The 144,179-nt window shown below is 44.3% G+C and overlaps 2 protein-coding genes and 2 long non-coding RNA genes across 26 annotated transcripts; 2 read left to right on the top strand and 2 right to left on the bottom strand.

Annotated features, from left to right (window-relative positions):
* Window positions 1-36,965: 36,965 nt before the first annotated feature.
* On the top strand, window positions 36,966-51,283 carry LOC116658347. The gene is made up of 4 exons (XR_004313706.1): window positions 36,966-37,099; window positions 42,538-42,647; window positions 45,027-45,216; window positions 51,151-51,283. It is a non-coding gene; the product is annotated as an uncharacterized LOC116658347 (long non-coding RNA).
* Window positions 39,738-96,570, bottom strand: LOC106730213 (ankyrin repeat domain-containing protein 26). 6 transcript variants are annotated; one of them, XM_032463334.1, is made up of 27 exons: window positions 96,512-96,569; window positions 90,079-90,168; window positions 88,433-88,580; window positions 84,795-84,884; window positions 80,386-80,452; window positions 80,178-80,193; window positions 77,238-77,352; window positions 76,906-77,079; window positions 73,291-73,397; window positions 71,842-71,979; window positions 70,312-70,394; window positions 68,091-68,222; window positions 67,439-67,490; window positions 66,986-67,055; window positions 65,353-65,482; window positions 64,888-64,949; window positions 62,288-62,381; window positions 61,156-61,366; window positions 59,782-59,965; window positions 58,805-58,933; window positions 56,805-57,317; window positions 55,198-55,350; window positions 48,497-48,859; window positions 47,717-47,922; window positions 45,919-46,132; window positions 41,206-41,251; window positions 39,738-40,045 (listed from the first exon to the last, which is right to left on the bottom strand). In XM_032463334.1, the coding sequence occupies exons 4-27, from the start codon at window positions 84,801-84,803 to the stop codon at window positions 39,951-39,953; spliced, it is 3,363 nt and encodes a 1,120-aa protein (XP_032319225.1). In that variant the 5' UTR covers window positions 84,804-84,884; window positions 88,433-88,580; window positions 90,079-90,168; window positions 96,512-96,569; the 3' UTR covers window positions 39,738-39,950. The 6 variants fall into 6 exon arrangements, with proteins under 6 accessions (XP_032319225.1, XP_032319228.1, XP_032319226.1 ...); XM_032463337.1 differs by having other exon boundaries at window positions 65,356-65,482; XM_032463335.1 differs by lacking the exon at window positions 96,512-96,569 and adding an exon at window positions 93,552-93,665.
* Window positions 96,571-103,700: 7,130 nt separating this feature from the next.
* Window positions 103,701-121,160, bottom strand: LOC116658342 (translation initiation factor IF-2-like). Of its 17 annotated transcripts, none has more exons than XR_004313693.1 (6): window positions 120,261-120,837; window positions 116,977-119,256; window positions 114,205-114,417; window positions 113,242-113,484; window positions 110,194-110,356; window positions 103,703-103,838 (listed from the first exon to the last, which is right to left on the bottom strand). XR_004313693.1 is itself a non-coding variant. In XM_032463340.1 (4 exons), exons 1-4 carry the CDS (start codon window positions 121,143-121,145, stop codon window positions 103,797-103,799), a joined length of 654 nt encoding a protein of 217 aa, XP_032319231.1. In that variant the 5' UTR covers window positions 121,146-121,160; the 3' UTR covers window positions 103,702-103,796. The 17 variants fall into 17 exon arrangements, 5 of the variants coding, with proteins under 5 accessions (XP_032319235.1, XP_032319231.1, XP_032319234.1 ...); XR_004313692.1 differs by having other exon boundaries at window positions 103,705-103,841; XR_004313698.1 differs by lacking the exons at window positions 110,194-110,356; window positions 116,977-119,256; window positions 120,261-120,837 and adding exons at window positions 112,526-112,597; window positions 119,776-119,976; window positions 120,849-121,094 and having other exon boundaries at window positions 103,706-103,841.
* Window positions 109,064-112,675, top strand: LOC116658350. Of its 2 annotated transcripts, none has more exons than XR_004313710.1 (3): window positions 109,064-109,231; window positions 112,353-112,359; window positions 112,665-112,675. It is a non-coding gene; the product is annotated as an uncharacterized LOC116658350 (long non-coding RNA). The 2 variants fall into 2 exon arrangements; XR_004313709.1 differs by lacking the exon at window positions 109,064-109,231 and adding an exon at window positions 109,242-109,785.
* Window positions 121,161-144,179: the final 23,019 nt, after the last annotated feature.

The raw sequence follows: 144,179 nt of genomic DNA, 5'->3' as shown, positions 1-144,179 counted from the left end.
GGACATGATGCGGGCTTAGGGTGGTGAGGTCAGCTTGGGGACATATGGGCCTGGAAACAAGAGGCAGCCTTGGGGAGATGATGTGGGCTTGGGGAGATGATGCGGGCTTGGGGAGCTGATGTGGGCTCGGGGAGACTATGTGGCCTCGGGGAGGTGACTGTGGGCTTGGGGACATCATGTTGGCTTGGGGAGATGATGTGGGCCTGTTGTAAATGATGTGGGCTCGGGGACATGACGCAGGCTCGGCTAGATGAGGTGGGCTGGGGAAATGATGCGGGGCTTAGGGAGAAGATAGGGTTTGGGGCGATGATGTGAGCTTGGGGAGATGATTGGGCTTGGGAAGATGATGTGCACTTGGGAAATGATGCAGGCTTGGAGAAATTATGTGCCTTTAGGGAGATGTGGGCCTGGGGCCATGATGCAGGCTTGAGGAGATGATATGGCTTGGGGAGATGATGTGGGCTTGGGTTAGACTACGTGGGCAAGGAGAGATGATGTGGGCTTGGGGAGATCATGTTGGCTTGGGGAAATGATGTGGCCCTGTGTAAATGATGCGGGCTCGAGATATTATACCGGCTTGGGGACATGATGCAAGCTCGGCTAGAGGATGCGGGCTTGGGAAATGATGCGTTCTTGGAGAAATGATTAGGCTTGCGGAGATGATGTGGGCTTGGGGAGATCATGTTGGCTGGGGGAGATGATGTGGGCTTATAGATATGTAGGCTTGGAGACATGATGTGGGCTTGATGACATGATGTGGGCTTGAGGAGAAGATTGGGCTTTGGGAGATGATGTGGGGTTGGGGAGATGATTGGGCTTGGGGAGATGATATGGGCTTGAGGAGACTATGTGGGCTTGGGGAGATGATGTGGGCTTGGGGGGATCATGTTGGCTTGGGGAGATGAAGTGGTCTTGTGTAAAACATGCAGTCTCGTGGATATAATGCCAGCTTGGGGACATGCTGCAGGCTCGTGTAGATGATGCGGGCTTGGGAAATAATGTGGGCTTTGGAAATGATTTGGCTTGGGTAGATGATGTGCTGTTGGGGAGATCATGTTGGCTTGGGGTGATGATGTGGTCTTAGAGATATGTCGACTTGGAGACATGATGTGGGCTTGATGACATTTTGCGGGGTTGGGGAGAAGATTGGGCTTCGGGAGATGATGTGGGCTTGGGGGGTTGATTGGGCGTGGGGAGTTGATGTGAACTTGGGGAGATGATTGGGCTTCGGCAGATGATGCGGTCTTGGGAAATGATGCAGGCTTGTGGAAAGTGTGAGCCTTTTGGGAGATGTGGGTTTGTGGACATGATGCGGGCTTGGGGAGATGAAGCGGGCTTAGGGTGGTGAGGTCAGCTTGGGGACATGTGGGCCTGGAAACATGATGCATACTTGGGGAGATCATGTGGGCTTGTGAAGATGTGGGCTTGGGGACATGATGCAGGCTTGGAGAGATGATTCGGGCTTGGGACATGATGCAGCCTTGGGGAGATGACGCGGGCTTGTGTGAGATGACATGGGCTCATGCAGATGATGGGGGCTCGGGGAGTGAAAGTGGGCTTACAGACATTTCTCGGGCTTGCAGACATGAATTGAGTGTGCTGACATGACACAGGCTCTGGGACATGATGCCGGCTCGGGGACACGACACGGGTTCAGGGAGATGACATGGGCTTGGAGAGATGATGCGGGCTTGGTCAGATGATTGGGCTGTGGAGATCACTCAGGCTTGGGGTGATGACGCCTTCTTGCGGATATGCTGAAGGCTGATGGAGATGATGCGTACTTAGGAGATGACGTGGGCTTGGGAGATCATGCGGGGTTGCGGAGATGATTTGTCCTTGGGGACATGATGCGGGCTTAGGGTGGTGAGGTCTGTTTGGGGACATGTGGGCCTGGAAACATGATGCGGGCTTGGTGAAATGATGTGGGCTTGGGGAGATGATTGGGCTTGGGGTGCTGATGTGGGCTTGGGGAGATGATTCGGCTTGGGGAGATGATGTGGGCTCAGGGAGACTATGTGGGCTTGTGGAGATGATGTGGGCTTGGGGAGATCATGATCGCTTTGGGAGATGATGTGCGTTTAGGAAGATCATGTTGGCTTGGGGAGATCATGTGGGCCTGTTTAAATGTTGCGGGCTCGTGGATATTATGCTGGCTTGGGGACATGACACAGCCTTGGCTAGATGACGCGGGCTTGGGAAATGATTAGGGCTTGGGGAAATGATTGGGCTTGGGGCGATGATGTGGGCTTGGGGAGATGGTGTGTGCTTAGAGATATGTCAGCTTGGAGACATTATGTGGGCTTGGGGAGAAGATTGCTCTTCGGGAGATGATGTGGGCTTCGGGAAATGATTGGGCTTGGGGTGCTGATGTGGGCTTGGGGAGATGATTGGGCTTGGGGAGATAATGTGGGCTTGGGCAGATGATTGGGCTTGGGGTGCTGATGTGGGCTTGGGGAGATGATTGGGCTTGGGGAGATGATGTGGGCTTGGAGATATGATGTGGGCTTGGGGAGATGATTGGGCTTTGGAAATGATGCAGGCTTGGGGAAATTATGTGCCTTTTGGGAGATGTGGGGCTTGTGGACATGACGCGGGCTTAGGGAGATGAAGCGGGTTTAGGGTGTGAGGTCGGCTTCGGGACATGTGGGCCTGAAAAAATGATGAGGCTTGGGAGATCATGCGGGGTTGCGGAGATGATTTGTCCTTGGGTACATGATGCGGGCTTAGGGTGGTGAGATCATCTTGGAGACATGTGGGCCTCGAAACATGATGCGGGATAGGGGAGATGAGGCGGACTTGAGGAGATGATGTGGGCATGGGGGAGAGTATGTGGGCTCGGGGAGATGATGTGGGCTTGGGTAGATCATGTTGGCTTGGGGAGATGATGTGGGCTTGGGGGAGATGATGTGGGCTTGGGGAAATCATGTGGGCTTGGAGAGATCATGTTGGCTTTCGGAGATGATCTGGCCCTGTGTACATGATGCGGTCTTAGGGACATGATGCAGGCTCGGTTCCATGATGCGGGCTTGGGAAATGATGCAGACTTAGGGAGATTATTGGGCTTGGGGAAGTGATGTGGGCCTGTGTAAATGATTCGGGCTCGCAGATATTATGCCGTCTTCGGACATGACGCAGACTTGGCTAGATGATGCAGGCTTCGGGAATGATGCGGTCTTGGGGAGATAATTGGGCTTGGGGAAATGATGTGGGCTATGGGAGATGATTGGGCTTGGGGAAATGATGTGGGCTATGGGAGATGATTTGGCTTCGGGAGATGATGTGGGCTTGGCTTGATGATTGGGCTTGGGGAGATGATGTGAGCTTGGGGAGATGATTGGGCTTGGGGAGATGATGGGGGATTGGGAAATGATGCAGTCTTGGAGAAATTATATGCCATTTCAGAGATGTGGGCCTGGGGACATGATGTGGGCTTGGGGAGATGAAGCAGTTGTAGGGTGGTGAGATCGGCTTGGGAACATTTGGGCCTGGAATCACGATGCAAGCTTGGGGAGATAATGTGCGCTTGGGGAGATGTGGGCTTGGGGACATGATGCGGGCTTGGGGAGATGAAGCGGGCTTAGGGTTGTGAGGTCGGCTTGGGGACATGTGGATCTTTAATCATGATGCAGGCTTGGGTAGACTATGTGGGCTCGGGGAGATGATGTGGGCTTGTGGAGATCATGTTGGCTTGGGGAGATGAAGTGTTCCTGTGTAAATGATGCGGGCTCGCGGATATAATGCCGGCATGGGGACATGATGCAAGCTCGGCTAGATGATGCGGGCGTGGGAAATGATGTGGGCTGGGGAGATGATTGGGCTTGGGGAGATGATGTGGGCTTGGGAGATCATGGTGGTTTGGGGAGATGATGTGGTCTTAGAGATATGTCGGCTTGAAGACATGATGTGTGCTTGAGGGCATGATGTGGGCTTGGGGAGATGATTGGTCTTCGGGAGATGATGTGAGCTTGGGGAGATGATTGGGCTTGGGGAGATGATGGGGGATTGGGAAATGATGCAGGCTTGGGGAAATTATGTGCCTTTTGGGAGATGTGGGCTTGTGGACATGATGCGGGCTTGGGGAGATGAAGCGAGTTTAGGGATGTGAGGTCGGCTTGGGGACATGTGGGCTTGGAAACATGATGCATACTTGGGGAGATCATGTGGGCTTGATGACATGATGTGGGCTTGGTGAGAAGATTAGGCTTCGGGAGATGATGTGGGCTTGGGAAGATAATTGGGCTTGGGGAGACGCTGTGGGATTGGGAGATGTTGAAGACTTGGAGAAATTATGTGCCTTTCGGGAGATGTGTGCCTGGGGACATGATGCGGGCTTGGGGAGATGAAGCACGTGTAGGGTGGTGAGTTCAGCTTGGGGAAATTTGGGCCTGGAAATACGATGCAGGCTTGAGGAGATAATGTGCGCTTGTGGAGATGTGGGCTTCGGAACATGATGCAGGCTTGGAGAGATGATGCGGGCTTGGGAAATGATGCAGGCTCGGGGAAATTATGTGCCTTTTGGGAGATGTGGGCTTGGGGACATGATGCGGGCTTGGGGAGATGAAGCGGGCTTAGGGTTGTGAGGTCGGCTTGGGGACATGTGGACCTGGAAACATGATGCAGGCTTGGTAGACTATGTGGGCTTGGGGAGATGATGTGGGCTTGGGGAGATCATTTTGGCTTGGGGAGCTGATGTGGGCTTGTGGAGATCATGTTGGCTTGTGGAGATGAAGTGGTCCTGTGTAAATGATGTGGACTCGTGGATATTACGACGGTTTGTTGACATGACGCAGGCTCGGCTAGATGAGGCCGGCGTGGGAACTGATGCGGGCTTGGGGAAATTATATGCGTTTTGTGAGATGTGGGCTTGTGGACATGATGCAGGCTTAGGGAGTTGAAGCGGGCTTAGGGTGTGAGGTCGGCTTCGGGACATGTGGGCCTGAAAAAATGAGGCTTGGGGAGATAATGTAGGCTTGGGGAGATGTGGGCCTGGGGACATGATGCAGGCTTGAGGAGATAATGCGGGCTTGGGGAGATGATTGAGCTGTGGGAGATGACTCTGTCTTGGGGTGATGAAGCGGTATTACGGATATGCTGCAGGCTCAGGGAGATGATGCGGGCTAAGGAGATGACGTGTGCTTGGGAGATCATGCGTGGTTGCGGAGATGATTTGTCCTTGGGTACATGATGCGGTCTTAGGGTGGTAGGATCAGCTTGGGGACATCTGGGCCTGGATATATGATGCAGGATTGGGGAGATGAGGCGGGCGTGGGGAGATGATGTGAGCTTGGGGAGATGATTGGGCTTGGGAAGATGAAGCGAGCTTGGGAAATGATGTGGGCTGGGGAGATGATTGGGCTTGGGAAGATGATGCGAGCTTGGGAAATGATGTGGGCTGGGGAGATGATTGGGCTTGGGGAGTTGATGTGGGCTTGGGGAGATCATGGAGGCTTGGGGAGATGATGTGGTCTTAGAGATATGTCAGCTTGGAGACATGATGTTTGCTTGAGCACATGATGTGCGCTTGTGGAGATGATTGTGCTTCGGGAGATGATGTGGGCTTGGGGAGATGATTGGGCGTGGGGAGATGATGTGGGCTCAGGGAGACTATGTGTGCTTGTGGAGATGATGTGGGCTTGGGGAGATCAAGATCGCTTGGGGAGATGATGTGGGCCTGTGTAAATGATGCGGGTCGTGGATATTATGCTGGCTTGGGGACATGACGCAGCCTTGGCTAGATGATGCGGGCTTGGGAAATGATTAGGGCTTGGAGAAATGATTGGGCTTGGGGCGATGATGTGGGCTTGGGGAGATGGTGTGTGCTTAGAGATATGTCAGCTTGGAGACATTATGTGGGCTTGGGGAGAAGATTGCTCTTCGGGAGATGATGTGGGCTTGGGGAGATGATTGGGCTTGGGGTGCTGATGTGGGCTTGGGGAGATGATTGGGCTTGGGGTGCTGATGTGGGCTTGGGGAGATGATTGGGCTTGGGGAGATGATGTGGGATTGGGAGATGTTGAAGACTTGGAGAAATTATGTGCCTTTCGGGAGATGTGTGCCTGGGGACATGATGCGGGCTTGGGGAGATGAAGCACGTGTAGGGTGGTGAGTTCAGCTTGGGGAAATTTGGGCCTGGAAATACGATGCAGGCTTGAGGAGATAATGTGCGCTTGTGGAGATGTGGGCTTCGGAACATGATGCAGGCTTGGAGAGATGATGCGGGCTTGGGAAATGATGCAGGCTCGGGGAAATTATGTGCCTTTTGGGAGATGTGGGCTTGGGGACATGATGCGGGCTTGGGGAGATGAAGCGGGCTTAGGGTTGTGAGGTCGGCTTGGGGACATGTGGACCTGGAAACATGATGCAGGCTTGGTAGACTATGTGGGCTTGGGGAGATGATGTGGGCTTGGGGAGATCATTTTGGCTTGGGGAGCTGATGTGGGCTTGTGGAGATCATGTTGGCTTGTGGAGATGAAGTGGTCCTGTGTAAATGATGTGGACTCGTGGATATTACGACGGTTTTGTTGACATGACGCAGGCTCGGCTAGATGAGGCCGGCGTGGGAACTGATGCGGGCTTGGGGAAATTATATGCGTTTTGTGAGATGTGGGCTTGTGGACATGATGCAGGCTTAGGGAGTTGAAGCGGGCTTAGGGTTGTGAGGTCGGCTTCGGGACATGTGGGCCTGAAAAAATGAGGCTTGGGGAGATAATGTAGGCTTGGGGAGATGTGGGCCTGGGGACATGATGCAGGCTTGAGGAGATAATGCGGGCTTGGGGAGATGATTGAGCTGTGGGAGATGACTCTGTCTTGGGGTGATGAAGCGGTATTACGGATATGCTGCAGGCTCAGGGAGATGATGCGGGCTAAGGAGATGACGTGTGCTTGGGAGATCATGCGTGGTTGCGGAGATGATTTGTCCTTGGGTACATGATGCGGTCTTAGGGTGGTAGGATCAGCTTGGGGACATCTGGGCCTGGATATATGATGCAGGATTGGGGAGATGAGGCGGGCGTGGGGAGATGATGTGAGCTTGGGGAGATGATTGGGCTTGGGAAGATGAAGCGAGCTTGGGAAATGATGTGGGCTGGGGAGATGATTGGGCTTGGGAAGATGATGCGAGCTTGGGAAGATGATGCGAGCTTGGGAAATGATGTGGGCTGGGGAGATGATTGGGCTTGGGGAGTTGATGTGGGCTTGGGGAGATCATGGAGGCTTGGGGAGATGATGTGGTCTTAGAGATATGTCAGCTTGGAGACATGATGTTTGCTTGAGCACATGATGTGCGCTTGTGGAGATGATTGTGCTTCGGGAGATGATGTGGGCTTGGGGAGATGATTGGGCGTGGGGAGATGATGTGGGCTCAGGGAGACTATGTGTGCTTGTGGAGATGATGTGGGCTTGGGGAGATCAAGATCGCTTGGGGAGATGATGTGGGCCTGTGTAAATGATGCGGGTCGTGGATATTATGCTGGCTTGGGGACATGACGCAGCCTTGGCTAGATGATGCGGGCCTTGGGAAATGATTAGGGCTTGGAGAAATGATTGGGCTTGGGGGCGATGATGTGGGCTTGGGGAGATGGTGTGTGCTTAGAGATATGTCAGCTTGGAGACATTATGTGGGCTTGGGGAGAAGATTGCTCTTCGGGAGATGATGTGGGCTTGGGGAGATGATTGGGCTTGGGGTGCTGATGTGGGCTTGGGGAGATGATTGGGCTTGGGGTGCTGATGTGGGCTTGGGGAGATGATTGGGCTTGGGGAGATGATGTGGGCTTGGGGGGATCATGTTGGCTTGGGGAGATGAAGTGGTCCTGTGTAAAACATGCGGGCTCGTGGATTTAATGCCGGCTTGGGGACATGATGCAGGTTTGGTTAGATGAAGCGGGCTTGGGAAATAATGTGGGCTTTGGAGATGATTGCGCTTGGGTAGAGGATGTGCTGTTGGGGAGATCATGTTGGCTTGGGGTGATGATGTGGTCTTAGAGATATGTCGACTTGGAGACATGATGTGGGCTTGATGACATTTTGTGGGCTTGGGGAGAAGATTGGGCTTCGGGAGATGATGTGGGCTTGGGGAGTTGATTGGGCGTGTGGAGTTGATGTGAGCTTGGGGAGATGATTGGGCTTCGGCAGATGATGTGGTCTTGGGAAATGATGCAGGCTTGGGGAAATTATATGCCTTTTGCGAGATGTGGGCTTTTGGACATGATGCAGGCTTAGGGAGATGAAGCGGGCTTAGGGTGTGAGGTCGACTTCGGGACATGTGGGCCTGAAAAAATGAGGCTTGGGGAGATAATATAGGCTTGGGGAGATGTGGGCTTGGGGACATGTTGCAGGCTTGGGGAGATAATGCGGGCTTGGGGAGATGATTGAGGTGTGGGAGATGACTCGGTCTTGTGGTGATGAAGCGGTCTTGCGGATATGCTGCAGGCTCAGGGAGATGATGCGGGCTTAGGAGATGACGTGGGCTTGGGAGATCATGCGGGGTTGCGGAGATGATTTGTCCTTGGGGACATGATGCGGTCTTAGGGTGGTGAGATCAGCTTGGGGACAAGTGGGCCTGGATATATGATGCAGGATTGGGGAGGTGATTGTGCTTGGGAAGATGATGCGGGCTTGGGAAATGATGTGGGCTGGGGAGATCATGGTGGTTTGGGGAGATGATGTGGTCTTAGAGATATGTCAGCTTGGAGACATGATGTTTGCTTGAGCACATGATGTGTGCTTGTGGAGATGATTGTGCTTCGGAAGATGATGTGGGCTTGGGGAGATGATTGGGCGTGGGGAGATGATGTGAGCTTGGGGAGATGATTGGGTTTGGGCAGATGATGTCGGCTTGCGAAATGATGCAGGCTTGGGTAAAATATGTGCCTTTTGGGAGATGTGGTCTTGGGGACATGATGCGGGTTTGGGAAATGATGCAGGCTTGGGGAAAGTATGTGCCTTTTGGGAGATGTGGGCTTGTGGACATGATGCGGGCTTGGGGAGATGGTGCGGGCTTAGGGTGGTGAGGTCTGCTTGGGGACATGTGGGCCTGGAAACATGATGCAGGCTTGGGGAGATCATGTGGGCTTCAGGAGATGTGGGCTTGGGGATTTGATGCAGGCTTGGAGAGATGATAGGGGCTCATGGAGATGATGGGGGCTCGGGGAGTGAAAGTGGGCTTACAGACATTTCTCGGGCTTGCAGACATGAATTGAGTGTGCTGACATGACACAGGCTCTGGGACATGATGCCGGCTCGGGGACACGACACGGGTTCAGGGAGATGACATGCGCTTGGAGAGATGATGCGGGCTTGGAGAGATGATTGGTCTGTGGGAGATCACTCAGGCTTGGGGTGATGACGCCTTCTTGCGGATATGCTGAAGGCTGATGGAGATGATGCGGACTTAGGAGATGACGTGGGCTTGGGAGATCATGCGGGGTTGCGGAGGTGATTTGTCCTTGGGGACATGATGCGGGCTTAGGGTGGTGAGATCAGCTTGGGGACATGTGGGCCTGGAAACATGGTGCGGGCTTGGGGAGATGATGTGGGATTGGGGAGCTGATGTGGGCTTGGGGGGATCATGTTGGCTTGGGGAGATGAAGTGGTCCTGTGTAAAACATGCGGGCTCGTGGATATATTGCCGGCTTGGGGACATGACGCAGGCTCGGCTAGATGATGCGTGGTTGGGAAATGATGTGGGCTGGGGAGATGTTTGGGCTTGGGGAAATGATGTGGGCTAGGGGAGATGAAGCGGGGCTTTGTGTCGTGAGGTCGGCTTGGGGACATGTGGGCCTGGAAACATGATGCAGGCTTGGTGAGATAATGTGTCCTTGGGGAGATGTGGGCTTGGGGACATGATGCCGGCTTGGGGAGATGTTGCGGGCTTGGGGAGATATGGTCTTGGGGAGATGTGAGCTTGGGGAGATGATGCGGGCTAGAGAATTTGATTGTGGCTCTGGGATATGACACGGGCTCGGGGAGATGACGCGGGCTCGCAGACATTTATCGGGCTTGTGGATATGACGTGGGCTGACTGACACGACACGTGCTCTGGATATGACGCCAGCTCCGGGACACAACACAGGTTCAGGGAGTTACGTGGACTTGGAGAGCTGATGTGGGATTTGGAAGATGTAGGTTTAGAAAGATGTGGGCTTGTAGAGATGATTCGGGCTTGGGGAGGTGTTGGCTCGAGGAGATGACGTGGGCTCTGGGAGATGACGCGGGCTGAGGGAGATGACCTGGGCTTGTGGAGATGACATGGGCTCGTGGAGATGATGGGGGCTCGGGGAGTTGAAGTGGGCTTACAGATATTTCTCGGGCTTGCAGACATGACTTGAGTTCTCTGGGACATGATGCCGGCTTGGGGACACGACAAGGGTTCAGGGAGATGACGTGGGTTTGGGGAGATGATGCGGGCTTGGGGAGATGATTGGGCTGTGGGAGATGACTCAGGCTTGGGGTGATGAAGTGGTCTTGCGGATATGCTTCAGGCTCAGGGAGATATTGCGGGCTTTAGAGATGACGTGGGCTTGGGAGATCACGCAGGGTTGGGGAGATGATTTGTCCTTTGGGATATGATGCAAGCTTAGAGTGGTGAGGTCAGCTTGGGGACATGTGGGCCTGGAAACATGATGCGGGCTTGGGGAGATGATGTGGGCTTGGGGAGACTATGTGGGCTCGTTGAGAAGATGTGGGCTTGGTGAGGTCATGTTGACTTGGGGAGATGATGTGGGCTTGGGGAGACCACCTTAGCTTGGGGAGATGATGTGGTCTTAGAGTCATGTCGGCTTAGAGACATGATACGGGCTTGGTGACATGATGTGTGCTTGGGGAGAAGTTTGGGCTTCATGAGATGATGTGGGGTAGGGGAGATGATTGGGCTTGGGGAGATGATGAGGGCTTGGGGAAATTATATGCCTTTTGGGAGATGTGGGCTTGTGGACATGATGCAGGCTTAGGGAGATGAAGCGGGCTTAGGGTGTGAGGTCGGCTTCAGGACATGTGGGCCTGAAAAAATGAGTCTTGGGGAGATAATGTAGGCTTGGGGAGATGTGGGCTTGGGGACATGATGCAGGCTTGGGGAGATAATGCGGGCTTGGGAAATAATGTGGGCTTTGGAGATGATTGCGCTTGGGTAGAGGATGTGCTGTTGGGGAGATCATGTTGGCTTGGGGTGATGATGTGGTCTTAGAGATATGTCGACTTGGAGACATGATGTGGGCTTGATGACATTTTGTGGGCTTGGGGAGAAGATTGGGCTTCGGGAGATGATGTGGGCTTGGGGAGTTGATTGGGCGTGTGGAGTTGATGTGAGCTTGGGGAGATGATTGGGCTTCGGCAGATGATGTGGTCTTGGGAAATGATGCAGGCTTGGGGAAATTATATGCCTTTTGCGAGATGTGGGCTTTTGGACATGATGCAGGCTTAGGGAGATGAAGCGGGCTTAGGGTGTGAGGTCGGCTTCGGGACATGTGGGCCTGAAAAAATGAGGCTTGGGGAGATAATGTAGGCTTGGGGAGATGTGGGCTTGGGGACATGATGCAGGCTTGGGGAGATAATGCGGGCTTGGGGAGATGATTGAGCTGTGGGAGATGACTCGGTCTTGTGGTGATGAAGCGGTCTTGCGGATATGCTGCAGGCTCAGGGAGATGATGCGGGCTTAGGAGATGACGTGGGCTTGGGAGATCATGCGGGGTTGCGGAGATGATTTGTCCTTGGGGACATGATGCGGTCTTAGGGTGGTGAGATCAACTTGGGGACAAGTGGGCCTGGATATATGATGCAGGATAGGGGAGGTGATTGTGCTTGGGAAGATGATGCGGGCTTGGGAAATGATGTGGGTTGGGGAGATAATTGGGCTTGGGGAGTTTATGTGGGCTTGGGGAGATCATGGTGGTTTGAGGAGATGATGTGGTCTTAGAGATATGTCAGCTTGGAGACATGATGTTTGCTTGAGCACATGATGTGCGCTTGTGGAGATGATTGTGCTTCGGGAGATGATGTGGGCTTGGGGAGATGATTGGGCGTGGGGAGATGATGTGAGCTTGGGGAGATGATTGGGCTTGGGCAGATGATGTCGGCTTGCGAAATGATGCAGGCTTGGGGAAAATATGTTCCTTTTGGGAGATGTGGTCTTGGGGACATGATGCGGGTTTGGGAAATGATGCAGGCTTGGGGAAAGTATGTGCCTTTTGGGAGATGTGGGCTTGTGGACATGATGCGGGCTTGGGGAGTTGGTGCGGGCTTAGGGTGGTGAGGTCTGCTTGGGGACATGTGGGCCTGGAAACATGATGCAGGCTTGGGGAGATCATGTGGGCTTCAGGAGATGTGGGCTTGGGGATTTGATGCAGGCTTGGAGAGATGATAGGGGCTCATGGAGATGATGGGGGCTCGGGGAGTGAAAGTGGGCTTACAGACATTTCTCGGGCTTGCAGACATGAATTGAGTATGCTGACATGACACAGGCTCTGGGACATGATGCCGGCTCGGGGACACGACACGGGTTCAGGGAGATGACGTGGGCTTGGAGTGATGATGCGGGCTTGGGGAGATGATTGGGCTGTGGGAGATCACTCAGGCTTGGGGTGATGACACCTTCTTGCGGTAATGCTGAAGGCTCAGGGAGATGATGCGGGCTTAGGAGATGACGTGGGCTTGGGAGATCATGCGGGGTTGCGGAGATGATTTGTCCTTGGGGACATGATGCGGTCTTAGGGTGGTGAGATCAGCTTGGGGACATGTGGGCCTGGAAACATGGTGCGGGCTTGGGGAGATGATGTGGGATTGGGGAGATGATGTGGGCTTAGAGAGATCATGTTGCCCTGGGGAGCTGATGTGGGCTTGGGGGGATCATGTTGGCTTGGGGAGATGAAGTGGTCCTGTGTAAAACATGCGGGTTCGTGGATATAATGCCGGGTTGGGGACATGATGCAGGCTCGGGTAGATGATGCGGGCTTGGGAAATAATGTGGGGTTTGGAGATGAGTGGGCTTCGGTAGATGATGTGCTGTTGGGGAGAACATGTTGGCTTGGGGTGATGATGTGGTCTTAGAGATATGTCGAGTTGGAGACATGATGTGGGCTTGATGATATTTTATGGGCTTGGGGGAAGATTGGGCTTCGTGAGATGATGTGGGCTTGGGGAGTTGATTGGGCGTGTGGAGTTGATGTGAGCTTGGGGAGATGATTGGGCTTCGGCAGACGATGCGGTCTTGGCAAATGCTGCAGGCTTGTGGAAAGTGTGTGCCTTTTCGGAGATGTGGGCTTGGGGATATGATGCAGGCTTGGAGAGATGATTCGGGCTTGGGACATGATGCAGCCTTGGGGAGATGACGCGGGCTTGGTGAGATGACATGGGCTCATTGAGATGATGGGGGCTCGGGGAGTGAAAGTGGGCTTACAGACATTTCTCGGGCTTGCAGACATGAATTGAGTGTGCTGACATGACACAGGCTCTGGGACATGATGCCGGCTCGGGGACACGACACGGGTTCAGGAAGATGACATGCGCTTGGAGAGATGATGCGGGCTTGGTCAGATGATTGGGCTGTGTAGACCACTCAGGCTTGGGGTGATGACGCCTTCTTGCGGATATGCTGAAGGCTGATGGAGATGATGCGGACTTAGGAGATGACGTGGGCTTGGGAGATCATGTGGGGTTGAGGAGATGATTTGTCCTTGAGGACATGATGCGGGCTTAGGGTGGTGAGGTCTGTTTGGGGACATGTGGGCCTGGAAACATGGTGCGGGCTTGGGGAGATGATGTGGGATTGGAGAGATGATGTGGGCTTCGGGGATCATGTTGGCTTAGGGAGATGAAGTGGTCCTGTGTAAAACATGCGGGCTCGTGGATTTAATGCCAGCTTGGGGACATGATGCAGGTTTGGTTAGATGATGCGGGCTTGGGAAATAATGTGGGCTTTGGAGATGATTGCGCTTGGGTAGAGGATGTGCTGTTGGGGAGATCATGTTGGCTTGGGGTGATGATGTGGTCTTAGAGATATGTCGACTTGGAGACATGATGTGGGCTTGATGACATTTTGTGGGCTTGGGGAGAAGATTGGGCTTCGGGAGATGATGTGGGCTTGGGGAGTTGATTGGGCGTGTGGAGTTGATGTGAGCTTGGGGAGATGATTGGGCTTCGGCAGATGATGTGGTCTTGGGAAATGATGCAGGCTTGGGGAAATTATATGCCTTTTGCGAGATGTGGGCTTTTGGACATGATGCAGGCTTAGGGAGATGAAGCGGGCTTAGGGTGTGAGGTCGACTTCGGGACATGTGGGCCTGAAAAAAATGAGGCTTGGGGAGATAATATAGGCTTGGGGAGATGTGGGCTTGGGGACATGATGCAGGCTTGGGGAGATAATGCGGGCTTGGGGAGATGATTGAGCTGTGGGAGATGACTCGGTCTTGTGGTGATGAAGCGGTCTTGCGGATATGCTGCAGGCTCAGGGAGATGATGCGGGCTTAGGAGATGACGTGGGCTTGGGAGATCATGCGGGGTTGCGGAGATGATTTGTCCTTGGGGACATGATGCGGTCTTAGGGTGGTGAGATCAGCTTGGGGACAAGTGGGCCTGGATATATGATGCAGGATTGGGGAGGTGATTGTGCTTGGGAAGATGATGCGGGCTTGGGAAATGATGTGGGCTGGGGAGATCATGGTGGTTTGGGGAGATGATGTGGTCTTAGAGATATGTCAGCTTGGAGACATGATGTTTGCTTGAGCACATGATGTGTGCTTGTGGAGATGATTGTGCTTCGGAAGATGATGTGGGCTTGGGGAGTTGATTGGGCGTGGGGAGATGATGTGAGCTTGGGGAGATGATTGGGTTTGGGCAGATGATGTCGGCTTGCGAAATGATGCAGGCTTGGGTAAAATATGTGCCTTTTGGGAGATGTGGTCTTGGGGACATGATGCGGGTTTGGGAAATGATGCAGGCTTGGGGAAAGTATGTGCCTTTTGGGAGATGTGGGCTTGTGGACATGATGCGGGCTTGGGGAGATGGTGCGGGCTTAGGGTGGTGAGGTCTGCTTGGGGACATGTGGGCCTGGAAACATGATGCAGGCTTGGGGAGATCATGTGGGCTTCAGGAGATGTGGGCTTGGGGATTTGATGCAGGCTTGGAGAGATGATAGGGGCTCATGGAGATGATGGGGGCTAGGGGAGTGAAAGTGGGCTTACAGACATTTCTCGGGCTTGCAGACATGAATTGAGTGTGCTGACATGACACAGGCTCTGGGACATGATGCCGGCTCGGGGACACGACACGGGTTCAGGGAGATGACGTGGGCTTGGAGAGATGATGCGGGCTTGGGGAGATGATTGGGCTGTGGGAGATCACTCAGGCTTGGGGTGATGACACCTTCTTGCGGTAATGCTGAAGGCTCAGGGAGATGATGCGGGCTTAGGAGATGACGTGGGCTTGGGAGATCATGCGGGGTTGCGGAGGTGATTTGTCCTTGGGGACATGATGCGGTCTTAGGGTGGTGAGATCAGCTTGGGGACATGTGGGCCTGAAAAAATGAGGCTTGGGGAGATAATGTAGGCTTGGGGAGATGTGGGCCTGGGGACATGATGCAGGCTTGAGGAGATAATGCGGGCTTGGGGAGATGATTGAGCTGTGGGAGATGACTCTGTCTTGGGGTGATGAAGCGGTATTACGGATATGCTGCAGGCTCAGGGAGATGATGCGGGCTAAGGAGATGACGTGTGCTTGGGAGATCATGCGTGGTTGCGGAGATGATTTGTCCTTGGGTACATGATGCGGTCTTAGGGTGGTAGGATCAGCTTGGGGACATCTGGGCCTGGATATATGATGCAGGATTGGGGAGATGAGGCGGGCGTGGGGAGATGATGTGAGCTTGGGGAGATGATTGGGCTTGGGAAGATGAAGCGAGCTTGGGAAATGATGTGGGCTGGGGAGATGATTGGGCTTGGGGAGTTGATGTGGGCTTGGGGAGATCATGGAGGCTTGGGGAGATGATGTGGTCTTAGAGATATGTCAGCTTGGAGACATGATGTTTGCTTGAGCACATGATGTGCGCTTGTGGAGATGATTGTGCTTCGGGAGATGATGTGGGCTTGGGGAGATGATTGGGCTTGGGGAGATGATGTGGGCTCAGGGAGACTATGTGTGCTTGTGGAGATGATGTGGGCTTGGGGAGATCAAGATCGCTTGGGGAGATGATGTGGGCCTGTTTAAATGATGCGGGTCGTGGATATTATGCTGGCTTGGGGACATGATGCAGCCTTGGCTAGATGATGCGGGCTTGGGAAATGATTAGGGCTTGGAGAAATGATTGGGCTTGGGGCGATGATGTGGGCTTGGGGAGATGGTGTGTGCTTAGAGATATGTCAGCTTGGAGACATTATGTGGGCTTGGGGAGAAGATTGCTCTTCGGGAGATGATGTGGGCTTGGGGAGATGATTGGGCTTGGGGTGCTGATGTGGGCTTGGGGAGATGATTGGGCTTGGGGTGCTGATGTGGGCTTGGGGAGATGATTGGGCTTGGGGAGATGATGTGGGCTTGGGGGGATCATGTTGGCTTGGGGAGATGAAGTGGTCCTGTGTAAAACATGCGGGCTCGTGGATTTAATGCCGGCTTGGGGACATGATGCAGGTTTGGTTAGATGATGCGGGCTTGGGAAATAATGTGGGCTTTGGAGATGATTGCGCTTGGGTAGAGGATGTGCTGTTGGGGAGATCATGTTGGCTTGGGGTGATGATGTGGTCTTAGAGATATGTCGACTTGGAGACATGATGTGGGCTTGATGACATTTTGTGGGCTTGGGGAGAAGATTGGGCTTCGGGAGATGATGTGGGCTTGGGGAGTTGATTGGGCGTGTGGAGTTGATGTGAGCTTGGGGAGATGATTGGGCTTCGGCAGATGATGTGGTCTTGGGAAATGATGCAGGCTTGGGGAAATTATATGCCTTTTGCGAGATGTGGGCTTTTGGACATGATGCAGGCTTAGGGAGATGAAGCGGGCTTAGGGTGTGAGGTCGGCTTCGGGACATGTGGGCCTGAAAAAATGAGGCTTGGGGAGATAATGTAGGCTTGGGGAGATGTGGGCTTGGGGACATGATGCAGGCTTGGGGAGATAATGCGGGCTTGGGGAGATGATTGAGCTGTGGGAGATGACTCGGTCTTGTGGTGATGAAGCGGTCTTGCGGATATGCTGCAGGCTCAGGGAGATGATGCGGGCTTAGGAGATGACGTGGGCTTGGGAGATCATGCGGGGTTGCGGAGATGATTTGTCCTTGGGGACATGATGCGGTCTTAAGGTGGTGATATCAACTTGGGGACAAGTGGGCCTGGATATATGATGCAGGATAGGGGAGGTGATTGTGCTTGGGAAGATGATGCGGGCTTGGGAAATGATGTGGGTTGGGGAGATAATTGGGCTTGGGGAGTTTATGTGGGCTTGGGGAGATCATGGTGGTTTGGGGAGATGATGTGGTCTTAGAGATATGTCAGCTTGGAGACATGATGTTTGCTTGAGCACATGATGTGCGCTTGTGGAGATGATTGTGCTTCGGGAGATGATGTGGGCTTGGGGAGATGATTGGGCGTGGGGAGATGATGTCAGCTTGGGGAGATGATTGGGCTTGGGCAGATGATGTCGGCTTGCGAAATGATGCAGGCTTGGGGAAAATATGTTCCTTTTGGGAGATGTGGTCTTGGGGACATGATGCGGGTTTGGGAAATGATGCAGGCTTGGGGAAAGTATGTGCCTTTTGGGAGATGTGGGCTTGTGGACATGATGCGGGCTTGGGGAGTTGGTGCGGGCTTAGGGTGGTGAGGTCTGCTTGGGGACATGTGGGCCTGGGAACATGTTGCAGGCTTGGGGAGATCATGTGGGCTTCAGGAGATGTGGGCTTGGGGAGTTGATGCAGGCTTGGAGAGATGATAGGGGCTCATGGAGATGATGGGGGCTCGGGGAGTGAAAGTGGGCTTACAGACATTTCTCGGGCTTGCAGACATGAATTGAGTGTGCTGACATGACACAGGCTCTGGGACATGATGCCGGCTCGGGGACACGACACGGGTTCAGGGAGATGACGTGGGCTTGGAGTGATGATGCGGGCTTGGGGAGATGATTGGGCTGTGGGAGATCACTCAGGCTTGGGGTGATGACACCTTCTTGCGGTAATGCTGAAGGCTCAGGGAGATGATGCGGGCTTAGGAGATGACGTGGGCTTGGGAGATCATGCGGGGTTGCGGAGATGATTTGTCCTTGGGGACATGATGCAGTCTTAGGGTGGTGAGATCAGCTTGGGGACATGTGGGCCTGGAAACATGGTGCGGGCTTGGGGAGATGATGTGGGATTGGGGAGCTGATGTGGGCTTAGAGAGATTATGTTGCCCTGGGGAGCTGATGTGGGCTTGGGGGGATCATGTTGGCTTGGGGAGATGAAGTGGTCCTGTGTAAAACATGCGGGCTCGTGGATATATTGCCGGCTTGGGGACATGACGCAGGCTCGGCTAGATGATGCGTGGTTGGGAAATGATGTGGGCTGGGGAGATGTTTGGGCTTGGGGAAATGATGTGGGCTAGGGGAGATGAAGCGGGCTTTGTGTCGTGAGGTCGGCTTGGGGACATGTGGGCCTGGAAACATGATGCAGGCTTGGTGAGATAATGTGTCCTTGGGGAGATGTGGGCTTGGGGACATGATGCCGGCTTGGGGAGATGTTGCGGGCTTGGGGAGATATGGTCTTGGGGAGATGTGAGCTTGGGGAGATGATGCGGGCTAGAGAATTTGATTGTGGCTCTGGGATATGACACGGGCTCGGGGAGATGACGCGGGCTCGCAGACATTTATCGGGCTTGTGGATATGACGTGGGCTGACTGACACGACACGTGCTCTGGATATGACGCCAGCTCCGGGACACAACACAGGTTCAGGGAGTTACGTGGACTTGGAGAGCTGATGTGGGATTTGGAAGATGTAGGTTTAGAAAGATGTGGGCTTGTAGAGATGATTCGGGCTTGGGGAGGTGTTGGCTCGAGGAGATGACGTGGGCTCTGGGAGATGACGCGGGCTGAGGGAGATGACCTGGGCTTGTGGAGATGACATGGGCTCGTGGAGATGATGGGGGCTCGGGGAGTTGAAGTGGGCTTACAGATATTTCTCGGGCTTGCAGACATGACTTGAGTTCTCTGGGACATGATGCCGGCTTGGGGACACGACAAGGGTTCAGGGAGATGACGTGGGTTTGGGGAGATGATGCGGGCTTGGGGAGATGATTGGGCTGTGGGAGATGACTCAGGCTTGGGGTGATGAAGTGGTCTTGCGGATATGCTTCAGGCTCAGGGAGATATTGCGGGCTTTAGAGATGACGTGGGCTTGGGAGATCACGCAGGGTTGGGGAGATGATTTGTCCTTTGGGATATGATGCAAGCTTAGAGTGGTGAGGTCAGCTTGGGGACATGTGGGCCTGGAAACATGATGCGGGCTTGGGGAGATGATGTGGGCTTGGGGAGACTATGTGGGCTCGTTGAGAAGATGTGGGCTTGGTGAGGTCATGTTGACTTGGGGAGATGATGTGGGCTTGGGGAGATCACCTTAGCTTGGGGAGATGATGTGGTCTTAGAGTTATGTCGGCTTAGAGACATGATACGGGCTTGGTGACATGATGTGTGCTTGGGGAGAAGTTTGGGCTTCATGAGATGATGTGGGGTAGGGGAGATGATTGGGCTTGGGGAGATGATGAGGGCTTGGGGAAATTATATGCCTTTTGGGAGATGTGGGCTTGTGGACATGATGCAGGCTTAGGGAGATGAAGCGGGCTTAGGGTGTGAGGTCGGCTTCGGGACATGTGGGCCTGAAAAAATGAGGCTTGGGGAGATAATGTAGGCTTGGGGAGATGTGGGCTTGGGGATTTGATGCAGGCTTGGAGAGATGACATGGGCTCATGGAGATGATGGGGGCTCGGGGAGTGAAAGTGGGCTTACAGACATTTCTCGGGCCTGCAGACATGAATTGAGTGTGCTGACATGACACAGGCTCTGGGACATGATGCCGGCTCAGGGACAGGACACGGGATCAGGGAGATGACGTGGGCTTGGAGAGATGATGCGGGCTTGGGGAGATGATTGGGCTGTGGGAGATCACTCATGCTTGGGGTGATGACGCCTTCTTGCGGATAGGCTGGAGGCTCAGGGAGATGATGCGCGCTTAGGAGATGATGTGGGCTTGGGAGATCATGCGGTGTTGCGGAGATGATTTGTCCTTGGGGACATGATGCGGTCTTAGGGTGGTGAGATCAGCTTGGGGACATGTGGGCCTGGAAACATGGTGTGGGCTTGGGGAGACGATGTGGGATTGGGGAGATGATGTGGGCTTGTGGAGACTATGTGGGCTTGGGGAGATGATGTGAGCTTTGAAAATGATGCACGCTTGGGAATGTATGCGGGCTTGGGGAGATGATGTGGGCTCGGGGAGATAATGCGGGCTTCGGGCGATGATTTGGGCTTGGGGAGATGGTGTGTGCTTAGAGATATGTCAGCTTGGAGACATCATGTGGGCTTGGGAAGAAGATTGCTCTTCGGGAGATGATGTGGGCTTGGGGAGATGATTGGGCTTGGGGAAATGAAGCGGGCTTTGGAAATGATGCAGGCTTGGGGAAATTATGTGCCTTTTGGGAGATGTGGGCTTGTGGACATGATGCGGGCTTAGGGAGATGAAGCGGGCTTACGGTGTGAGGTTGGCTTCGGGACATGTGGGCCTGAAAAAATGATGAGGTTTGGGAGATCATGCAGGGTTGTGGAGATGATTTGTCCTTGGGTACATGATGTGGGCTTAGGGTGGTGAGATCAGCTTGGGGACATGTGGGCCTGGAAACATGATGCGGGATTGGGGAGATGAGGTGGGCTTGAGGAGATGATGTGGGCATGGGGAGAGTATGTGGGCTTGGGTAGATCATGTTGTCTTGGGGAGATGATGTGTGCTTGGGGAGATGATGTGGACTTGGGGAGATCATGTTTTCTTGGGGACATGATGTGGGCTTACAGATATGTTTGCTTGTAGACATGATGTGTGCTTGATGATATTATGTAGGCTTCGGGAGAAGACTGGGCTTCGGGAGATGATGTGCACTTGGGGAGATGATTGGTCTTGGGGAGATGATGTGGGCTTGGGGAGTTGATTGGGCTTGGGGAGTTGATTGGGCTTGGGGAGATGATGTTGGCTTGGCGAGATGATGTGGGCTTGGGGAGTTGATTGGGCTTGCGGAGATGATGAGGGCTTGAGAAATGATGCAGGCTTGTTGAAATTATATGCCTTTTGGGAGATGTGGGCTTGTGGACATGATGCAGGCTTAGGGAGATGAAGCGGGCTGAGGGTGTGAGGTCGGCTTCGGGACATGTGGGCCTGAAAAAATGAGGCTTGGGGAGATAATGTAGGCTTGGGGAGATGTGGGCTTGGGGACATGATGCAGGCTTAGGAGATGACGTGGGCTTGGGAGATCATGCGGGGTTGCGGAGATGATTTGTCCTTGGGGACATGATGCGGGCTTAGGGTGGTGAGATCAGCTTGGGGACAAGTGGGCCTGGATATATGATGCAGGATTGGGGAGGTGATTGCGCTTGGGAAGATGATGCGGGCTTGGGAAATGATGTGGGCTGGGGAGATAATTGGACTTGGGGAGTTTATGTGGACTTGGGGAGATCATGGTGGTTTGGGGAGATGATGTGGGCTTTGAAAATGATGCACACTTGGGGAATGAATGCGGGCTTGGGGAGATGATGTGGGCTCGGGGAGATAATGCGGGCTTGGGGCGATGATGTGGGCTTGGGGAGATGGTGTGTGCTTAGAGATATGTCAGCTTGGAGACATTATGTGGGCTTGGGGAGAAGATTGCTCTTCGGGAGATGATGTGGGCTTGGGGAGATGATTGGGATTGGGGTGCTGATGTGGTCTTGGGGAGATGATTGGACTTGGGGAGATGATGCGGGCTTTGGAAATGATGTAGGCTTGGGGAAATTATGTGCCTTTAGGGAGATGTGGTATTGGGGAAATGATGCGGGCTTGGGAAATGATGCAGGCTTGGGGAAAGTATGTGCCTTTTGGGAGATGCGGGCTTTTGGACATGATGCAGGCTTAGGGAGATGAAGCGGGTTTAGGGATGTGAGGTCGGCATGGGGACATGTGGGCTTGGAAACATGATGCGGGATTGGGGAGATGATGCGGGCTTGAGGAGATGATGTGGGCATGGGGAGAGTATGTGGGCTCGGGGAGATGATGTTGGCTTGGGTAGATCATGTTGGCTTGGGGAGATGATGTGGGCTTGGGGAGATGATGTGGGCTTGGGGAAATGATGTGGGCTTGGAGAGATCATGTTGGCTTTCGCAGATGATCTGGGCCTGTGTACATGATGCGGTCTCGGGGACATGATGCAGGCTCGGTTCCATGATGCGGGCTTGGGAAATGATGCAGACTTAGGGAGATGATTGGGCTTGGGGAAATGATGTGTGGCTGTGTAAATGATTCGGGCTCGCGGATATTATGCCGTCTTGGGACATAACGCAGGCTTGGCTAGATGATGCAGGCTTCGGGAATGATGCGGTCTTGGGGAGATGATTGGGCTTGGGGAGATGATGTGGGCTAGGGGAGATGATTGGGCTTCGGGAGATGATGTGGGCTTGGGGAGATGATGTGGGCTTGGGGAGATGATTGGGCCTGGGGAGAATATGTGAACTTGGGAGATGATTGGACTTGGGGAGATGATGTGAGCTTGGGGAGATGATTGGGCTTGGGGAGATGATGGGGGATTGGGAAATGATGTAGTCTTGGAGAAATTATGTGCCTTTTGAGAGATGTGGGCCTGGGGACATGGTGAGGGCTTGGGGAGATGAAGCCGGTGTAGGGTGGTGAGGTCGGCTTGGGAACATTTGGGCCTGGAATCACGATGCAAGCTTGGGGAGATAATGTGCGCTTGGGGAGATGTGGGCTTGGGAACATGATGCAGGCTTGGAGAGATGATTCGGGCTTGGGAAATGATGCAGGCTTGGGGAAAGTATGTGCCTTTTGGGAGATGCGGGCTTTTGGACATGATGCGGGCTTAGGGAGATGAAGCGGGTTTAGGGATGTGAGGTCGGCTTGGGGACATGTGGGCTTGGAAACATGATGCATACTTGGGGAGATCATGTGGGCTTGATGACACGATGTGGGCTTGGTGAGAAGACTAGGCTTCGGGAGATGATGTGGTCTTGGTCAGATGATTGGGCTGTGGAGATCACTCAGGCTTGGGGTGATGACGCCTTCTTGCGGATATGCTGAAGGCTGATGGAGATGATGTGGACTTAGGAGATGACGTGGTCTTGGGAGATCATGTGGGGTTGAGGAGATGATTTGTCCTTGAGGACATGATGCGGGCTTAGGGTGGTGAGGTCTGTTTGGGGACATGTGGGCCTGGAAACATGATGCCGGCTCATGGATATTATGCTGCCTTGGGGACATGACGCAGCCTTGGCTAGATGATGCGGGCTTGGGAAATGATTAGGGCTTGGGGAAATGATTGGGCTTGGGGCGATGATGTGGGCTTGGGGAGATGGTGTGTGCTTAGAGATATGTCAGCTTGGAGACATTATGTGGGCTTGGGGAGAAGATTGCTCTTCGGGAGATGATGTGGGCTTGAGGAGATGATGTGGGCTTGGGGAGATGATGTGGGCTTGGGAAATGATGCAGGCTTGGGGAAAGTATGTGCCTTTTGGGAGATGTGGGCTTGTGGACATGATGCGGGCTTAGGGAGATGAAGCGGGCTTAGGGTGTGAGGTTGGCTTTGGGACATGTGGGCCTGGAAACATGATGCGGGATTGGGGAGATGATGCGGGCTTGAGGAGATGATGTGGGCATGGGGAGAGTATGTGGGCTCGGGGAGATGATGTTGGCTTGGGTAGATCATGTTGGCTTGGGGAGATGATGTGGGCTTGGGGAGATGATGTGGGCTTGGGGAAATGATGTGGGCTTGGAGAGATCATGTTGGCTTTCGGAGATGATCTGGGCCTGTGTACATGATGCGGTCTCGGGGACATGATGCAGGCTCGGTTCCATGATGCGGGCTTGGGAAATGATGCAGACTTAGGGTGATGATTGGGCTTGGGGAAATGATGTGTGGCTGTGTAAATGATTCGGGCTCGCGGATATTATGCCGTCTTGGGACATGACGCAGGCTTGGCTAGATGATGCAGGCTTTGGGAATGATGCGGTCTTGGGGAGATGATTGGGCTTGGGGAGATGATGTGGGCTAGGGGAGATGATTGGGCTTCGGGAGATGATGTGGGCTTGGGGAGATGATGTGGGCTTGGGGAGATGATTGGGCCTGGGGAGAATATGTGAACTTGGGAGATGATTGGACTTGGGGAGATGATGTGAGCTTGGGGAGATGATTGGGCTTGGGGAGATGATGGGGGATTGGGAAATGATGTAGTCTTGGAGAAATTATGTGCCTTTTGAGAGATGTGGGCCTGGGGACATGGTGAGGGCTTGGGGAGATGAAGCCGGTGTAGGGTGGTGAGGTCGGCTTGGGAACATTTGGGCCTGGAATCACGATGCAAGCTTGGGGAGATGATGTGAGCTTGGGGAAATGATTGGGCTTCAGCAGATGATGTGGTCTTGGGAAATGATGCAGGCTTGTGGAAATTGTGTGCCTTTTCGGAGATGTGGGTTTGTGGACATGATGCGGCCTTGGGGAGATGACGCGTGCTTGGTGAGACGACAAGGGCTCATGGAGATGATGGGTGCTCGGGGAGTGAAAGTGGGCTTACAGACATTTCTCGGGCTTGCAGACATGAATTGAGTGTGCTGACATGACACAGGCTCTGGGACATGATGCCAGCTCGGGAACACCACACGGGTTCAGGGAGATGACATGGGCTTGGAGAGATGATGCGGGCTTGGTCAGATGATTGGGCTGTGGAGATCACTCAGGCTTGGGGTGATGACGCCTTCTTGCGGATATGCTGAAGGCTGATGGAGATGATGAGGACTTAGGAGATGACGTGGGGTTGGGGGATCATGTGGGGTTGCGGAGATGATTTGTCCTTGGGGACATGATGCGGGCTTAGGGTGGTGAGGTCTGCTTGGGGACATGTGGGCCTGGAAACATGATGCAGCCTTGGGGAGATCATGTGGGCTTCTGAAGATGTGGGCTTGGGGACATGATGCATGCTTGGAGAGATGATTTGGGCTTGTGAGATGACATGGGCTCATGGAGATGATAGGGGCTCGGGGAGTGAAAGTGGGCTTACAGACATTTCTCGGTCTTGCAGACATGAATTGAGTGTGCTGACATGACACAGGCTCTGGGACATGATGCCGGCTCGCGGATACGACACGGGTTCAGGGAGATGACGTGTGCTTGGAGAGATGATGCGGGCTTGGGGAGGTGTTGGCTCGAGGAGATGACGTGGGCTCTGGGAGATGACGCGGGCTCAGGGAGATGACCCGGGCTTGTGTAGATGACATGGGCTCGTGGAGATGATGTGGAGTCCCTGATATGACGGCGGCTCGGGGACATGATGTGGGCTCGAGTACATGACACCGGCTCGGGGAGATGACATGGTCTCATGGAGATGATGGGGGCTCGGGGAGTTGAAGTGGGCTTACAGATATTTCTCGGGCTTGCAGACATGACTTGAGTTCTCTGGGACATGATGCCGGCTTGGGGACACGACACGGTTCAGGGAGATTACGTGGGTTTGGGGAGATGATGCGGGATTGGGGAGATGATTGGGCTGTGGGAGATGACTCAGGCTCGGGGTGATGAAGTGGTCTTGCGGATATGCTGCAGGCTCAGGGAGGTATTGCGGGCTTTAGGAGATGACGTGGGCTTGGGAGATCATGCAGGGTTGGGGAGATGATTTGACCTTTGGGATATGATGCGAGCTTAGAGTGGTGAGGTCAGCTTGGGGACATGTGGGCCTGGAAACATGATGCGGGATTGGGGAGATGATGTGGGATTGGGAAATGTTGAAGGCTTGGAGAAATTATGTGCCTTTCGGGAGATGTGGGCTTGGGGACATGATGCGGGCTTGGGGAGATGAAACAGGTGTAGGGTGGTGAGGTTGGCTTGGGGAAATTTGGGCCTGGATTTACGATGCAGGCTTGGGGATATCATGTGCGCTTGTGGAGATGTGGGCTTGGGAACATGATGCAGGCTTGAAGAGATGATTCGTGCTTGGGAAATGATGCAGGCTTGTGGAAAGTGTGTGCCTTTTGGGAGATGTGGGTTTGTGGACATGATGCGGGCTTGGGGAGATGAAGTGGGCTTAGGGTGGTGAGGTCAGGTTGGGGACATGTGGGCCTGGAAACATGATGCATACTTGGGAGGTCATGTGGGCTTGTGAAGATGTGTGCTTGGGGACATGATGCATGCTTGGAGAGATGATTCGGGCTTGTGAGATGACATGGGCTCATCGAGATGATGGGGGCTCGGGGAGTGAAAGTGGGCTTAGAGACATTTCTCGGGATTGCAGACATGAATTGAGTGTGCTGACATGACACAGGCTCTGGGACATGATGCCGGCACGGGGACACGACACAGGATCAGGGAGATGACGTGGGTTTGGAGAGATGATGCGGGCTTGGTCAGATGATTGGGCTGTGGAGATCACTCAGGCTTGGGGTGATGACACCTTCTTGCGGATATGCTGAAGGCTGATGGAGATGATGCGGACTTAGGAGATGACGTGGGCTTGGGAGATCATGTGGGGTTGAGGAGATGATTTGTCCTTGAGGACATGATGCGGGCTTAGGGTGGTGAGGTCTGTTTGGGGACATGTGGGCCTGGAAACATGATGCGGGCTCATGGATATTATGCTGGCTTGGGGACATGACGCAGCCTTGGCTAGATGATGCGGGCTTGGGAAATGATTAGGGCTTGGGGAAATGATTGGGCTTGGGGCGATGATGTGGGCTTGGGGAGATGGTGTGTGCTTAGAGATATGTCAGCTTGGAGACATTATGTGGGCTTCGGGAGAAGATTGCTCTTCGGGAGATGATGTGGGCTTGAGGAGATGATGTGGGCTTGGGGAGATGACGTGGGCTTGGGAAATGATGCAGGCTTGGGGAAATTATGTGCCTTTTGGGAGATGTGGTTTTGGGGACATGATGCGGGCTTGGGAAATGATGCAGGCTTGGGGAAAGTATGTGCCTTTTGGGAGATGTGGGCTTGTGGACATGATGCGGACTTGGGGAGATGACTGGGTTTGGGGAGATGATGTGGGCTTGGGGAGATGATGTGGGCTTTGAGAGATCATGTTGGCTTTTGGAGATGATCTGGGCCTGTGTACATGATGTGGTCTTGGGGACATGATGAAGGCTCGGTTACATGACGCGGGCTTGGGAAATGATGCAGACTTAGGGAGATGATTGGGCTTGGGGAAATGATGTGGGCCTGTGTAAATGATTCGGGCTCGCGGATATTATGCCGTCTTGGGACATGACGCAGGCTTGGCTAGATGATGCAGGCTTTGGGAATGATGCGGTCTTGGGGAGATGATTGGGCTTGGGGAGATGATGTGGGCTAGGGGAGATGATTGGGCTTCGGGAGATGATGTGGGCTTGGGGAGATGATGTGGGCTTGGGGAGATGATTGGGCTTGGGGAGAATATGTGAACTTGGGAGATGATTGGACTTGGGGAGATGATGTGAGCTTGGGGAGATGATTGGGCTTGGGGAGATGATGGGGGATTGGGAAATGATGTAGTCTTGGAGAAATTATGTGCCTTTTGAGAGATGTGGGCCTGGGGACATGGTGAGGGCTTGGGGAGATGAAGCCGGTGTAGGGTGGTGAGGTCGGCTTGGGAACATTTGGGCCTGGAATCACGATGCAAGCTTGGGGAGATAATGTGCGCTTGGGGAGATGTGGGCTTGGGGACATGATGCAGGCTTGGAGAGATGATTCGGGCTTGGGAAATGATGCAGGCTTGGGGAAATTATGTGCCTTTTGGGAGTCGTCGGCTTGGGGACATGATGCGGGCTTGGGGAGATGAAGCAGGCTTAGGGTTGTGAGGTCGGCTTGTGGACATGTGTATCTGGAAACATGATGCAGGCTTGGGGAGACTATGTGGGCTCAGGGAGATGATGTGGGCTTGTGGAGATCATGTTGGCTTGGGGAGATGAAGTGTTCCTGTGTAAATGATGCGGGCTCGCAGATATAATTCCGGCTTGGGGACAGGATGCAAGCTTGGCTAGATGATGCGGGCGTATGAAATGATGTGGGCTGGGGAGATGATTGGGCTTGGGGAGATGATGTGGGCTTGGGGAGATCGTGGAGGTTTGGGGAGATGATGTGGGCTTAGTAATATGTCGGCTTGAAGACATGATGTGTGCTTGAGGGCATGATGTGTGCTTGGGGAGATGATTGTGCTTCGGGAGATGATGTGTGCTTGGGAAATGATGCAGTCTTGGGGAAAGTATGTGCCTTTTGGGAGATGCGGGCTTTTGGACATGATGCGGGCTTAGGGAGATGAAGCGGGTTTAGGGATGTGAGGTCGGCTTGGGGACATGTGGGCTTGGAAACATGATGCATACTTGGGGAGATCATGTGGGCTTGATGACATGATGTGGCCTTGGTGAGAAGATTAGGCTTCGGGAGATGATGTGGGCTTGGGAAGATGATTGGACTTGGGGAGATGATGTGGGATTGGGAAATGTTGAAGGCTTGGAGAAATTATGTGCCTTTCGGGAGATGTGGGCCTGGGGATATGATGCGGGCTTGGGGAGATGAAGCGGGCTTAGGGTGTGAGGTCGGCTTCGGGACATGTGGGCCTGAAAAAATGAGGCTTGGGGAGATAATGTAGGCTTGGGGAGATGTGGGCTTGGGGACATGATGCAGGCTTAGGAGATGACGTGGGCTTGGGAGTTCATGCGGGGTTGCGGAGATGATTTGTCCTTGGGGACATGATGCGGGCTTAGGGTGGTGAGATCAGCTTGGGGACAAGTGGGCCTGGATATATGATGCAGGATTGGGGAGGTGATTGTGCTAGGGAAGATGATGCGGGCTTGGGAAATGATGTGGGCTGGGGAGATAATTGGGCTTGGGGAGTTTATGTGGACTTGGGGAGATCATGGTGTTTTGGGGAGATGATGTGGGCTTTGAAAATGATGCATGCTTGGGGAATGTATGCGGGCTTGGGGAGATGATGTGGGCTCGGGGAGATAATGCGGGCTTGGGGCGATGATGTGGGCTTGGGGAGATGGTGTGTGCTTAGAGATATGTCAGCTTGGAGACATTATGTGGGCTTGGGGAGAAGATTGCTCTTCGGGAGATGATGTGGGCTTGGGGAGATGATTGGGCTTGGGGTGCTGATGTGGTCTTGGGGAGATAATTGGGCTTGGGGAGATGATGCGGGCTTTGGAAATGATACAGGCTTGGGGAAATTATGTGCCTTTTGGGAGATGTGGTATTGGGGAAATGATGCGGGCTTGGGAAATGATGCAGGGTTGGGGAAAGTATGTGCCTTTTGGGAGATGCGGGCTTGTGGACATGATGCGGGCTTAGGGAGATGAAGCGGGTTTAGGGATGTGAGGTCGGCTTGGGGACATGTGGGCTTGGAAACATGATGCATACTTGGGGAGATCATGTGGGCTTGATGACACGATGTGGGCTTGGTGAGAAGACTAGGCTTCGGGAGATGATGTGGTCTTGGTCAGATGATTGGGCTGTGGAGATCACTCAGGCTTGGGGTGATGACGCCTTCTTGCGGATATGCTGAAGGCTGATGGAGATGATGTGGACTTAGGAGATGACGTGGTCTTGGGAGATCATGTGGGGTTGAGGAGATGATTTGTCCTTGAGGACATGATGCGGGCTTAGGGTGGTGAGGTCTGTTTGGGGACATGTGGGCCTGGAAACATGATGCGGGCTCATGGATATTATGCTGGCTTGGGGACATGACGCAGCCTTGGCTAGATGATGCGGGCTTGGGAAATGATTAGGGCTTGGGGAAATGATTGGGCTTGGGGCGATGATGTGGGCTTGGGGAGATGGTGTGTGCTTAGAGATATGTCAGCTTGGAGACATTATGTGGGCTTGGGGAGAAGATTGCTCTTCGGGAGATGATGTGGGCTTGGGGAGATGATTGGGCTTGGGGATATGATGCGGGCTTTGGAAATGATGCAGACTTGGGGAAATTATGTGCCTTTTGGGAGATGTGGTATTGGGGAAATGATGCGGGCTTGGGAAATGATGCAGGCTTGGGGAAAGTATGTGCCTTTTGGGAGATGCGGGCTTTTGGACATGATGCGGGCTTAGGGAGATGAAGCGGGTTTAGGGTTGTGAGGTCGGCTTGGGGACATGTGGGCTTGGAAACATGATGCATACTTGGGGAGATCATGTGGGCTTGATGACACGATGTGGGCTTGGTGAGAAGACTAGGCTTCGGGAGATGATGTGGGCTTGGTCAGATGATTGGGCTGTGGAGATCACTCAGGCTTGGGGTGATGACGCCTTCTTGCGGATATGCTGAAGGCTGATGGAGATGATGTGGACTTAGGAGATGACGTGGGCTTGGGAGATCATGTGGGGTTGAGGAGATGATTTGTCCTTGAGGACATGATGCGGGCTTAGGGTGGTGAGGTCTGTTTGGGGACATGTGGGCCTGGAAACATGATGCGGGCTCATGGATATTATGCTGGCTTGGGGACATGACGCAGCCTTGGCTAGATGATGCGGGCTTGGGAAATGATTAGGGCTTGGGGAAATGATTGGGCTTGGGGCGATGATGTGGGCTTGGGGAGATGGTGTGTGCTTAGGGATATGTCAGCTTGGAGACATTATGTGGGCTTGGGGAGAAGATTGCTCTTCGGGAGATGATGTGGGCTTGAGGAGATGATGTGGGCTTGGGGAGATGATGTGGGCTTGGGAAATGATGCAGGCTTGGGGAAATTATGAGCCTTTTGGGAGATGTGGTATTGGGGACATGATGCGGGCTTGGGAAATGATGCAGGCTTGGGGAAAGTATGTGCCTTTTGGGAGATGTGGGCTTGTGGACATGATGCGGGCTTAGGGAGATGAAGCGGGCTTAGGGTGTGAGGTTGGCTTTGGGACACGTGGGCCTGAAAAAATGATGAGGCTTGGGAGATCATGCGGGGTTGCGGAGATGATTTGTCCTTGGGTACATGATGCGGGCTTAGGGTGGTGAGATCAGCTTGGGGACATGTGGGCCTGGAAACATGATGCGGGATTGGGGAGATGATGCGGGCTTGAGGAGATGATGTGGGCATGGGGAGAGTATGTGGGCTCGGGGAGATGATGTTGGCTTGGGTAGATCATGTTGGCTTGGGGAGATGATGTGGGCTTGGGGATGATGATGTGGGCTTGGGGAAATGATGTGGGCTTGGAGAGATCATGTTGGCTTTCGCAGATGATCTGGGCCTGTGTACATGATGCGGTCTCGGGGACATGATGCAGGCTCGGTTCCATGATGCGGGCTTGGGAAATGATGCAGACTTAGGGAGATGATTGGGCTTGGGGAAATGGTGTGTGGCTGTGTAAATGAGTTGGGCTCGCGGATATTATGCCGTCTTGGGACATGACGCAGGCTTGGCTAGATGATGCAGGCTTCGGGAATGATGCGGTCTTGGGGAGATGATTGGGCTTGGGGAGATGATGTGGGCTAGGGGAGATGATTGGGCTTCGGGAGATGATGTGGGCTTGGGGAGATGATGTGGGCTTGGGGAGATGATTGGGCCTGGGGAGAATATGTGAACTTGGGAGATGATTGGACTTGGGGAGATGATGTGAGCTTGGGGAGATGATTGGGCTTGGGGAGATGATGGGGGATTGGGAAATGATGTAGTGTTGGAGAAATTATGTGCCTTTTGAGAGATGTGGGCCTGGGGACATGGTGAGGGCTTGGGGAGATGAAGCCGGTGTAGGGTGGTGAGGTCGGCTTGGGAACATTTGGGCCTGGAATCACGATGCAAGCTTGGGGAGATAATGTGCGCTTGGGGAGATGTGGGCTTGGGAACATGATGCAGGCTTGGAGAGATGATTCGGGCTTGGGAAATGATGCAGGCTTGGGGAAAGTATGTGCCTTTTGGGAGATGCGGGCTTTTGGACATGATGCGGGCTTAGGGAGATGAAGCGGGTTTAGGGATGTGAGGTCGGCTTGGGGACATGTGGGCTTGGAAACATGATGCATACTTGGGGAGATCATGTGGGCTTGATGACATGATGTGGGCTTGGTGAGAAGATTAGGCTTCGGGAGATGATGTGGGCTTGGGAAGATGATTGGGCTTGGGGAGATGATGTGGGATTGGGAAATGTTGAAGGCTTGGAGAAATTATGTGCCTTTCGGGAGATGTGGGCCTGGGGATATGATGCGGGCTTGGGGAGATGAAGCGGGCTTAGGGTGTGAGGTCGGCTTCGGGACATGTGGGCCTGAAAAAATGAGGCTTGGGGAGATAATGTAGGCTTGGGGTGATGTGGGCTTGGGGACATGATGCAGGCTTAGGAGATGACGTGGGCTTGGGAGATCATGCGGGGTTGCGGAGATGATTTGTCCTTGGGGACATGATGCGGGCTTGGGGAGATGAAGCAGGCTTAGGGTTGTGAGGTCGGCTTGGGGACATGTGTATCTGGAAACATGATGCAGGCTTGGGGAGACTATGTGGGCTCAGGGAGATGATGTGGGCTTGTGGAGATCATGTTGGCTTGGGGAGATGAAGTGTTCCTGTGTAAATGATGCGGGCTCGCAGATATAATGCCGGCTTGGGGACAGGATGCAAGCTTGGCTAGATGATGCGGGCGTATGAAATGATGTGGGCTGGGGAGATGATTGGGCTTGGGGAGATGATGTGGGCTTGGGGAGATCGTGGAGGTTTGGGGAGATGATGTGGGCTTAGTAATATGTCGGCTTGAAGACATGATGTGTGCTTGAGGGCATGATGTGTGCTTGGGGAGATGATTGGGCTTCGGGAGATGATGTGTGCTTGGGAAATGATGCAGTCTTGGGGAAAGTATGTGCCTTTTGGGAGATGCGGGCTTTTGGACATGATGCGGGCTTGGGGAGATGAAGCGGGTTTAGGGATGTGAGGTCGGCTTGGGGACATGTGGGCTTGGAAACATGATGCATACTTGGGGAGATCATGTGGGCTTGATGACATGATGTGGCCTTGGTGAGAAGATTAGGCTTCGGGAGATGATGTGGGCTTGGGAAGATGATTGGGCTTGGGGAGATGATGTGGGATTGGGAAATGTTGAAGGCTTGGAGAAATTATGTGCCTTTCGGGAGATGTGGGCCTGGGGATATGATGCGGGCTTGGGGAGATGAAGCGGGCTTAGGGTGTGAGGTCGGCTTCGGGACATGTGGGCCTGAAAAAATGAGGCTTGGGGAGATAATGTAGGCTTGGGGAGATGTGGGCTTGGGGACATGATGCAGGCTTAGGAGATGACGTGGGCTTGGGAGATCATGCAGGGTTGGGGAGATGATTTGACCTTTGGGATATGATGCGAGCTTAGTGTGGTGAGGTCAGCTTGGGGACATGTGGGCCTGGAAACATGATGCGGGATTGGGGAGATGATGTGGGATTGGGAAATGTTGAAGGCTTGGAGAAATTATGTGCCTTTCGGGAGATGTGGGCCTGGGGATATGATGCGGGCTTGGGGAGATGAAGCAGGTGTAGGGTGGTGAGGTCGGCTTGGGGAAATTTGGGCCTAAAATTACGATGCAGGCTTGGGGAGATCATGTGCGCTTGTTGAGATGTGGGCTTGGGAACATGATGCAGGCTTGGAGTGATGATGCGGGCTTGGGAAATGATGCAGGCTCGGGGAAATTATGTGCCTTTTGGGAGTTGTGTGCTTGGGGACATGATGCGGGCTTAGGGAGATGAAGCGGGCTTAGGGTGTGAGGTCGGCTTTGGGACATGTGGGCCTGAAAAAATGATGACGTTTGGGAGATCATGCGGGGTTGCGGAGATGATTTGTCCTTGGGTACATGATGCGGGCTTAGGGTGGTGAGATCAGCTTGGGGATATGTGGACCTGGAAACATGATGCGGGATTGGGGAGATGAGGCGGGATTGAGGAGATGATGTGGGCATGGGGAGAGTATGTGGGCTCGGGGAGATGATGTTGGCTTGGGTAGATCATGTTGGCTTGGGGAGATGATGTGGGCTTGGGGAGATGATGTGGGCTTGGGGAAATGATGTGGGCTTGGAGAGATCATGTTGGCTTTCGGAGATGATCTGGGCCTGTGTACATGATGCGGTCTCGGGGACATGATGCAGGCTCGGTTCCATGATGCGGGCTTGGGAAATGATGCAGACTTAGGGAGATGATTGGGCTTGGAGAAATGATGTGGGCCTGTGTAAATGATTCGGGCTCGCGTATATTATGCCGTCTTGGGACATGACGCAGGCTTGGCTAGATGATGCAGGCTTCGGGAATGATGCGGTCTTGGGGAGATGTTTAGGCTTGGGGAAATGATGTGGGCTAGGGGAGATGATTGGGCTTCGGGAGATGATTGGGCTGGGGAGAATATGTGAACTTGGGAGATGATTGGACTTGGTGACATGATGTGTGCTTGGGGAGAAGTTTGGGCTTTGTGAGATGATGTGTGGTAGGGGAGATGATTGGGCTTGGGGTGATGATGTGGGCTTGGGGATATGTCGGTTTGGAGACATGATGCAGGCTTGGTGACATGATGTGGGCTTGGGGAGATTATTGAGCTCGGGGAGATGACGCGGGCTTGGGGAGATGTGGGTTTCGAGACATGATGTGGGATGCGAAATACGGAAATACAGTGAATTGTTTTATTAAAAATGAAATATTGCTCAATAAATTATCACTAAGTATAGATTATGGTATGTCTGTCACTATATACATAAGCTCCTTGTACTGAAATCAGATACCACATGGAGCACAGCGTTACTTCTTATCACACGTAGGAGAATGACACCCAGACTACGGTTTCTGAACTGGCTACACTTTTCCCCTCTTACCATCAGTGGAAGTGATAAAGTAACCTCTCCATTCGTCTATCAAAGGAGTGAGATCACTGCCAGAAACTAGAATGCCTGCCGTTAGTAGCAACAGTTTTGAGATAATGGAAAGTTCATCAATTCCTATGGAAAATATGAACAGCCTCTCCTTGGATGAGGCCATTGTGAATGTCACTACGTCACTGTCGCCGGCAAATGGATTTGAATTCAAAATATTGCTTTATCCAATGGACCAGAAATGAAACCCCCAGAAAATATATTTACATATATAGGCTTTTAAAACCCTCTATACTTTCTGTACCTATAGTATTGGTTTTTAAACTACATAAGTATAGAAATTCATACACGCACATGTTTGAAAATGACTAAAGAAAATACCTCAGCATTCATTTTCTTATTAGCCTTTTCTGCCTCCTTTTGTTGGGAAAGATGATGGTCCAGGATTGCATCTTGTATTACTCTGGCATTCTGCTCTCGAGAAAGTTGTCTCTGAGCGTCATTTCACGCTTCTAAAACCTGGAGACGTATTTCATTAGGTTTTGGGTTTTACACCATGAAAAAAAGTCAAAAAAAAAAAAAAAAAGCTTAGAAGGGGAATCTTTTTCAAAAAATCAAAAAAACATGCCTTTTTAAGTACAAGGATCTTTATCACACATAAATAACTCAAATTCTAATTTAAATGACAGCTAAATCTATCACAGAGCAAAAACACAGGTGGATGTAGTTTCATGAAAGAAAACTTCTTCATAAAGCATTTAACCAGTTCCATCACAGTCTCAAGGCAATTTTGCCTGTACTTTAACCTAAAAAAGCCAAAATTAACACATGGATTTGAATTAAGACTATTACTTTTTTGAATGGACCAAAACCATCAATCTTTATGTTAATAATTAAGCTCAACTTACCTTCCATTCTTCAATTACGGTGGGGATTGTCCTGCTCTGGAAGCAGCTTCTAAACTGAGCGACAGGTCCCTCAGTGCAGCAGCAATAAACCCCCTCTTCACAGCCTCCACCTTATCAGATGCAGACTTTTTCTTTTAATTAGGAATTTTTTTTTCCTTTTGGGTTGGGGGGTAATTAGGTTTATTTATTTATTTTTAGAGCAGGTACTCGGGATTGAACCCAGGACCTCACGCATGCTAAGCATGCGCTCTACCTCTTGAGCTATACCCTCCCTCTAATTAGGGAGATTTTAACAGATTAACAAAGAAGTGACCCCAGTAGGTCTACTATTCCACCCCAGCCTTGCGGTTTTCTCTCCTTCTCCACAGTAGGGAGGTTCTTTTTCAGTGCCTACAGCGTCAACCCTGCCTCCTGGAACACATGCTGTGTGTAGTGTGGAAAGCTCCTAGTCTTTGTGAGCATGAAGTTAAGAGTCCCTTAAAATAAAGGCTTCCATTGAAGTGGTTGCAGATGGTTTGGTGTCTTTTTTCCTAATCCTCCACTTACATGGTCTTCATTTGGAGCTCAGGTCTCCTGTTGTTAGGACACAGGGATCCTTTCTCCAGGGGTTCCCGTGTTAACACTTTATCTGCGTAGCCCAGTCTCATGCACACTCGCCTTGGCTTTTCTCTGCCTCTCTTTCATCTTCTCCAACTTTATTCCCTTTACAGGTTTTTCTACAGTATTTTCTGCAATATTTTCTTTACCTTTTTTTGAAGTATTTTTCATCAGTTCCACTCCTGTTTAATCTTTCTCAGAAGCACAAGTTCACACACACACACACGCACACACGAGTTCCCCACACCTATGTTTAGGTGCCATTTTACTGGGCTGTCTCTGTGTTTGACTTAACATTTTCATTATTCCACAATATCACCACATTCCAGGACAACCATTTTCCTGTGAACATCTCATTTTGATCCACACGTCTCAGTAAAATGGAGAAAAAGAGTCGCAGACAACATGAGTGCTTTGTTTAAGATGCTGGCCATACATACATATACTGCACCTGTTCCCAAAGACGAGCCTGTGCATCTGAGCTATGACTGGTCATTTGGCGACATCTGCTGGACACAAAGAGTCACAGGCTGGGAAATCAGATCTGACTTCGTGATTATCAGGAGCCCAGAGCTGACCTAGAACTGTGCTGAGCAAATTACTTCCTGCTGGAACAAAGCTTTATATCCCTTTAGAACAAACCTCTCCAACTCCTGGTAAGTATCTCTTGGCTAGATTATGATGCCCAGGTGTTTGGTCAAACACCAGTTTAGATGCTTCTGTGAACGTATATTTCAGGTGTGATGAGCATTTAAATCAGTGGCTTTGAATAAAGCTGATTACCCTCCATAATTTTGATGGGCCTCATCCAATCAGCTGAAGGCCTTCAGAGCAAAGACTGAGGTTCCCCAAAGTGGAGGGGCTTCTTTACATGACTGAAGCGTGGCAACCCAATCTGAGTCTTCAGACTATCGTCCCTTGGGATTCAGACTCAAGACTGCAACATTAACTCTTACCTGAATTTCTAGGCTGCAGGCCCACCCTACAGATTTCAGACATGATAGAAAGCTAGAAAGACAGACAGAGATACAGATACTCTATTATTTTCATTTCTCCCTTGGAGAACCCTAAGTAATCATCTTACTGTATCCCAGAGACAGGGGTATAGTTATGTTAATAGTTACAGCAAAGTACATTGCGCTCATCATCTCATGATATATATAAATTAAGTCATTATGCTGTATGCCTTAAACATAATACAGTGCTGCATGTCAATTATACCTCAATAAAACTGGAAGAAATAAATTACGACTTGGGAGACACAGATTTGGGTAACACTGGGTGTTTCAAGGACGGGAGTCAGGGGCTTATAAGGACAAAAAAATCCAAGAGGCTGTCAAAAGTCGCCTGATGAGGATTGTGACTGACACTGATGTGAGCCAGTCAGGAGACACGTGTCCTTAAGGAATCACAGGTTATTTCAGGGTGGGGGGGGGGGCTCAGTAAGCAGCTGAAGTTTCTGGCAGGTGTTCCAGATGACTTCATTAGGGCAGTAAGTGCTCACAGGGTCGGATTCTCTGTGGGCTGAGATGTGCATAAGTCACTCACACCTCCTTAGTGAGCCCTCTCGAGCAATGCAGACTCCATTTTTTTCTTTCACAAAGGCCGTCTTCTGTCAGGAGCAGTGACCCCAGCTCAGCCTGGAGGACATTCAGGTGAGCTTCAGCTCACTGGCTAGTGCTGTAGGAATAGCGGAGTTTGCCATCGATCTCTTCCCTGCAGGCGCGGCAGCGCCCACGCCAGCTGTGAATGAGCACAGCTACCTGTGCTCAGGCTTGTGCTGGGGTGGGGGTGGGGAGCGTCCCTCCACCCTTCTAGGTTCATCTGGCTGGTCTAAGAATTAACCTGACATAAGGTAGACTAACAGGAGAAAAGTAAAAATTGAGTAACACGTGTACTTCCTGTGTATACCCATGGGAGACAGCCAGGGTAAATGGAGTGAACTCACCAAGAAGGCCGCAGCCTTCAGCTTCAACATCATCTTCAGCTCAAGACTAAAGAGGAAGCTGTAGGCAGCGGTCGGTTACAGAGATCGGTTACATGGAATGCCCGGAGGCATGAGAATTTCAGTTAGACAAGGGTTGGAAAGGTGTCACGTTGATTTAGACGTGGGAGTCATCAGTGACTCGCTGCGTGGGAATGGAGGAAGGGAAGACACACCAGAGTGGGTGGGGACGGACTGCTGGTGGGGAAGCAAGCAGATCTCTCAGGAAGTCTGTCGTCAGAAGTAAGACTGGTTCACGTGAGAGGCAAGAAACAGAGGGAGGTGTTTACAGAGAGGGGAATTTGAAATCATCACTGAGGAGGAAGAAGGTGCAAATTAACTAAATAAAAGTAGCAGGATAGCTGGGCAGTGTGTGACTTTTTTCAGCAGCACTTAGATGCCTGGGGGGACGTAAGGGGGAAAAATGAGAATCAGTCTGTTGTGTAGTTGGGAGTTTTGCCAAGTAAGTACACTGAAAGGACGGGAAAGGGAATAAAGGATCTAAGTAGGAGTTGTTGAAATTTTAGCTCCTGGAAATTGTTGAGGAGGAGAGTATTTCCTTTACCGTCTTACATTCAGTGATTGGGAACCTGCAAATTAAATTGACTAAAGCAGATTACTGTGAGAAAAAAATTACGTATGAATACATGCAAGAGTTCACAAAGCAATGGGATTTAAAGGGGTGGCTAGAATTGGGGGCTTATATACAATTTAATACGTGACAGGAAAAGGAGAAAAGCATTTTCTGAAAAACAAATGACTTCTTGGCGAGAAGGGAGAGAAAGGGCACTTATGGTAGAACAAGTGACATTTAGGGAAGATAGAGAACGCCTTAGGAGAATGTATGGGAGAGATGGCAGGTTTGTGACAATGTCCGTTTGAGTCTGGTGCTCGGAACTTGTCTCTAATTTTAAGACTGTTTCCAAAAAGTAAGTAAATAAATAGAGAAAATGAAAAGCCTGAGGCAGATTTCATTTCCCCATGAGGAAACATCTGTGAATCAGTGTTTCAGGTAACATACAGAAAATCTGACGGCACTGTTAACGACTGTGATCCATTAGAACACTGAAACAGCCAAAGCAGATCCAAACGCTGTCCGTCTAAATCTTTAGGTCTACAGACAGTGATTAACACTGGAAAATTCAAAAAAGCTACCAATCAACACGGCTCAATATCAATGACAAATTTGGTGGGTGGTTGGGTGCTGTTTAAACAGCTGGCATCCGGGCTCAGTTTGAGTATATAATACTCCAAAGTGCTGAGTTTTATTCCCAAAGTCTGCTTAAAAGTCAATGAGATGCAGAGAAACGTGGTTTAAAATACTACATCAATTTTAATCATGCATATATAATACAAGAATATTTCCCTTTAATAAACATTGTCAGTATCTCACTTAGCGGGAAATAATTAAAATGTTAGGCAAACAGCCCAGAGCAGGTAAATGTTTACTATTTCAGAGCAGGTAAATGTTTACTATTTATCTTGTAGATCAGATACTTTTCTTCAGAATTTCCATCTATTCTTCACGTGCTTTTGAAACCAGATCTGGACTTGGACTTGACTCGTCCATCGAGCCTACGAGAGAGTCTGTAGGACTTAGATTCAAGTTCAGTAATAGCTGGAAAGAAAATGAAAGAATTAGATTCTTTACTTAAAATACTTCATAGGTAACTAAATGTCAGTTTATCTTTTAAGAAAAGCTGAGACTCTTCTAAGTTTTAAGAAGAATGAAAAATACCTACATACGATTACAACACAAAACCCAAGATTACTACTCTAGACTTTGCCCAGGGCTGCACGTTGAATTAACTGCTCCTGTGGCTAAGGATCAGAGCGCCTGGTTTTCTCACTCTTCATTCATTTACTCAGCAACCATGTGCTAAGGCACTGTGACAAGCACTGGAACCACAAGATGAAGATGACAGAGCCCACCCTGAAAGATCTTGTACCATAAACTGGAGAAACAGATGAACAGGCAGTTTCGGTACAGAGACATAAATGCCATGACAGGTATAAAAGAGGGCAGAGTTGGAACACTCAGAAGGGACGTCCAGCTTTGTGTCAATATTGTCCCCTCTCTGGTGGCCGTGATGTGTAAGCAGATACCTGAAGGAGGAGGAGAAAGTGTGGGAGGGAGAGGCAAGAAGCAAACACAAAGAGCAGAGGCAGGAAGGGCGCCCGCGGAGCTGGACGCAGTCTGACCAGCCGCTGGAGCACAGGGGCAGAGCAGGGGAGGAAAGAGATACGGCTGAAGACTTTGGCAAGAGCCAGATCGATGTGGGTGTTTTTCTTCCAAGCTAAGGAATTTGGAATTTTTCCTGAGGGCAAAAGGTTAACCAGTGACAAAGTGAATGACAGGACATTAATTGTCATCCACCAGGGGACAGCTACATGAACTGTGATTGCTTGAGTCTGGGTTTTTGGCCTCAGTCACTACCAAACTCGAGAAGCTGACGACCTCCATGCTTTCTGAGAACAGGTCCGTGTGCAGGTGACAGGCCCACGGGGACAGCGGGAGAGGAAGGGCACAGCCAGAAATAGAGAAGACAGATTTCTTGAGACTTTTTTTAAAGCCGTGGATCATGATGAATAAATGAGGAATAAGTACACTTATCATTATGAACGAGATTGTGCTTTCTCATTTCTCATTAGCTACGTGTAAGGAAAAACTTAACATGGTATCTGTTATTCAAACAACAGAAAGAGGGGCCATTTACTGTTTACAGTGTATTTCGGAAATCAATGTCTAAATTTAATTCAGAAATGTTGGCAACATACCTTCTCTTAATTCTCTGTCTATATTATTCTCCAACTTCTTCCGCATCTGAAATAAGTCAAATATTATTTTTAATGTTTAACAAGAAACACTATCATAGGAATGACAGCTAGCTTATGAAATGTGGCCTTTAAATAATACTTTCAGAGACTTGACCTAACTTGGGGATTGCTTAAATAGAAAAAATAATCACAGGAATAAAATAAAATAAATTCCTACTTACTTTGATTTTAGATAATAGAGAACATACATATGTAAGGCTATTTAGATTCCCCTGACGGAAAGCACAGTAAACACTGCCCTGTCGGATACACATAATCTCAGAGGGCGATGCCTGATCTTACTAGCACAAAGAGGTTAAACAATTCATGTTCTACACTGAATGCATTACTTTGCATTTCTCAGAAAAACTGCCCTTTATAAAAGTTTAGTTTTTTTTTAATGTTAATGGGTTTTTCCTTAAAATGAGCTTTTCCATTCCTGCACTTTTAGGAAACTAAAATTTTAAGGCCTGTTCTTGCTAATGGTTTTAGCACAGAATCGTAGGTACATAAAATGAAAAAAAGGGCTCTGTTATGATGTCAAGTGAAAATTCTACTGGCAAACAAGTTAAGCAAATGTGTTTTGCTCTCTGTATATGACTAAGGTATTTCTATCAGAAAATCTGCTTGAAGAAAAGGAGAGGCTAGCGCCAGTTTTCAAAGTTGGTTCCTGATTCACAACTTCCTAAGAGTTAGAAACAAGGAAAACAATACGTAATTTAACTGTAACTTTGTTTCCTTTCTAGAAATCAGGGCCAACTTTTTGAAACTTGACTTAGTTAGTTACGTATTTAATTATGAAATGTGTGGGGACATTTCAAACTACAAGCGTCCCCATCTAGAGTGTTCTTTTAAAAATCTTTCTTATAAAAGTCACCAGCTCACTGAACAGGGTCTAAATTAGTACACCAGACATAATAAACACTGTGGTGACAACAGTGACACGAGAGCCGAGGCCTTTGTAAATGTTAGGTGCAAAGACAAAATTTGGGGCTACCATTCGCCAGTATTTTCAGAGACTGTTTTCCGTAACACTGTCTGACAAGAGCATTCTACAGAGGCCTTCTGCCATCAACAACGTGACAACAGTGCCAGGCGGGTCCTGTGAAGTGAAAAACGCCTAACAGATGAAGGGAGAAGCCTTTACTGAAATAATTTCATATAACCGTTAATAAACACTATGCAAAATGTAGATCACACTTTTACATGAGTTGAATGTAAGATTACTATCTTTTCCTCTGCAAAGCTATTTTCCTAAATAGGTACTTCTGGGACCTTTATGTTTATTTCTAGGTGAGGACCCCCATGTCCCGATGGTGGAAGTGGTCTGACGTCCAACATTAATAAGGAGAAGGCACCTGCAGTTTTACTTAAACTTTTCCATTTAACAAAAACACAGAAAGGTGAGAAAACTATACACAGGAAGACAATGTATCAGCAAGTTTTAATTCTAATGATTTTTAATTAGGAGGACTCGCTCATAACTGGCAGTTTGCAGACCATGTCCCATAGAAATGGAAGGTCCCACTGGGGACACTGCAGGATTGAGGTCAAAACTGAGGTCACAGGCTGGAAGATAATGCTGCCCTCTCTTTCCGAGATCAACTTGATAAAAAGACACTTGCCTCACACATATACACACACGTTCATTTCTGAAGTGAATATATTTTCAGACTATCGATACTTTTTAAGTTAAAACTTGGTGTCATTCTTATTTTAAATGTTATAAAAATTAGTACAATTCCAGAAATGTAATAGAATCAAGTCATTTAACCACTTTGATTCATCATCCTGTTGTAAATAGGTTAATGTGTGAAGGAAATGACACTTGTCAGTTTGTAACTATTAAATACATGTATTTTGCTGCAGAGAAAAGAAATGAGAATTTGTTGATCAAGGAGCTGAACAATTAAGTACAGAGAAAAAAGTGAATGAAAGAAAAAGAACTGGAAGAAGCTGAGTGATTGTCTTTCAAAAGATAACACGCTTCCTCATTTGTGCATTCAGACAAAATGAAACGAGGGCAGGAGGGAGTCCACAGGGCAGAGAGCTGATACCAGAAACAAGGTTACTGAACTCTGCCTCTGCCTCATGAGAAATGAGCTTAACTACGCTGATAGTTTGATTAGAATTAAAATTCAGAGTGGATGTGCCCTGCCTTGGAAGCCTACTTTTAAAAGAAACGTGACCAGATTCTGCTGAGACGCAGTGCTGTGTCATGTAAAAAGTTAAAGTCTTAGGAATATTAATCGTTTTAGCTCTGGTGCACTGGTATAGTCCCATTTAGAAAAAGGGCTGCTAAACTGAATGGACATTTGAGCAATTTAAAAATTACTTAAATAAGTCATTAGAAAATGTTTGAAAGTGTCAGTAATACACCAGAAGTCCAAAATCAGTGAGTGTAAAATTTAGTCTTCCTATTTAAAATAGATTTGAAGGACATTTATTAACTATTGTGGCCATGCTTCATGTTAGGCACACCAACACTTAAAAACTCTTGAACATAAAAAAATCTCTAAAACAGAGAAATTCTGTGTGTTATAATATTGTCTGGAATCCATTTTTAAGTTTTCACTTCTCAGAAAAAAATTCTATGTGCAAGAAAATCTAACAGTGATGTATCTGCTCAGGCTAATTTTAACTTTTTGCATTTTATAGTAATACAGATAACACGATTGAGTAAAACTGTAAAGTTGCTTCTGACATGTGGGACAAAACATCCCAGAAATAAACTAGAATGTGAAATCTGAGGGTAAAAAATTAGCAAAACAGATACGGGGTCCATCTGTTACCACACCACTACAACGATGTCACGTGACAAGGCTATACTTCAAGCAGCAGTAAGAGAGGCAATAAACCCAAGTGTTATGAACTGGAAAAAACTTGCTTCGACAACCAGCACGACTGAAATCACAGACTTAGAGCAATACTTCTGTGAGGTTAGAAGAAAACGCTGAGTAAGCTGGAACTTCACAGTAGGAACAGTCCAAAATGTTAAAACCTTGCACATAAAGGAGAATGTTAAATTCAATCCCGATGCCATTTTTAACATTTTGCTTTCTAGAGCCATAGCCGAAAAGCTGTGGAAGTCTGTTGTTTTGTTAAGCCCCATGCAAAAACCCATCCCTTCCTGTCATTTTAAACAGTATGTTCACACCTCTCAAGGCATTACTTTATGTTTTCCCAGCAGAAATAATTACATCCCTAGCAATTCCACAAGGCACCTTCTTTCTCTAAGTCTGACTAAGAAATCCGTAAGCAGTAACTGTACAGTAACTCCTGTGAGGCGCCCGGCAGTGCTGAGGGAGACGTGTCTCTGCACCCGGACAGAACGGGGCTTGTTAACCTCCCTGCTAAACCTAGCATGATTCGGCCCCACGGCCCCACAGAAGAACTACGTGTACCTTGGAACTACAACACTGAGTTTAAAATAAACCATTTTCCAGTGTATTTAGAAGTACTAAAAAGTAGACACCTCTTTCCTCCAAAAACATCAAAGGAAACAACTGTCCTCAGGAGTCTTCTCCTGCATTGCTTTTGCACTCACACTCTTCCACCATCATCCTGTAAAGTGACCCACTGTCGATTTTTTGGTGACAACTAATGGAAACATTTCGAGTTTGCATCATGCTTAGCCACTGACAGAAGTGTTAGCCGTGCATTGTTTTTTTAAACACCACGCAGTCCGGTTTCATGACTCTGAAGCACTTAGACTCAATTTACCCACAACACTGTCTATGAAACCTGAGCTTTTTTCTTCTTCGATTTATTATGACATGAAGCCAAGTGAGAAAAGACAGGTGGAGACCTCACTCAACAAGGGCCCGTGCTACCTTTCTCTGCATCAAGAAGATCATGAAAACACCATCAAACCATAAACCAACACGCACCGATTTAAATGAAAACTGGTTGTAATTTAAAGACTCCCTATCATTGCCACCTCGGTATTCCTACTGAGGGCAAGACAGAGAGGTAAGTGAACTTCATTTTAAAAATTTAAGTATTTGCTTTACTTGACTACATACTTAGAAATGTCCTACAATTCCTCACTAAGACATTTTATAGCAATTAAAATAACAATGCTATAAGTAAAATAGCAACTAAGGATGTACTCTTACAGAAGAAAATGATAAAAATTTTAAACTTCAAAACAGAACTTAATGTTTTTAGTGTTACGAGTTTATCGAATTGATAAAAAGAATATATCTTGGATTCCTTTAAATAAAAAACATCTGCGTGTGGTTAAGTAGCTCAATGCCAATCACTTACTTATGCTTAGGGGTAGAAAAGCTGGGGTGCAGCAAAACTTGAAAATGACTATGAACCAATGCCAAACCGAAATCAATCAGAAGCTCAGCCAAACATTGGAAAGTGGATCTCTAGTTATTTGGCAATAATACTTAATTTCTAAACTAGAATTTAAAATGGAGCTTTTTAAGAAATTTAAAATTTGTCAGTTTAGTTGCATTTATTGAATAAAGTTAGTGACAGGTATCTCTTGAAAATCACAAGTCCAGGGACTTTAAAAAATTATAAAATTTGTCTCCTTTATTAGCACAATTATGGCTTTTACTTAGTGTGAAGTCAAATAAACAACTCAGAATTTCATCAAATTAAAAGCAAGAATTGTATCAGAAATCTGAAACCCAAGGAAAAAAAGATAATATAACTAACCCTGAACAGATCGCTTGTGGTAGTCGAAGGGTCTGAAAAATTCCTGAAGTTCCTTCTTCGAGTAAGACTCCTTTCGGTCTCTACACTAGTACTAGAACTTTCATCAGAAGGCGGTCCGTCAACAGGCCGTGCGGGAACAGAGCCGAGGAGAGAACTCTTGTGCTGCTTCTCCAGCTGAAGCTCAGTGCTCACTGCTGCCAGCCTCTCATTAGCCCTGCGAGGATCGCAAAGCACAGATTTCATTCATTTCATTTCCTTCCTAAGTGATGTGTATTTTTAAAGTTGCTACAATAGTAAACAGATTGTCCCATTAAACTGTGTTTTGACACCAAAAAATACGTCAGCGCAGACCTACTGTAAACAATTACAGTTTAAAACTGTCCTAAAGAAGGACGTACGTGCCTGGGGGGCCCTTAACTAACAAGTACTTCAAAGTGGGGAGAGTCAGAGATGGAGACGCCCCCACAGAGGATCCCCGCTGCCTTCTGCACTGGCTGCATCTAGACATGCCCTCAGGAAACCAGTTTAGAAATAAAAAATAAACCATCCCTCAAAGCCACTTTCAAGCATTTGCTTTCACCCCCCTTATACACACATTTCACTCACTACCTGGGAGAAATTAAGCATGCGGCACTGAGGAACAGTTTAGAGCCACCACCTCTGGGGGGCACCAGGCGGCAGAGTCAATGGTGGGAAAGAACTATGACAGCACCAGGGGCAATTTCAAGTGTCCCCCAATTTCCCAAAGCTCACTTTGTTACTTTGCTTTTACCAGAGGCCTACATCAGCACCTGTTTTCCATAACCAAAAAAAACTCAAGTGGATTTTCACTTTTATGAAAAAAAAGCAAAAAGCCAGAATAGCACTGGGTGTTTGTTGTAGCCCGAGCCATCAGAGGGGCAATGAGCACCCCGAGCAGCGAGAGGGGCCCCACCGAGCTCCTTCCGCAGAACCACACTCAGTATCCCGGCATCACGCCGCCACGGCTTTGGACTGTGTCTGTGAGCGCCTGTGCTTTATGCATATTTATTTCACGCATCCACCAGCAAGACGTGTCCTAAGGTAACTGCCTCTTTGCTTTACACCGACAACTTTCATAGAAACACTCTCCTTTCGGATAGCGGGGACACCTGTAGCTTATCCTGTTATTCAGGCACCGGAGGTGGGACCTGCCCTTTCTGTCTTCCACACACCCCCTCGGGCAGGCCACCATATTCTTTTTAGCCACTTTGTGAACCACTATACTGCCCGTCACCCCTATGTGAATTTCCACCTATTCCCCAAGCATGCCTTTACATAGCGGAGACAAACTTAGAAGGATACAGCACTTCATCTCGGTGCCCACAAGCGGTGACACCAAATATCACAATCAAGAAAGTAAATTCACCAAACACCAGAATGGGGCCCCTTGGGCTTACGTTGTACTCTTCCAAAACACAGTTAATTTTAAACTTAGTAACATTTCTATTTATGGGAATTCCAGCTAGAAATTTTGTGATAATACGGCTGTCTAAATTACAAAGTTTGCAAAACCCCTAGCTTAAAGACCAGATCAGGTTAAATATATACATATATAAAACATAAAGTCATGTAAAAGCAACAAAAGGCAGGGAGATGCAAACTGCCCTGGACTGACATTTTAAAGGAGAGTTCATTTACTAACACCATTTCCCAAAATTACACTATCTAGTTAGCTCTCACCTGCTACTCACCTCATGAACCTGGCTCAGTAAGAATTATGCCTAAGAGGCAAATTAATGACCTAAATTGTTTTCTATAATTCTACGTTTTGACTTACGAGTTTAGTTGGCTTGCCAATGACATTCCATTTTCTAGCTCTTCCAGGTACAGCTGCCTGTATTTTTCCAATTCTTTTTCATTACAGTCAAACTGAAAAGTTTTACTTTTCAGTTCAGTTTCCAGATCTTTAACTCTGTGTTCCATTTGACTTACTGAAGCACGTTTATACTCTCTTAACAGGTCTTCTTGAGATGCTGCTTGGGCCTACAGCAAATTAAAAGGATACAGTTTTAAAAATACTTATAACCTGAGTAATTACATTTGTTCCCTTTAGTTTTGAGTCAGTGATTCAGAGAGCAATTTTAAGTGTGAAAAAAAGCTGAACTTTAAAATACTTACCATCAATGTCAAGTGAATTAAATCTGAATTACAAAATTCAAGTTGAATCACTCTTCTACTAGTACTCATGTGATGTGATAGTTCAAAGAATAATAGGATCAGTTTAAAACTTTAACAATTGAACAATACAACCCAACAGTAATCGCAGAGTGTGGTACAGTATTTGAATCACAATATATTCTTTTCCTCCTAGTCGTCTTGATTTACACCAATTGGTCTTAAAAATGATTCTCTAGTGAGAGTTGTTCCGAAAGGTCAGTTTAGTGGTAGTAATGATGGAAACTGAATTATTTAAAGGGAGTAACAAATGCGGCCTTCCTTCCAGAAATCTACAAAACAAACCGCTATATGGGAAGTAGAGGAAACACATAAAATGTACACATCCGAACTGTAATTCTCAGCGAAGTGAGTTACAGCACGTTACAGATCAATGCTTCACCTGTAAAAACTGGCTGATTTCTTCCAATTTTTCTGCAATATGCTGTCTTGCTTGTTCTTCAGTCTCCTGTCTGTACTGCACGACTTGACTGAGTTCTTTCAGTTTTTCCACTACATCCCGTCTTGCTCGCTCCTCAGTCTCCCGTTGGTACCGCTCCACTGGACTGCGTTCCACTGCGTTCATTTCCAGGTGATGCCTGAGGTGCACTACTTCTTCTTCCAACTGCTTTGTCTTCTCCTCCAGTGTGTCAGATTTCTTTTGCAATTCTTTCATAAATATCTCCTTTAGAAAACGTTGAGTTTCTGCACTCAGATGGAGAAGTACTGAAGATGTAGATTCCACTTTTGCTGGAAGATCAGCATTCTGCATGAAGAAGATAAAATTGTTTGGTAATGAGGTTAGCAGACTGAGAACAGCCTAACTCTAACCCAGCATCAAAGGTTGAAATAAATTCAGTTCCAATAAAATGGTATCTGCCTTGTGGAATGGAGAAACTCAAGTTACTCAGAAAATCAAGAAAAAAGTTCAAACCACCAAGAGTCACAAAACAATACTGTTTACTGTCATCGTCTTTGTTATACATTTGTACTTGATTTTACACTCTTATTTTTCTGTAATTGGTTCACGTCTTTCCTACATAAAATGACTACAAGGCACCTCTTAGTAGAAAGTCTCTTACCCCTTCCTCCCCCAAGTCTTAACTCTCCATGACTTTTAAAGTTTTAGGGAGATCATACTGAGTTACTTAGGGCTGAATTAATAAATGCCTCCCAAAACAAGACTTTGAAAAAAAGACTGCAATTAATACATCTTACAAATATGGGTTCTAATGCCATAAGCCTTTCTCTGAACCACAAATACTTCATGCTTATTTGAATTGCATTCCAAGGAGCAATGAGCGATTCGCAGAGTTAAGGAGAAACCCATCTCCTAGCTGTAGTGGTTTAGTAAGGTGATCCATACATTTTTCTAAAGAAAAAAAGCCTTAATTCTTGTAATCCTTTGTGGCTCTCCACAAACAAGAGAAGATACTCAACAAAAACAAACAAATACTTGCTGGAATTTCAGTGACATTGACTTGGAAGAACCTACTTTCCTTCAGATAGAAGGATTATTTGCTAAGACAAGGCAGGCGGAGATGGTGGTTGTAAAACAACTCTACAAATTCCTTGACACTTCCCCTGTGAAATTCCCTCCCCTGAAGTATGTACTGGCCTCAGTCAACTGGTTTCTAGGGGACAGAATGTGGGGGCACTGCTGTGTGATTTCTAAGGTTAAATGGCTTCTGACTTTCACTCCGTAGGGTTGCTCACCCTTAGAACCCAGCCACCACATTGTGAAGCTCAGGCCACCTACTGAGTCTTTGTACACGCAGCTGTCCCAGCTGATGACCCCAGGGAATGTCCTTAACCAAAGCCAGCTCCAACTTCCAGATATGAGCATAAACAAGCCTTTAGATTATTCTAGTGCCCGCTTGATGCCAAGTGGAGAAGAAATGAGCTGGCTCCACTAAGCCTTGTCTAAATACAGATTTGTGAACCAAGCAGATGCTGTTTTGAGTCACCAGGTTTGGAGGCAGTTTATTATATAAATTATTAGCAATAAATAACTGGCACAGATACTGATGTTAAAAATGGGGCACAGCCATTAAAAAGGAACCCAAAATGTGGGGATGCCTTTGAACCTGGAGGTAGGTGAAACCTGAACAGATGTAGAGAAGAGTAAGAGTGAAAATCCAAAGTGTCCCCGAGACTGTGAGTGGAAGCCTGAGGGCCCTTGAAGGGCTGAGAGTGACGGCTTCTAGGCCAGGGAAGAAAATGACACTGAAACCGGAGGAAACGGGACTCTTGCTACCGAACAGCTGAAAGTAAAATTGATGAGAGAGATAAGCTAAAACAAACAAAAAGATTATTAAATAGAAAGGAACCAGGACTCACAGGGTTCGAATATCTGTATCCCATTTAAAGCATCCCCACATGCCCAATTGTCACATAATGGGTAAGCAGAGAAATGGCTTCCAGGCTAAGATCAAATCTAGGGTGCTGCCAGGAAAACAGTCTAAAGACGAAGCCAAGATTCTGTTAAGACCTTGGAAAGATTTAAGGTGCCGCCTCAAATTCCTTTAAAGATCTTAAAAGCATAAGAATTTCAAAGGCATGGTCCCACAACAGCTTCACAGGAAGCCCAAGGTGAAGAGTTTATCTCAAAAAGACGTGAGAGTAGCTTTTCCAATGGCATGAACCCCATAAAATTCACAGGAAACTCAAGTTTTAAAGGAGAAGTGTGGTAGCAAAAACACTGCTTGCTAGCTTGGACTGAAAGAGACAAAAGATAGTGCAAAATGGGAAGAGGCCTTTGGGTTTTTCTTAGAAGGTCTACAAGGAGGAAGCTGGCTTGAGAGAACTACTCAGCTGCAAACACAGGTCACTGCTCATGAAAGGGACAGAACAAAGAGCTCAGAGAGGGCAGCGGAGAACCCCTCCCAGGGATAGGACTAAGTCCTAATCAAAGAGCCGGCAGCATCAGGCTGCATTTCAGAACTGCTACAGACCACCGTGCCTCCCATCTTCCATCTGTGAGTGAGGGAGTCCTTAGCAGTTTAGCAGAATGTCGGGTGTGTGGTGGCGAATAACCCGTGTCTCCTTATCCCCAAGCCCCAGCACTGAGAGGAGTGTACCCAAGGGGCTGTACTCCAGAAACCACGCGCAGGAACCTCAGCCCCACCTGGACCTGATGAAGATGGGAAAGTAAGACCCTGGACTGGAGCCTGAGCCTAACACCACAGCGACCGAGTCCTGCTCAGGGACTGAGTGGGGATAAGCGGATTTCTCGTATGGAAGCAGTAAGAAAACATTGTGGCTAGTGAGTAGATTATGCTGGTTTTTGAATGTCTCCATACATTTTAAAAGTTAATTCCATAAAAAAGGTAGAATGTGGGCCAACCTTAAGTGCCCTGCTCCTAATGAACAGAAAACGGTGAGAGGGGCACCGAGTGAACTGCAGGGCAGGTTTGAAAAGGCAGTTCAGCTTCTGCCTCGCTCTTAACCCGGAACCCAGTCTCAGGTGGGCACGCTCAGGCCACAGAGACAGCTTAGGTGTTCCAGGGGAGGTGGTCCACCTGCCCGCCCCACCAAAGCCACAGCCCACTGCCAACATCAACCATCAGACATCACTGGGTGAATCTTCAAGTGATTCCAGACCCCCGCCTTTGAGCTGCCCCACCTGAAGCTGAGAGGAATAGAGGCCAGCTGTCTTGGCCACACTTTTCCTAAGTGTAGGTTGTGAACAAAATAAATGCTTATTTAAGCCACTGAACTTTGGGGAGTTTGTTAGGCAAAAACAGATAAACAGAAAAGTGGATGAATGAAGACAGTAAGAAATGTAACTTGAATATAGTAGAAATTGGTCTCCTATAAAGTGGAAAGTAACAAACGTTGAGATTCACTTATTAATGACAAAGTGCTGATGAGAACAAGCAGATAACTTAAAGAAAGACCTAAGAACTAGTGAGAAGGAAGGTACTTCAGAGTTCCCTCCAATTACAGTTTCTTACAAATTGGCATGTATTTCACAATTTCTCCTCAACTTTGAGGATGAGGAAGACTGGTAAGCAAGGAGACATAGGATTTGAAGGCTAATAACTGAAAAACAACTAGAAACAGTTTACCAAAATCAGCCTTTTTACCTCATTTCAATTAACTGACTTCTAAGAGACAGGCAGCTTTGAGAATTTATTAATCTAGCACTCACTCTTCATTTTCCTTTCCTCAGAGAGAAAATAAAATATTATGGAACCGTAAGTGTAGTGTCCTTTGGCAGTATTTAAATTAAATACCATTTTTCCTTTACCTTACTTCAAAGCTGGTTGGTAAGGGAAGGTAAGACTGTCTCAGCTTTATGTTGTAGCACAATGCTTCTCCGTATCACACAGAGTGGCTTTGAACTTTTGAAATTCAAATTACTAATCTGTTATCTGTTTCTGATAAACTGATTGAATATTATCTAATTTTTAACAGCTGTACTCTTGAAAAATTTTCCTTGGATGGGATGAAGTATTTATTTCATTAATTATGCATTCAGCTATAGAATACAGCTAGGCATCTCTCTTCTTAAGTAAAAGGAGGTAGACACAGGGAGCTGAGAGTGCAGGATCTACACCAAGAACAAGATCGGCACCAGTGTTACACACAAGAACCAAGCCAAAAGAGGACTTCATTGTGAACCGCAATATGGATTAGAGAGGCTTCCAAAGAGGAAGGTTGAATTAATCTTTTCCAGGCTTAATCTTTTGCCTCTAGATAGTGAAATCTATGGATGACTCTATGAATTATAAGTGCATCATAATGAAGTATATTGCAGACTGAGTCAGCAGATCCCGTGACCATGATTTGATGGAAACTGGAGTGAAGTGGGAGGCACTGGGTGAGAAACTAAAGGTCTGAATGGGTGGGGGATGGACTTTATCTTTGCAAGCCAACTTTCTGTCATGTCAGAGTCAGCAAGGCATAAGCTGGCCACAGGCCCCTTCAGGAAGCAGGAGGTCTCCACAGAAGTGGAGTTACAGACATTCCACGACACTGACTTTTTATTACTATGTAAGACAACTGGTAATATGCAAGATGACTCGGAAAGAGTTCTCATAACATCTGACTTGGTACTGGCATAGGACAGACATAGATCAATGCATCACCACTGAGAATCTAAAAGAAACCCTCACATTTACGGTCAATTGATTTTCAATACGAGTGTCAAATAACTGAATGAGACAATAATAGTCTTTTTAACAAATGGTACTGGGACAACTGGATATCCACAGGCAAAAGATCAAAATTCGACCTCTACCTCATACAATACATACAAAACTAACTCAAAATGAAAGAGCTGAAACTACAAAATTCTTAGAAGAAAACACAGGTGTGTGTCTTCATGACTGGACCTGGCACTTGTTTCTTAGGTAGGACAGTAAAAGACAGAAATAGATTAACTGAACTTCATCAATATTAAAAACTTCTAGTCTTCAAAAGACACCATCAAGTAGGTAAAAAGGCAATCTCCTGAATAGGAGGAAATACTCGAAAATCCTACATCTGATCAAAGACTTGAACCCAGGATACAAAAAGAACTCTTACAATTCGATCATAAAAAGACAATCCAATTTAAAATGGGCAAAAACCTGAACAGACACGTCTTCAAAGAAGATACACAAATGGATAAGCACATGAAAAGATCCCCAACATTCTCAGTCATCAGAAAAATGCAAACCAAAACCACAATGAGATGCCAGTTCACACCTACCAGGAGAGCTAATGACCAGTGCTGACAGAAATGCATAGAAATTGGGAGAATTACACACTTTGGATAAAAATGTTAAATGGTGCACCCACTCTGGAAAACAGTATGGCAGTTCCTCAAAAGGTAAAACACAGTTACCATATGACCCATATGACAGCATTTCCATTCTTAAGTCTATTCCCCAAAGAAATGAAAACATGTTTACACCAAAACTTGCACAGAAATGTTCACAGCAGCATCATTAACAAGAGCCAAAAAGCAGAGGCAACCCAAAGGTCCATCAACTGATGGATGGATAAACGGTTTAGCCCCACAACCGAGTACTGTTCGACAATAAACAGAAATGGAAATACTGACAAACGCTGTAACGTGGATGAACCTTGAAGACGTTTTGTCAAATGAAAAAAGCTAATCATGAAGGACTACACAGCATGTGATTCCACTCATGTGAAACTCCCAGAACAGGCACATCTGTAGAGACACAAGTCAGCCTGGTGGCTGCCGGGGGCTGATGGGGACGGGGGGCTGGGGGTGATGGCCAAGGGATGCAGGCTTTCTTTTTGGGGTGATGGGAATGTTCTAAAATTGATTGTGGTGACAGCTGCACATCTCTGGATATACTAGGAGATACTAACTATGCATCCTAAATGGGTGACTTAAATGATACGTGAATTTTTTTTTTTTTTTTTTTTTGGTGGCGGGAAGTAATTAGGTTTTACTTACTTATTTTTAGAGGAGGTACAGGGGATCGAACCCAGGACCTTGTGTATGCTAAGCATGCACCCTACCACTTGAGTTATGCAATCCCCCCTATGTCAATTATATCTCAATAAAGTTAAGAAAAAATCCAAAGGCAGGATCTAGACAATTTTCCTAATTCTCTATTTTGGGTGTATAGACGTCACCTGAACTTCTCCATGCTTTGACAACATACGTAAAATGAAGAGAAAATGAAGGCAATGCCTAACTTCAACTGGTTTGTATAATGACCTTTCTGCACAAGTTACTCTGAAATCCATGAAATCAATACACACAGATTCTATATCCATTCACAAAAGTGAAGAGACATGACAATTTTCTGGAACATGCCATGAAACATTATCCTCTGATTTTATCTAGCTGGCCTCATTGTGGTGAGAGATCACTAAAAAATACTGTTTAGTAGGGAAAAAAAGTTAACTTCCGTGAGGAAAGATGTATAATTCTCAACTCATCTAAGGGTAAATACTATAAGAGAAACATAAAGAAATGGCAGAATGAAAGTCAAAGTTTAAGAAACAAGTACATCATAAAGATAATAAAAGTGTAATTATAATGAAGATACAGAAGAAAGCTGTCCCTGAAAAGCTAGTGTCCTGCAACGCTCTGCGCTGCACACTCACGGCCGACGTGCTAGGTTTCACACGTACTGGGTTCGCAGTTTGATGTGACCTCCTCTCTGACTCCTGCTTCTCATTTTCTGAGTTAGTGTGATGATGTGCTGTCACCTCCAGGGAAGCTTCCAACATGGACACTTTCTTTCGGGTGTCAGTCAGCTCTTGCTGGAGCTGTCTCATACAGGCCTAAAAAGATAACTCTGTTACTGATTTTTAAGTCACCTTATCATTAAGTTACATTAATAACATATAACTCCAACATATGGACTTTGAGAACTATCCCCACAGACATCAGTTCACCTTCTCTTCCTCACAGGCACACATTCCTGTTTACTGAATTTCATTAAAGACACAGAAGGCGTGACCCTCCTGCCTTACTGACAGTAAGTTAACTTAGACAATGGATGCTGCCCCACCAGCCATTCCCTGCCCCTCCCAGGAAATGGCCAAGCTTTACCCCCACTGAAGTCTCAAACAGAAAGGGGTGTGTAGGTGGGATGAGTGGCGGTAAGTTCCACACTGTGGAACATTCTCCCTCTTTCTCATTAGAGGCTTAAGTTCAGAGTTCTTCACATATTCAATCTGGTGTTTAAATCCTTCCAATAGACTCCTATCTCACAATAAAAATGAGGTTATTCCAATGGCCTTTGGGGACCCGAGACAACCTGGCCTCCCCTGCCTCCTGGACTGCAGCTCCTACACTCCCCCGACACCTCCCACTCACTCCCTTCCTGCCACTCAGGACTCGGCCTGCTCCTCCCTCAGTCTGACAATGGGACCCCAGTGCCAAACTCGTACATCACAGAGCGCTCCAGTTCCTCTGTACTGGACAAACTTAGTTCCAAGTGACAGTAACTGAGCCTTGAAATGAGAATTGTGAGCACATTATTTGAAAAAATATTCAAAGTAAATTAAAAATAGAACAGGGGAGACTAAGTCAAACACAGTTTTGCTAAAATTTACGCATTGTCCCAAATTATGACTGAATGAAAAGTAGATGCCTTTAAGGAGTGGAGAGGTCATAACAATACATGATTTGAGATGGAAATATTTCTAAATTTAATTCCAATTGACATGAATAAAAGTAAGATTATATCAACTAGAAATATATGAAAAGCTACTAACGAAAAGTACAAGATACAGCATTTACACATCAGTTCATCTGGGAAATCTGGATTGGACTGTCAAGGTAATCCACACAATTGAATCTTTTCTCTTTTTTTTTTCTTTTACTTTTTGTGTTCACACAACTGAATCTTAATTTCAAAACACTCATTTTAGGTCTGAGCATTTCATTTATCTGCTTCGTCACGATACTAAAATGTGGTGACAGGAAGATTAAAATGATTTGGGCACTGTAAGAGTAAATTACTAAGACCTTCCTGTATCTATCAACAACTTAGAGCTTAACCTCTTAAAATTTCAGGTGACACGGCATCTTTACTCAAAGTGAAGCACCTCTCAGGTCCAATTTTTGTTTGCTGGATACAAGATATGCTTTTAGGCTGCTTTACAGTGTATATATTTATAGCCCGCACATTTTTTATATTCAACTAGTTTCAACGTTTAGCTTCCATCAGATACTACTTTGAATTTTCTTTGAGGAAGTCTGAAAATTAGTTCTCTTTCTGGGTACTTACTTCCATTTCTGCTCTGTCAGTTTCATACTGATACAGTCTTTCTTTTATACGTTGGCATTCATTGATTAACTCCTTGTTTCCTTCCTCCAGCTTCAGAACTCGTCTGCTCATGGCTTCAAGTTTTCCCATGTGATCCAGAAACGGCTCTGGGATATTAAGTATTGTCTTTTTACTTTTCGCTTCATTTTGAGCAACATCCAGTTGCTGTCGAAGCAACACGTTTTCACTTTGTAGTTCGAATACTCTCTCCTCCAAGAATGCCTGCTTTCCAATGTATTTGTTGACTTTCCCTTGTTTGCTTTGAGACAAGGGTTCAGTTTCCTTGTTTGAATGCTGGGCTTGGCCTCGGTTTCTACGCACACATTCTAATACCAACGTCGTTTGTCTAAGAGCATCTCTCCTGGGATGGAGCTCAATTTCTTGGCCACGGAATTGACGTTCAGCTTCAGGAAGTTGCTGAGGAAGCACCTCGCTGCTATCTTTTGGGTCAGACAGCTCAAAATCCATTGTGTCCTGTAAGTGAAACCCCTCATCTCTTACTCTTTGAACTGTACGCAATAAACTGACATATCATAATTTCCTTTGAAGTGAAAGACTAATCTCTAAGTTTATACAACAAAAAGTTTGCAATAACTGGGTATCCAACTGGAAAAACTTAAGGTGGATACAGATCTCAAACTTTAAACAAGCAGAAATCCCCAAGAGTTCAAAAATTTAATTAAAGACAGTGAGCCCATGAAAGCAAAAAAGAAACAAAAGGATGTTTAAGAAGCTCAGAACTGGGAAGGTCTTTCTTTCTCTGAAATACAACAAACCCAAAAGGCTTAAAATAAATATAATTTTTAAGTGTAGTCAGATTTATTCATTTTTTGATATCTAACCTTTACAGCTACCCCCAAAGTAAAAGCCTTAGCTCTGTATATATTTGGACAGATTAAATTTCCTAAAAATTTTTTTCCTGAGAATATTCCATAAATATTCTCCCTTTCTAACATTTTCAGAGCGAGTTATAAGAATTACATCTACGGAGAAGTGATAAATCTAAGCACTGTACTAAGCACGTCTACAAACATCGGTTAACTCAGTTAGCTGTGACAATTCTGGAATAAAGGGTTAAGAGCACAAGCAAGCTGCAGGGTTTCCCCCAGGGCTTCCGACTCTCTGACTCTTACACCAGACCAACACTACTTCTCTAGGACAAATATATAAACACAAGAGAAGCCTTCTATTTCCCTAATGGTGAATACACTGAACATAAAGAAGGTCAAATTTACAGAGCTCTTCTTAGAAAATCAGGAGACTATTTGCTTCTGCAATAATTTTTATTTCTTCTTCATGGTCTTTATAACAGTAGTGGATGTGAAATAGCAGGGAAATACAGTGAACTGTTTTATTAAAAATAAAATACTGATCAATAAGTTATCACTAAGTATAGATTATGGCATGTCTATCACTATATTCAAAAGCTCCTTTGTACTGAAATCGGATATCATATGGAGCAGAGCATTACTTTTTATCACACGTGGGAGAATGACACCCAAACTATGGTTTCTGAACTGGCTACTTTTCCCCCCTTACCATCAGTGGAAGTGATAAAGTAACCTCTCCATTCGTGTATCAAAGGAGTGAGATCACTGCCAGAAACTAGAATGCCTGCCGTTAGTAGCAACAGTTTTGAGATAATGGAAGGTTCTACAATGCCTGCAGTTAGTAGCAAGTTTTGAGATAATGGAAAGTTCATCAATTCCTATGGAAAGTATGAACAGCCTCTCCTTGGATGAGGCCACTGTGAATGTCACTACGTCACTGTTGCCGGCAAATGGATTTGAATTCAAAATATTGCTTTATCCAATGGACCAGAAATGAAACCCCCAGAAAATATATTTACATATATAGGCTTTTAAAACCCTCTATACTTTCTGTACCTGTAGTATTGGTCTTTACACTATGTAAATATACAAATTCATACACACACGTCTGAAAATGACTAAAGAAAATACCTCAGCATTCATTTTATTAGTCTTTTCTGCCTCCTTTTGTTGATGATGGGCCAGGATTTCATCTTGTATTACTCTGGCATTCTGCTCTCGAGAAAGTTGTCTCTGAGTGTCATTTCGCGCTTCTAAAACCTGGAGACATATTTCATTAGGTTTTGGGTTTTATACCATGAAAAAAATCAAAAAAGCTTAGCAGGGGAATCTTTTAAAAAATTTTTAAAACTGTTAAAAAGAAGTAGCCTTTTTAAGCACAGGGATCTTTAATGCACATACATAACTCAAATTCTAATATATATGACAGCTAAATTTATCACAGAGGAAAAACACAAGGGATGTAGTATCGTGAAAGAAAAAGTTTTTTAACACTATATAAATTGAGTTATAGTCATTTTACAATGTTGTGTCAAATTCCAGCCCAGAGCACAATTTTTCAGTTGTACACGAACATATATATAGTCATTGTGACTTTTTTTTTTGTTGTGAGCTACCACAAGATCTTGCATATATTTCCCTGTGCTATACAGTATAGTCTTGTTTATCTGTTCTGCATATGCCTGTCAGTATCTACAAATTTTGAAATCCCAGTGAAAAAAAATTTCTTTGTAAGGCATTTAACCAGTTCCATCACAGTCTCAAGGCAATTTAGCCTGGATTTTAACTTCAAAAAGCCAAAATTAACACATGGATTTGAATTAAGACTTGTTACTTTGTTGAATGGACCAAAACCGTCAATCCTTATGTTAATGATTAAGCTCAATTTAACTTCCATTCCTTCACTCAGAAAAGACACAGAGCATCTATTAGATGCCAAGAACACCAAGAAACTAGCAAGTTAAGCTCTAAATGTCATAGTTCATATTTAGGATGAGATAACTTTTATTTGTTTTAAATGAAAATGTAGATGAATTCAAAACAGTATTATAAATAATATTGATGAAACAGTGTTAGAGATATGAAATTTTCACCTAAGACTAATTTACCTGATTTGGTTTATTCCTTATGCTCTTCGGTTTGCATTCTAGTGCTCGGGCAGTGCTTTCAAGTTGTTGGTTCGCGGAAGCTTGCTCATTGCATTCTTTCTCTTTTCTTTTTGAATCATCTTTAGTTTTACCATATAATATATAAGCATTTTTCTTCTTCTTTGTTTCTTGTTTTGATGTGAATCTGCAGTGAAATATGCTTACCTTAAAATTTATTTTGTTAGAAAATAAAAAGTTCATTTTATGATCTGGTTCTTCACATGCTGATTTATTACCCTAATGGAATTTCTATGTTCTCAATTTCTTTTTTCATTTCTAAGTCTCACATTTTAAATTCCTCACTTCAGTCTCTTCATAAAGATATATATATATATACATACATACATACATACATACATACATATATATTTGAAAAGTAGCAATGAAAAGACATAATGCTACTGAGTTTCAGTCAAGAGTAACTCTGGTGAATAGTGTAGGAAAGAAATTTTGCAATTATTCAGTAAAGTATGAATTGAAAATTACCCTTTTTTCCCCACATAGTCATAGATTACTCCATTAGGACAGAGAATTTAGTTACTAGTTAAAAGAGAAGTTGCTATTTAGAAACAAGTTTATAAGTTCATGAGAGACAAAATTTCAACTTCATGGGCTATTATTACAGGGACTCCTACATGATCTCCAGCAGAAGGTAACATCCGCAGACGTCTTTTCCAGAACACAGATCCGCTAATTAGCATAATCCAAGGCGAGGCTGGGGAGTCTACTAGCTGATGCCCTACACTTTATGTTTCTTCTTTTGCAACACTTTGAACTTTCCTTGTTGAATATCATTTATGTAGTAAATCATTTTTAAATCCCTTTTGGTACAAGGCAGGATCCATATTAAGTAATTAAGAAATAAAGAGTAATCCGTGCTTTCAGCATAGACCTTTGAACTGATCTTATCTCTGCATGAGAGAGATGCTGAAGAAACTAACCAGTAATCACTTTCCATTTTACTTTTTAGTCCATCCATTCATATGTTAAGAATCAAACTGCATAAATTTTTTTTAAAGTTTCTGCCTTGAGAAAAATGGTCATTTCATAATTCTGCAAGTGGGAATGTAAAGTAATATAAACTTCCTGGAGGACAATTGAGAGATAAGGATCAAAGATCTTTTTTTAAAGAAATATAGAATGAGGAGAATATATATATATATATATAGCTGTATTATTTCCAAGAGTCTCATATTCCACAATATTAATGAAATTTTCTCCCCTGTAAAATCCCAAAAGGTAAGTTAGCAATTGTAAGACTTCTCCTACATACCTACAGTATTAAAGTAAATATAAGGAGTTCAAATACTTCTTTAAAACCAAGAAATTCAGTACCTCATGCTGCAGAGCTCTTGTTCCCACTCCACATTTTGAAGTTTTAACTGTGATTTTGCTTCTCTTGTTTTCAACAGCTCTGTGTGTAGCCAGTTCATCTTATTTTCCTTTTTTTTAGTTTCTCCTCTAACTAGTTCACAGTCAGATTCTTTAAGTTCTATTGATCTGAATGAATGAACTGGATCCTCAATTTTCAATAACCTATCAGAATCTGCATTAGGAAGAAAACAAAAACAGAAACAAAATATATGAATAACTTTTGTGTATAAAGGACTGTGCATTTTCACATTCACTCATCCACACATTGAACAAATGGATATTGAGCATCTATAACGTGGAAGACATTCTTCTAAGCTCTGCAGATATTAAAAGAATGACAAAGTAATATTATGAACACTATGCAAATAAATTTGACAATTCAGATGAAGTGGGTAAAATTCCTTGAAAGAGAGAAATTACAAAAGCTCAATTAAGAAAGAACAAATAAGCTAAAAAGCCCTATATCTTAAAAACCAAAACAAAAGTCCTATTTAAAGACCTTACCACAAAGAAAATTCCAGTCCCAATGGTTATACTGGTGAATTCTACCAAGTATTTTAGGAAAATTTAATACCAATTCTACACAAATTCTCCTCGAAAAATGAAGAGGAAGAACTATGTCCTCATTCTATAAAACTAACATTACCCTGAATCCAAAACCAGACAAAGGTATTACAAGAAAGAAAACTAGTGTCATGAAAATGGAGGTAAAAATTCTAAACTCTTCCTTCTTCTAAAGAAGTATTCTACATTACCACCTCCTGCCAAGGACCCCCCAACTCCTTTTCCTTCATTTACTCCCCTCCTCCCTGCCTCTCTCATTCTTCACTCCCTCCTTCCCTCCTCCTGGTTTCCTGACTGTCCTCAGGTCACAGAGCATCTTGAAAGAAAGCTAACATCTGAGCTCCTTAAACAGCATTCTAGTTTAATCTGTTGCTGACACCTGATAAGATATACAATTTACTTCCTTTTCTCCTCTTCTTCCTCACTATATGTTCAACAGGAGATTTTCTTTGGCTGAGAGAATAGATCCAAATCCATGTTTCAAATCAACATTCTGTCAAATGACTTTTTTATAAAATACAGTGCTTACTTTCTATTTGTCCATTTAATGTATTTTTTTCTCCTAGACCTGCAGCTCCAGATAAATCATCAACATAGTTCGGTAGTTGAATCTTGGAGGTACGCTGTTAAAATTAATATTAATAATGAGTTGCATAAAGATTTCCTGATCCCTTTCTAAGAAAATACCTGCGTTCCCTACCTTGTTAGTATTTTATTTAATTTCCTACTTTAAAAGCAATTAGACTTAAAAAACAAAATAAGCATATCCTGGAAACCCAAACATTTAAATAGAAAATTTCATATACACTCTTTAGAGCAAGCCTATCTTTTATCTTCAGTTGGCTTTTGACTCTGTAAACTGAGCATGGAAAGCCAGAGCAAATATTTTCACAGACAAAATACTGACTTACATGCAGATTTCAATGAAAAATTAACTTCAAAACAGCTAATTCCATTTTCCATTCCTCGACAGAAGAGGACGTTTAAAAAAAGATATATTTTTATCTGTATAACTGAAATGCTTTGCAGTATACTTGAAACTAACATCACAAACTAACTACACTTCACTAAAAAATAAAATTAAAATATACATATTTAAATATATTCTTTAATAAGTATATGTGCTATAAATTTAAAATGTTTCTTAGGACAGATACTGTTTTTAGTATTAAAATAACAAACGTGGCATGAAAAGAAGCCTTGGGAGTCTGTCATGTTGAGTATTAACAGAACACTGTGGAAACTGCTACATTTCAGTAAACAAAGGCTTAGCAGAATCTAACTATTATTTGATAAAAGTTTTTTGATAGCGAAAATAGTTGAATAAAAGACCAAAGTAGAAAGAAAAACATTTATGTTTAAATTAACAGCAGAGAAATTTTAAATGTAGTTATGCAGCTCTTCAAAAAAGTACCATAAGCTTTACTTTACTTAGGGAAGAATAAGAACACTGTTTAGCGACCACCCGCATGTGCCAGGCCCTTATGATGCACATTCTCTTCTCTACACACAACAATAACAGTGATTCTAAGGACGGTTACCCACTTGCAGCTTCCTGGCCACTCCAAGATGCTTGAGCACCGTGATGAGCAGATGTGACCCGCTGTTCTGTCTGTCCGGAACATCCCTCCCCCGGACCTTCGTGTGACTGGCTCCTACCTGTCCATCAGCCTGGCAGCTTTGGTCACACTCAGCTCTTTTCTGACTACCTAAATTCCACCCTTACTCCACCCCCGTCCTAACTACAAACTCCCCCGCTGTTGTTTAAACTAACGCTCTCCACGTTCCTTATATGAAGGACTTACTGTCCCTGATAAAGGGTTCCTGTTTACTTGTTCTTCTGTTCCTGCCACTACAGCCTAACCCCTCAACTGCTACATTCAGTGTCTAACTGCCTGGTGCATAGCTGGTGTTCAGGAACAGGAATTTATTTAAGGTCAAAACATCTAAAATCCTCAGAGAGCTTCAAGTACCAAAGCACTACATACGAATCGGAGATGTCCGATAATAGTCTACCAACATTCAACATATCCCAAATGAGAAATCCCCGTGCCCGCTCTAACTTCCCATTTTATTGTCCTTCAGATTTTAAAAAAGTGTCCTCAACATTTCAGTAGGCCACTAGTGGCCACTGTGATCATTCTGTCTTACATTTCTATAGCACCCTTTACAGTTGACAATGTGTTCACATTTGTTACCACATTTTTGTTCATGACACATAACCTGAGAGGTAGGTATCAGTACCATGTTTTTGAACAAGGTCACTGACATTCAAATAAGTCAGATAAGTTTTTCCAAGATCCCACAGTGGGTCAGAACCAGGATGCTACGTCTGCTGACTTCAAGTACAGTGCTGTGCCACTAGGCAGGAGCTGCCGAGATCCAAGGGCTCAGGCTCTTCTTACCTCTTTCCACGCCTATCACCATGGAATAGGTCATCACTACCCTGCACTTAGCTTCCTTCAAGTCCGGTCGCCATAAAGGTACTCAGTACACGCTATTTTCCCTACCCAAAATGGGCTGTCCTCAGTAAAACATCACTAAACCAAACTCCTGGTATTTTAACCCCACATAGTTATTACTATTCCCCATGCTTTTGCTTCTCCTGAAATGTTCATTGCAGATCTACTTGACAATCCAAATATAATAGTACTTTCAAGTCACAGGCACTGTCTTCTCAAGGACAAAGTGGTTAAACAAACAAAAACACCATTTTTTTGTGGGTTTTTTTAGTACAAAACTGTTTCTCTCTGAATCTCACTAAGCGTTTTACACACTCATTGATAACAAAGAAACAAACATCTGGTCACAGGCTGACCAAGAATTATTTTCTTTAGTTTTTAGAAAAGGTAACTTCAGAACCCAAATCGATTCCCTGTGACTTTCTAAGCCTTGGCTTTTGCACTACATACACCAGTTTCACTAGGTGAGTCTGGAAAATTAACAGAAGTGCTCTGCAGTGGTATGACATGTAGCACGGAATGACTTTACTAAGCGTGGGTTAAAATGAGGAAAAGATTTTGCTGGGCAAATGCAAAAGTGAGAAAGTGAAGTCAAAACATCCCTCCATTTATGTTTCAACATCACGCAATGCTCATATTTGAAAATAATAATAATAGAAGACAGTACCTCAAAAACCCAGGATGATTCTGCATCTTTCTTTTCTTTGAATCTTAATGCTGGTGTTGCATCTACAAAATGCAGTCACAGATACATTAATGAGAACACATACCACTGGGAAGTTTAAACATATATATAAGTCTATCTCGATTCATGAATATGTCAATAAAGTGGCAGAAAAGAATTTCAGAGGGTTGAAGCATTTTCTGGAAGAAAACTTGGTTGTAGTTGGGATATTTATGAAGGAAGATGGCAAAAGAAAAACACTTAAGAAGAAATGGATATCATATTTGGATCTACACATTTCAGATTTTTTACACTAGCTTTCTTTTTTTTTTAATGGCAGTACCAGGAATTGAACCCAGGACCTCGTGCATGCTAGTCATGCGCTCTCCCACTGAGCTATACCCTCCCGCCTCCAACCATACTAGCTTTTAAGCAGAGAAGAAAACCCATAGATGCTCACTGACTTACCACCTTTGCCAATTTTGTGTGCTCCGTCAGTAGAAATCAATTTCCTATGATCTGCTTGCTCCTTTAGAACACTGTTAATAGTCCAAGTGCTGTTCTCTTTTCCCCCAGTTTTTGGCTTTGTTGCTTCTTCCTATAAAAAAACAAAATGTAACAAAAATCCAACTTCAGAAAACATCATATTCCTACACTTGGTCATTCAATCAATCAGTCAGGAAGACAACATATATTTACTGTATCCATCAGATCATAGGCATTATCCTGGGAGAAGCTGGCAATATATATAAGACAGATTCTGCTCTATATTCTAGGGGAAGTAGAAACACATGAAAATGAATCAACACAGACAAGTATCATTCAACAGCTCTACACCAGAAGTGAACAGACACAGTAAGGGCACAAAGGAGAGAAGAGACTTGCTGCATGTCAATAGCTCAGGGAATGCTGGGAAGACCAGACTGTGTCTTAAAAGACAGACCCAGTGCAAAGAGCAGATGTGAAGGGGATTCTAAAAAGGGCAGCCTGAGCCAAAGGTCGAGGTGTTAAACAGCATGAGAAGTCACATGGAAAACTAGAACTCAGTTACTGGGGACAGAATGGAGAAACAAAATTTGCTAGATTAAATATAAGACATCACTTCATTAATTTAAATGTAAGGATTTCTAAAAAAAGAAGTAGCTTCAAGTTAAAACTAACTTCCATAGGGAACTATATTCAGTATGTCACAAAAAAACTGTAATGGAAAAGAAAACAAAAAGAATTAGATATATACATATATATGCATAACCAAATCACTTTACTGCACACCTGTAACTCATACAATACTGTACATCAACTACATTTGAATTAAAAAACAAACTTCTATAACCAAAAAGAAAAAAGGTGAGGATCAAATTTTCTTTCTGTTGTTCATAAAATCAGAACAGAAGAGTCTGAGCACTTTTTTCCATGAGCTGACTTTTCCTTCTCTTAATCTGAATTTGAGATGATTTCTCTCATAATTTGTACTATAGAGTTCCTGCTCTCACTTAACCCCACTATTTCTGCTGTGTTTGTATAATCATCTCTCATTTTGACACTCGTTTTATTTTAGTCTTAATGCAGAACCAGAGACAGAAATAAAGAAAAAAAAAAACCCTCTTTCCTCACAACTCTCTGATACCAAAATAAAAAGTGTCCAAGGGAAAAAAAAAAGATACATGCTACGTAGTTTTGGAACTGGAAGGCCCCAGGAAGAGGCCATCATTATCACAGTAAGTAGCTGTGTGCACTGAAGATGTCCCTGAGGCACGAGTATTATACAAGTGCCGTCAGTGTGGCTTTAAAAGTCAAAGAATCCTTATCCTTGGACAAGCTTCACACTTCCTCTGTTGTGGGAAAACTTTTCAAAGTACAGTTTTCCTGTCACGATCTATTTTCTAGTCCATTTTGCTTCAGCCTCATCTTCAGTATTTACCGAAGTAAAAAACAGAAAAAAATTCAACCTGTCATATTTTTATAAAATGGTTTACTCTGACTAACTTTCTAATACAAACATAAAACAATGATAGGCAGACCACTGCTAAATTTTAAGAGTAAATACTATGCAAAACTAAATTCAGAGCAGAAAAACTCATTTCACAAGAAAACACTTTACCTTGGGAGCAAGATCTAAGTCACCGTCCGATGGAGGCCTTGAATCATCAACATCATGTCTGGGTGAAATACTTTGGAGCAAAAATACACGTCAAAAATGAGTGAGTTCATTTCTTTAAACAAACGAAAGTGACAAAAGTCTATGCTGAGGGATAAGAAAGCAGATTTGGGAGCCAGGCTGCCTGCCTGATGGTTAAGTCACAGGTCAACTACTTGTTAACCATGGAATCATGGGTCAACTAGTCCCCTCCTTAAACCACAGCTGCCTAATTAACTAACAGTAAGCTGTAACAGCACAGCTACTCTGCAAAGCTGTTGTGGTGACTGTACGAGGTAACAAATGTCAAGTACATATAACATGGTGTCTAACCCAGAGTAGGACACCCAACAAGCCTTGTTTCTTTCCTCTGTGTTCCCTTAGTCAACAGATTTTTAGAAATCCATAAAATCCTACCCGATGACGGAGATGTCTTCAAACCTCGGTGAAAACTCAACCACTAAATCCGCTATTAAAGAAAAAAGTAAAATAGATTCTATATCAGCAATAGAAAAATACAGAATATTAGAAGTATAAGACCAATGTTTTGTTAAAAAGCATTCCTTTGGGACCACACCTAGAGACTACACACGAGTGAGTATTGAGTATACTCCTGGTAGGTAATTAATGCATAAAACCCACTTCCCTCCTACATATTTATCAAAAAAAAAAAAAAAAGGGGGGTGTTCATCCAAATTTGATATCTTAAAGTGAACTGCTGTTTACAGGGACCAAAATCCCAACCAAACTTTATGAGACTCACAAAAAATGGTAATCGTTAGTAGAATCAGCATCATAAACTGACGTCAAGCTCACACAGCGTGGTGTTTCTGGACGACACCCACGGGACAAACCCACCCCGCCATTTGGCTTTGTCAGCCTCGTGTTATCTGGGCACAGTCATCCCTATTCGCTCACATATGGTCTAGGGCTGCTTTCACACTGCAATGGCAGACATGAGTGGATGTGACAGACACCACATGGCCTAAAATATTGACTCTCTGGCCCTTCATAGAAAAAGCTTGTGCATCCCTGCTTTATGTCATAACCAGGAAACCCTAAGACTCACATCGAATCTTCTTACTCTTCTGCTCAACATTCTTCAGTGGATCCATGCGGCTGCCATTGCTGGTTCCCAACTCGACAACCATTTCTTCTTCATCGTCTTTGCCGGACAACTGCAACTTTCCTTGGATGTTCTCTGCTCCCATATGAGAAGAAGGTAAAGAGAAATGATTGTTCTACAGTCATCACAGTAACTACATCTCCTTTCCCAGTGGCTGGTTTAGGAATGGGCACGTGATGTAGCCCAGCCAACAAGATGCTAGGGGAAGTCTACCGGAAGCATCTCTGCTTTCTTCCTAGTTAACAGAAAACACGCAGAGAGAAGCAGCCCTCCTCGCCTGCGGATACTGTCATGCGAGAAGATGACGCTTGGAGCTGCTGCTAATCAGCAGATCAGGAAAGGCGACATCAAACACCAGCAGCCTCACAGCTGAAGGAGGGACAGCGTCTGGGATCCTGATGACATCACTGAACCTTCTAAACAACCCTGACTCCTGTTGCTGTAGCCACTGTTACTTAGGTCTTTTATTATTATTTGCAGCTGAAAGCACTGACAAATTTCCCAAGGTCTTCAGCAGACCTCCACCTTTCTATAGTACTAGAAAGGCTTTCAGAAGCATGCCTGAGCTAGGAAGTCACCTCGTTCCCAACCATTCCTACAGCATCCTTTTTGCACCACCAACATGAAACTCATAGATCCTGCAAAGTTCACTGGCACATCTTAGCCTTTGCACCGCTGTCCTTTCTGCCAAATGTAATCTTCAAAGATGTTCCGCCCACCAAACACTGCCCTTCTGCCTCCTTCCCTGGCAAACTTCTACTCGCTCTGCATGGCTTACCTGACATCCTACCCACTTTTAAAAAACTTCTTTCCTCACCATGGACTTAAAGTACTTGGCACATATTAAATACCAATAAAAAATATATAAAGACAGTTACAAAGTCCCCGTGGGCTCTGGGACACAGTAAGCACAGAATAAAGTAAAGCCAATCATAAAAATGGTGATGACAGTAACAAGCTCCCGGAGGCCAGGAGCTGTGCTTTTGACCTGTTTGCATTCTGTAACGTCAGAGTGGTGCTTAGTACCTAAAAGACACTTGATAGTCATCTGTTAAGTGGATAACTTAACAGATAAGAATGTTTTCTTTGAAAGTCCTGTTAAAAAAAATACAGACGTTAACCAGGGACAACTCTGTTGTGTTATGAGCACCTTGAAGACCAAAACTCTCTCTATTCCATCTTTGTATTTCCTACAACAGAAGTTCTTTGCTTGATCAAGGTCTACCAAGTTAAAGGTGCCCTCATACAGTTCAGACTGAACAGCACGTGAGGGGTCACACCTAGGCAACATAGTCTTCTTTTTTTCTTTTATGTGAAGCACTTCTGTGCTTTTATTACAATTTGTTGAGTCCTGAGTTGTGCTATTTGAGTATTTATTATCACAATCTTTTAACTAATGGCAACAGAAAATCTTGTTCTAACAAAATTATAGTTTCATGACAAGTATCCCAAAAAAGAGAAGAAAACATCTGACTCTCATGAAGGCAACATGTCGCATTGTTTGCACTTCTGAGGAATGAAATCGGTAAGAGAGACCTTGTTGGTGTAATGATGCGAAAAGTAACCAGTGCTTCTCAACAAGGCACTGCTTTCCTGACTTCTGCACTATCACTAGGTATCTTTAAAAAACAGTCTCTTGTTAGTATGCTGCACACTGGCCCAGCTGTGCAGTTCTAATTGTTGGCCATTTGTTTATAGCACCAGGAAGGTATTGCCGAGCTCCCAGTTTTAAAGACAATCACTTTTTAGTGAGGCTAATCATAATCACTATGCAATAACTAGCATTCATTTACCCAATGTAATCCATTTGCTGTAAAAATTAAAGATCCAGTTCTGTAACAAGGCCAACTTGTTATAATGTTACAGGAAATGTACAACAAAGTAAAAAACCTGTTTTTCGTATCTACACAAAGATATAATATGGGATTTCAGGGGCCATGATTAAATAAATGAATTTCTTTTCAGACAATATTGTCCCAGATTTTAAGTTACCTACAATTAACTTCTCAATTCTGAATACTAGACCATTAAGAAAAAATTAATTAAAAAAACAAAAACATACATGAAATTTACACACTGGATTTCATCACTGCCCTTTCATTACCAAAAGTTCCTCAATCTTACTTCCTTATCTATGGTAGGCCCAACAACAGTAACTTATTACCAGAACTCTGTCCTAGGTCACTATTTTGAGGGGGAGTATTTGGTATCCTTCCGGCTCTGTAGTCGACAATCAGTCGGTAAAGGCTATGTATAAAAAAAGTGATAAATAAATATTACTACTTGAATACTAATATGAAAAACAATTATCAAATATATTAAATTCTTGGATTATTTCAGACAATATCAGAGGTAATACCAAAACTTCAATTGTCCCATATACTTCAAATTTGTACAATCTACAAACTTTTAAATTTAGCATGTGTAATTAAAAAAGAAAAAAAAGTAAGGTGAAGTAGTCATGAACTGAGGGCAGTACAGCTCAGTAAGTTAACTAGAGCGAGCCGGACATATGGAAAGTATCTCAAACTCAGAAGTCCCAGCTCTATAACCAACAGCTATTTGTTCCTGGAAAAGTTGCTTCTCTTCAGCTCAAAGTCTCCCTTTATAAAACTGGGATCTTACTGTCTTGTTAGGCAGTTAGTTATTAATACTCGTAAAAGTATTACGAAGATTTAATGAGGTAATGTATCCCCTAGATGCTCAGAAAATTAGTGGCAGAATGGAATAATTTCTTCCTGAACTTAAATGCTGGAACTATTTGAGAATCCCAAATAAAACCCTATGTGCGTTTTCTTTCATAGGTATAACATTTAAATGTGGCAGTTTTCAGAAAATGTTACAAATTACGGTGATTAGCTGTTCTTCGTGGTTTATAATTCAGGGCACCTCAGCTACTATAACTTGTAGTTAAACTTATTTATAAGTATATGACCTCATACAAGCATATGTATGAGAACTAAAGCTGTCACGCTGAAGTTTACGTGTCGATCACCACGAAGACCGCGCAAACTGGATCAGCACAGGCATCCCGGGAGCAGAGGTCAATCACGACCCGACTGCAGGACCAGTTTCTTTTTCCTTTTCTTCTTTTAAAATTTTATTAAAGGTCTTTAGACAGCAACATCCAGACCCCAGGCTCAGCTGCCAAGGAGATCCTGTTAAAGCTAGTTTTAGTACCAATGCTGCAGCAACAGAATCAAGGGAAACAAGAGAACGATTAGAATGCCCTTGCCCTGCCCCAATGCCTTCTGGGAGAGGATTGTCACTGTGATCTTAGGGGATCCCTTAGGTTCCTGGAAAATTCAAGAGGAAGATTAGAGGAGAAAGTCCCCAAAGGAAAATGCAGGATTTTCTGCTCTACGAGACATTTCAAGACCCAAATAACTAGTTAGAAAAATCAGGTATGTGACATTATTTGTACCCCATGCATAGGGGTTACACTGGAATGAAATGGAGAACAGTAGGACCCTAAGGATAAAGGTCTTACGAACCCCGAGAGCCCTGTGCCCACTGCTCCATCTCACTAGTCTGGCCTTTTGCTGGTTTCCAGCTGATGATGTGAAGGGTCTCACTGCCATCCCCAAAGTGCCTGCTCCCAACTAGGAACTCTCACCTGTCACATTACAAGTAACAGCTAGGTCATTTCCAACCTCAGTTTAGAGATAACTGGCACTTTAATGTAAACACTTACTGTTTAAAGCCATTATTACAGGCATATCGTCCAGCAAACCATCCATGTACATCTAGCAAATCGGTATTAACACGTTTCTCAAGCAGCAGTTTGACTATGTCCGGTGAGTCATGATGTACGGCAAGCATGAGTGCTGATCTAAAATAAGAGAGACAGCTTCACCCTTAGGAACTTAGTTAGTGCAACTCAGACAGTTAATTTGATCTATTTTACCAAGTTAATATCCTGCCCACCCCTGGAGAACTGACCATTTACATGCTCGAGTGCTCATCTTTGCAAATTACCTCCAAGGCCAAAATGGAGGGGCAGAAAAGAAGCCTCCTGTCCTACTTGGGTAGCACATAGTAGAAGTTGCTAATTTAAAGTCGTCTGATGGACAAGAAAGGATGCTGAGGTCACTTATCTGAAGTAGGTAAAGATTTAAATAAAGGATTCCCCATTTCTTCCCTCGTCTGAAATATAATACTTTAAAATCAGCTAGAGGTCAGGTAAGGAGAAGCTGTTTGCAGGCTGAAAACAGTAATATGAATAAAAGTGGCAATAAAAATAGTCACGGCTGCAGTTAATCACGCTGAGAAGCATGTGCCCGGCACTAACCTGAACATCTACACATGGACTTTCTTAGGCACAACCCCCCCTGAAGGATGTACGACGACCCTCCTTTACGTGCCAGGAAGCATACTGGTTGGTGATAAGTCATGTCCCCCAGGTAACACACCTGGCCAGCAGGAGAGCTGGGAATTCAACCTCATCTGACTCTAAAGCCCAGCTCTTTCCTCTCTATCACCCACCAATGACTTGTCTTCTTTAAAGGGAATGTTTATTCAATAATTAAAGCTATTTTTCTTCCTTCTACCATTATCAATTAAAAATAACAACATCAAAATGTACTAGAAATGAAAAAGGATAAAAACTGATGAGCCCACAGTATCTGGTAATAGTTACTCTCTTAGTGATACTCACTTAGTGATAACCTAATAACATCAGTATCCTTCAAAGAAAGTAATTTAAAGCAGAGTCATCCAAAAAGCAAAACAAACTCCTCTTTGTTTAATATGCATCTTTTAAGAAAAAAATATATACCAAGAAGAGGTTAAAACAAATTATAAAAGAATGAAGAAATTCAACACTGTCTCATAAGGTAAATTAAAACTAGAGTCCATACTAATAAAACTAAAATGAAACCCCTGAACTATTTTAAGATCGTATGACCAAAAAAATCAGGTTGCAAATAACATCAGTCACTATCATAAAGGAAGGTGAAACCTGCTGCATACTGTTCTTCGTGACACCAGGCAGAGTAATTGCTTTTCTACCTGACTGATGATGTGTTGATTCTAAGTTAATCATCCTCTTATTAAGTTAATCTTTCTGATTGGCTGTTACTACTTCAGAACAACATTAAGATTTAAAATAAAAGAGAGAGAGAGAGAGAACACACTATTGTACCTTTGCAGCTTGTCGACTGCATGTACATTTGCCCCGTTCGCTATCAAAAATTTGACCATTTCTTCTCTGTTCTCCCTGATGGCGAGTAAAAGTGGTGTGTATTTATACTGTAAAATAGTAAAAACAGTTGACAATGTGTAAAATTACATATAAATTTCAAAACTGAGTTTAAAAACTTAAGTCTCTGAACTTAAACATACACTATAAAGTAAATAAAAAGTAGCCCCTTCCTCCTTGCCCCTCTGTGCTCCTTCTCTTTAAAAGGTTCCTCCTTGACCTCCTCGAAAGTTTCCCTGTGAAGTCATTCTCTTGAAACTCACTTCAGACATTTGCTGGTTCCAAGAACCTTCGCTTCTATCGCAGTGTGTATCAGGCATTCTCTAGTTACCTTACTGCTCAACTACTACTCCCGACACTCTAAACACTGCTCCAGAGAGAACCATTCAGCTACTGAATCAACTACATCTCTAAGGAGCCACGCTGAGGAGAAAGATACCATACTGTCTGCAGCATGCATAACCTATCCAATTACAACTACGACTAATCTCATAAAGCTTGCAGACATTCCAATGGGAATATGACTATTTCCATGTAAAGAAAAAGTTTTTCTTAAACCAACTTATAAATTCTAACTTGAAAAATTCCACCCCGCTGTTAAGGGATTATTATAAAATATGAAGTAGACTATAAATTAATATAGACTGTCTTTAAAATCTCGAAATATATACCAAAATATACCACAGGAATTGTAAATTCAAATGCTTACAGAGGCAACATAGGTGGCCCGAGTAAGTGAAGGTCACAAGTGAGGACAGCAAACTGGAGAACACATGCCCCACCAAGAAGAGGCCACCTCTGCAGAGCAGACCACATAGGAGCCTGGGCTCAAGGGGGACCAGATTTGATTCTTTAGGAGAAGTTCTGAAGTGTAGATTTCTGCACAAGTCTCCTAAATTTGAAATGTTGACTCAATGTGTGGAGACAAACTGAACATATCCGGGGCCACGTTTAGTCTATAGCCCACTTGTGTTTTTATGTTTGCTGTGTTTCCAAACAGTTGGGTATAAATCAAGTATTTGTATGTAAAACCTTGCCTTTCTTTAGAATCATACGTCTTACACACAAAAACACTGGGCCCCAACATGTAATAAAAATTGTGATTAAGACTCATAATACCCACTTCAAGAATTTTTCCAATGCCTACTAAAACTACAATCTATCTGTATCAAATTCTCCCTGATTGTTAACCAAATGGATAATTAGGATTAAGAGGTAGAAACAATCAGGCATAAAATAAGGTACAAGGATGTATTGCACAACATGGGGAATAGAGCCAATAGTTTATAATAACCATAAGTGGAGCATAACCCTTAAAATTTTGTGAAACACTCAACTGTATACCTGTAACATATACTATAGTACATCGACTATACCTCAATTAAAAAAATATATTGTAAAATAAATACATTTTACAAAGGCTCATAATACCCGCTTCAAGAATTTTTCCAGTGCCTACTAAAAATACAATCTACCTGTATCTAATTCTCCCCAATTGTTAATCAAATGGATAATTAGTTCATGAGATGGCTGAAACTAAATTATTAAAACAATTCCAATTTGTTACTAATGTCATGGGTCTTGATGTTTAAAACTGCTATCTTGCATGGTATACTTATATATAATGGAATACAACTCAGCCATAAAAAAGAATGAAATAATGCCATTTGCAGCAACATGGAAGGACTTAGAGATTATCATACTGAGTGAGGTCAGAAAGTGAAAGACAAATCCCATAGGATATCACTTAATATGTGGATTCTAAAAATGCGATACAAATGAACTTATTTACAAAACAGAAATAGACTCACAGACATAGAAAACAAATTGATGGTTACCAAAGGGGAAAGGGGGTGGGAGAGGAATAAATTAGCAGTTTTGGACTAGCAGATACAAATTACTATATATAAAATAGATGAACAACAAGGTCCTACTGTATATACTACAAGGAACTATACTCAGTATCCTGTAATAAGCCATAATGGAAAAGAGTATGAATATTTGTATATATATATAATTGAATAAAAATATATATATAACTGAATAAGAATATATATAACTGAAGGAATATATATAACAGAGTAAGAATATATATATACACAACTGAATAATACATATAACTGAATAAGAATATATACAACTGAATAAGAGTAAGAATACATATAACTGAGTAAGAATAAATATAACTGAATAAGAATATATATGTAACTAAGAATGTATATACAACTGAATACAAATATATACAACTGAATAAGAATATATATAACAGAATAAGAATATATATATATATATATATATAACTGAATCACTTTGCTGTACACCAGAAACTATCACAACACTGTAAATCAATTACACTTTAAAAAAAACTGTCATCTTGATTATGCTAGGGCTCACTGAATCTAACAGATATATTGCAAGAGTCCGTCACACAGCTTTAACCAAAAGAAGGCTCATGATTTCCTATTATTGCGATCAGAAAAACCCTGTTGACCTAATGACCTGGATGGGAACAAAAGGTGCAAAATCTTTAAAGGGTCCGACTCTACTTGTTGAATCACTCACCACAAGCAAGTTTCTAAGACTGTCTGAGAGCCACTGAATCATCAGTGGTTAGAAGGGAAAAGGAGCTATTCTTCCAGGCAATAGATACTGCCAGTAATATTGCCAATAAACTCCTCAATCACAGAGGAAGAGACGGATAAAAGTCAGGCTAACACGGCTGGAAAGCAGAGCACTGAAAGCAGCAGCATCTATCAAACCCCCGCTCTTCCAGAGATGTCTTATTTTTGAGATCTGTGAATTTACATGTATTACACGAATCCATTCAATAGTCCTTAACCAAGGGTTGTATCAGAATCTCAGGGAAGTATTTCTAAATACCTGTGTCTAGACCTGAGTACATTTATTCAATCAAAATCTTCAAGGGAGAGCCAGGAGAAAAAGCAGGAGGACCAGCTTCGCCATCACTTGCTCCCCACCCACAGCCACAGCCCTGCAGGGGAGCTGCACCCGGCTGAGCGTGGAAGCCCCCAAGGTGAAGGTGTACGTGGAGGGCCATGTGGCCACCAGCACAAATGCCCCTGCTGGCTGGCTGTCAAACAGGACCTGACCTCACTCGCCCAGATTCGAGAACCTGGGATCCTGGGGTGCTCAGTGCCTGTGGCTTGCTGCCTCCCCTGCCCAGGTGCAGTCACCCAGCTCCCCCTGCTGGGTACTGGGTTCCTTCCTCCTCCCACCCATCGCCAGGCAGGCAGCCAGCCCTTGGCATCACTTCATTCCCCGCAAGCCTTCATCTTCTGTAGGCTCTGAGCCTACCACCCACTCCCAGCCACTTCCTAATGGGACGTTGTTCCTTCTGGGGTACAAGTGTGGCTGGGAGACAGAGCTCTGCCCTTTCTGTGGGCACTACCTCTAGCCTCTGGCCTTGGCTTTGGAGTTGTTTCCATGATAACAGGGCCTGATGTATTCAGTACACGTATTACTATAAATAAAACACCCGTAGCTAGAAAAGACCCTGTATTTCAAAGTATCTTGTAAATAAAGTCAGTTGAGCTATACCTTGTTTATCGCCTCGATATTTGCCTTATAGCGGAGCAGCTTTGCTGCAATTGACGTATCTTCAGCCAAGACGGCGTAATGGAGAGCAGTGTTTTGACGGTCGTCCACAAGATTTGGGTCAGCTCCGTGTTCCAGCAGGACAGTGACACATAGTTCTTTCCGGCATTGTACAGCCTGTTGGTATCACGCCAAGAAACAGACTGTAAGTGCTAGGCATTCCAAGCTAACATTCCTCAAGTTCCAGCAGTTCGTTATATTTAAAACAAATTCACTTTTATTCTAAGTAATTAAATCAAATCAACCTCACGTGGACACGGTTGGCTGCTACACACCTTGATGAGAGCTGTCTTGCCTTCCTCGTCACGAGCACCCAGATCACACTTCCACTGGATAAGGAGAGCCACCACTGATGACTGGCCGCTGGTGCAGGCTAAGTGTAGGGCAGTCCTGCGAACGTGAGAGGACTGTTTAGGAAATTAGAGCGTACTAGTTCAAAGATACAGTTACTCACGTAATTGTAAACATTCAACAGCACGCTATTCCTACCCCTTTAAAACTAACATTTAGTCTTCTTATCTTAGTTCTTTCTATGGGGAAAGAACAATATTTATTAGCTCTTATTACTCACCACATTAATGGAAGAACTACCTGTTTGAATAGGAAGGGCATGCCGTTGAGATTCAGCTCACCTTGGGTCTGACTTCTACTTTAACACTGTCCCTTATTAGCTCTCACTTAGCCTGACTGTGCCGCAATTTCCTCATCAACAAAATGGGCATGAAGTAGTAGTTATCCTACAGGACGCCACTGTGATGCTTAAATGAAAAGCTATGCAAGGTGTCTGGCAGTTCCTTGCACAAAATAACAGCTCAAAAATTGTTAGGCAATACTGTAATTGTTACCGTTACTATTTTACAAAGATAACATTTCAATTAAGTAAAATGATAGTGTATCTACTTTGTTGCTACAAGGATGAGAGAGAACAGTGTACTTCAATGATTCTAACATGCTCATTGTCTCACACTTCAACATCTCTGACATGGGAAGGCAATTTAAAACTCATGTCTTACAACCATAGTTGGCAGCTCCTCCCAGGCCCGCCCCGCCCCGCCGCTGTTACCTGTTCTTCCTGTCTCTGCTGTCTACATTTTTCTTACGTGACAGCAACTCCTCCACTGTACAACTGGCACCTAAATATGCGGCTCTGTGCAACTCCTTTAGCTCACTCTTATGGACATGATACCCAGGCACGGGCTTCTCACAAACCCTGCGCTCTCTCTGACGGGCGCTGAAGCCCACCCAGCTCACGAATTTAGCAAGTCTCTTCTTCATCTGGCTTATCGCCTTCCGACACCGCTCACTTCCCTCCTGGCCTCTTGCCGCCTCCCGATCTCAGCGCTGGCGCTACAGAAGAGCCACAGAGGTCTCGCTGCCACACCTTGGCTGCAAAGCTCAGCGGCTCGGAATGTTTCGTCCGGAACAGTCGTAGCCTAGCAACAGCACTGACCCTCAACTGTCCCTCAACTGTCCCTCAACTGTCCCTCCAGAGCCAGTGGCCCTGTGAGTGCGCACAGAGGCCCGGAGACCCAGTGTGCCCGGTGCGCACGTGGGAGCCTAAGGCATTTCAAAACCCTGCAATTGCTTGTGGGCCACTTTGGATTCCCTTCAAATGCTGGTGCTAGGTGGCTGAGTGTTTTGGGACATTTCCACAAGTGAGGCTTGCCCCTGAGAAAGCCATGTTTGTACGCAACTGTGGTTAGAGTGGGGTGGAACCACAGGATGCTGAAGGCCTAGTCCCCCAGAGAGCTCCCCACCAAACATCTCTACATCTCCTTATCCCTCAGTTCATTCCTTTCCACATCCCTCTGGGCCCCAGCCAGTCTCCAGGGAATTTAGCAGATGCAAACAGCAAAAAGCTGTTTTCATGGTTTCAGAGATTGTGGCAATATGTATCATTAAGTACAAACTTGAGAAACCAACACACGCTCTCCAGATGAAATGAAAACGTGTTTACGCATGTCTGCTGACCCTGCTCTGTGGCTCAGCCTTATGTTTACACACTTTCTTCACTTTATTTTAATTTTTGCTTTTATTTCCACCAAGTAAATCTTTAATCAATCAAAGATTTATTTGGGAGCATGGTATAACATTTGAGAACTTTTTAATCACGTAACTATGAAAGCACCACATCAGTTACTCAGCGAGGCCACGCTGCTGGCTGACCACTTGCAGGAGGTGGGGAAGGCAGGGCAGGCCTCTTCTTCCTGCCAAACTCCATCCTTCCTCCCTCAGCTGGCTAATTATGGTTTCTGGCCCTGCCAGGATCAAAACTGCAGGGGGCGGTAGAGCTCCTAAGTGGCTGACACTCCTGGGAGCTGGTCTTGAGTGGACTCAACCTGGCAAGTGTTTTGAAGCTGACTCAGGGGCATTTCTGGGCCCACACCTGCCGTCACCTGCAACTCCCCTCACCTAAGTGAATGTGGTGTTACTAATTTACCCTTTTAATCTATCTTTTCTATTAACATACACTGTTATTTCCCTCATCTTAAAAAAAAAAGATGCGTTCACCCTCCAGCTGCGGCTCATCTCTCTGCTCTCCGGCACACACGCCTCCTGCCCCTGCAAAGGAGCTGTTCCCATTGGCTTCCTCTGATTCCTCTCATTTTCCATCCAAGCAAGCGTGTCCACTGAACTGCAACTGCTCATGACAGGGTCACCCACCACCCACCAGGTGCTGACTCCACGGGGAGCTCTCAGTCCTCTCCTCACACGGCCCGGCAGCCACACTTCCCACCGCTGCTCTCCCCGACTTCCTCAAGCCCTTTCCTCACGGGGCTTCCCGGGTCTCAGGCTGCTCTGATTTCCTCCCACGGCCCTGGCCGGTCTTCTCAGTCCCAGCCCCTGAATGCTGGCACACAGCACCCCTGAGGCTCAGTCTTCTGGCCTCTACTACTTTCTGCTGCTGCCCCCATCAGCCTTAGGGCTTTATGTATTCTCTACAAGTTGACAACTTCCAAACTGCTATTTCCAATCTAGACCTCCCTCCTGTATTCCAGACTCAAATACCCATTGCCTCTCAATGTCATCTCTTGGAAGTTTAATAGGACTTCTCCTGGGCCGGCCCTCCCCTGGGCCTGCCCTCACCTGTGCCTCCCCTCTGCTAGGCCTGCCCTCTCCTGGACCTTCCCTGTCCTAGGGCTGCACTCTCCTGGGTGTACCCTCACCTGAGCATGACATGTAATTTGCCTGCCCTCTCTTGGGCCTGCCCGCAACTGGGCCTGCCCTCTCCTGGGCCTGCCGTCACCTGGGCCTGCCGTCACCTGGTCCTGCCCTCACCAGGGCCTGCCCTCTCATGGACCTGCCCTTTCCTGTGCCTGCCGTCAACTGTGCCTGAACACACCTGGTCCTGCCCTTCGACCTGCCCTCTCCTGGGCCTGCCCTCACCTGGTCCTCCCCACTATCTCCTGGGCTTCCCCTCACCTGGGCCTGCCATGTCCTTTGCCTGCCCTCCCCGGGCCTGCCCTCTCCTCGTCTTGCCCTCTCTCTCCTGGGGAAGTAAGCCAGAAAGAGAAAGAAAAATACAATATGAGGTTGCTCATATGTGGAATCTTAAAAAAATAAAATTAAATGAATACAAAACAGTAAGAGACTCATAGACATAGAATACAAACTTGTGGTTGCCAAGGGGGTGGGGGGGTGGGAAAGGACAGACTGGGAGTTCAAAATTTGCAGGTACTGACAGGCATATGCAGAATAGATAAACAAGATTATACTGTATAGCACAGGGAAATATATACAAGATCTTATGGTAGCTCAGAATGAAAAAGAATGTGACAATGAATATATGTATGTTCATGTGTAAGTGAAAAATTGTGCTCTGCACTGGAAATTGACACAATATTGTAAACTGGCTATCTTTCCATTTAAAAAAACAAAAAGGATGAAATTCTGACATGTGCCACAACATGGACCAATCTTGAAAACGTAATACTAAATGTAATAAGCTAGACAAAAAGGGACAAATGTGGCTTGATTCCACTTATACAAGATACACAGAATAATCAAATTCAGAAAAGAGAATGCTTAACGGGGCTGCGTCGGGAGGAGGGATGGGGAGTAACTGTCTAAGGGGCACAGAGTTTCAGTTTGGGAAGCTGACATGGTTCTGGAGATGGATGGTGGTGGACTGCACAAAAATGTGAATGTACTTATCACCACTGAACTGAATACTTAAAAATGGCTACAATAGTGAATTTTATGTTATGTATATTGTACCACAATTTTATAAAATCAGTAATTTTTTATTATCAAGGAATATCATGGAAACTATGTGTCTGTGACAGACTTAAAATTCTAAACTATGAAACTTTGCTGCATTGTGCTAAAATTATATAAATTCAACACAGAAAAACTGGCTACTACTTACTGATTAGAAGCCCACTTTGCTGTTGTTCAGCACATTATAGTAATTTTTAGGGTAGTATGTACCTCATTTATAATAACCAAAACACAAGTACAAAAACATAGCCAAAAAATTCATCAGGATCAGTGAAGAGCACCCAAGTTCCTGTACAACAACCTCTCCTGACAATTAGCAGCACAAAATCACAACGGTTTCTTTCACTTCCTACTAGAAGCCCTTGAAAACAAAGAGAAAATTGGGATCACTATTAAAGTGGATGAACAGTAACTATGCAGGTCAATGTATTACTGTTTAACAGATACAGTTATCATTCAACATTTTTTAAAACGTGGGGTCCACGGAAAAACAAATCATCAATTATACTCAAGAACTGACGTTCATCTTGATGTGCTCTCTCTGGAAGCTTGCTTTGCAGTCTCTAGGAGGTGAAAGGAACACTTTATATCTCTCATCCATCAATATCTGAATTAACATATTTTAAAGATAAAACCCAAGAAACAACAAAGTTATTAAGAGTGATCTCTGTCATTTAGATGAGACTTGCTCTGTATACAGAAAGCATCACTAGTTGCACTGGAACAGGTTCAAAATACCAAGTATCACCAACTGTGCCCCACTTTCGCTTCCGTTGTGCCACCACAGTCAATCATGACGTTCTTTAGGCAAAGCAATGAAGATTACGATTAACCCAAACTTACAGTAAGGGAGTAAAATTCATACTGGGTTATGAGAAAGAGGGATGGGTGGGAATAAAAAGGACATGACAGGTCTATCGTGACACCATAGTGCACAGCCTCGGGTGTGGCCTCTCCTCAACACGCAGCTGCAGGATCCCCTACTCTGCTGAATTCTGGATTCTTACACCCCCTTAACTGATGTTCCAAAGGCTTCTTAATACAAGCTGAAGCTGATCTTCATCTACCCCTTCTACCCAAATCTGCTCCTTTCCCTGAGGTTCCTCACAGGCTCATGTTAAGCTGAAGTTCAGAGTCATCATTAATCCCCTCTCCTTCACCCCATACCACATTCAAATGATCAGTAAGTTCTCAAATCCACCTCCTCTCACTCCACGACCACTGCCACGCCCAGCTCACGTCCTCACTGAGTCACACCTGTACTACTGCAGTACCCCCCAAGTGCTCTCTGCTTCCGGTGTTCCCTCCCCCTTCCCCACCCTCCTCTCATAGATCCTCCTAGGGTCCACAGGGCAGTCTTTATGAAACATAGTATCACATCAGCTCCTTGTTTAGAAACCTTCAGTTGATCCTGTGTGAAATCATAACCAGTCCCAATTCTTTATAGCACATCTTACAAAATCTTTCCAAATCTGGACCTAACTTCTGTCTCTAGCCTGACCTGCCTATACATGGACAGTTGTGCCCCCGCAGGGCTGCCGGTTCCTCTCCTACAAGCTCGTATTTCTTCACGTCCCTGTGCCTTTGCAAATGGCCATCTCACTCCCTGGGAGGACCTCCCGCTTCCCCACTCCCTATCCACGCCACGAGTACTTTTACTTACCCTTTAAAATTAGATTCATGATATCATCAACAAAGAAATTGCAAGGGAAAAAAGAGATGTCGGGGTAATGCAGAGACTGAAAGAGGGTAAGAGCCTACACAAATGCTCTGTGGAATAGTTTTCCTGGCCTGTTTCACACATACGGCTAGAAAAAAACAAGAAGCCAATAGGAACCATTTTTTTAAATTAAAAACAGGACATCCCTAATCTATTCCTAGCTAGGTGACAATGTTTAAAACCTGATACATAACACTTCACACCCATGACGATGGCTACCATCAAGAAAACAGGAAACAATATGCGTTGGTGAGGATGTGGAGAAGCTGAAACCCTGGTGCAATGCCGGTGAGAATGTAAAGTGATGCAGCCATTATGCAAAATGGTACGGTGGTCCCTGAGACAATTAAAAATACAATTACCATTTAATCCAGCAATATCATTTCTCAGTATATATCCCGAAAAATTGAAAGGACTCAGAAAGTATTTGCACACTCATGTTCGTAGCAGCGTTATTCACACGAGTCAAAAGGTGGGAGCAACCCAAGTGTCCGTGGATGGATAGATGGAAAAACTAAATGTGGTGTATACATAAAGTGGAGTGTTACTTAGCTTTAAAAAATGAATGAAATTGTTATGTGCCACAACACGGATAAATCTTGAAGATCTTATGGTTTAAGTGCAATAAGCTAGAAACAAAGAGGACAAATACTGGGGAGGGTATAGCCCAGTGGTAGAGCGCACGCCTAGCGTTCACAAGTCCTGGGTTCAATCCCCAGGAACTTCTCTAAAAATAAACAAACCTAATTACCTATCACCACCAAAAAAAAAAACAAAAAACAAAAAACAAACACAAACACTGTTCGGTTCCTCTTATATGAAGTATCTAGAGTAATCAAATGCATAGAGTCTAAAGTAGAATGGTGGTTACCAGGGGCAGGGAAGAATGGGAGTAATTGCCTAATGAGTTTGGGAAGTTCAAAAAGATCTGCAGATGGAAGGTGGTGATGGCTGCAGAACAATGTGAATGTACTTAATGGTAATAAATTTTATTTTACAACAATTGAATAGAAAAAAATTTTTGAAAAACTGGTAGGACAAACTGTTGGCGAGAATGCGGAACCACCACAGCTCTCATACATCACTGGTGGAACGTGAAATACCACAATCACTTTGGGAAAATGCCTGCTAATTGCTTACAAAACTGAACCGATGCCTACCCTGCCATATCCCAGCCCCACTCCTTGGCAGTGACTGCAGGGGAAGGAGAGCATTTCCGTACAAGCGTGGTCACAGCAACTGTACTCGGAATAGTCAGAAGCTGGAACTAGCCCGGGTGCCAGTCACCAGGAGAACGGTGAAGCGGTGCTGTCTTCCTACAGTTCAACAGTGCGCAGCAGTAACAGGCACAAGGACTGACACGTGCAGTGACAGAGATAAGCCTCAAAACCATTACGCTGAGTGAAAGGAGAATTCTACTAGAGTAGCTACTGAACGACTTCACTAATATGAATGCATAAAACAGGCAAAACTCATCCACAATGAAAAAAACCCCAAAGTGTGGTTATCTCTGGGGGATGAAGTGGGGACTGACTGTGAAGGGACTTCCTGGGTTGAAGGTGATGTTCTCTATTTTGTTGGGGACTAGGGTTACACAGATGTATGCATTTGTTAAAACCCAATAAATGCCACAATTAAAACTTATGCATTGAGTACGGTTATTTTACCTCAAAAAAGTGCCACAGAGAAAGCAACTCTAGTTAATGACACATGTGTTAGCAATACTTACAGATAAAATGTACCCTGTCTGCAACTTACTTTGAGACATAAGAAACTAAGATGGAATGACGAAAACTTAACAGTTTTACACATCAAATAAAAAAACATGGGACTGATGAATGGATAGACGGCTAGGCAGAAACATGACAAAGCACAGAGAGTAAAATCTTACCTCTAGCATTATTAAAAAGGCACCATGAATACCTCCTTTCTTCTCAAATAGTTAGGCAGTGACCTCATGAAGCTGATACTTCTGAGTAATCTAGGAAAAAGAAAATGACAAACCTTCATAAATCTTGTTCACGGAGTCAGAAGATTCTATTAAGAATGGAAAAAAAAAATCCTGGATAATAAAACAGGAATTCAAACCCTACAAGTATGCTACTTTACAGTATAACATGCAAATATTTGACTTTCTAGTCTTGGAGTGGCCCATTTGGGACTCTAACTGAACCAAGGTCATTCATTTTTTTCTACTTTTTTATTTTAAAAGTTGTTTGTGAACCTGAATTATGTGTATCCACGACACAAAAGGTAACATGAATATATAAACAATAATAATATACACCAGAAATTGACCAGTGTAACTACACACAAAATGACAATGAAACCACTACACATTCGCTTGTGGGATCTCAGTAAAAATTCATAAACTAAGTTTCTAGGGAGTAAATGAGAAATAGCAGTTAAGCTACGATAAAACAAAGAAAATAAGTACAGAAAAGAATGTCACAGAATCAACAGAGAAACCACAGAGGTTTTTAAAAATCCCCAGTTAGTCTTTGGAAAGACTAATAAAGTAGAATGATACTTTCTTACTAAGGAAAAAGAGAAGCACAAATAACACATGAACAGGTTAACAGATCAAAGAAGGAAAATATGTGATCATCTCAGTAAGTAGAGAAAAATATCATTTGATAAAATGCAGCACAGCACCCGTTCTTGACAAAAATAAAAACAATATAAAACACTCTAACCCAAACTGGGAATGGAACTTCTGTAATTTAATAAAAAAAAAAAAAGCTATCAAAATCCTACAATAAAAGCCATATTTAATACAAAATGGTAGACACATTCACTTTTAAATCAACGACAGTGCACACTGTCATTGCCTCTTTTCAATAAAACCCCAGAGCTCCTAGACCTCTGACAGGAGGCTGAAAAAAGCGTAAGATTGGAAAGGAAAAAAACTACCATGGTTCTCACAAAATATTACGGTCATAATAAAAATCTAGACACTATTTGAATGAAAAAATACTTCAGCCTCGTTGCTAGATACAAAACAACATGCCAAACTTAGTAACATGCACCAACAATAATAAGTAAAAAAAGTCATTTCAAAAAATTTCCTTTAGAATGTTAACAAGTGTTAAGTATCTGGGAACAAATTTAAGAAAATATGCAAGAGACAAGTAGGGTATTACATAAAGTGATAAAACCTCACCAAAGAGCACAAAGGGCATTTTTAAAAGGCAACCACGGTCCTGCATGTGAAAACAATACCATAAAATGTCAAGTTCTCCTGGAGTGAATCTATAAATTCAATGCATTTCATCATCAAAATCCTAGAAAATGTATTATTTATAAAGGTATGTGACAATGTGATTCCTAAACTGATATGAAATAGTAACAGGCCAAGAACAGTCAAAGGTTTTTAAAGAAAAAGAATGACAAGGGAAGAATTTTCTTTCAACTAATAAATCTTATTCTAAAGCTGTTTTCATCAAAATCTGTGGTATTAGTATAAGGAAAGAAAAATGACCAAAAAAGAAAAGAATCCGCAGAAACAGCTATGTATATTTGCGAGTTTGGCATATGGCATTAAAAATAAGGGAAGAAAGGACAATAAAATGACACGTGGACCATCAGTCATCCACATGGAAAAAACATATAAATCCCTCTCTTGGTCTGTTTACAAAAATAAATTCCAGATAAAATGTAAAAAGTCAAACTATAAAACTCATATAAGAGGATATCCTTTATGCCATTAAAGTAGGAATGAAATAAAAGTCACACACACAAAAACTTAACTTTAAAGGAGAATACTGATAATTAAAATGGAAATCACTGAAAACGAATTTAAAAAATACGCCATAACAGCATGGAAGGAGGCACCTCCAACATAAAAGAGCACTTAGCATCAGAAACCCAGAAATAACAAGAACTTCGAGAAATCAGCACAAAGGGCAAATACTCACTAGGAAAATGGGCCAATGATGTGAACAGATAGTTCAGGGACAAGAAAACCCAAAGTGTCATTGAACACATGGAAAGAGACGCAGTGTCACGAGTGATCAACGAGAACCATCAGAGCTGGCAGAAATCAAGAGTCTAAAACAACAAGGCTACGTGTCATGCTCCATCAAATAAAAAAAGGCTTAAGATGTCTGAATATTAGGAACATGCAAGGATGTGGAAAAACAGCAAACTAAAAACACAGATGAGGAGAATGGAAACAACTAAGAAATCAACTTGGCAAAAACCAGTGGAATTAAGCTACTCTGTTGTCTAAAGAATCCCACTTCCGGGGATATTAAGGCACATTACTTAGAGAAACCTCACCCGAGTACCTAGGAGATATGCACAAAGGTGTCCCGTGGAGCAGTCTGTAACGGCCAAGGACTGCAGACAATCGGAACGTCCACGAATAGGGAAATACATGAACTGCGGCGGGTCAGTCAGTAGACTGCTTTTATTTATTTACTTTTTTTTTATTGAAGTATAGTCAGTGTATAATGTTGTGGTCAGTCAATAGGCTACTGTATAAAGATTAAAATGAATCAACTAGATCTATACATATAAAAATAGATAAAAATTAATAAAAACAATTTGCATTTGGATATATACAGTATATCATTAATACAAATTTTTAAAATATATAAAACTGTATCTCGTGTTCCTTAGATAAATGCACATACAGGGAAAATAACATGAATGGGAAGGAGAAACTGCCCATCTTCACGTGGGTGATAAGCTCAGGGGGACATAACAGGTAACGGGGGCTTTATTTTAAGACAAACGACAAAACAACAAAGATAGAAGCCAGTACAGCAGAGTGTTCACATCTATGAAACTGGGTTGGTGGGTATACATGTATCTGATGTGCTGTACATTTCTATACATTTGAAATATTTCATAATTAAAAATTTGTAAGTGTGTGGGCAGTTCAGGAGGTGCATGTGGAAAACGCAGGTTACCGTTTCAGGAGTACTGACAGCAGAGGAAAGGAGACCTCATGGAGGCTTAAAAACAAATTTCAAACAGGGAATGTGCTGCCGCTTCTCGCAGACTAGAATTCACGTGTATTCACGTGTATATGCGTACACACAGGTACGCGCGCGTGTGCGCTCACGTTCATTTTCATTTGGAAACAGGAGAACACAAGGAAAAGAGGATCCAGGCAACGCCTGTGCTAAGGCTCCTGGCTGCCACTCAGCCTGTAGGTCCCGGCACAGCAGGACCATGTGACATCAGTGCCTGCAAGCTAGAGCGTGTTTTGTTCTCTCAGTATTTTTATGGTATTCCTTTTTCTACATTTATCATGTTGGCTAGAATGGCTGTGAACCTTGACTAGTAACAATGATGGACATGTGCTGTTTCTGATTTTACTGGAATAAACACAGAAGAAATTTATCACAGCAATGGAGCTCATGCGCCATGGAGTCAGACTGGGTTTAATCTCAGGTGCTAGCACTGACCAGGTATAAACTTAAGCAGGATAATTTAATATGAGTCTCCCTTTGCTCATTTATACAATGGTGAATGATTAAGGGAAGTTGACTCTTGCCTCCTCTACACCACTGGTCTCACCTGAATGCTTTCTTCCAGGCGGCAGCACTCCAGGCCTGGCAGCATCTCTGTAACCCGGCTGGGGCCCAACGGACACAACAGCTCAGTGAACGGCTCTGCGACACACGGAGACGTTTGCAGCAATTCCTGACTTACAAGGACATCTTCTCTGAAACAAAAAGCATTATGTAATCACATCTATAATTAAGGCTACAGGTAAAAAGTATGTTACCAAGACTGCTTTTTGGCCAGGTAAAACTGCAAATTACATCAGGGACCTTCTAAAGTGAAGCACGGTATTTCTCACTTTAAGTGGAAAAACAATCTTCAGTAACAATATTCAGCGGCGGCGCCTCTAAGTCTTCCTCACACTACAGGGTTAATTTTCTCTAAGCTGAATCTAATGCTATAGTTCCCTTGCGTAAAACACTTAGTAATTCTCCAGCACACAGAAGATGCAGTATATTATTTCTTAGCTTTACATATTAAATTGTTCACTGTAAACCCCCAAACCCTATTTTCGAGTCTCTATACTTCTAACTCCTCCCCCCGACATATTTATAGCTTCATCTTCTGCTATCGCCCCCACGTCACCCTCTGAAAATGCATGTCGCTTTGTGCTTTAAGTCTCTGCACACCCAGGACCCTTTATCTAGAAATCCTGCCCAATTCTCTGCCTAGACAACTGATACCAATTATTTAAGCCCAGTTCGTGCGTATCTAGGAACTCTAGTCTGACTCTCTCACAGTCTTATCAATCTCTGCTCTTGTTCCTGCAGCACTTTTTTACTATGTCTGGTGTAGAGCTTTTAACACTGTACTGTGCTTATACAAGTGCTTCTCTGCTCCGTATGAAAAAATTAAAGAAAACATTGTACACTTATCTGTGCCCCCTAGAGCCCACCATACTGTGTGTGTGTGGGGGGCACAGTAGTGGGAAAATGAAGCATGGCAATGAATAAACTCCGTATCTCTGTCTCTTACGCCAGCTGCCTCCCACACACTGCTGTGGATTTCATCTTGCGCACGTGTCTCCTACTACTATTACTGCCACGTGGGGACCCTGGGTTGTGCTACGTGTCCCTGTCACTGTCCTATTCCCTATCTCTACCACTGGTGGCCATGATGGTAGCGAGCAAAGCACACTCCCAGCAGCGCCGTGGTGGTGGTGAATGGAATACTAGCTCCATGATACATACAGTACTTCCAACTGAGCATCTCAGTATTCGACATTAATACAGCTATATTCCAATTAAGATTTTCCAAGAAAAATTCTAGTCATCATTAACACAATGCGAGGATGACAGAAGTCTGAATAAATTACATGAAACCCAAACAATACCGTCGCAGCCACTACAGCAGAAGATATGGAGGGGGGGGCGGGGGGGCCTCTGTGGTTACGATGTCTAGGGTGAGTGCAGGTCACAGCTCCAGAAATGTTTCGGTCATGTTAGTATTTCTTAAGCATCCTCATTTCCAGACTCAAGAGACCCACAACTGCTCCCAAATTCCACCTCCCCACACCACACACACACACAATGTGCAGAAATTGCTATTAAAAGGAACTATCAATTGAAGAAATGATTACAATCAAAAGTTCTTAAGTACATTTTCAATAACTGTCTCTCCACTATGTATTTCTTCCCAATATATTCTGCAAAATTTACCTGAAGTTTTTTAAGGACTGTTTCAATCTGTTTAGAAAAGTGAGTAGCAACCAGCTCTGCAGCTTTACCAGGCTTCAGGGACACAAGTTCCTGGAATGAAAGGCAAAGATAAAATGATCTTTAACATTAAACTTAAACAGAATTTCCACAGATGTGAAGCATGATCACCTCCTTCAAAATTTTCATGAGCTTCTGCACTGCCTTTCAGGAGACCTCAACACAGGGTCTCAATCTGAACTAAAGGCATATTGCAAATAAGCAAAATTTTAAAAGTACCATGTGAAAAACCCAGTTTTGATATAAAAGGTAATTCAGAATTCTTAGAAAATGAAAGCAGTAAACACTCAGGACGTAGGCGACGACACCTACAGGATGGAAAGGAAAAAACACCTCCCCAAATTCCCCTCAGTGCATTTCACCCTTGATCTGAGAGTCGTAACTTTAAAGAAATGAAAAAAAGGAATATAGCTGTGATTTCTCTGGCTAAGAATTCTGAAATTTTACTTCTGATGCCTGGTGGGTTTTGAAATCAGAAATATCTTAAGAAAGGAACTTAAGGTCGTAACTCTAAGAGGTTGACCACTCTTCATAAGGCCTATTTGTGTCCAATCTAAGACTTCCAATCTGCCCTCTCCTTGAACTTTCCTCAGTACCACTGGCTCTCCTTTTCTTCTTGAAACTCTCTTCGTGCTTGGTTTCTGTGACACTGTTACACCTTTTCAATTGCATGTTCTATTGCTAAAATGCAAAGATTGGCCACAGATCAACATATTATATTGCCAAATAAAAAGTTATTCTGACTGCAAAATTTATGATATATCTAGTCATTTCATGATAGTATTTGTAGATGAATAATAATTAGCTGATAGAAATAACTGTAGTTTATACCACTTTAGACATCTCAAAACAGAGAAGGTAGTATCATAAATGAAAAAGAAAATGTTACTACTGATCTTCAGATGTTAAGAAGAAAATATTATGAATTAATGTTGAGAATCTGAATGGGTAAATTCCTGGAAAAATATAATTTACTAAGCTGATGTAAGAAATGGAAAAGCTGCGTTGACTTTTAACCACTAAAGAAATTGAATAAATAGTCAAAAATCTTCCCATATGGAACACTCTAGGCCCAAACAGCTTCACTCTAAGTCCTAGCAATCATTTAAGGAAAAAGTATTCCCAACATTAAATCTCATAAAGAACAGAAAAGAGGGGAACTTCTTCAGCTCACTGTATAAGGCTAACAAAATTTTGATACCTAAACCCAACAGAAGATAACAAAGAAAAGGAAAATCACACATGAATCTTAATCGTGAACACTGATACAAACATCCTAAATAAAAACAAAACACAAAATGTATAAAAAGGATAATATACTAGGATCAAGTTACGGTTATCCAGAGTCCAAGGGTGATTTAACATCAATAAAATTTATAACGAAAATATAAGGGAGAAAAGGTAATAAAATTTATTCTTGAGAAAAACTGTTAGCATACTAGAAATAAAAGACTTCCATAAAAAATTTTATAGTAAAGACTGCACATGTTAGAAATAAAAAAATTTTAATATTAACAATAGCACTGTTGTGCTAAAAAAATACAGTTGTGACAGTAAACCTAACAATCTAGAGATGAAAAATCTCTACAGAGAAAATTTTAAAACTTTATAGAAAAGATAACTGAATAAACGGTTATGCCAAATGGTCACTAAATAGAAGACTCACGATGTAAAGATGTCAATTTAAACTGACACTGAATGACAGATTCAATGCAACCCCTATTAGATCAGAAGGTTAAAAACGTTTTTGGGTGGAATTTGACAAGTTGATTCTAAAGTGTATTTGGAAGTATCAAAGATCAGGAACAGTCAATACTCTCTGAAAGATATCAAGACTTATAATAAAGCAACAATATTTAGGACAGTGTGGTACTGATGTAGAGACGAAGATCAAACAAAAGAGGGCCCAGAAAAACAGACCAAGCACGTAGACCCTTGCTACACTCATGTTAAGGCCGCACTGCTGAGCTTGGGGAAAGGCAACCTTTCAAAATAACTGCTGCTGGGAGAGCTAGGCATCCATATTTTTAAAAATTAGATGGCTCTCCACCTCAAACCATATACAAAAACTGCTTTCAGATGGATGTAGGATTTAAAGATGGAAAAAAAAAAAGAAAACTTCTAGATAATAATATAGGAGAACTTCTCCTTTGATATGGAAAGAAAAAACTTGACTACTTGAGAAAAAAAGTTTTTATTAAAAAGAACCATAGAAAAAAAGCCAGAGAGGATATTTACAACAGGTATCACTGACAGAAAGACTTAACGTCTAGCTACATAAAGAACTCCTACAGGTCAATTAAGACAAAAGACATTCCACCAGAAAAATGGGCAGAAGACTCAAACAAGCACATCACACAAAAGAAATTTAAATCGCCAACAAATATAACAAGGCCACCAATCTCAATAATTAAGAATATGTACATTTAAAGCATAATGAAATATTACACATACACTAGATTGACAAGATTTTAAAATCTAGCAAGAATACAGAGCTAATGGCAAGGGGAGGAGGGTTGTCCTGCGGAAGCCTTTGGATTTGCCCCAGGCTTCCCTGTCTCCCCAACACCTGGCTTGTGGGCACCCTTTGCTGTCCCCAGTGGCAGGACACACATTTCCCAGTTTACTTACTGGAGGTTGGTGAGATGGGGACAGCTGGTACCGTCAGGTGGCCCCCGCCCCCCGCCCACCTGGGGCAGCAGAGGCCTCCCCCAAGCCAGGCCGCAAGGGAGACTGGAGCAAATAGGCCAGCTTCTCCAAGGCAGGCCCCCTCCCCAGCTGCCCCCTGCTCCCTGACTACACCACGCCCGCCTCCTGGGAGCTGGCTGACCGCCAGATGAGCATCCTGCAAATATAAGGAAGCAGAGCCATACCCCAGGACAGGATGCCTCCCAGATGGGAGCAAATCAACAGGATCCAAGAGGCAGACCTTTCTCCCCGAGCCGCCTGCGCCGAGGATACCGCCCCTCAAACCCCGCACCCTGACAGCACCGCGTCCCTTCCCAGGAGCAGGCTGACCGCCAGACATGCACCCCGCGAACATGGGGAAGCAGAACCCGGCCCAGACTGGGGGAGAATAGAAAACAAATCCACGTGCTCGCACTGGGCAGCCCCCATCCCACCGCGGCCACCGCCTGGGCCCCGTGAACGCACCACCGGCCTCCCGAGAGCAGGCCATGACATCTCCCGGGGGTGTCCTGCTTCCCCAAACCCAGGTACAAGTGGCAGCGAAGAAATGAAGAAATGGGGTTCAGGGACTACGGACGTGGGGCACCACGAACCTGCCTCGGGGTCCTAACGGGCCGCGCGGCCCAGGCCTCACCCACACACCCCCTACCTGTGCGCCTCCCCAACTGCGCAGCCCAGGCCTCACCCGCCGGCTCCCGACCAGCGGGCCCCTACCAGCGTCCCCTTACCTGCCCGGCGCCAGCGGCAGCAGAGGAGGCGATGGCAAGCGACGGCCCGGTCCACAGGCCGTCTTCTTCCTCCAAAGCTGGTCCAGGAGCACCGGGCTCCCGCCCAGCTTCCATACGCTCTGGGCGCGCTCCCGTGTCCGCTCATGCGCAGCCCCCACCCCCACCCCCAGCAGCGCGGACCCTTGGGCTGGGGCTCCTGCTGTTTGGGACATGGCGAGTCAGGCCTGGCGGGGCCTGGCGGGGCCTGGCGGTGGGGCGGGCCCACCCTGCCAAGTCTCCATACCCAACGCCCTGACTCTCTCTGCCACAGACCAGGGCCTGGCACTCAACCGGAACCACCACTGGCCCAGACCAGGCCACAGCCCCCAGCCCCACTCCGCCTGCGCGCCTCCCCCTCCCCGTTACTGCTCCCCCACCCCTGGCCAGGCCCAGTGGCAGACCGGACCCCCAAGCCAAGGGTCCTTCTCACACCCAGGTCCCCCGCCCACACACTGCACCCCGCTAGGTACCAACCTATGGCCCTCACACCACAAGCTCACCCCTCATGCCTCACTGCAGGACACTCAACATCTTGAGATGGCCCCCCTCAGCTAGGTCAATTCCACTTGGACCGGCCCCTTACCCCTCAGCCTGTCCCGCCTCACTTCAGAGTCCCCTCTCAAGTGCACCCCTACCCAGAGCTGACCCCCTCACCCCTCTCCTTGCAGGTGGGGCAGGGAAGTCCGGGCTCTGGTCACCATAGGACTGCCCCCAGTAGGGGATCCAGCACAGCTAGTATCCGGGCTACAGGGCTCCGCGGGCCGGGCCGGGCCGGGTTGGAGGCGGTTCCCATTCCCACCCGGGCACCCTGATCCCAGACCTGAGAACTAGCCAGAGATCTAGCGAGAAGACGACCTTGGAAGTCAGAGAGCAGAGAAGAGCTCAGAGAGAACTTTCTGGAGGCTCGGATGACCCAGTGCATATGAAGAGTGCAGGAAGAGCCGGGTACACAGACAGGAAAACTGCCAGAACACTGACTTCCACGCCCTCCCTGCCCCACCCATGCAGAGATCCACCCACAGAATGGAAAATTCCGCAGGCTTGGGCGCTATGCCAAGCAGATAGAGAGCAAATATTAGAACTCAGGCTAGAAAACAAAAATGAAAATAGAAAAGCGAAGCTGCGACCTCAGTAGCTATGTGACATCACGAGAGAGGTTTCAAAGAGTAATTCCAGGTGTGTTACAAAACAAACATATAAAACAGTCAAAGAATTGTAGGAACATTTACAGATCCTAAAAACAAAAGGTCAGAATCCAGATGACACATCACAATCTATAACGTCCAGCTTTTCAATAAAAAATTATGAGCTATGCAAAGACCCTAGGAAGTGTGAGCCGTCCTCAGGAAGGAAATCGGTTAACAGAAACTAACTCTGATGGGCCACATGCTGGATTCAGCAGACAACACCTTCAAAGCAGCTGTAATAAATATGCTCAAAGAGTTCAAAAAACCAGAGAAAACATGGTAACAAAGGAAAATAGGATGACAATGATTTAATGAAAAAAGCACTAAAAGGAAGTTTTGGGGGTGCAAAGTACAATGACCGAAATGAAAAATTCACTAGCTGGACAAAACAGCGGCTCTGAAATGGCAGAAAAAAAGAACCGCTATACAATTTTAAGACTGTGCAATTTCTATTACTCTCTATCTGGAGAACAGAAGAAAAAAGACAATAAAAATGAAGTCAATTTGACACAACGCTGTAAAATGACTATAACTCAATAAAAAAAAGTTTTTAAAAATACACTAAAATATTAAAACTAAAACAAAACAAAAAACTCTTAAATATCTGGAGACCACATTAAGTATACAAACATGTGCACAGTGGGAATTCTGCACCACCCCCACAGAAAAAAGAGGGAAGAGAAAAAAGGGGCAGAAAAAGTACCTGAACAGATACAGCCCCAAACACCAAACTGGATGCAAAATATTAATCTACAGCTCCAAAAACCAACAAATCCCAAGCAGGATAAACACAGATCCACATCTCGGACACATTAGACTGAAGCTGTTGAAAACCAAAGAGAAGGAGAAAATCATGAAAGCCACAAGAGGAAAAAAGACACAAAATACGATTAGGACTTCTTCTGAGAAGCAATGAATGCAAGAAACCAGTAGGATGACAAATTTAAAGTGGTAAGAGGAAAAAACTTCTAGCAACTAGGAATTCTATATTCAGCAAAACTATCTTTCAAAAACGAAGGCAAAATAAAAACATTCCCAAATGTATGTGTAACAGATGTAAATCCAACCAAATCTATACAGTTACATTCAATGTGAACAGCCTAAGCATCTCAACCAAAAGACAGACTATCAGGTTGGATTAAGAAAAAGCAAGACCTAACTAAAAGGTGCATAACAAGACAAACTTTAGACTCAAATGTTAATAGAGACAAAGAGGGGCATTTCACAGTGAAAAATGGGTCAAACAAAAATGGGAATACGTTAACAAGAAGATACGCACACCTAGTAACAAAGACATAAAACACACAAACGAAACACTGATAGAAACGTAAAAAGGAGACAAACTCACAATTACAGCTGGGATCTCAAAACTCAACTTTCAACAGCTGACAGAACAAGTAAAAATCAGTAAAGGTACAGACGATTTCAACAAGACCACCTACACCTTGACCTCACAGACGTTTACAGAACACCCTCCTGTGCCCCTCTTCATCTGACTATTTACCCGTATCCTTTTCCCTATACTTTACAATAAGCCAGTAAACATAAGTAAACGTTTCTCTGAGTTCTGCGAGGTGCTCCAGCAAGTTCATCAAACCCAAGGAAGGAGTTGTGCAATTCTGTAGCTTTTCTATAAAACAATGACAGTTGCTTCTACTGACGCGACGGCAAAAAAAATGAAGCTATTCTACAGGCAGGGCCCCCCATCTCCTCACTGGGACCAGCCCTGAGTACCTGGTATCTGCACTGTACCACTGGAGGAAGTGTCTGTGCAGGGATGGCTGCTCTCCACCATCACAGGCTGGGAGGACAGGCGGCCACTCTGTGAGTCTGCGGTTATGTTCTCCAAGTCGGTGACAGAGCTCCAACGTCATTATCAGCCACCTATGGGAGGAAGTGGGAGACAAAGCAGGAAGACGTCAGGATGCCAGCTCCGATCCAGACCTTTCTGCAGGGATGAGGCAGAGTGGGGCATTTGGGAGACTGAGACATCTACTTTAAGTCAGGACTTGGCTTCCTCACCTTTACAATCAGGACAGCCCAGAGCTCACACAGACACTTGGAGAGATCTAGGTACAAGTAGCCAGGAGGCACCTGACACATACAAAACACCCAACACATACCAACTGGTGAAACAAAAGGCCTCTGATTACAAGAATCTCTCTTAATACACAACCTGGTGAGGGAAGTCGGCCTCAGGAACAAAACTATCAAGGAAGCAGCAGCATGGTGATAAAAATGACCCAGATCCTAGAATTTATTGCGGGTCACACAGGAGAGGGCAGGTATGGAGAGGAATGACCAAGCCTTCCGGGGCAAAGAGTGGCAGACTGTCTGAAATGAGGGCTACAAATATGAATACACCTGGGGGCGTCTCTTGACCGGAGATGTTGAGGGTCAGCCCCCAGTACCGCATACTCCCTACAGTCCGTAATGTTCTGATTGCATTTTAAAGTTTTAGTGATTCACAACATTGAAATGGTTAACACTGCTGACTATAAACCCCCCGATTGCTATTTTTAAAAACAAATGACAATGTATTATTAAAGTAGTAACAGTGGTGGGCTGTGCATTAAGCTTCGATGATGTCAACATCTCAGATTCAGGGGGAGACAGAAACAAAGTTGGTACTGTCTTCAAACTTTCCTGGCCAGTGGCAAGATGCTACTCCTGTGTCCCACGTTGACCTAATATTTGGGACATTTTTTAAAAAGAGAAACATTTGAATTTATAACAATAATGCCTAGATAGCAGTGATCATACTCTGTCATTAATAAAACTACTTACTAGGCTATCTATTTGTTACCTAATATGATACGAGAAAAAAACAGATAAAAATAATCATTTATTTCTGAAAAGTACAGAATAGAAAATAGTTTTACTGTTTTTCCTAAATCAAAAAATTTGGAGTTTACTGTTACTACTTTAAGTTTGGGTTCAATTCTTAACATTACAGTTCTATTTCTGTAATTTGACCTCCTGTAATTTGTAAAACACATTGCAGTACGCATTTTCCTATTTCGCAGATTAACTACCAGGACCATTATTGTCTTTCAGACTTAAAAAAAGTTATACTTCTCTAAAGAAGCTACTTTCAGCAAAGGTTCACTCTAGCTGCAAAAAGATGCAAATCCTTCTGCAGAATGCACTTACAACAATTTAGCTGGACACACATAAGCTGTGAAAACACTACCACAATAACTATCTGTGTGTTTAGCTATCTTTGAAATGCAAGACAAAAAGTAATCCAAAACAATAGCGACAAGATTTCACAATACACAGTCCTAGTGGACACATGTTGCAGCTCACTGCCCTCAGGGTTCCCAGACCTCAGCAGAGGGAAGGCACCAGGTGGAGCCCAGTGGTCTCAGCAGGCACAGGAGGCAGGGCTCAGAGTGGGGGAGCCCGACATGGCCAAAGCTCACAGTACAGGATGCGAGAGGAGAGAGTCGCCTAGAGAGCACCCTGGAGATGTGCAGGTACCCTCCTCACCCAGCTGAGGATGCAGCAGAAACTGATGGGCGCCTACATGAGAGGGCACTGCCCAAAGCCAAAGAAAGAACCGCAGGAAAGGACTGTGCTGCAGCACACCGGTTGGGAGAGCACAGAGGGCCTGGCATAGTGCCTGCTCCCATCAGCCAGATCGGAAGACCTCACAGTTCACCAGGCACTGAGTAGAGCACCCAGTGGCTGGGAACAACTAGCCCCAGACTAGTATCAGGTCTGAATCCACTTTACAAATCCAAAACCAAGATCCAAAGGGATCAAACTACTACAGAGTAACTTAATTATATGAAAGCTCAAGAAAGTTTATAGACATACAAAAATCTCCAGAAACATTCAGAGTAAAATTGACAATGTACAGCATCTAACTCAAAGTTACCAGGTGGGCAAAAAGGCAGGAAACTATCTGTGATTCAGAAATAAGAAAAATCAATAAATCTCAACAATCCAGAACTGACACAGGTGTTACAACCAGCAGGCAAATTAAAATACTTATTATATCTGTATTACATATGTTGAAGAAGAGAACCAGACACATGGAAGATAGAATACCCAAACCAAATTTCTAGGGGAGGATGAGGGAGATGGGTGTAACTTAGTGGCGGAGCACATGCTTAAAATGCACAAGGTCCCAGGTTCAATTCCCAGTACCTCCACTGAAAAAACTAAATTTTTAAAATAATAACTTTTGACTAAACTTCAATAAAAACAAACAGTTAACAAGTGAACGAGTTTTACCTCTTTAAAAAAAGACGCTAGAGAGGAAGCTACAATGTCTGAGACCAAAATAGTTTGGTAACATTAACAGCATATTAGAAAATGAAGAAAAGACTAGTTTATTTGAAGATATAGCAAAGAAACTATCCAAAATGAAATACAGGAAAAAAAAAGTTAAAACATGAACAAAGTGTCAGTTTTCTGTGGGATAGCTTCAGGAGACCTAATGAAACTAGACCTCCCAAAAGAGAGGAGACAGAAAGCTACAGGAAAAAAGTTTTTGAAGGAACAATGACTGAAAAATTTCCAAATCACATGAATATTATAAACCCAAGATCCAAGAAGCATAATGAACAAGTACACAAACCATGAAGATAAAAACCAGGAAAATCAAGAGAAAATTCGAAAAATAGTCTGAGATAAAACACACGTTAGGTACAGAAGAGCAAAGATAAGAATGACAGCAAATTCTCAGCGAAAACAATGTCAACCCCAGCGGTGAGAGGGAAATTCACTGTGCTGAGCGTTTACATTAGGAAAAGGATCTCAAATCAGTATCTAAACTCTCACCTCAAAAAACTAGAAAAAGAATAGAAAATAAACATAAAGCAAGGAGAAAGATGAGCATATAAACCAATAAACTGAAAACAGATAAACAACAGAGAAAAATCAAGGAAACAAAAAGCAGCAAAACCTAGTGGGGGCTATTTAAAATATGGAAGGCTGACTCAAAATGCTGCACGTGAATACCCATAGCAGGTTTTATTTGTGATAGCCAAAAGCTAGAAGTAATCCAAATGTCCTTAAAAAGAGCAATTCTATTTCTACACACTAGCAAGGAGCAACTGGAATATTTCTAGGTAAGAGCAAAGGATAAAATAAATTTTTAAAATACCATTTTTAACAGGATAAGCAATATGAGATACTTAGGAATAAATAAAACAAAACATATAAAAGACCTGTACCCTGACACTGCAAAACGCTGCTGAGAAATAGTAAAGATTTCAACAAACGGGGAGAAACACTACATTCATGGGTTGGCAGGTTCAATGCTGTGAAGCTGTCCCAAACTGATCTATAGTCAATGCAATCAAAATCCCAAGTAGGCTACTTGATAAAAATTGACAAGCTGATTCTAAAAGTTGTATGAAAAATGCTAAGGGCCTAGAATACCCAAAACATACTGTAAAAAGAACAAAGCTAAAGAATTAGCAAAGCCTCAGTTCAGTCTTTTATAAAGCTACAGTAATCAAGACCCTATGGTATTGGCATCAAAACACAAAAATAAACCAATGAAAACAGAACTGACAATCCAGAAATAGATCCACACATACATGACAACTGATTATTGACAAAAGGACAAATTCTTTCACTAGAGAAGCAATAGTTTTTGTCAACAAGTGCAACTGAAACAACCGAATATCCCTACACCAAAAATGGAACTCAAGTTCAAACATATGCATAAATGTCAAAAGGCATAGAACTTTCATAGGAAAACCCAGAAAAAGAATCCGTATGATCTTGAGTTAGGCAAAGGTTGTTTAGACGCCAACATCCAAAGTACGACCCATGAAAGATAAAAATGGACCAACTAGACTTCATCAAAATTGAAATTTTCTACCCTTTAAAATTCAACCTGAGAGAATGAAAAGACAAGCCACGCTGGGAGAAAATAGGTGCAAATCATCTATCTGATGAAAGACTTGCACCCACAATACATAAAGAATGTTCAAAATTCAGTAAAACAAAAAAAAAATTAGGTTTAATTACATGCAAAAGATATGAACAGACACTTCAACAGAAAACGTATCTGGATGGTAAATAAGCAAACGCTCAACTTCATGAGTCATTAGGGAAATGCAAAGTAAAACCACAATGAGATACCACTACACATCTGTAAGAATGGATAAAACTAAAGAATGGCCGTACCAAGTAGAGACAGAAATAGGGAGGAGCTTTAGAACAAGCCCATTGCAAAACAGTTTGTAGGTGTCTTAAGAAGATAAACATGCATCTACCATGTGACCCAATCATTCCTCCCTAGGTCCTTGCCCTAGAGGAGTGCAAGTGCATGTCCATCTAAGACCTGTGCACAAATGTTCACAGCAATTTTGTTTGTACAGCCCCAAAATTGGAACAACCCAAGAGTCCGTCAACTGGCAAATGGAGGAACAGACTGCAGTACACCCATAAATAAAATACTATTCAACAGTTGAAAAGAAGTAAATTTTGATGCAACGTGGATGAATCTCAAAATAATGAGAACAGATTTATGCCCACAGGCCTATTTGGTAAATATTAGTTGAGTGTTCCAAAATTATAATTTAATTTAATTTAGGAAAATACTTAATGTAGAAACACACTGTATTTAGAAAAAACATCATTTAAAAGGGAAAATAAGGATGTTTAATTTTCCTATCTGAAATGGCACTGTTAATATTTTGATATATATCCTTGTACTTTTCTTTTTTATTTGTCCCTAATTGTGTTTTCCTATGGAGGTGGTATGGTATGTATTTTACAAGCCTTTTGTGCTAAGTATTTTATTATTAGTTTTTAAATAAAAAATTTTTATTGTAGTAAAATATACGTAAAACTTACCATATAACCATTTTTACGAGTGTAGTTCAGTGGTGTTTTAAGTATGTTTACATCATTGTGCTGGAGAGCAGGACGTGTGAGACACGGAATGTGCGGAAAGTCAGAGCCCCTTTTCTTAAGTGCTGGAAATCCTAGGCAGGGTTGATGCAGCCACATGAGTGGGGTCTCCCTTCAAAAGAAGTCATTGATTCACCAAGGATGTCCCTCCAAGGCACGGGACTCACGGTGATTCTCTTACTAACATGGAAATGGTTAACTAACATGACAGCCTTACTGAATGACTGCAAACTTTTTGTCTCAAAATTTTCTTAAACCAAGATGTATTAAGAAAGAGATTAGATGTCAGGTAGCCACAGAGCCTTCATACATTTCAAAACATAATAAAAATATCGGATTATGTACAAATTAGGGAAAATAGTACAAAGGGTCCCATAACCCCATCAACTAGTTCGACAATTATTAATGTACGGCCCACAGGGCTCACATCCTAAGAAACTCCAGGCAGCATGCTGTCTCAGACTTTCAGTACATATCACTACTGACACATGGGCATTTTAAAAATATACCCACAGTACCGTTACGGCAGCTAAAACAATTACTTTTGATGTCATCTAACTGCTAGCAATGATCAGATTTTCTGACCGGGCAACGACTTTTGCCATGAACTTTTACTCCCGCTTCTTACTAAAGCTAGTGAGGAAGAAATTTGTTTTGTTTTCTTTTCAAGCCAATCTGATAAGCAGTAAATTCAAACTGTGTACCTCTCAAATTTTAAAACAAATACAATTATTTAACTACAAGGGAAAATGGGCTCCATGTTAGTATAGAAATGATCCAGGAAAGTCGTCTCTATCTTGTAGCTTACGGTGAAAAAGAATATGAAAATGAATGTATGTAATTCATGTATGACTGAAGCATTGTGCTGGGCACCAGAAATTGACACATCATTGTAAACTGACTATACCTCAATTAAAAAAAGAAAAAAAGAAAGCCATCTCCTTTGTCACTTGCAAACCATCTAATGTTAGACGGGAACGCTATCTAACACACCTACCTCTGTGCAGTCGTTCAGGAGGGACGCTGTGGTGTCGGCGGGGTTAATGTTGACTGTCTTTAATTCAATTAGGTTATTTAGGGAATTTCCATCTAGAAAAAAAGGGAGGATAAAGCAAATCAGACTAAGGAGTTTTTATTATAGGATAGAAGATACTGTTTGAGTAAACGAATTCAGTTCCCTGACACAACCACCAGAGAAAGCATGGAGCTACTGCCAGCAGGATCTACTGTCATTTTTAATCTATGAATAAGAACACTGGGGAAAGTCTCCAAACGAATCCAATGCTTAAAAAAAAAGCATTCTCAGTAAAATTCAGCTATATTTTAGCTAATAAGATAGTATCACTAAAGCTTAAGTCCAAGTAAGATTTTTAAAATACATCATTTGGCTTTAGAGTTAGACTCTGCCTTTAAGCTGGCAGAAGCAAGAGTATTCTATTCCATTACTTGCTCATTAGAAGGAAGTATCCCTCTAAGCCCCAGAAATGATGTGTTCATAGACTCCTGATCTAGGGCGGTCCCTTTATATCCATCAAAGAGTGGGTTATAGAAAACACGAGAGTCACGGTGGAGAAAAGCCCCTTTCCCCAGGTCTACCCTGCGTGTCTGGATGATGTGCACTTACGACAGCCTTCCAAAGATCATCACACATTTGTCAGGATATATTAGAAAAACTTCTAACCAGAAGCCGAATCTGAGCTTGTACATTTCACACCGGGGAGTGAATCAACATAAAACTAAACACCCTATTACACCCTCTGTCTCTTGGTCGATTAGATAAAACTCGTTACCTGTACTGTTTAAAATTTCTGACAATAAAAACTGGATGGCATATTGCTCTGTAACTTTAAACTAATTATGAACTAAAATACGAAATGAGAACTGACAGGTACCGTCAGAGTAGAACTTAATTTTTCAAAGTTCATGTTGAAGCTCTAAAAGGTAAAGTGATCCCAATCAGAGTGTGTGTGGCAGGGCCGCAGGGCACGCACCTTTCCTTGTGAGCCGGAGGACGGCCAGCTGGGTGCGCTGCCGGCAACGAGACGAGAAGCCTGGTTCACGGACGACGATACGTTTAGGCTCTTCACCATCCGCGACCAGCTGTCCGGCAGCATCCCTGGCTGACTGTTGTGACGACGCTTCAGCTGTTTTCCAGAACTGCCGCAGGATACTGCAGACGGTCCTACTGAATGGTGGTCAAACCGTGTTAACAGGTGTGGGACAGAACCTTTACAACCAACAAATAAAGAATATTAACCTCACTGTGATACTCATTTTGCAATTGTATGTGTAACAATCACACCACTTTTTAAGCATCATGTCACTTTAGACTTACACGATGTCTTGTCAATTACAGCTCAGAAAAAGCTGGAAAAGTAATTAAAGCTCTAATAACCCCAAGAAAGGTAGATATAAAAAACACTTCTGCACGTGTAAAATTTGTATAAGATAAAAACAAAAGAATAGCTCAAAAGCAGCCTAGGGGAAACACAGAGACTGAAGAGCTAATGGAACAATAAGCACACGTCCAGCTGACTTGAGCAAAAACAATATAAACCGAATTATAATGGCACAGTAGGACTTTTCAAGTGCTGAAAAGAAGCCCCAGCAAAAACATTTTTCAGAAGAGAAGACACGCAAAACCAGAATTCATGACCACAGAGACATGCCTGTTCTTTAGGCAGGAGAAAAATGATGGCAGATGGGAAGTGGAAGATACAGAAAGGAACAGAGAAATGCTACAATATTAAGGATGTGAAAAAAACTGAACAAATACTGATTACATAAAACAACAATCATCTGTATTGTTAAAGATGTGTCTGTGTAAAATTTTTAAACATAATAAATAAACATGATAATCAGAATGAGGGTAAATGAAGTTAAGAGGATCCAACATCCTTACATTGCTTAGCAGGAGAGTACAAATAGTAAATACTAGATTTGATATGTTAAAAATGGGTATTTTACTATCTTGACTAACTACTAATACCAAAAATGTATGTGTGTGACTTCTAAGCCAGTAAGTGTGTGATGGTGAGGGAGCTGCTAAATAATGAAGAACTTACCAGTCCAAAGGAAGATGGAATAGAGAAAGGAGAACAGAAAACAGATCACTGAGAAGTTGATCAATTTAAATACAACTATTTCAGTAATTGCTTTAAGTGTAAATAACTAAAAGATCCAAATAAAAGACAAAAGATCATCACACTGGAATTAAAACAAAACAAAACAAATTATTTACAACCTCCCAGAAATATAACTAGAATACAAGATTACAGAAGGAGTGAGGGTAAAAGGGTAGAAAAAGATACAATAAGCAAACACTAACTTCCCCACAGAACTGCAGGAGGCACTCTTCTAGGCATGCATACAACACGTGTAAAACCCCATCATACACTGAGTCTTAGATCGTATTCAAGTTTCAAAAAATGTCAAAGGTCAATCAGGGGTACATAATCTGAATGCAATGCAGAAATCATTAAAAGATAGGTAGAAAATGCCGACAAATCTGAAAATTTAAACATCAATGAGTGCAAGAAAATAATTCCACTGGAATTTCTAACATACTTTCAAATGCACGATAATGAGATATTATCACACAACAGTATCGCAGGATATAGCTTAAGCTTTGCTTTTAGATAAATTTAAATATTTAAATTCATATTAGAAAAGATAAAAGTGAGACATTGATGAGCTAGTAAGAATTCAAGGATGGAGGGGTGTGGGGGTCAATCTAGACCTAAATTCCATTAGAAAAAGAAAGGAATGATAATGATACGAGAGACAGCAATTCAGAGCCAAAAGCTGGTACTTTGAAAAGACTAATAAAATTGATAAACTCATGGCAGGCTGATCAAAAAATATAAAGTATAGGTGTTAAAATAAAGGTGTTAGCCTTGAAAAGGAGAGAGCTCTGCAGATCCCACAGATCTCCTACATAAGATAAGAGAATATTACAAATTAGGACTAGAAAAGAATTTCCTCAAAATACTGAAGGCTATCAGATATGAAAACCCCACAGCTAACATTATACTCTGTGCTTAAAGACTGACAGCTTCCCCCCTAAGTTTAGGAACAAGACAAGGATGCCCACCCTTGCCCCTTGTATCCACCCTAGTGCTGGAAGATCCAACTGAAGCAACAAGGCAGGAAAAAGAAACGTGAGGCATCCAAATGGAAAGGAAGAAGTAAAACTATCTCAGTTCACAGACAGATGATCTTCTATGTAGAAAGCCCTAAAGACTCCACCAAAAGAAAACCTGTCAGAGCTAATTAATTAATTCAGCAAAGTTGCTGGATAAAAATTCTATACACAAAATGTGCTGAAAATATGTAGTGTATGTATGCAGTGTATATTCCTACACACTAGCAACAAACCTTCCAAAAAGAAACTTTTTAAAAATAATTCGATTTAACAAAGCATGAAAAATAGAACCTTAGGAATAAATTTAACCAGGAAGGCACAGGACATACACTGAAATCACCAAACACGGCTGAGAGAAATTAAAGATCTAAGTAAATGGAAAGCCATCCCTCGACAATTTTAGTGATATACAGATTCAATGCAATTCCTATCAAAACACTGTTTCTACAAAAGTAGAAAAATTCATCTCAAAATTTATATTCACTTCCAACAGACAATAGTCAATCTTGAAAAATAGTAATTTTGGAGGAGTCACACAGTCCCCTACAGAAGCTGTCATAACCACAGAGTGCGCTGAGGTGCTGGTGTACAGACAGGCAACTGACCAACGGGGTGGAAAGGAAAGCCCAGGGAAAAGCTCTTCCACTTATGGTCAGCTGATTTTCAGAAAAGATGCCAAGACCATTCAATGGCGAAAGGACAATCTTTTCAATAGTGTTGGAAAAACTGGGTACACATGCGAAAGAATAAAATTACACATTATACCTTACATTATATACAGCATATACAGAAACTAACTCAAAGTGGTTCAAGGACCTAAACTGAGGAGTTACAACTATAAACCTCTTAGAAAGAAACATAGGATCTTATCTTTATGACTCTGGATTTAGTAATAGTTTCCTACAAGAAGTGTAAGTATGACACCAAATGCACAGACAACGAAAGAAACAAAACATAAATTAAACTTCATTAAACTTTAAAACTTTTATGCACCACAGAATCCTATCAAGAGAGCGAAAAGACAACCCACAGAATAGGATAAAATATTTGCAAATCACGTATCTGATAGAAGTTTACTGTCTATAATACATAAAGACCTCCTATACCTCAATATTAAAAGTTTTTAAATGGGCAAAGGACTTGAATGGACATGTCCTCAGAAAAGAGATGCAAGTGGCAGAAAGCACGGGAAAAGAGGCTTAATGTAACTGAGGGAGGGAGGAGAGAAAGCAGGAAAGAAGGGAGGGAGGGAAGGAAAGGAGAGGGAGATGGAGGGAGAGGGGTAGAGGGGAAAGAGAGGAAGGGAGGGAGAAAAAAAAAGAAAAAAGAAAAGAGAAGAGAAAAGGGAAAGAAGAGAAAAGAAACAAATGTTGGTGAGGATGTGGAGAAACTGGAACCCTCATACACCGCTGAAAGAAATGTTAAACGGTGCAGCCGCTGTAAAAAACATGTTAGTAGTCCTCCCAAAGTTAAAGAACTGCCTAATGACCCTGCAATTCCACTCCTAGTTTTGAAGACAGGGACTGAAACAGATTCGTACACCAATGTTGACAGCAATGTTATTCACAAGAGCTGAAAGGTACAAACAATCCAACTGTCCACAATAGATGACTGGATAAACAGAATGTGGTATATACATACAATGAAATACTACTCAGCCACAAAAGGAAATGAAGTTCTGACACGCTGCAACATGGATGAACCCTGGAAACACAGTGCAAAGTCAGTCAGACACACAGAAAATCAAATTTTGAGTGGTTTCACTTATAAGACGTACCTAGGCTTGTCAAGTTCACAGAGACGGAAAGCAGATTGGAGGTTGCCAGGGGTTGGTAGAGGGAAGAATGGGGAATTATTCCTTAACGGAGAATACCTTCCTAATTTGGAGTGGTGAAAAGGGTTTAGAAGTAGTGGGGTTAGTGTGCAAATTCCCTTAATTATACACTTAAAACTGAACAAACTGGCAAATTTCATGTTGGATACATTCTGCTGTCGTGAAAACACATACCAATAAAAAGACTCACTCTCCATTTCTCCAATTTCACATCCTATCTGACAAAACATATATTACATTCTTGAGATCCTTTTACTGTTTTTTTATGGAAATACAAGCAAACAAACCCCATTATTCTAGTTCCTGTGACCCCTTCATTGCTTTGAAAAAAATAGCAATTCACCAAAGTCAGCAGGACCATCTTTCCTGTTTCACTCTGCACACAGTACAGTGCTGACCACTAAGGTATGAGCTTTAAAGACCAAAATTAAGTACCTCTGTTTCCACAATAACTACCTAATAAATTTTGAGGAAAGAGAACATAACCATTCTACCATACCTCGTTCATTTATTCTGCTAAATGTATGCCTGGTGCTAAATGTATGCCTGGTGTTGTGTTTCCTGGTTTTGAAACACATTTCACAAAAATCAAATTAATCAGTTTCTGCATTTGAATCAAGATCCATTGATAGGAAACATCTGACAGTGATCACACCTATTTTTAAAATAGCCATTGAGTTGATAAGAAAATGTTAAACTTGATTCCGAAGAAAGCCATTCCTCCCAAGTGAATCTAGTAGTATAAAAATCAAAACTCGTGTAAAGCCAGGATGGACACTGGGTACCAACTCCATTTCTGGTAAGAGCCCAGTCCAGTGAGACTGCTGAGGGAAGTTGACAGTAATGTCTTTCCCGTTGACACTGAAAGCTAGAACAGAATGGAAATTGCCTGGAACATCTTTTTCACCAATTAAAAACTGAAAATTAAAATTAAAACTATACCTAACCACGAGATAGTATATTACGGTTTTTTGTGTTTTACAAAGAGAACTTCTCTCTGGGAGAGACATACTAAGGTACTTCTGGATGAACTAACACATGATGGCAATCAGGGATTAGCTTCAAAATAATGGAAGCAGGAGATCATGGACGGACAGTTTGGCCAGGAGCTGACAACTGCTGAAGTCAGGTAATGGGCACATGGAGGCTCATTATACTATAATCTCTATCTTTGTATCTGTTTGAAATTTTCCACAATAAGAAGGCTTATTTGTAATTACACCAACTAAAAACTCCATTCAGTATCTTAGGGAATAAAAATTACATTAATAACGGTAAGATATTTCTTGCCGTTTAGTGAAAGCTACTCAAAACACTTACTTCTAAACCATTATTTTTGAAACTTATCTTTATTTTGATTTCTAAAGCTTTTAAGAATCTCTTAAGTGAAGAAAAATGTTAAACCAAAATAAAATGTTAAGCCGTTTGTTCTTAAGTAACTTAAAAAACTGTAAAATCTCTGCCCACTGGGGAAGCACCACCATTGCAGCCGTTTCTAATCTAAGCTATTTGACCCAAAGATGGCTTTCCACAAGGCTGAAATTAAACAAAGCAAAAAATGGCACTGAAAGAGTTCAAAGGCAAAATAAAACCACACGTCTGTTTATTTTTCATGCAAGTGTTAAAATGGACATTGTATACCATGTGATTTGAAAGCTCAACAATGTCACATTAAATATACACTGAGGACAATTTTGTGTTTCCAGTTATTCACACCCATCATTTCCACGTTTCCAAGTCTTAAACTCAGTCCTAAATTTTTATACAGCATTAATAAAAAGGGAGAACACTGAGGGAGCTGGCCATCTGGCAGAAGGACTGACGGAAAAAGAACCCCAGTATGAGACAAAGTCAGCCTGAGACTGTGACAGATCAAGACAAAAACAAAACCACTCTAACACATCTGGTCACATCCAATCAAATCCAAACTACAATCCCCTCCTGGCGAGTATGACCGACTGCTTCCCTGCCCATCATGACCTCATCCTGACTCAGTTATTTCTGTCCTCCAGGGAATGTTTATTAACACATCCATTCTTAGGATCACCCCAATTCCTTGAAATCTCCCCCAAATACCCAATGCGAACCCATTAGACTTTGTCACACACACACTTATGGAGACACCGCATTCTCCATGGTGCATTCTCCCAAGTTGCAGGGACATAATACACCTGACTGTCCAACAGCAGGGGTGCTCCTGGTCAAGAGGGCACTGACAAGCACAAGGGCACTATTTTTATATCATAAGGTTTGCTTAGTACTTCTTTTTCCTGCCCTAGTTTACATTAGTTGATGAGAAGCCAACACCAAGAGCTTTCCTGCCTAGGTACCATGACCTTTCACAACCCCCACACTTGGCTGAGTCACAGACCCCCCCCCCAACTTGTATTTCGGTGTCATGACTGAGGCATTCACACCAACTTTACCACCAATCTTGACGTGACAAGGAGAATTTGGTGGAGGAGAGCCTAGAGATTCCAATTAAAAAATCAACTATAGTTAGCATTCATTTCTGGGAACTCTAAATCTAATTAAGAAGCAAACGAAGAATGTTCTTACCTATTAAGCTCCACGTGAATGTACCTAACCCAGGAAGTGCCTTTCTGCTGCCAATCACACTACACACTGAGTCATGTAATCCATCTCTATCCAATTTGATAACTTTGCCCACATCTCCTTCACAAACTTCATGTGGTCAACAGCATCTAACTATCATTCCCACCTAAAATTAAATTTAAAAACTCTACTCCAGTGTATAAATGGGTGATCAATTTTAAATAGCATTATTCTATTCCTAAAGAAAGATTTCCTCCAGCACCCAGCATGATCTCAAAATCATTTCACAATATGTAGAACCAGGGCTCTTTGGATAACTGCCTGGCTTGATGTCAGGAGCAGGAAATACATGATGAATCTAGGTCAGTGTGTGCCATAAAGCAAGGGAGCAGTCAAAAATTAACGCCTCCACACAAAAACTACTAAGGCTGATACATGAATTTGGCAAGTAGCAGAATACAAGATTAACATACACAAATCAGTTGCATTTCTTTATACTAACAAAATATCAGAAAAGGAAAGTAAAATTTTAAATTCTCCTTTAAAATCACATCAATAACAAAAACAAAGCTCAGGAATAAATCTGACCAAGGAGGTGAAAGACTTATACGTGGAGAACTACAGAACACTGACTAAGGCAATTAAAGATGATTTAAAGAAACAGAAAGATATCCCATGCTCTTGGATTTGAACAATTGATATTGTTAATATGGCCACACTGCACAAACCAATCTACAGATTTAATGTGATCCCCATCAACTTACCCAGGACACTTTTCAAAGAATTACAACAAATTATCCTAAAACTTATATGGAATCACAAAAGACCAGAAATACCAAAGCATTACTAAGGAAAAACAAATGAAGCTGGAGGAATAACCCTCCCAGCCTGCACACAACACTACAGACCTACAGTCAAAACAGCATGGTATTGAAGCAAGAACAGACATACGGATCAGTGGAACAGCACAGAGAGCCCAGATATAAACCCACAAACTTTTGGTCAATTAATCTTTGACAAAGGAGGCCAGAACATACAATGGAGTAAGGACAGTCTCTTCAGCAAATGGTGTAGGGAAAACTGGACAGCTGCATGTAAATCAATGAAATTAGACTACTCCCTCACACCACACACACAGATAAATTCAAAATGGCTTAAAAACTTAAACGTAAGACAAAACACTCTTAGAAGAAAACATAGGCAAAACATCACCTGACACATCCCAGCAATGTTCTCCTAGGGGAGTCTACCCAACCAATAAAAATAACAGCAAAAATAAACACACAAATGGGACCAAACTGAATTTATCAGCTTTTGCACAGCAAAGGAAACCATAAGCAAAACTCAATGAAAACCTACAGAATGGGAGAAAATATTTGTAAATGATTCAACTGACAAAGACTTCATTTCCAGAATATATAAACAGCTCACAAAACTTAGTAACAAAAACAAACAACCCAATCAAAACACGGGCAGAAGACCTAAACAAGCATTTCTCCAATGAAGACTACAAATGGCCAACAGGCACATGAAAAAATGCTGAGTATCACTAATTACCAGAGAAACGCAAATCAAAACTACAGTGAACTAGCAGCTCACACCAGTCAGAATGGCCATCACTCAAAAGTTCATAAATCTAAATGCTGGAGAGGGTGTGGAGAAAAGAGAACCCTCTTACACTGCTGGTGGGAATGTAGTTTGGTGTAGCCATTAGGGGAACAGTTTGGAAATTCCCCATAAAACTAAAAATACACTTACCCTGTGATCCAGCAATCTCACTTCTGGGTATATATCCAGATGGAACTCCAATCCGAAAAGATAGCTCCACCCCAGTATTCACGGCACCACTACATACTCAATAACCAACACATGGAAGCAACTTAAATGAAGCAACACACAACTGGATAAAAAAGCTGCAGTGTATTTATACAATGGAATACCACTCTGCCATAGAAAAGGATAAAATGCCATTTGCAGCAACATGGATGGACCTAGAGATCATCATTCTAAGTGAAATGAGCCAGAAAGACAAAGAAAAATACCGTATCACTCATATGTGCAATCGAAAACAAAAGACACTATGAACTCACCTACGAAACACAAACAGACTTGCAGACTTAGTAAACAATCTTACGGTTACCAGGGAAAGAGGGTGAGAAGAGAAATCGGGTGGGAGTCTGAGATTTACAAATGTTAGCCACTACACATAAAAGATTTTTTAAAAAGGTTCTTCCGTATAGCACAGAAACCTGGGTTCAACATCTGGAAATAACCTATAATGCAAAAGCCGTTACACCCACCAACTCAGGAAGCAAAAGAAAGGAGAGTTAGCTACCTGGGCCAGGGCAGGGTCCTGGGAAAGTCCCTGCCCACCGCTGATGCTGCCCCTTGACCTCACTGCATCCTCCTACAAGGAACAGACTGACATGAAGACATGTGTCCTGGGAACCTGCAGCAGCAGAGGCCGCCCCCAGAACAGCACACGGGATACAGAGGAACAAGTCGACTAGCTCCCAGGAGCACACCCTCTCCCCGCCGCCGCCCACCGCCGCCCTCCGCCAACGCAGACCCAAGCCGCCCCCGCACCCTGACAGCAAAGCCTCGCCTCCCAGGAGCAGACTGACCGCCAAACGTGCACCCCGCGAACATGGGGAAGCAGAGGCCACCCCAGGCCTCGGGGGAATCGGTAACTAATCCAGGAGATCACACGAGCAGCCCCCATCCCACTGCCTCACAGGAGCAGGCCAAGACCTGAGGGCCGGTCGGAAGTGCTCCGGGGCCCGTCAGGTGCCCTCTCCCTCCCGGGGCTGCATTCGCTTCCCCAAACGCGGGTACAAGCTGCAGCGAAGAAACGGGGTTCAGGGACTATTAACGTTAGGGAGGGGGGCACCACGAACCACGGCGGCCGCCCGCACTAGCCTCACCGTCCTGACTGGCCGCGCGGTTGGGGCCTCACCCAAGCACCCCCATCCCGTGAGCCTCTCTAAACGCGTAGCCCAGGCCCCACCCGCCGGCTCCACGACCTGAACGCCCCCACCAGCGCCCCCTTACCTGCCCGGCGGCAGCAGTGGAGGCGACAGCAAGCGGCAGCCCAGTCCCCAGACCGCCTTCTTCCTCGGGAGCCGCTGCAGGAGCGCCCAGCTTCCCCACGCTCCAGGCAGATCCGGCATCTGCGACGGCGGCTCCGCGCGTGCGTGCGCGCCTCTCCTCCTCTCGCCGGAAGCGCGGACCCTCGGGCTGGGGCTCCTGCTGCTCGGGATGTGGCGAGTAGGGACGAGCGGAACCGATCGGGGCCTGGTGGGCCAAGTTGTGAAGGGCTGCGTGGAGGCGGGGCGGGCGGGGCCGGCCCACCCCGCTGCCCCTCCCGCCGGGTCTCCATACCCAATGCCCGAGTCCGGGGAAACTGCGGCCGCAGAGACCGCCCCCAGAACAACACACGGGGTAGATAGGAGCAAGTTGGCTGGCTCCCAGGAGGACACCCTCTCCACGCCGCAGCCGCCCGCCTCCGTCCGCCGCCGCCCCCGCACCCTGACAGCAAAGCCTCGCCTCCCAGGAGCTGACTGACCGCCAAACGTGCACCCCGCGAACATGGGGAAGCAGAGGCCGCCCCAGGCCGCGGGGGAATCGGTAACTAATCCAGGAGTTCGCACGCGCAGCCCCCATCCCACCACCACAGCCCCGCGACAGCACCGCACCCGCCTCAGCACCGCACCCGCCTCGCGGGAACAGGCCATGGCCTGAGGGCCAGTCGGTGTTCCCTGGCCGTCCGGTGCCCTCCCATCTCCTGGGGGGCACCCGCTTTCCCCCAGGTATAAGCGGCAACGAAGAGGCGGCGTTCCCGGACTACTAATGTGGTGGGGAGTGGGCACCACGAACCACGCGGTGGCCCGACCCACCTCAAGGTCCTAACGGGTCGCGAGGACCGGGCCTCACCTACGCACCGCTACCCGCGACCCTCTCCAACTGCGCAGGCCGGGCTTCACACGCCAGCTCCCCACCTGCGCGCCCCCACACCAGCTCGGTGGCGGCAGCGGAGGCGGCGACAAGCGGCCGCCCAGACCTCAGGCCGCGTTCCTCCTCTAGGAGCTGCTCCGGGAGCGCTCGGCTCCCGCCCGGCTTTCACACGCTCCGAGCTGGTCCAGGTCAGGCGAATCTGTGCGTCCGCGCGCGTGCGTGCTCCTCCTCCTCCCGCTCACAGCAAGGACGCTCAGGCTGGAACTCCCAATGCTGGGGACGTGGGGACTGGTGCCAGGCTGATGGGGCAGGGCCTGGCGGTGGGGCGGGCAGGCCCACCCTCTTACCCACCCCACCGGGTCTCCATCCCTTAACATCCCCATCTGGTCACCCACCGGTCCTGGCACCCAACCAGAACCACGACTGGCCTCGGGCCAGGCCACACCCCCTAGCCCCACTCCCCCTGCTCGCCTTCCTTCCCAACCCCATTACTGCCCCCCACCCCCAGCCAAGCTCCCAAGTCTCCCACCGGACGGACCCCCAAGATGTGGCTCCCCCTCACACGGAGGTCCCCGCCCCCACACTCCATCAAGCTAGGTCATAACCTATGGCTTCCACACAAGCTCACCCCCATGCCTCACTGCAGGACCCCCAACATCCCGAGATGGTCCCACTCACCCCTCAGTGGGGTCAATTCCACTCTGAGCGGCCCCTCACCCCTCAGCGTGCCCCCCTCACAGTGGGATCCCCCCTCACTCCCAGTGCACCCCTACACCAGCTGACCCCCTCCCCCATCACCCCCCATGTGCAGGGTTGAATGAAGTCTGGGCTCTGGTCTCCATGGAGACTGCCACCAGAGGAGGATCCCGCCTAGTGTGCTGCTGTGCAGCTAGTGTTGGAGGCTATGGGGTGTGGAGGGTGGGGCTGGAGGCGGTCCCAATACCTGTCCCTGCACCCTGCCCCTGCTCTTTGCTCTCTGCCTCCTCTTAGCCGGCGGGTCACGGTGGTCCCGGGCTGCCCACCACTGGCCTGAGGGCCATGGTTCGTCGATGACCCTGATGGTGATCGGGACCCTTAGGGCAGAGACATTGGGCACGTGGAACTGCGGGGGGGGGAGGGTGCAGCTGAGCCTGGGGACAGATAGCAAGCGGGTGGGCTATGTGCATGGCCTAGGCTCAGCCCAGGTGAGTTCAGGGACCCTGTTCATTTACGCTGGGGCAGAGGGAAGAGGGATGGGAGCTCCGAAAGTGTCCAAGCCAAAGCTAGAGAGCAAAGCCGGCAGCTGCACTGGCCAGGCCACCTTGTAACCCTCCACAAAGCTGGTCTTTGCATATGGAGAGACTGACAATTGAGCCGCCAATCACAGGATGCCTCCCCCTTCCCCCATATGGTTTGGAGGCAACAGAAGGGACTTTGATAGGTAATTATAATCACCTTTGTTACTTTCTCTGCAGATCAGGTCCACAGCCAAGGTGAACCTGGCAGGGTTTCTCCCTGGGGCAGAGGAGGACCCGCTCAGAAACATCCTCTTACCTCTCACCAAAAGGCTTTGTAGTAGAAAAGAAAAAATCTGACTCTGTATTAGATCTGTTCCTTTTATTTTAACAAGGTGCTGTTTTCTAGGCTTAGTCTTGCCAGCTGTGCACCTTGTGTAAAACAACGTTGCCTTTGGCCTGAAATTCACAGGAGAGCCTATTCTCAAGGCTCTGACCTTTAAGGATATGAACACTTTTGCACTCCTATAAAGATAAGTTGCAAAATAGAAAATAACCTTTGTTTTGTTGGAGGTTTTACAGGGGCATGGTGACCTGACCCACGTGGACAGCTGCAAAGGATTCCAAGAACATAAAAAGTCCTACACCAAGAAGTTTGCACCAACCAACCACATCCCCTCCCCCTTTTACTAGAAAAGGAGCCTGAATTCTGACTTGGGGAAGATGGTTCTCCAGGACATTAGTCTACCATTAACTTGGTCTGCAGCTGTCCACGTTGGTCAGGTCATGCTGGCCCCGTAAAACCTCTAACAAAATAAATGTTATTTTCTATTCTGCAAAAATTGTCTTTATGTTAGTGCAAAGTGTTAACATCCTTAAAGGTCAGAGCCTTGAGAACAGGCTCTCCTGTCTATTTCAGGCTAAAGGCAACATTGTAGAAAACAGGGCAGTGTTTAAGCCAAACAAGCACATCTAATATGGAGTCAGATTTCTTGTTTTCGATTACAGTATATTCTATTCTTATGGTTTAAGTTTACAATAATAAACTTTAGCCTTCTCCCATGTTAAATTCTGCAGTTCAGGAGCATTAAGTGCACTCACAATGCTGTGAGACCAACACCACTGTCTGGTTTCAGATTATTTCCTTCCTCAAAGTAAAAGCTTCTATGTATGGCCATGTTAACAATATGGTGTATATACATACATATATAGACACACACACACAATGGAAAACTGCTAAGCCATAAAAAAGAAAAAAGATAACGCCATTTGCAACAACATGCATGGATCTGGAAGTTGCCATACTAAGTAAGCCAGAAAAAGAAAAACACCGTATCTCATGTGCAATCAAAAACAAAAGACACTATGAACTCACCTACTAAACAGAAACAGACTTGCAGACTTAGTAAACAATCTTACGGTTAGCAGGGAAAGAGGGTGAGGAGAAATCGGGTGGGAGTCTGAGATTCACAAATGTTAGCCACTATACATAATAGTTTTAAAAAGGTTCTTCTGTATAGCACAGAAACCTGGGTTCAATATCTGGAAATAACCTATAATGGGAAAGCCGTTACACCCACCAAGTCAGGAAGCAAGAGAAGAAAGGAGAGTTACCTACCTAGGCTACAGCCTGGTCCTCGGAAAGTCCTTGCCCACTGCTCACGCTGCCTCCTCCTCCCAGGAGCCAACTGACATGAGGAAGTGTGTCCTGGGAACCGGCGGGAGCACACCCTCTCCACGGTGCCGCCCCCGCCCCCGCTGCCCCCGCAACCTGACCACACAACGCCCTCCTCCAGGGAGCAGATTGACCAGTAACATGCGTCCTGGGAACCTCCGGCATCAGAGGGCGCCCACAGAACAGCACACAGGGTAGATAGGAGCATGTCGACTGGCTCCCAGGAGCACACCCTCTCCCCGACGCCGCGGCACGCCGCCGCCGCTCGCCTATGCAATCCGCCGCCGCAACCCCCGCACCCTGACAGCAAAGCCTAGCCTCCCAGGAGCAGACTGACCGCCAAACGTGCACCCCGCGAACATGGGGAAGCAGAGGACGCCCCAGGCCGCGGGGGAATCGGTAACTAATCCAGGAGTTCGCACGCGCAAACCCCATCCCACCGCAGCCCCGCGACAGCAAGGCACTCGCCTCGCGGGAGCAGGCCATGGCCTGAAGGACAGTGGGTGTTCATTGGGCGTCCGGTGCCCTCCCATCTCCTGGGTGGTACACGCTTTCCATCGGGTATGAGCGGCAACAAAGAAGCGGCGTTCCCGGACGACTAAAGTGGTGGTGAGTGGGCACCACGAACCACGCGGTGGCCACGACGTACCTCAAAGTCCTAACGGTTCCCGAGACCCGGGCCTCACCTACGCACCGCTAACCTTCCAAATGCGCAGCACGGGCGTCACCCGCCGGTTCGCGAACTGCGCGCCCGGACCAGCGCCCCTTATGCGCTCGGCGGCGGCAGCGGCGGCGGCGGCAAGTGGCCACCCAGACCTCAGGCCGCGTTCCACCTCGGGAGCCTCTCAAGAACACCCAACTTCCCCACGCTCTGGGCAGCTCGGGAGTACGCGCAGGGGCATCGGCGCGTGCGTGCGCGCCCCTCCTCCTGCAGCGGCAAGCGCGGACCCTCGGGCTGGGGCACCTGCTGCCCGGGATGTGGCGAGTCGGGCCAAGCAGAAACGATCGGGGCCTGGCGGGCCAAGAGGGGACGGGCGGAGGAAAGGCGGGCCGGGCGGGGAGACGGGGACGGACCAACCCGCTGCCCCTGCGGCCGGGTCTCCATACCCAATACCCCGAGTCCTGGAAACCTGCAGCAGGAGAGGCCGCCCCCAGAACACACGGGGTAGATAGGAGCAAGTTGGCTGGCTCCCAGGAGCAAAACCTCTCCACGACGCCGCAGCCCGCCGCCGCCCACTGCCGCCCGCCGCCGCACGCCACCGCCGCCGCCTCCGCACCCTGACAGCAAAGCCTCGCCTCCCAGGGGCAGACTGCCAGACATCCAACACGCGAACATGGGGTAGCAGAGGCCGCCCCAGGACGCTGGGAACCAGTAAGAACCCCAAGAGTTCGCACGTACAGCCCCCATCCCACCGCAGCCCCGTGACAGCACCGCACCCGCCTCGCGGGAGCAGGCCATGGCCTGAGGGCCAGTGGGTGTTCCCTGGACGTCCGGTGCCCTCCCATTTCCTGGGTGGTACACGCTTTCCCCCGGGTATAAGCGGCAACAAAGAGGCGGCGTTCCCGGACGACTAAAGTGGTGCGGAGTGGGCACCACGAACCACGCGGTGGCCCCGACGCACCTCAAAATCCTAACGGTTCCCGAGTCCCGGGCCTCACCTACGCACCGCTAACCTTCCAACTGCACAGCTCTTGCTTCACACGCCGGCTCCCGACCTGCGTGCCCCCACCAGCGCCCCTTAAACGCTTGGCGGCGGCAGCGGAGGCGGCGGCAAGCGGCCACCCAGACCTCAGGCCGCGTTCCTCCACGGGAGCCTCTCAGGAACACCCAGCTTCGCCACGCTCTGGGCAGTTCAGGAGTCCGCGCCGGGGCATCCGCGCGTGCGTGCGCGCCCCTCCTCCTGCCGCCGCAAGCGCGGAATCTCTGGCTGGGGCTCCTGCTGCCCGGGATGTGGCGATTCGGGCCAAGGGGAACCGATCGGGGCCTGGCGGGCCAAGTGGGGACGGACGGAGGGGCGGGCGGGGCGGCGCGGACGGACCACCCCGCTGCCCCTCCGGCCGGGTCTCCATACCCAATGCCACAAGTCCTGGGAACCTGCAGCAGGAGAGACCACCCCCAGAACAATACACGGGGTAGATAGCAGCAAGTCGGCTGGCTCCCAGGGGAACACCTCCTCGCCGCCTCAGCTCGACGCCCGCGGCCGCCGTCGCAGCTCGCTGTCCCCCGCCGCACGCCCGCCGCCTCCCCCGCACCCTGACAGCAAACCTCGCCTCCCAGGAGCAGACTGACCGCCAGACGTGTACCCCGCGAACATGGGGTAGCAGAGGACGCCCCAGGCCGCGAGGGATCGGTAACAAATCCAGGAGTCCGCACGCGCAACCCCCTTCCTACCGCAGCTCCGCGACAGCAACGCACCCGCCTCGCGGGAGCAGGCCATGACCTGAGGGCCGGTCGGAAGTACTCCCGGGCCCTTCAGGCGCCCTCCCACCTCCCGGGGCTGCATTCGCTTCCCCAAACCCGGGTACAAGATGCAGTTAAGGAACGGGGTTCAGGGACTACTAACGTTGGGGAGGGGGACACCACGAACCTGGGCGGTCGCCCGCACTCACCTCAGGGTCCTGACTGGACGCGCGGTTGGGGCCTCACCCTCGCTCCCCCAACCCGTGAGCCTCTCCAAACGTGCAGCCCAGGCCCCACCCGCCGGCTCCCCGACCTGCACGCCCCCACCGGCGCCCCGTTACCTGCCCGGCGGCGGCAGCGGAGGCGACGGCCAGCGGCAGCCCAGTCCCCAGACCGCCTTCTTCCTAAGGAGCCGCTGCAGGAGCACCCAGCTTCCCAAGCTCCGGGCAGTTCTGGCGTCCGCGCTGGCGCATTCGCCCATGCGTGCGTGCGCGCCCCTCCTTCTCCCGCCGCAAGCGCGGACCCTCGGGCTGGGGCTCCTGCTGCACGGGATGTGGCGAGTGGGGCCGAGCGGAACCGATCGGGGCCTGGCGGGCCAAGCGGGGACGGGCGGCGGAGCGGCGGGCCGGGCGGGGCGGCGGGGACGGAACATCCCGCTGCCCCTGCGGCCGGGTCTCCATACCCAATACCCCGAGTCCTGGGAACCTGCGGCAGGACAGGCCGCCCCCAGAACACACGGGGTAGATAGGAGCAAGTTGGCTGGCTCCCAGGAGCACACCCTCTCCACGACGCCGCAGCTCGCCGCCCTCCGCCGCAGTCCGCAGTCGCCGCTGGCCGCCGCCGCAGCTCGCTGCCCGCGGCCGCCGCCGCCCGCTGCCGCCGAAGTCCGCCGTCCGCCGCCGCCCGTCGCCACCGCCCGCCGCCGCCCCCGCACCCTGGCAACAAAGCCTCGCCGACTGACCGCCAGACGTGCACCCCGCGAACATGGGGTAGCAGAGGCCGCCCCAGGCCGCGAGGGATCGGTAACAAATCCAGGAGTTCGCACGCGCAACCCCCTTCCTACCGCAGCTCCGCGACAGCAACGCAACCGCCTCGCGGGAGCAGGCCATGACCTGAGGGCCGGTCGGAAGTACTCCCGGGCCCTTCAGGCGCCCTCCCACCTCCCGGGGCTGCATTCGCTTCCCCAAAGCCGGGTAGAAGCTGCAGCAAAGAAACGGGGTTCAGGGACTATTAACGTTGGAGTGGGGGGGCACTACGAACCACGGCGGCGGCCCGCACTCGCCTCAGGGTCCTGACTGGCCGCGCGGTTGGGGCCTCACCCACGCACCCCCAACCCGTGAGCCTCTCTAACCGCGCAGCCCAGGCCCCACCCGCCGGCTCCCCGACCTGCACGCCCCCACCAGCGCCCCCTTACCTGCCCGGCCGCGGCTGCGGAGGTTACGGCAAGCGGCAGCCCAGTCCCCAGACCACCTTCTTCCTCGGGAGCCGCTGCAGAAATGCCCAGCTTCCTCAAGCTCCGGGCAGTTCTGGCGTCTGCGCAGGCGCATCCGCGCATGCGTTTACGCGCGTGCGTATCCGCGCTTGCGTGCGCGCCACCCTCCTCCCTCCGGAAGCGCGGACCCTCGTGCTCGGGCTCCTGCTGCTCGGGTCGTGGCGAGTGCGGCCGAGCGGAACCGATCGGGGCCTGGCGGGGGGCGGGGCGGTGGGGCATTAGCCCTGGGACAGAGGGAAGAGGGCCGTAAGAGTTAAAAATAAATCAGTCCATCTCTTATTTCAGGATTTCTTGAAAACTTTTCTTGGTGCTAGTCAGTGCACAGTGAATAAAAACCAAATAATTGTTTGAAACTTTATATCTACAAGTTGGCCATTTTGCAGACAAAAAGTTCAAATCATCCTCACGATCAGTGAAACTCAAGCGATGCATTTAACTCAGCCTACTGATAAATGAAGAGGTACAGAGTGTGAGGTTTCAACCATCTAGTCAGAGTTCCAGAAGGAGAAGGGGAGAGAGAGAATGGAGGCCATTATTTGAGGTTATAATATTTCAAATATTTGTGGAGATAACAGTTAAAAATTGTACAGAATTCTATTTAGAGACTATTATCTGGGTGTTTGGAGTGCTTGTCTGTCTGGGTTACCATTACTTGTAGGACACTTCAATGAACAAAGTTGGAAATACGCATTTTTTAGAGAACCTTGAAATTCAACATTGTAAAATTTATTTGACTACTTAGATTTTATAATTGTACCTCTTTTCCACTTGAAAACTTAATTCCTAATGACATTAAAAGGAACACAGTAACTAATTCATTTTATTTCAATTTACTGATATCTACCTACCCACACATGAATACTAATACTTCAACATAGCCATATTCATAATACTTAAATAATGAGTTTAATATGTGAAACTTAAGATTTATCTAAAGGTTTGTTTTTTTACTGCAGGCTATACATTACTAGCAACAGAGCCAAAATATTGTAGGTTTACTGCCCAAATACGATTCCTCGTAGTGGGATTATGCCACCAAGTTTGTACATAGTTAGATAGGTTTCATTTCATTATTTTCAATTTTAATAATTGTTATATTAGGTTATTTTATTTATTTCACTTTGAATTATGTAAAATATATACATGATTCCAAGTTCAAAAGTATAAAGCAGAATTTTTACTTGCATCCACATGCTTGTTTTTAATTTTTTCGTATAATAAAGATGAAATATAACATTTTATGTTCATGCCATTGTATCTTTGGACAGATTATTAGAAATAGGATTCCTGAATTTATAAGGTGACCGTGTGTATACTTTCATTAGGTATTGCAAAATCCCCTCCATAGAGTTGGACCGTTTTTCATTCCCATCAGCAATGCTTGAGAATGCATCATTATTTAGAGGCTGGCCAACAGAATATGTTGTCAGACATTTCATTTGTTGATAATTTGGTAGCTGAATAATGTTCTTGCAGTATATTATTTTGAAATCCTTTATTATAAGGATTTATAGGTTTAAGCTTTTTTCATATATTTAAGGGTCACATTTATTTATTTTTATGTGAAAATACTACATAAATATCATTAATGTTTCTATTTATTTGTTGGCCATTTTCTTCTCAATTTTTGGAAGTGTAAACAGAATTGTAAAGGAATTAACTTTAGGCCGAAGGAATGTTATTCTAGCTAGGGAGTCTGAAATAGAACAAAGAAAAGGAAATTAAAGAAAGACATCCATGAACAAAGCAAGTAAACACTATTCAAGTCACACTTCATAGTAATAAAATGTCTTGTGATTAAATAAAATATAATTAAAACATGAAAACAGCAGAAAGGTTGGAGTGGTAAATGCATTGACATTGATCTAAGGTCTTTGTTAGCTAAAAGGAAAGCAAAAGATTGAATTAAATTTATATGTTGAAATGTTAACAATGCTTAATATAAATTATAGGTTAACCATTAAACAAACAGAGTGTATAATTTTGAATTTAGTGGAAGGGAATATAAAACTGGGTTCAATCCCCAGTACCTCCATTAACAAAACAAACAAAAATCTTTTTTAAAAGTCCATAAAAAATAGATATATTTGAACAAGTAAAACTTGATAATATTTACTGCCCAAATGCCCTCACTGATGGAATTCTAAAGGTTATACTTCACAAAAATAAACTGATCTCAGCTGAAGATTTGAGGGAAGCAAGGGATCGAGAATAAAAACAAACATCTGTTTATAAAACAGGAATGACAGTGTCAACTTTCTTGACATTAAAAATTCAAGATAAAACTAAAATATGCAATCGGTTGTGAAGTAACAAAATGACCATTAAAACTATATTGAGATACATTCATATCAATGAATTTTATATTTAAATTAAAATATAAATTAAATCTTAAGATAGAAAATATAATAAAGTACTAATAAGTGGTTGGCAAAATTATATCTGTCAAATATAAAGAAAAATAATATTGAAAATGCAAAAGTAATATCAAGACAAAGGAGATATTTAACAAAATAAAGGGAAACGTGCATGACGATGAAAGGCACACTTCTATAAGAAAGAAACTTGTATGAACAAACAATATAGCAGGTAAATAATGCAGAAGCAATGAACATGAAAGAACAGATAAAAAATGAAATTATAAAGAAATATCAATACATAAAATTTGTATCATACATATCCATAACAAAATACAATTATGGATATAGACTAATTGATTAATATAACCAACATATTGAATTATTTATGTGTTTACTCAAAATCTATAGCTGTTTCAAGAAGTATTTTTCCCCAGTTCAATCTTCTGCTTCAAATCTCTACTATACAGCTCAGATATATAAATTAATCACAAAGTTGCAAAAAATGAGTATCTTGGGCAAAGATTTGAATTGTGTTATCAAGATACCATGTTGTCCCTCCAGCAGTTAAAATGTGTATTTGAGTTGTTTTCTTGGCTTTGAATCTTATATTTAAGTACCTATCTCATTCCTTTTTATTTTTTACATTAATTGGATACCTGTCAAATTCTTAACTAGATTTTTAATAAGGTATGTTAAAAATTTGAGCATTTTCAAAGGCAACTTACCTTTTTTAACCTGTTTTATATTATTAATTTAATTCTTCTGTGATTCTCTTCTAAACCCCATCTACATATACCTGTAGCAATATGCTTATTACATGTTTCCTTGTTCACTAATCTTCATGGTATCATGAATCAATGTAAGATACACTCTGATGCTCATAATTAAAAGCATTCACTTTGTATTAAATTGATAATTCCCTGTGCCCCTCAAAAGAACACACTTTTAATAAAATATTTATTATATTTGTTGTTTTGTTAAGAGTAAATATTAAAAGAATATGGTTGGGGTGAAGGGTTAGTGTTTAGGATGTAAGGAGTTTAGTGGTGAAAATACAAGCAAAAGAAGTAAAACTTCATCCGGCTCATTAGATGTATACATAATATTCTTGGCCCATGTATGTATGTTTATGGGCCAGGAGTTTGCAGACTATCATGGTAACTATGAGGAAACTTAGAAAGAAAGGAAGAAAGGAAGAAAGAAAGAGAGAGAAGCATAAAGGTGTACCTAATGATGACTGGGCTTCCTTGGAAAGGGAACAGAGAACTGGAGACAGCGACAGTCTCCAAAACCACATGAGAAAACGTTTACTCTTGTTTTGTACATGTTGTTTCCTTTTGTACCTGTACTGTATGTAAAATTAAGGAAGAAAGGAAGCAGAAATAAAAGACCTCTGTGGTGTCCCTGAGTTGGGGTCTCTCCTTCATTGCCCCCTGCACTCTGTCTGTCCCTGTCCCTCCTGGACCCTCTTTGGTGTCCTTGAGCTGCGTTCTTCCCTTCATTGCACCCCTGCACTCTGTCCCTGTCCTCCTGGACGCTCTGTCGGGCCCCGTTTCTGAGGTGAGATCTCCCCTTCATTGCCCCTCTGCATTCTTTCTGTCACTGTCCCTCCTGGAACTTCTGTGTAGACCCATCCCTGAGGAGGGGTATGCCTTCATTGCCCCCCTTCACTCTGGTTTTCCCTGACCTCCTGTACCCTCTGTGGGGTCCCATTCCTGAGGTGGGAGTCTCCCTTTCACTGCCCCCCTGCACTGCCTTTCCCTGTCCTCCTGGACCCTCTGTTGTGTCCCGTCCCTGATGTGGGGTCTCCCATTAATTGCCCCCCCGCACTCTGTCTATCCCTGTCCCTCCTGGACCCTGTGTGGCATCCCATCCCTGAGAGGGAGTCTCCCTTTCACTGCCCCCCCTGCACTCTGTCTGTCCCTGTCCTCCTGGACCCTCTGTGGGGTCCCATCCCTGAGTTGGGGTCTCTGCTTCATTGCTCCCCTGCACTCTGTCTGTCCCTGTCATTATGGACCTTCTGTGGGATCCTGTCCCTCAGGTGGGGTCTCTCCTTCATTGCCCCCTGCACTCCTTCTGTCCCTGCTTCAAAGGGGTTGTGGCAATCCTTTCTGTAGTTATGGTTTGTCAGTTTGTCAGTAGAGCCTTGAACTTTCCTGCCCCTTAGTTCCCCATTAGATCACTTTAGACTATATTATTACCGAGTGAACTTTATGTTCTTAACTCCTGATTTGTTTTGCTTCACTTGTGTTTAGAAACAAGTTTCTTATATTGTGGAATTTCTCTTCACATGATCCCTTTACATCTTGAGTTACTTTTTTTTTTTAGTTGAGGAATTTTGTATTTATTATTTTCACCTAGAATTCTCTCAATAGGCCAAAAAAAAAAAATCCACTGTGTTTTATATTCAGTAAGACCTTTGAGACATGGCTGTTTGTGTTTAAGTTATTCAGTTGAATCCAGGCTTTTTAATTTTATTTTGTTTAAAGGATAATAACATGTTGAGCTGCTTTTGTATGTAGTGAAGGAATTGGAACATAAGAAAATAGAACAGAGTTGTCCTTTTCCTTTGCATTTTATTTTACAATTTTAGAATATAAATTAGTATCCTTTAATAAATGTGAGATGATGTTATTAACACTAATGACCTGTTATTACTGCCACAAACAGCCATTGTCTGTTTTTCATTCTGGAAGGGCAAGAGCTATATTTGGTGGTGGTAACAGTTGCTTTCCAAGCGATTAGTTCCAAGATCAAGTTCAGATAGTAACTCCCTAGCTGATCATCAAACATCCTTTTTCCCCTTTCTCTTTCTCCACTACTACCCTGCTACTTACAGACTTATTTATTCATACATTCATTCAACAAACAGATATTTATTGAATACTGGCTATATTGCAGGCACTTAGTTTAGGTGCCAGGCATTAAAGGGTGAACAAGACACAGTTGCTCCTCTCAAGAATTTCATGATATAATAGGAGTGCCAAATTTCAAAACATAGATAAAGTAAAATAAGTGCAATAATGAAGATCTGTGTAGGGTATGCCAGAGCAGAGTTACAGGAGGTCCTGCTGAAGAGAGGATTTGAACTGAATCTTAAGGGACCAAGGGGTTGAGCAGGCAAAATAAGAGAGGAAGGATGCTCTGTATTCTCTTCCCAAAGGCAGAATCTGCAGTGGACGTGGCCAAATCTAAACTCTTCACCCAGAGCTCTCCATCACTGGGTCTTCTTCTCTAGCTTCATCTTTTGTTCTTATCAAAAATACTCTGGTCTCACCAGTCAAAATCGTCTACTTACCAACTATCTGCCCATACTTCCTACCTATGTCCCTAAGCTCAGAGACTGTATGTGATTGACAGTTCTCTCTTTGTTTGACCCTGTAAAACTGTTTCAGGTATCTGGAGCTTGGTTTTAGTTAAAGTTACATATTTTCTTAAACTTCTTTCAACAAGACTAGATTCCCTGTGAAGAACCATAAATTAGGTTAATTTTCACAAATAATATTCAGAGAATAGTAAAAGTTCCCAAGAAGTGAAGAAAAAAAAATCCCTCATTTGGGAGCCAGGATTTGAGTCATGTGTCTTTTGCATAGAAAAATAATACATTTTTGTTGGTACTTCATTGTTGGGTACATGCTGCCTGTAAGGAAATTAACATCAGTATATCTGTTTTCCTATTCAAGATCTCCTTTCAGAATCTGTTTTGACTCTGCATCTCTCCCAACAGTTATTTGGGACTTAAGAAATCCTGAACCAGAAAGCCAGGTACTGAACTGTTGGTCATGGGACTGTGGGTCCATCAAGTAGAAAGCAAGGAGTAGAACACGAAGCCATCTGGGGCTCCAGGCTCCTTAATATGAGCCATGGGCCTTCAGCATAGGGAGCAGAGGCAAAGGTGAGCTATGGAACTGGGAGCAGGAACCCAGTAATTAGTGGAAATGGTGCTGGAGCTTCCAGGACCACAGAGATCCCAGCTTCCGGAGTGAATAACAAGATTACATCAGTGGAGTAAAGCTTCACTGACTTTGCTTTTCAGAAGACTGAGAGGAAGGAAGGACTACTAGATCTTGGAGGCATAAAACAAATAAATACAAAACTTGGACACAGATTTATTTGTGAATTACATAGTTATTTTCCAATCCTGTTAATTTTGAAAATGGTTTAATCTAAAAAAGATACTGGCTAAGTAGTTAATAATTCTCTCAGTGGAGAGTTAGGCCTGTGTATATTCAAATTTTACCCCACACTGCCTAGCATTGATTGCTCTGACCGTTCATAACATTTATATCTCGAATCACCCAATTTAGCCATTAGTTACATAATATATCTTGTATAACTCTCTAATTATTTTGTGGTTCCCAGACCTCACTGTATATTTCTTTGATAGTAGGTGCTCATTAGATATCTTGTTGTATCTCTTTAACCCTCCAACATCCCTGAAGGCAGGTGCCTGGATAATAATCACTTTTTCCTGAAAAAATCCTTTTAACACTGCTGTTATTTCCAATGTTAGAAGGAGATACTAGGAAATAGGAATATTTTATTCTCTCCACTGAAAATATGCTTCAAGAGAACTGTATGTACAAGTCCCACGGTTAATAAAAATCATCAGAGCTTTCTCAGCCATCATTATAAATGGTATAAGTTCCCTAGATCAGAGTGCTTTCTGTAGATACAAGGTTAGCTCAGGCGACAGTGGACCAGAAGTAAAACCAGATTGCTTGTCGGCTGCCAGGAATTCTGGGCAGAGTGCCAGACTTGGTTCACCTTTAAAAATTCATCTCCCAGTATGAAAATAGAGGGCTCGATCCCTGCAAGGAATGGTGGTAGCATGAACACTTGGACTTCCTTTGGTCCAAAGTATTTTTATTGATGTGAGGAAAGGTGGGGGAAACCGATCGATGTAGACCAGCAGCTTTGACCTCATTTAAGAGTTGCAATATTTTCTCTAGCATCGTTACTTCATTATGTTTCAAATTACAATTTCATAAGTTAATAATTATTCTTCCATATAATGTGGGTCGTATATACACATGAATATATTCTGCCTGATAGGAAGCTGTAGGTTTAATTTCTAATAGTCATAGAAATTCTATGCACATTACGAAGCTATTAGGATGTAACAGCTGTTTTAGTTCATTTCACCCTGCAAAAGAAATGTGATGCAGGCTAAAATGATCAGTAATTACGTATTTTGAAAGCTAAACCTCCAGTTATAGAAAGAGCTAATTTACACATTAGATACTGATAAAACTACGGTAAGCTGTGAGTTTCAAAGTTAGTGTTATCTCCTGCCTAAGACTATAAAAAAGAATCTGTACTAAAAGACATTTTTTTCTCTTTGAAATCCTCTTTTGCATTGCCTATTGTAATTCTGAAGTTGCAAATCAACAGTAATGAAGAACTGCTTGTTATCTTTCCAAAGAAAAAATTAGAAGGAATGTTAGGGGGAGCAGGATTTAGAAGGATTTCACTTTATTTCTGTTGATCAGTGCCTACCATCTGCCTTCCATTTAATGTTGTAGAAGCATGCATGCGTTTCCCAGTTTTGAACAGATGATGTGCATGGTTTGTTGAAATATATGTGTGTTCTGGATGTGTGTGTGCATATATACCTATGGTGCTTAAAATCGCACTTGAAGTGTAAAACAGATAATGAGTCTCCATTTTGGGCTAATTTGCATAATCAGCTGTTGTACACAAAACGGAAGTCTACAATGACACTGATTTTCTTTTCTACTTTAGAATCAGCACTAACCAGCTGTCAACAAATATTTTGATTAAACACTTTTCTTTATTGGGGAACTTTGGGGAACATTCTTTGTATAAACATTGTGTTCTTGATTTCAAGGGGCATATTTTCAGTATGATTCATGGGTGCATCACACCGGTAAGCTGCAATGCACACAAATATATTTTTCTCTGTAAACTTCCTTTTTACCGTTTGATTTCTCCAGGGTAAAAATGGCTCAGAACAGAATATTCCAACTCAGAATATTTGCCTGAAATAAAGGTAGTAAATAAATATATAAGCCTGCCTTAAGTAAACTGAGAAATTTAATACATTTAAAATATGATTGGGATATAGAAATTGTGTTAATATTTTAACATACATTTGTCTAGTCTTTCCTGTGTGTAAACATACATAAACATGTTATTTATAAAAATGGTTTCATATACTACACATTATTTTGAAACCTTGCACATACGTATATTCATTATGGCTGTTGTTCCATGTCAGTACACAAATATCTGCTTTATCCTTTTTGACAATAGCGCAATATTCTAAATACACTGATGTTTACCTAACTAGTCCCCTATTGGGGGACTTTTAGAATGTTTCCGGTTTTACCATTATAGAACAGTCGTAGAGATATGTCTTTGCACACGTATCTGATTATCTCTTCATATAAGTAGAGTGAAAAGGTAAGATCGTCTTCAAGTGTGAAACAATGGTAAATGCCAAAGAAAGCATGTACTGGTTTATTCCCACCTGCAGATTATGATAGTACTTTTCCCCCACATCCTTGTCAACAGTGGGCGTTATCATTATTTCTTAATCTTTTGTCAAACTGGTAAGTAAACTTAAACCAAACTGGTAAGGTCTCTCATCTGTTTTATTGGCAAATTTTTGATTATTTGTAAAGTAAAACAACTGTGCATCTGTTTGTTGATAAGCATCCATGTTTTCATAGAAAACGAAATTTGAGTTGACCTGAAAGGATGGGTTGAATTTTGATTGGGTAATTTTAGAGAGCTTTTCCTGTGGGGCCATCTGGGAAACTGATTCTCAACCAGGGGTGGTTTTGCTCCCCAGGAAGACATTTGGCAATGTCTGAATACATTTATGGCAGTCACAGTCAAGAGTGCTACTGGTCTTTAGTGGGTAGAAGCCAAGGGTGCTGCTAACCATCCTGCAGTGTACAGGACGGCCCCCTACAACAAAGGACAGCCCCCTACAACAAACAGTGAATCATCCAGCTGAAAATGTCAGTAGTGCCAACGGTGAGAAACCCTGATTTAAGAGAAGGTTGTAGTAACTCCATATGTGAAGGGAGCTTGAATTAGGATATCTGGTTAAAATGGAGAAAAAGGATAGCTGTGAAAGACATTTCAAAGGAAAAACCAGTCAAACTTGGTAAATGATTGAATAAGGGGGGGGAGGTGAAAGAGAGCTTCAAAGTTTAGAACCTAGGAGGCTGGGAAGTGGATGACATTGGTGGAGAGAAGGTGTGAGGGAGCCAGTCTGAGTTAGTTGCAGAATTATTACTTAAGAAATAAATGGTGACATTTTGCTATTTCATCTGCTTCACTTTTCTCTAGTGAGATTTTTATCTTACACTTGGTGCCAGAATTGTTTTGGATTTTGAATTACAACATCTCTAACTAGTACCAAACATTTGGTTGCAAACAATTTCCTCTTTCTGAAATGTTCTTCTTTCATCTCTACTGCTGAAATCTTGTCCCTTCATTTAGTAAGCTAAAATGCCATTTCCTCCAGGAAATCTTCCTTGATCTTCCCAAATGAAATAAAACTATTTTTTTCTTTGTTTATTCAGCAAATACTTATCAGATGCCTGCTACATGACAGGCACCGTGCTGGGTACTGGAGTTGCAGTGGAGAGCTTTAAACATACATCCCCTCCCTTTTTTTTTTTTTTTTTTTTTTTACCATTTTATTTCACTTTATTTTGTTTTGAATTGTAGTTGGTTTACAATGTTATATTAGTTTCAGCTGTACAAAAAATGATAAAATATTTTTACAGATTATGCTCCGTTGAAAGCTACTATAAAATATTGGCTATATTCACTGTAATGTACATAACATTCTTCTTTCTAATTTATTTTATACCTAGTAGATTTTACTTCATTCCATTCCCTAACTTTGCCTTTCTACCCATACTTCTCCCTTCTGGGAACCAATAGTTTATTTCTATACCTAAGAGTCTGTTTCTGTTTTGGTATATTAATTTGTTGTTTTATTTTTAGATTTTACATATAAGAGAACACATACAATGTTTATCTTTCTCTGTCTAAATTAATTCACCAAGCATAATACAATCCAGGTCCACCAGTGTTGTCACAAATGGCAAAAATATCATTCTTTTCCAATGGCTGTTTAATATTCTATTATGTGTGTGCATTTTTCTCTGTTTTTTAAACTTTTTTTAACTGAGTTATAGTCATTGTACAACATTGTGTCAAATTCCAGTGTAGAGCACTATTTTTTAGTTATATATGAACATACATATATTCTTTTTTGTGTGTTGTAAGCTACCATAAGATCTTCTATATATTTCCCTGTGATATACACTATAATCTTGTTTATCTATTCTGCATATGGCTGTCAGTATCTACAAATTTTCAAATCCCAGTCTGTCCATTCACGATCCTTCCCACTTGGCAACCACAAGTTTCTATTCTATGTCTATGAGAATGTTTCTGTTTTGTATTTATGTTCTTTCTTTTTTTTAAAATTACATATACGAGTGATCCCATATGGTATTTTTCTTTCTCTTTCTGGCTTACTTCACTTAGAATGACATTCTCCAGGAACATCCATGTCAGTGCAAATGGCATTAGGTTGTCATTTTTATGGCTGAGTAGTATTCCATTGTATAAATATACCACCTCTTCTTTATCCAGTCATCCACTGATGGACATTTAGGCTGTTTCCATGTCTAGGCTATTGTAAATAGTGCTGCTATGAACATTGGGGTGCAGGTGTCTTTTTGAAGTAGGGTTCCTTCTGGATATATGCCCAGGAGTGGAATTCCTGGGTCATATGGTAAGTCTATTCCTAGTCTTTTGAGGAATCTCCATACTGTTTTCCACAGTGGCTGCACCAAACTGCATTCCCACCACCAGTGTAGGAGTGTTCCTTTTTCTCCACAGCCTCTCCAGCATTTGTCATTTGTGGATTTTTGAATGATGGCCATTCTGATTGATGTGAGGTGATACCTCATTGTAGTTTTGATTTGCATTTCTCTGAAAATTAGTGATATTGAGCATTTTTTTCATGCCTATTGATCATTTGTATGTCTTCCTTGGAGAATTGCTTGTTTAGGTCTTCTGTCCATTTTTGGATTGGGTTGTTTGTTTTTTTCTTATTAAGTCGTATGAGCTGCTTCAATATTCTGGAGATCAAGCCTTTGTTGGTTTCATCATTTGCAAAAATTTTCTCCCATTCTGTAGGTTGTCTCTTTGTTTTACTTATGGTTTCCTTTGCTGTGCAGAAGCTTGTACATCCCCTCCCTTTTTGAAGTTTATAGCTTAGTAGGAGAGTCAGATGTTAAACAAAATAATGACAAGTAAAGGAAGAATCATAGGCTATGATAAATACAAAGAAGGAGAAATAAAAGTGAGCATTAGTGCCAAAGCAGAACGCAGTTTCAGTCGGACAAGCCAGGGGAGGTCTTTGAGGGAAGTGATGTTTAAGTAGAGACCTAAGTGATGATTAGACATTAAGTAGGTAAAGACAAAAGGGGAAAGTGTTTGGAGCAGAAACAAATAGGAAAGCACTGAGAAGGGAAAGAGCTTGGCCTGTGTAAGGAAATAAAAAGAAGTCAGTGTGGCTGGAGAGCAGTGGTGAGGTAGAGGAGGAGGTGGGTAATTACCAGGTTGTTCAGGACCCCGGGGGGCCACATTAAAGAGGTTGTAGTTTATTGAAAGTGCAGTCCCTGGGAAGGTGCTAAGCAAGCATGTGACATGATCTGATCTAAGTTTTTAAAAGACGTTGTCTGTTTTGTGGGGACTGCATTGAGGTGGTGGGAGTAGAAGCAGGGAGATCAGTAGGGAAGTTGAAGAGGGAAATAAAAAGATAGTCAAAGAAATAAGGGATGACTTAATTTTGTGTGGAAGGAGGAAAGAAAGAGAAGACTAATCCGATTCCAGACTGGAGTGCCAGTGTGATGGCTTCTCTTTTCTTTAGGATGAATGGAACAAAATCCTCAGCTGAGCGTGAGAGGGAAGTTGGAGGTTTGAGTGGCTTGGAGAAAGGTAGGAAATAGGTGTTGCAGACAGTGGAAGAACGTGCTTTTGGGGAAACTGTATCATGCAGGCCAGGTTGACTGAGACTGGTCAGCATGATCTGTCAGTAGTGAGTCCATCTGCCTGGTGTGGTTTTCCTTGGTGAAATTCAGTTGCTTAGGTTCAGAGAAATAAGTGGTTGAGGGGTGAGTGGGTGTTGGGCTAGTCCTGTGCATTAGAAGATGGGAGGGGCAAGAAAGTGAAGACTGCAAAGACCCAAAAGAGGAGTCTAGAGAAAACTGCTCCTGGACAGTAATAATAATTGCTCACATCCAGGTACTGTTTTCTGCTTTTTGTTTTTGTCTTATGTTGGCACCACTGCCTTGACCACCACTGCCATTTTAAAATGGATGTGAAAACAGCTTTTTTGACATGACTATTAACTATGAACAAGATGTAGCTATTTTCTGACTCTCGTACAGTTCTTGAAAACAGATCCTAGGGCTTATCTTTAAATATAAAAGTTATGTAAACCTATGTGTGTGCCCAGAATCTAGAAAGAAAGCAAACTAAGAAAAAGCAGTAGGTTTAATTGAAACAGAATATGGCCCAGATGGTGCTTATTGCCATTGCCCACATCCTATCTAGAAGGATGATGCAATGTTTGCAGACTTGCCAGTTGCTTGGTCATTGGAGAGATTATTTTGAACATTGTCACTGAACAGTACTCATTATTTGACTGTTATCCCATTGAGTTCATCGGTTTGTTATTTATGTTGTCATCTTTGAGAAGAAATGACCAATAGATATGACATCTTAGGAACAGACCTTAGGAATGTGTTTTATTGCTGTCATAATGTATTTTAAAACATACCCTGCAGAATCTGAGTCGGTCTGAAGGTCTCTGAATCACATATTGATCCTTGGAACATTTTGGGTTTGTTTTTTTAAAATACGAATTGTAGATGTGTTATTTTTAAAATGACATTATCTGTGGAGTGTTGGTGATAAGATGGATGCCTTCTGAGTACTAGGTACTTTTACATAAATTGTTTTATGTTCCTAAACAGCTTAAAGAACAAGATTAAGTTCTTAAAACAGCTCTTGAAGATAGGTTTGATTATTATCATTTTACACAGCTTCAGAAAGGTTAAGTGCTTTGCCAGAGATCTCAAAACCAGAAAGATCTAGGATTTTAACACATGTATGTCTAGCTTCAAAGACAGTAATACCATATAATGTCACTGGGAAAGAACCCATTGATATATCTAAATAACATCTTCCCTTTTAGATGTAAGGCTTGGCAGATATGTGCTTGGGTGTGCGACATCATTGCTTCTTAGAAGTTTTGTATATAATTCTGTCTTTATCAAGGGATTCTAACAAAGTCCACATAATGATATCATAACCTTGTTTTGATAGACAGATGAAGCCTCATCAGAGACTTTTGGAAGCTTATATACTGTCATAATGCCTGGAAGAAGGAGGGAAGTTGTTTATTAGCTTAGATATGATTTGTAGCATAGGTAATACCCTCAATTTCCCACACACTTTAAGTATTTCATTTGGTCTTACCTGGGAACTAAGCATTATTGTCCAGCTATTGTATTTCACAAATGAGAAAAGTGAGACTTGGAGAGCGTAATGAACTTACAATTTCACAGCTAGATGGCAACATCTGGGATTGAAGCCCAGGTCTGTTTGACTCTAGAGGTTTTTTAAAACACAGTAATACTGTCCTTTCCATCTCTATCAAGTTGTGGCATTATCTTTGTTTTTTTTGTGAATCTTCAAAGATTTTTTAAAAATTGTTTTATTCTGGACTTCAGAATAGCTTTTACTGCAGGATGATCAAAACACACACACACTTCATAGGATAATGTCCATATGCTACATATTTTTTTAATCTTTTAAAAGCACTTAGTCCCCTCAGTAGATCCAGATCCTGGCAGCTGCCAGATATACATTTGGATGCTTAAATTAATAAGTCAAGATTTCAATTTTGCTGTTATGCTTAGTGAGTGGTGCCAGATTAAAATCATTTCCAAAGGGTGAGATGCGTACTAGGTATCATTTTATTCAGTCTGTTTATACTGTGCTGATGGGATATGCAGGCAGGCAACATGAAAATGTAGAATGTTAGTATGTGCTTCTGGGATATGCTTCTAGTCCCCTGAGAAACTTTTCTAGTTCCTGAAGACAGAAGTATTTCTATGATGACTGTGGCCTTTTATATATGGGTACCCTTGTTATCTGACTACTTATCATCTCATACCATGTGGGCACAAAGGTTGCTGAGGGAAACAGAAGTCATCATAATATAAAAATGTTCACTGTTGAACTGTCCACATGTAAAATTTGTTCCCACTCAAACATTCATCCCTGCTGAGTACTATTCATGCCCATCCTTTTAGTTATAATGTTTCACTGATTGTTGGAAAGATATAAAATCATCGTACTTGATTGCAAAGTCAAATGGCAGATTTTGCAAAAATACAGGAGATAAAAATTGAATAAAACCAAGAAGAGTGATGTTGAAGAACTGCTGCCAGACTTGCACGCAGAGCCATTGGCAACGAAATTCTGGCAGCGTTGACCAGTGAACAACTGAAGAAGAGAAAATCCACCAAAATAATGACATGTTAGGCATTTCAAGAGAAGGATCTGACTATTAAAAATTAAGGGAAATTTCATGATATTCAGGTATTTTTGGAAGAATCTCTTTCGCTATAATTATGCCAGGGAAGTTAGAAAATGTTTGAAAAACTGTATCAAAAGATATGTTAACAATTGTTTACTACTGCCGTCACCACTACTGCTACTACTTTGGTTTGTATGTAGTGGCACTTATTATTCAAATTTTGTTACATAGAAGATAAAATACACTTATATTTGATCTCTTAATTTTTTAACTTAATGAAAACCCTTTTTCCCACATTCAGTGTGAAATTTTGATCTCTATTTTAAGTGAATTGATTTAAAAAGTCCTTTTTAGATAACTGTTGTCCTTGAATAATGAGGACATCCTGTAATGCTTATATATGTGTTTCATGTATCTATATGCCATTCCTCTCCGCTTATGCTGGTAATGAACAGCAGCAACAAAAACTGGTGTGGTGAGTTAGACGTAGGGGTGTCATCCTTAGTAAAATTGTCTTCTGACCAGTGATGCAAAGAAACAGAACTTTGATAAGCAATAGTCTCTTTTAAAAGAATGGCTAACCAGCAGATTATACTTCTGTCTTGGAGAAAGGACTTCACGTCACTCATTAAATCAAATCAATTACATAAGTAAAGATTCCCAGTTTGGGGTGGTTGAGGGGAATGCAGTAGTATTGTTTTTGAAGTCTTTGTTCCTATTTAGTAGTACTGCCCATAGCTTTAATGTTACTCAGACTTCAAGATGAATGTATTTTGGAGGCTCCTAATCCTTTTGAAAAGAAAAACGTATTTGTAAGTTTACCAGCCTCAATTTGGCCCACTGACAGACTTGGCAGGCCCAGCTGCAGCAGCAAGAGTGGAGTCTAATGTGCCCTGCTGGCTGCTTTCACTAAAGTCACGGTTCTGGATGCCCATTATTTCTGGAGATGTTCATTTTTGGATTTTTTTTTTCAAAGTCTTGAAGTCTGTGGAATACCCCAGGGTAGTGTCAGTGTGAGAGAGAATTCAGTATTGTCTTGGTTTTGAAATATATGTAAAGAAGGTGTATCAATTGAAATTACAATGCATAGTTGATTTTCTAGTAACTTCCAACAACATGTAAGCCCTGTTCTTAGCAAAATCAGAAGATTTTTTTTTTTTGAGACCTGCAAAGTAATGTATTTATCTTAAAGCTATTCTCCAAATAGAGCTCATTCATTAGGACCCCCATTTACATTCATGCTTCCCTTGAACTTAGGCCAGAATATTGATCTGTGCAATTTAAGTAGCAACACGTTAGTTAAGTGCTTGATTTAAAGTAGCTGGCATTTCATTTATTTTTCTTTTATTGGAAAAGTTCGTCCCTTTGAGAGGGGTTGAACTAGTCATTGTGTGGTTTAGATAAGTTCCTTGACCTGGGGACAAAACATTGCAGGGACAAAACATTGCAGGATCTGTGGAGTTGTCTATGGTACCTGTGTGAGAGACATGTCATGAATCTCTTAATAGTTGTGGGATTGCTTTTCACTGAAAAGTCTGACACCTGGGACTGGCTCCTTCTCCTCTTTATGGCAAATCATGTAGCTCATATATCATGCTAACCATAAATCTTAATTCATATTTGTCCAAGGATTTTACTCTGAGATTCACCTTCTTAGAGCTGAAAAGGTTCAATGCCATATGGCTTCTTTTTATTAGTATGATTAAGAATGTATTTTCATCAAGCTGTACCATCTGTTATAAGAAGAAAACAGGTAGATGCATTGATGTATTTTCTTCAGTTTTTTTTAACCTCCATCCAATTAACTTATAAGTATAAAGCTCTTAGATTGGATTATTTAGAAAATTTTTAAATGTATGTATTGGAGCACTCACTCTTTCAGGGCAGAGCTTGGCCATCTTTTTGTCCCACATACACCTTGCGTTGTGTCACATATATAGTAGTTTCAGGAAGCGTGTTGAAATGAAGTTATCTGTAACTACAATGTGTTATGTAATATTATAAAATTACAGAAGTATTTCATCTGTTTGGAATTACATTTAGCAGACTGAATAATTGATGGTTTCCCATTCCTAGTCCAGTGCCTGGCCCAGAGTTGGCATTCAGTGACTGTTTCTTGACTTAGCTCATTAATTAATTGATTGATTCTTGGGATAATTTAATCTGATGACTAAAGAAGATTTATGAACAGTCGTGTAACCTTTATTATAATAATGTATTTTAATTATCCTGAAAGAACAGAATTTGAAAAAAGTTTCCGTTGTTGTAAGTTTACAGTATTTATAAAGGTATGAAATATTATTAAGAACATAATTTGTTTTTAATTTACTATTTAACCTTCTATCGAGTTTTGCTTTTTTTGTTATTCCTTCCATTGAAGCTCATAGGTAATATTCTTCTTGCCTAGATCTGTGTTTTTAAGTGAGCCTTAAAGGGTCTAGTTTATATATGTGTAGCCCAGGGGTCATTTGGAGTCTTCCAGCCCTTGCAGTCCAGGTAAGAGTACCTCAGATCTCCCAATTCCATGGTTTTGAAAGTCCAAAACTTCTCCTAGGCTATCTGAGAAATCCCAGTCCCAGGACTTAATTCTTCATAGCTCTTCTGGCCTCTGATCCCTTTTCTCTTTAAATGCCAAAGTTGTGTTGTATCATGTTGTCCCAGATATGAAACTCAAGACACTGTCTGATTCCTCCAATAAAGTCCTCTCCAACAGAAGCATTAGAGACTGATGTAGACTTTTCTGAGGCTCTCACTGGGAGAGAGAAGGAAAGGTTTAACATTATCCATCCATTATTAATGCCTTTAAAAATCTGTATTAGGTATTATTTTTCATTGAAAAGTATTTAATGAGTCAGGCTGGGTGCTGGGTAGTCACAGATGCGTAAGAAATAGGCAGGTTCCCATTTTCGTGGGGTGTATAGACCAGTAAGGGTGCCAGGTAATTAGGCAGGCACACAAATTGTTGTAAAATTCTAATGTGATAAGTGCTATAAAGAAGGTATAAGTATTGGAGAATATTTAATAGAGAGCTTTGGCCTTTTTCAGGGATGGGAGCTGGTGAAGATTAAGAGGAATTATCTGGCCAGGGAGGGTGTGGCAGTGGAGGAGGGAGAAGCACAGGCAGGTTCCTGGCCTTCCCTACAGTGCTGCTGTCGGTGTTTGCCTCTTGGACAATTCCGGCTCTGAGAGCCCAGGCTTGTTGGCTACCTTCTGCTCCGGAATTTCCCCTTAGAACTTCCAAATTCTTCTCCCTCTGTTAGGCAGAGCAGTTCTGCTAATCTCCAGGTCCTATCCAAAACTTAATCAATATTTATAAAATATTCCATGTTCCTGCTAAGATTTCACCCCTAGATCAAGGGAACTATTCTGAGCCGCATATTGGCAACATCATTCATTCATTCAACAACTATTTGTTGGACTCTTGTTTTATGCAGTTTGCCTTCTAGGAGCTGGGATATACTCCTCAAGGAATGTATGGTCCAGTTGGGGGAGCACTCAGTTAAACTCCTTACAAGACAGTTGGGTTTATGAAAAGCAAAAATACTCTTTTGTGACATATGAAACAGTTACATATGTATGAAATACCCAAAAAAGTGACTTTGAACCTGAAGTAAAATTTTAAAAGTTGAAAGTTGCATATGATTTAATTTTCTATTTTATCAAATTACCAAATTAAATACTATGTAAATCTTTTAAAATTCATGCATCAACAGAATTGTTTTAAAGCAGACTTTGTTGTTGTTGTTCTATCATTTCTGCCCAAATGAATTCTAAAGGAAATAATGTCAGATATGTGGGGTTTTGGCATAATTGGAGGCGTTTTTTACATTTTTGTGTTCTCTGTGTATTTGTTAGTAAAGCCTCATTTTGTTTAGTATAATATATTTTTAAAGACAAGTAGGCTGTCTTGAAATCATTAATTTTCTGTGATCAAAAGATACACTTCCTTGGATAGGATATAGCTCAAGTGTTAGAGTGCATGCTTAGCATGCATGAGGTCCTGGGTTCAATCCCCAGTACCTCCATCAAAAAACTAACTAACTAAATAAATAAACCTAATTACCTCTTCTCTGGAAGGAAAAAAAAAGGGTACACTTCCTTGATAAGACTAATGGGCTTCTCTTGAGGGATTATTTGGTATGAGGGGTGGGGAGGGGTAAGCCTCTTAAGCAGAAGAATTGATGCTAAGAAGACTAAACCAGTAAAGAGTATATTTTGTTGAATATCTTCCATATGCCTAGTATTAGAAATAGTCTAGAAATCCACTGAACTTAGAACGCTCTCTTCCCCGTAGCTTAGTAGTCAGTCTTAGGTCTTTTAAGTTGTGTCATTTAGCTGGATTACTAATGGGAAGTCTTGCTATTATCTCTGTTTTTTCCAACTGTTGAAGGATTATTATCTGCTAGTACATATACCACGCAGTATTTGCATTGTCCAGAACCTTTGTAAAAGTTTTTTTGCCCTTGATCTTCTAGAGAGGCCATGTGTCCCACCTGTTACCTAGTATTAGGAACTGAAGTATAAAGTCTATCCAGTTTTTTTCTTTTCCAACACTCAAAATTCTCAACCTTAAAGATGCTAGAATTCAGTTGAAGCTTCCAGAGGTGACAGCTTTTTTTCTTGGATCTGTTTCAGTGACCAGCCTGCCCCCTCCAGATGTATTTGATATTGGATGAAAATTACAGTCCCCTCATCACTGTCTTGGAGTTCACTAGACTTTCAGATTGACAGACCATGATATGGTGGTCCTGTTTGTCTTTTAACCCTTCATTTTCATCACACTTAGTGGATGGTGGCTTTTTCTAATATATCAATAGCATGCTCATCTTAGTGGCTGGAATCTAGGACATTGGCTATATTTATCAGTGAGTGAGGTTGGTGGATAGTAAATAATCATGCAGCCATAATGTCTTCTTTCATTTCCTTTATCTTTGGACTCGGGCTGGCCTTGCCATCTTGTTCTCCCTCTTGAGGATTTCCTGCCTCCATGGGTAGTTCTGCTATCATGTTCTCTTTCTAGGCCTCTTTCTGGTCCTCCTTCCATATTATAAGTTACATCACATCACTTCATGTAACCCAGGCACTCACCTCATGATCATCACATTGTCATTCTCTCTTGTTCTCCCTGTACGTGAGCCTGAGTGTGCTGGACACTGCTTTAGGTTTCTGTACTTGTGGTTGGTCTGAAGATGGGAAAATCTCAAGATATAGAACTGAATTTAAGGAAAGATAGAGGCCCTTCATTACTTCTTGATCCTAAGCCAAATACTCTAGTCCGGCATTAGTAGGTTTGTGGTGCTTGGGTGCTAAACTAATGATAGAATAATACTTTTGATTTTCATTCATTTTTTATTTCTTCTTTTTTAAAATGTAAATGTATTTGGAGAGAATGGTAAATGGCAGAGCAGGAGTTTGTATGTCTTCAGTCACACCACTATCAAAACTCCTAGTTTCTACGTTTTGAGTGTTTTTAGAATCTGTTCTCCGTCTCCCTACTCCCTGAATCCTGCCTTCAACATCTCTAGCTTAGACCTTGCTTATTCTCTTGGCCTTTTGCTAGTCCATTCTTTAAGCTGCTGTAAGTCATCTTTCTAAAATGCAAACTCATTATGTTATTCCTCAGCATAAAACCTTTTAGTGGTTTCTCTGTCTACCACAAAATGAAACCCAAGATCCTTTGCACAAAGTCAGTATAGTACAATGGTTAGAGTCAGTCTACCTGGCTTTAAATTTGCCTTCCATTTATTAGCTGAGTGACTTTGGCTGAGTCATTTAACCTCTCTGTTCTCAGATTACACACCTGTATTATGGCGATAACAATAGTGGCATCTTTGTAGAAGAAGGATTGCTATGATGAATTAAATTGCTTAGAAACAGCATAAATGAATGCCTGGCATATAATAAATGTTTAGTAAGTGTTAGACTTCTACCTGTTTTTCTAGTCTCACTTCCTGTTGAAACCATAAGCCAACCAAAACCAAACTACTTAGATTCCAAATGTATACTATATTACTTCATTATTCTGTTTCTTTAAACATAATATATCCTTTCCCTGGAATGAACTTCATCCCACGTGATGGATGCCTAAGCATTGCCTTCCCTATGAAGATTTCCCAGACTACTTTGAACAGCCTGAGTATTGTAGGCATTAAGGATTCAGCAAAGTACAGATTGTGCAAAAATGCCTGTCTTAATAGAGATTATGTTCTAATGGGAAGAGGCAGACAATAAACAAATAAATGAGTAAAACAGGGAAGAGGGACTAAGGTATTTATGGGATGGGATTTGTAACTTCAAACAGGCAAAGCCTCTTTATAAATGTGACATCTGAGGAATGACCTAAAGAAAATTAGGGAACAAGCCATTGTGGTCAAAGAGTGTTCCAGGCTACCAGAATTGCAGCTGGCCCTGATACGGGAACATGCCTGGTGTCTCCACAAATGGGAAAGAGGCCGCTCGAGCTAGAGCAGAAGGGAAAGTAGTATGAGACAGTGTCTGACTGAGAGGAAACGGGCCCAGACTGTGTGGGGCTTGGTTGATGAGATGGGGTGCCAGTGGTGGGTACTGGGCAGAGGAATCATGTGATCTGATCCATCTAAATGTGGGTGGGGGATAGGCTGCAGAGGGGCAAGGATAGCAAGAATAATTAAGGCAAAAGATGGTGGCAGTGGCTTGGATGAGGGTATAAGCAGTGAAGGTAGGGAAAAATGCTTGGGGGTCTGATATATTTTGAAGGTAAAGCTTGTGGCATTGGCTGATAGGTTTGATGTGGGCTAAGAAAGAAAGAATTAAGGATGACCCCAAGGTCTTTTACCTGAACAACTGAAAGGATGGAATTGCAGTAAGTGAGAGAAAGGACTATGAAGAGTATGTTTCAGGGTAGCTCAGTTTGAACGTTTAAGACACGAGATGCCTTTTAGATGTCCAGGTGAAAATGTTGAATAGGCAGTTGAATATGTACCTAAAGTCTAAGGGAGAAGTCTGGGTCGGATATATAAATTTAGGAGTTACCAGCATACAATGCTTCTTAAAGCTGAAACCGGATGAGAGCACCAGTGTTAAGAGGTTGAGGTTAGAAGAAGGATCCAGCACCCAGCACCCAGCACCCAGCACCCAGCACCCAAGACCAAGAAAGAAATGCTGGTGAGGTGGGAGCAGAGTCAGGGAAAGATAGTGTTTTGCAAGCCAAGAAACGGAGTGACCCACTGTGTTGTGCTGCTGAGAGATCATGTTAGATGAGACCTGATGATGGACGACTGGGTTTGGCAACATGGAGTTTGTAAATGCCCTTGCGACGTTTTAGATATGTGGTGGGAAGAGAGCCTGATTGGAGTAAGTTCAGAAGAGAAGAGAAGAATTGGGAACAGGATGTATAAACAACATTTTTGAGAAGTTTAACTGTGAAAGAAATAGGGCTGTGTTTCCGTACTTTCTGGAGGCTTAGCTCCATAGTCACTTCTGATATCAGCTGTCTGGGAAAAGTTACTTTTGCCGAAACCTACTTATTACCCTTAGATTTTTTTTCCCCCCTCTCCTGACAGCTGTCATTTTGGGTTTCTTTCATCCTTTACTTTGACAGTGCCTAAGTTAGGACCTATTAAAATCTTGCTTTCTTTCTGATGCTCAAATAGGATGCAGAAATACTGAGCCAGCCTCTGTTTGGGACCAAAGATACTATCCTCCACAGCAGGCTAATAAGAGGGTCAGTTTGGAGACACGACATTTCCTAGGACTTGAGGCAGCGCCATGTGCACAAAGAAGATTAGCTCACATTTTCAAGTGCTTCTCTGTGCCATCACAGTCTGGGTGTTTTACATCATTACCCATTTAACCATAATAGCTACTTGAGGTGATAGAGCTTCATAAAATCTTACAGGTAAATAACTGGGATTTGTGACAACCCTCTTAGCATTGTGTTTTATCTTACCAACTTTGATAGCTCATTGGAATACCCAGGGATGTTTTATGAATGACTGTGAAGTGCCAGGCACATTTATGGCACGAAGCATTAAAAGGAGTCACTCTGTGGGTTACTTCTAAAAAATATTATGAACTTCTGATTAAAAAGATAACTTTCTCTCTTTTTTTAACTGAGAGGCTAGATTTTTGGAAAAACAGCCCAATCCAATGAAAATCCTCCAAAAGATCTTAAATCCTTAGAATTTACAGGTCCCTTTTACCCATGGGTTCTGTTGTCCTTTTCTGCAGTTATTGATTTTTCCTGGTGCCATTTCTATAATGTCTGCCTGGCCATATCCATTCCTTATGGATTTATTGCTCATC

The sequence above is a fragment of the Camelus ferus genome, chromosome 20 (genome assembly GCF_009834535.1).
Source record: "Camelus ferus isolate YT-003-E chromosome 20, BCGSAC_Cfer_1.0, whole genome shotgun sequence".
In the NCBI taxonomy this organism is placed as follows: domain Eukaryota; kingdom Metazoa; phylum Chordata; class Mammalia; order Artiodactyla; family Camelidae; genus Camelus; species Camelus ferus.
The sequence above is the reverse complement of the archived record's forward strand: the minus strand, read 5'-3'. Positions and strand labels throughout refer to the sequence as shown.

Excerpts from the sequence above, each read along its gene's own strand:
- LOC116658342 (XM_032463340.1), bottom strand. The coding sequence starts at position 121,145 with ATGCCCCACCGCCCCGCCCCCCGCCAGGCCCCGATCGGTTCCGCTCGG. Across the intron at positions 112,598-113,241 it reads CCACTGCTGCCGCCGGGCAG|GAGGATGCAGTGAGGTCAAG; the intron begins GTAAGGGGGCGC and ends TGTTCCTTGTAG. Across the intron at positions 103,839-112,525 it reads AGGACCCTGCCCTGGCCCAG|GACCGTCTGCAGTATCCTGC; the intron begins GTAGCTAACTCT and ends ACCATTCAGTAG.
- LOC106730213 (XM_032463334.1), bottom strand. Across the intron at positions 68,223-70,311 it reads TGACCTAGGACAGAGTTCTG|AGAACATCCAAGGAAAGTTG; the intron begins GTAATAAGTTAC and ends ATATGGGAGCAG. Across the intron at positions 65,483-66,985 it reads ACTTAGATCTTGCTCCCAAG|GAAGAAGCAACAAAGCCAAA; the intron begins GTAAAGTGTTTT and ends GTTTTTTTATAG.